Consider the following 139,931-nt stretch of genomic DNA (forward strand, 5'->3'; position numbering starts at 1 on the left):
AGCCCAGCTATCACGGACTCGGGAATGAAATATTTGAGCACAATCTAAAAAGAAAGAATGGTTCTTATCCCATAATGGAGCCAATTGTTTTTGGGATGCCAGGAACATTCTTGCATCTCCTGCTTCCCTTGAGCTGTCTCTCTTAAGTGGGAAAGGGGAGAAAGCTCCGAGCTGCATGTGTTGCTCCCAGTACCTGCAGAGTGATGGGCAGCAGCGATGAGCTGAGCCAGGAACACCCACCTGGGCTCCTTGGAACTTGGTGGGAGGGAGTTATCAGACAGGAGTTACCAGAGCACACTCTACTCACCAAAACATCAAAACCCATCGAAACATCAAAGCCCATCAAAACACGATGGAGTGAGCTGCAATCAGCCTATGCCTGCAATGTCAGTACACGGGAGTATTGCACTCTGCTCTCTTGCGAGCCAGTACCCGTCGGTGTCCTTGGTGAACCGCACAGCAGAAATGGGTCCTGTAGTCCAGTACAAGGGACAGGTTTGTTCCCGAAGCTGGGAACGCGGCATGGCAGTCCAAGAGCTCATGGGTTCGCACAGCATCCTCTAGTGGCAAATTCAGAAAATATACAGCGGGATTTGGAACACAAACCATTCGATAGGCTCAAAATTCCATCCAGCCTCATAGAATCATAGAATCACCAGGTTGGAAGAGACCCACCGGATCATCGAGTCCAACCATTCCCATCAATCACTAGCCCATGCCCCTTAGCACCTCGTCCACCCGTCCCTTAAACCCCTCCAGGGAAGGGGACTCAACCCCCTCCCTGGGCAGCCTCTGCCAGTGCTCAGTGACCCTTTCTGTGAAAAATTTTTTCCTAATGTCCAGCCTGACCCTCCCCTGGCGGAGCTTGAGGCCATTCCCTCTCGTCCTGTCCCCTGTCCCTTGGGAGAAGAGCCCAGCTCCCTCCTCTCCACAACCTCCTTTCAGGTAGTTGGAGAGATAAATGAGGTCTCCCCTCAGCCTTCTCTTCCCCAGGCTAAACACCCCCAGCTCTCTCAGCCGTTCCTCATAAGGCCTGTTCTCCAGCCCCCTCACCAGCTTTGCAATCAGAGCAAGGAAAGAACAGCTTAAATAGTAATGAAACAGATACACTTCATACAGGGGTAACAGTGATAGCATATGGGGTAATAAACCAAATGAACAGACAGCGAGAAGGTTAGAAATTAATTCATTCTGAAGGACAGGGAAGAGAGGGAAAGGAATTCTCTGTTTCATGTGATTTTGCCTGAAGGTTTTCAGGTAATTCCATGTGAAATCAGCAAATTCAGATTAAGTCAAAGCCTCCTGGATTGTTCTTGTGTGCATTTCATTAGCACTGAAACTGTTTTGGTCTGTTTCCAACCCCTTTGGGAGCCACAGTGGCTGCCACAGTGGGAGGGAGCCTGGAGCTCCCAGGTGGAGAGGAGGGTTACGATAATGATGAGGAGCCGTTCCACAGAGCTGTGTTTAGGGGACAGGCCTGCAGGGGGAACTGTGGAGATACCGACATTCTGCACTGGTCCAGCTCCCAAAGGCAATCAAGGGGATTGTGCATTTCAACCTTTGGGTGTGTTTCAACTTCTTGATTCTGGAAATCAACCATCTCCACTGCATCACGTACCGTTTGCAGGAGGCTGGGTGGAGAATGGGGGGGAACAGTTGGATAGAGAAGTATCCAAGCCCAGAATCAGGAATTAGTAGACTGGATTCTCTGAACCGCTGTATTTAGTTCTGGGCCCCTCACCACAAGAAGGATGTTGAGGCTCTGGAGCGAGTCCAGAGAAGAGCAACGAAGCTGGGGAAGGGGCTGGAGAACAAGAGGAGCGGCTGAGAGAGCTGGGGGTGTTTAGCCTGGAGAAGAGGAGGCTGAGGGGAGACCTCATTGCTCTCTGCAACTCCCTGAGAGGAGGTTGTGGAGAGGAGGGAGCTGGGCTCTTCTCCCAAGGGACAGGGGACAGGACGAGAGGGAATGGCCTCAAGCTCCACCAGGGGAGGTTCAGGCTGAACATCAGGAAAGAATTTTTCATGGAAAGGGTCATTGGTCCCTGGCAGAGGCTGCCCAGGGAGGGGGTTGAGTCCCCTTTCCTGGAGGGGTTTAAGGGACGGGTGGACGAGGTGCTGAGGGACATGGGTTAGTGATTGATGGGAATGGTTGGACTTGATGATCTGGTGGGTCTCTTCCAACCTGGTGATTCTATGATTCTATACCCGACGAGGAGTGCCGCGTACCTGCAGGACATAGCCCCACAGCAAACACTTCTGTTTGCAAAGGCAGCTCTCAGGCACAGATGGGTACAGCAGCCCGTGGCTCTTAAATCTTGCAGCTTTATGCACGGTTGTTCTCAAGGCTCTTGCATGCTTGGGTAGAAGGAAACAGCATCACTGCAGCAATACCCACTGCCTGCAGCCTGCCAGGCCCTCTCAATTCAGCCAGCCCTTCCCAAGGCAGCTTGCCCTCTCAGGTAAGACAAAAAGCAAACCTGCGATTCACTGTGCCTCTGATAAAAAAACAGCTGAAAGGAAGCTGCTTCGGTGATATTTCTCACATTTTCCAGCCTACTGTAGGCATGAAAAAATACTAGCAGTCAAGTTAAGAAAGTACAAAAATTCTTGAAGAAAAATTAATTCTTTCTGAATCCCAGGTAACATGTTACTGTTCAGTTTTGATTAATATTTAATGTTTTGGAGTGGCATTCCCAACAAACTTCTGAATTCTTTAAAAATCCCCACACTATGATGGAGGCTGAGGTCAAATGCTCTCTCACGAACACACAGTTTCAGGTGCACTGGAGCTGACTCTCATAACCGATTTAGTACTGCCTGAAGAGAGGTTTATGTGCACTGCAATTGCTCCTAATAACCCACTCTTTACGAGCCCACGCTCAGTGAGCTGCTGCAAAGCCTGGCTGTGGGCAACACCTTTCTGCTGGCACCACTCCAGCGCTCACCCAGCCCTGGCAGCCGGAGCAGGCCGCTCTCACAGCCATATTCAGCCACATTTTCTTCCATTTCAAATCTTAGTTCAGTTCTTTCCCACAACCTGGTGTCAGACTGTCAGAAATGAGGATAGTACCAAAGTATTCATAGTGATTACACACACACAACGACTTTAAACCCATGTGGCTGCCTCCTTTCTGTGGAAAACACTGATAGAACTTGTGTTACTAGAATCGCACAGTGTTCAACCATTATGAAAGTTGAACTTGTTAGAAAAGAGTGAAAAGGCACTCAGCGAGTATTTCAGTCAGCTGGATTTGGTGGTGGTGGGCTGCCCAAAAAGCCTAAATGGTCAGCACAGGCCTCAGGGTTTAAGTAAAAGAAAATTTAAAGCTGAATACAAGTGCCAGAGGCTGGTGGAAAACCACGGTCCTCAGTCACAGTCAACAAATAGGATTGTTCAGGGCAGTAAACTGCCCGATACACACAAATAACACACCATCTGCCTATAAACCACTGTTCTGAAAATTGAGCAAACTGTTAGAGTAGTTAGAAATACCCTTTTCCTTCCCTAAAGGGGTGCAGGCATTCAGGGCAGAGAGAACCAGAGCTGCAGAAGGTGTTTCCGTGTGGTGATAGTTGCTACGAGAACAAGCTGTTTCAACACCTCCCTGGCTCGTAGCCCTGCAAAGCACAGGACCTGCCCTCCCAGAGCAACACAGAGCTGGGTTTTCTCACTCAGAGTAACAGAGATCTGGAGACTCTGAGAATCTACCTCAAGCAAAAAAAAACCAGTATGAAACGACCCGTTGAATCAGGAAAGCACAGATACAGCTGACAGGAGCCACCAGACAGGAGCCACCAGCAGGGTACAAAGAGAGCTCGTTGTCTTCTAATTTGATGAAGAACTTGTTTAATGCTTGCACAGTAGAACTTCTACCCTCTCTGGAAGCCATGGCTGTCACCATCACCATAATATACTCTTACAAAATTAGCAAGAGAAATAATAATATATAAGTACATAAATACAAATACATAAATCTATGAGCACATAAATAGTGCACATACAAACACGCTTTGCAAATGCTTTACAGACACGAACACAATATGACAGCTTCTCTGTGCTATAAAACCCATCTACTCTGTGTTTCTACCAAGACTGGGATTTTTCTTTTTCATAGGAATTTTCCATGTGGCCTATGGGAAAATGCCCTCTGAATGGCTCACGGTCTCCTCCTTCAGCATGAATCACCGCAGCGGTGCCGCTGGCACAGCGAGCACTCAGCACGTACTTGGTTCCTCTGAAGTCTGGGACAGGTTTGGAGCCCATTTGGTTTTGGCAGTGGCCTCTAAATTGCTTCTTGCTGCTGCCTGCAGGAACCTGACTTTTGGAACGCATCCTCCTGTCAGTTAGACATTGGACTTGTGTGAATAGTTTCCAGCCCCAGCAAACCTTGCTAAGATTTACTAACCAGATAACAGATTAAAGGAAGTGTAAAAATACACCCAGTGACTTGTCCTTCGCTCATCAAGGCTTGGTGTCCAAACCGATCCTTTTCTCTCACACAATTTTTAATTCAGCTGTAAGATCTATTTTCCCATCTCGGGTACCTTACTCCCTGATGTGTATGATCGATATAGTTCTGGAATATCAGAGACATCAAGAGTTTAAAGCTATTTATGTTTCTAGGGAAACAGAGACAATAATAAGGTCTTTTCAAAAGTGCACACTACATCCCGTTTCAAGTATTTGCCAAGTGTTTGCATTGCTCCCAGCTATGCAAGTGTTTGAGTTCATCATCTTTTATGTCTTTTCCTCACAATCAGCTATTCAAATCTATAAACAACAAACACTGAGACATAACATTGTATGTCCTGATATCACAAAGAAGCCTGAAGCTGCACAGGGATCCAGAGCTTTCAAGTCCAGCTCAAGTCACTGAATTATCCTTCCTTTTCTGCCAGGAAAGACCCTGGATAAACGACCTGTCCTGCATCTCTCTCACTGAGGCTGCACCTTGAATACTGTGTTTAGTTTTTGGCTCCTCAGTACAAGAAGGACATTAAGGGGCTGAAGTGCGCCCCAAGAAGGGGAATGGAGCTGGGGAAAGGTCTGGAGCCCGGGGGTTCTGGGAGAGGCTGAGGGACCTGGGGCTGTTTAGCCTGGAGTAGAGGAGGCTGAGGGGAGACCTCAGAGCTCTCTGCAGCTCCTCCAAAGGAGGTTGTTGTGAGGTGGGTGCTGGTCTCTTATCCCAAGTAACAAGGGATGAGACAAGAGGAAACCGCCTCGAACTGTGCCTGGGGAGGTTTAGATTGGATATTGAGAAACATTTCTTTCCTGACAGAGTGGTGAAGCCCTGGCAGAGGCTGCCCAGGGCAGTGGGAGAGTCACCATCCCTGAATGAGTTCAAAAAACTTCTGGTCATGACACTTGGGGACAGGGTTTAGTAGGCACTGTTGGGCTGATGGTTGGGTCTGATGATATTACAGGTCTTTTCCAACCTTAATGATTCTATGATTCACCCTTGTAATTTCTTGTAAAACTGAACCCTTATGTGACCTTATTTCTTATCTCTTTTAATGCAGAAACCAGGGTGCCCACATGCATTTCTCTTCACCAAATCCCATTCCATCTACTTTGCAAAAATAGTAATTTTGAGAAAGTTAAGTGCTGCTCTCTGAATTTACTTGCCCTCTTTTTCAACTGCTCACAGCTGTGTATGTGCCAGGACCTGCCTTTTCAGCACGTAAACATTCCTGTCTTTGAATCCGTTGGCACATCCAGTGCACATGTGGCAATGCAAGGTTTGTGAGGATTAGAAAAAAAAAGATTAATGAAGGCATATGAAAGCAAGAAAGGTAAGAATTGTGTCTTTGGCAGACATTCAACACAGTCATTTTGGTACCAGCTGCAGATCAGTTCTTGTTATCATTGGGTCTGCCCACAAGGAAGTTTAAAGAAAAAACAGAAAAATTTATGTCTGAATTAAAGAGATTCATGCCTGAGAGAAAACCGCACTGAGCTGTGATTGTAACAGGGCATGAGACGTGATCGGTAGGGTGGGGTGGCCAGAGTTTTGAGGAGCAAGAGAAGAGATGAAGACCTAAAATGTGCACACAAAAGAGTCAAAAAGCACAGTTTCACTATCAGAAGCAGAGATAGAAAGGAAGAATTAGCAGAAGGGACAAACATTTAAAGATTTAAAAATTAAATTCAGAATAGTAACCTGCCCTTGCTCATTCATCCACGGAAGCATCCATGAAATTGCAGGCACCAATAAAGCAGGTTCAAAGAATCACAGAGTTCATTTAATTGTAATTGCATTAGCAATCCCTGGCAGTAAAGTTAGTAGGATTCAAGAAGAGTCAAGTACACGCCAGAGTCACCCCAGGGCAATAAACTGCGCTTTACAGGACAACTAATAAAAAAATCCCTGGAACAATACAAACAATTCTATAAAGCAGCAGTGGCTGGGAAAGCAGAACAGGTCAAGGTGAAGCAGAACCCTTGTGCAGTCAGGACCTGGCATGGGCTGTTGCCACCAGCCAACAGGTTGGCTTCACTTTAACAAACGTGTCTCCCTCACCTCAACTCAGCTGCAGAGAAAGGAAATTTCCTTTGTGGGCCATTCCTTCTATTTCCTTTAGGGACCCTACGATACAAGGCTGTTCCTCTCTCATTGTCACAGGTGACAAGTAAGAATACACTGGTCTTTGTCAGAATATACTGGTAATTTGTTCTCCTTTAAGCTTTTTGCATTTCTCTTCAGTGAAGAAAAGCACATGGACTTATGTCCTTTATGCTTTAACTATGGACTTAATTATTTAACGATGTAACTGTGGCTTTCTTTGTGTCTGCGGGCAGATGGTGACTTTCTGATTCTATTCTTTCCCCTGTTCACACGACTTGGAACAGTTCACCTGCTGAGCAGGTTTTCCCCACCCAGGGCTGAACAAGACGTTCAGCTCAACAGAAGGGGTGGCCAGCAATGTCTCTGGCAGCCGGAAGAGACCTTTGGAAAGGCTTTACAGTTTAACGGTGCAAGAGGGAAAGCTGTGAGAACACAGCAGTCTCTACAGAAAGAGGAGAACTCACCTGTGATGTCCCTAGGCTACAGCATGACAGAGGGGCTCGTGATCAGGGAGGGCAGAGATAGGATGAGGGGGAACGGTTTTCAGCTGTAAGAGGGGAGATTGAGATGAGATCTTAGGGAGAAATGTTTTCCTGTGAGGGTGAGGAGGCCCTGGCCCAGGTTGCCCAGAGCAGGGGTGGCTGCCCCATCCCTGGAGGGGTTCAAGGATGGGTTGGATGGGGCTTGAAGCAACCGGATCCAGTAGGAGGTGTCCCTGCCCATGGCAGGGGTGGAACTGGATGATCTTTAAGGTTCCTTCCAACCCAAACCATTCTGTGATTCTATGACACAGCTACTGTACACATTGAGAGATATCGCCTGCACCTGAGTCACTGCAGAATTCCTCTTTCCTATGCAGCCCCATAATTAGACATGGACCAATGAACTGTAGGTACAGGTGCCTTGGCCAGCTTCCAGCTTGTATATTTGTTCTTTCACCCTCCCTATATTTGCTCTGCAGTTTGACATTTCTCTCTGTACAATGCGAGTACAACACTCATGTGTGTTCTAAAATAGCTGAGGCATATTTTATGGGTACAGGAAGACCAGACAGGCCCTTACACAGCATATGCATTTAATCTGGCTTATCTTTAATTCTTCATTTTGATATTAAAAAGATTTCTCATTGAAATATCACAGCAGGCATCTTGTGTTCCAAAGGAACCGTTTGGTGGAAGCAGTTTTAGGTGACAGAATTTCTGCACAGGCCTCACTGCTCCCTGAAAGCTGCAGATGCTGGTAGGACAGCTTTACTCCTGCCTCCCCTAAAGAAGCTTTCCTGAGCAGTCCCAGAGGTCCGGAAGGAACAAGAGGTGTCGAGAGAAACAAAAAGAATGGGAGAAAGCAGGTAAGAACCCACTCGTATGAGAGGGATGCTCGTGGAGGAGCTGGCAGTAACAAAAGCAACAATGCTTTTGCCAAATCATCCGGGGTAACAGAGGACTTTGACACTTTAGAAATCACTTTTTCACAAATCTCGAAGACCAGAAGACTCAGTGATTCTTGTTTCTTCTGTTTAGTTCCTTCTTTCAGTAGCATTGAAAGGACTGAATCAGGCTCTTGCTTCTGTTGTTGCTCACTCCCCAGCGTCCCAGGCAAGTTCAGTGCTTATCCCTGCTCCAAACACAGACATAGTTCCTTGAAAAGGATTCTTGTTTCTGAGAAAAAACAGACTCTCTCAGATATGGTGTGTTCTCTGTCAGCCCCTCTCTTCTACTGGCAGCCCAAAAGGGACTGAGAGCAAAGAAACAGTGAAAAGGACACTGCTTAAAGAAGTTTTTTTTCTCAAGGGAAATACAGAAAACAGAGGGGTGGGAAACTGTTTGATCAAGGTCTGCACACATTGTTCACCATTCACTTAATCACTCTATTAAAGCTCGTTCCTGTTCTCGTAAAGCAAGTAATTGTGTGACTTTGCTATGGAGGCAGCATTGGTTCAGCAAGGCTGTGCCCTCCCAGCCCTTTTGTTTCCAAACAAGTAAACTATAACCAGATTTTTCAAATTCTCCCCTCAGCAGAGAGACACCTCCTCTGAATCCCACCTTTTGCTTCAAGAGGCAGTGGTCAGGGGGAGGGAATCAGCTCTTGGGTGAAGGTATTTGGGAGAAACACAGCCCACTGCACAGCCACTGACCAATAGGAGGAACCACTGTGTTGGCAGAAGGCTTAAGGCTGATAAATTCCATGGGTCTCAGATAACACATTCTGGAGCCAACTCCCTTTGTCACCAGCATAAAAGAGGTGGGGTGGGGGAACCAAGCACACTCCCCTGCCTCAGGATCACAAAGCAGCTGCAGCTGGGGTCAGGTCCTTGGTGTTTCTCAGCATGGCCACTTACAGCTTCAGGCAAACCACCTCCTCTGTGGCAGGGGGACCTGTTGGCTCCTCTCTCCGTTTCAGCGGAGGTGGCTTTAGGGCTCCCAGCATCCATGGGGGTTCTGGTGGCAGGGGTGTGTCGGTGTCTTCTGCTCGATTTGTCTCTTCTGGCCTAGGAAGCGGCCTGGGTGGTGGATATGGAAGCAGCTTTTCCAGCAGCTTTAGTGGTGGCTATGGTGGTGGTCTGGGGGGCGGGGATGGCCTCCTCTCAGGAAATGAAAAGGCGACTATGCAAAGTCTGAATGAACGCCTTGCATCCTACCTGGAGAAAGTGCGTGCCCTGGAGGAGTCAAACTCTGATCTTGAAACTAAAATCCGAGACTGGTACCAGAAACAAGGAGGACCAGGCCCAGCTCGGGACTACAGCTCTTATAACAAGACTATTGAAGACCTTCGAGACAAGGTACGTGTTAATGTTTATGAAAAATCATCTTAGATTTGCACTTAAGGAAGTGAAAAACCCAAAGAGAAAAGCTTCCTTAGGAAAACACCCAGAAGGCATCACAGTTTGTGAGGAGAGGAAGATGGAATGAATACATAATGATGGGGTGGGGTGCATAAAGGAAACTACTGGTATGGAATTATCAACTTTTAAAATGTTAGCTAAGAGAATGTACCAAACAGTCAGTCTGAGATGCCTTAGTACTTAACTCTAGATAATGCTGGCTTTTAATAAAGCACATACACAGGTCATATACATACATATGACCAGTTAATGTATATATGACCATATTTATACTGATAAATATACTGATAAAGAGAGCCAAACAATGGCAGCAACCTGCCTAACTCTGTAATCTGTTACCTGCCATACAGCTTGAAAATCTTCAGAGGCCCATACACATGTAAATGAGTAAATGAAATGACAGCAGTTCAACATTTCATCACCATACATTTATTTTGCTTCTACATTTCATTACTTAGGCTTGGAATTGATATAGGAGTGCTGAAACATTTGGCTGCTGGAAAGTAGCAGACATGGAGTAATCAATCCCATACATCAATGAAGAATAGGCCCCAACAGCCTGTGGGTACCTGATCACTGATTACTCTGAGATGATATACACCCAGAAAATATAAGAGGCAGCTGATTAAACTGTGTAAATAATTGAAAGAAAACTTGAGGTTCAGTTTTCACATCTCAGCATGGAGTTCATGACTGCTCCCACTGATTTCAAAACCTGAGCTCCAGTAAAGCAGAACTGGCAATGAGATTTTCTCCTTTTAGTGCTCTTTTCCCCCCTGTCTTTTATCCCCTTAGTCCGGGGACAGAAAATGTTGTTCCAGCTATTTTTGTGGATGACGTTCTGAGCTTTAGAAGTGGCAGCCAAAATTTAACAGGGATTACTTCTCAATAAACAAAATTTCCTTTAGGGACTTCCATAATGCAACAGAAGAATCAATGAACATTATCCTGGCTATTCTAGGAACTAAAAGGTGTTCAAAGACTACAAACGCAGTATGAACTCAGATTGTTTATATTAAAAACATACAGACCTTGTAATCAATTCCCAGCATTAAGAAAATGTGTAATGGGAACAAATTCTGCCACAAGGGTTCTGCAGGCTTTGCTTCCTTTGTGGCTCTCCAGGAAAGAGATTTCTTGCCTCAGTCCTAAAACCTCATCTACCCCCGGTTCACCAAAGCCCTCGTCCTCCACGACAGAAGGTACCGCTGTCTCTCTGTGTGCCAGCTAAAAGCCGCTGCTTACACTGGACAAACAGGAAGGACCCACCTAGCAAGGGAGCCATGGCAGAAGTACTTTGATAAATCTCAGCTACATATTCACTATAGGTCACTGATACTTTCCTACTGAGACCAAATAAAATACACTTCTATATGAAGTAGCTACAGATAAAAGAGAATCTTAACTCTTCTAATCCTCAGATCAGGGAAGAGGATAATGCAGTTGTTTTGGCCTCACCAATGAACTCTCATTGTTTGCAGATCCTTGATGCCACTATTGAGAACGCTAAGATTGTCTTGCAGATCGACAACGCCAGGCTGGCCGCTGATGACTTCAAAACCAAGTGAGTAATTTCTGAAAGGGAAAAGGTCTCTTGAGCAAACAAAAATCCTTGTTGAGCCAAAGAGCAGTGGCTGTGAAAAAAAGAAAGAAATGCCTATAAACTCTTTGTATGAACACTTGTTTTGATCCTGCTGTTGCAGTTCAGCCCTTTACCCATTTACTGAAAGCATCACCTGCACCATGGAAACCTGTATCTCATGGAGAAAGGTTTAATGCTTTCATGTGGAGAAAGGTTTAATGCTGGACAACACTTGCTACATCACAAATCCTACAAAACCAGATACATTTATGGCAAATGATATGTTTCATGGCAGGCTGATTTAATTAGCTGACCTGACTAGTTTGGGTTTGCTTTTTCAAGGTTTGAGACTGAGCAGGCTCTGCGCATGAGTGTGGAAGCAGACATCAATGGCCTGCGCAAAGTCCTGGATGAGCTGACCCTGGCCAGGGCTGACCTGGAGCTGCAGATCGAGAACTTGAAGGAGGAGCTGGCTTATCTGAAGAAGAACCATGAGGAGGTAACAGAACCCCAAGAAGCATGTTAGAAAGTGACATTAGAAAAACAGTGAGTGGAATGTTGAGTCCCTCATGACTGCCCTGGGCTCTCCTCTGTGAAGAAAGGACTTCATTGTAGACTGTGGGAAACTCCAGATACCTCCTCCAAGTATTTAATGGGAGCCAGTCTGATCTCAGCCCCTGAAGAACAACAGAAGGTTCATGTGTTTTCAGTTTATGATTGTACCCTCTTTTGTCTTCCTCTGCCATGTCCACACAGGAAATGAATGTCCTGAGAGGGCAAGTAGCTGGCCAAGTGAGTGTTGAACTGGACTCTGCTCCAGGCATTGACCTGACCAAGATCCTGGCTGATATGAGGGACCAGTATGAACACTTGGCTGAGAAGAACAGGAAGGATGCCGAGGCCTGGTTCCACAGCAAGGTAGATAAACCTCCATTCTATATCAATATTGATGAAAAAAATACATAAAACAAACATTAGAACAGACAAACACCGCTGTGCAAGCCTTATGGCCTCTACTCAGAAGCCCCGTATTTCTCATGGAATGTTTTCCCTGTTTCAGACTGAAGAGCTGAACCGCGAGGTAGCTGTCAATACCGAACAACTGCAGAGCAGCAAGTCTGAAGTCACCGATCTGAGACGCGCCCTCCAAGGGGTGGAAATCGAACTCCAGTCCCAGCTCAGCATGGTATGTTACCATTTGCACTGCAGGAACCTCTCCCCACCGAAACGGGTATGTATTCCCCTCTCTGCATCCGGCACCAACCTTTCTGTGGTTTCCCCTCCAACCTCTCTGCCTGAAGAAAGCCGCGCTGGAAGGCACCCTGGCAGACACGGAAGCTCGTTACAGTGCCCAGCTGGCGCACTTCCAGGTCATGATTACCAACCTTGAGGCGCAGCTGGCTGAGCTTCGAGCTGATCTAGAGCACCAGAACAGTGAATACAAGATGCTCATGGATATCAAGAGTCGCCTGGAGCAAGAGATCGCTACTTACCGACAGCTCCTGGAAGGCCAGGAGTCCCTGTAAGTATCTCTTCTCACCCTAGAAAACCTTTTTGTTCAGCCTCACACAGTTGGACCACACCACGGAGCTCAGCAGCCACAGCACCACAGTGACCCCAGCTGCAAATGCTCCTGGGGTTCTCAAACTTTTAACAATTGAATTTGTCTGGAGCATAGTGGAGCTAGAAATGTTACAATTCCCATTTACATTAAGGGAGTATCCCAAAGAGTTTCTGAACACAAAAGCAAACTGACAAGCAGTACAAGACATAAAGGGAGCAAATGGTTATGTCTCCTTTCAACTGTTACCTCTTTGTTTTACAGGTTGTCTGGCTCCTCTTCTGGAACTGCTGGTAAGAATTCTTTCTTTTTCAGGAAATGTTCAGGAGTCAAATAAAACCTATTTTTAAAAGGAAGTGTACAACCGTGGTGGTGGCTGTGTCCGTGCTGGAGACTGGGCTTTTGCACTGGTTTGTGTCAAAGGAAAAAAATCAAATAAGTAACAAATGATGACTGGCTGGAATTGAACAAATGCCAGTCATTAAAAGATGTCAGACACTGAGAAAAAAAATCTCAGACTCTGCTACAGTAAAGCACAAGATGCTTAATCATTCTCCCAGACGGAAGGATACGAGACCTGGAAGCTTGGCCAGCTCAGGGAAACTGTACAAACATGCAAGTAAAACTTGCCTGGAGCTTTTAAAGGTCAGCTCTATTGTAAATGTAATTCAAATCAGTGCTATGGAGAAAAAAACTTCTGGGAGAAGGGAATGAGAAACAAGACTTAAACTAAGTGTCCATGTGTTCTCGTGTACTGTGCTTAGTAATTGCTATTCTTTGTCTCTGTGTTATTGTAGACAAACGAGACAAGCTGACAAGTGGAAAATAGTACTGGAAGCCCTCCAAATGTCATCTTCAACATGAGACAAAGCAGACAACATACAGGAACTGAAATGGAGAAATCACTCCAAACTGCTGGAAACAGCACAGAAAATTCTTAGTAACACAAGGGTTCGGTAGATTAGTCCATTTGGTGGTGATTAAATTGCAAATTAGGTTAGCTTTTCAACTATTTCTAGCTCTTTCAGGTACTGAATTGCTGTATCTACTCTAATAAAGACAATCTTCTTGCAATCTTAACTTCTTTGGGGTTGTCGTGTGACTGTTACTGAAGTTTGGCTTTCTCCAGGAAGGAAATGGCCTGCCAGCCTCCCTGACCGGTCAATGCTCACAGCGCCTCCGGCCTGGCCAGGTGCATACTCTCCCAGATGGAAAACTGGTTGGCTGGAGGGCCCAGAGAGTGGTGGGAAATGGATTTAACTCCAGCTGGAAGCCAGTTACAAGCGGTGTCCCCAGGGCTCAGTACTGAGTCCAGCCCTGTTCAATGTCTTTATCAATGACCTGTATGAGGGGCTCAAGTGCACCCTTAGCAAGTTTGTGGATGACTCTAAGCTGGGTGAAAGCTGGATCTGCTGGAGGGTAGGGAGGCTGCAAAGGGATCTGAACAGGCTGGACCGCTGGGCTGAGATCAATGGCAGGAGGTTTAACAAGGCCAAAGGCCGGGTCCTGCACTTGGGGCACAACAACCCTGAGCAGCTCCAGACTGGGAGAAGTCTGGCTGGAAAGCTGCCTGGAGGAGAAGGGCCTGGGGGTGTTGGTTGACAGCGATGGAACATGAGCCAGCAGGGGCCCAGGTGGCCAAGAAGGCCAATGGCATCTTGGCTTGGATCAGAAACGACATGGCCAGCAGGTCCAGGGAGGTTCTTCTCCCTCTGTGCTCAGCACTGGTGAGACCAAACCTCGAATACTGTTCTGGGCCCCTCCCCACAAGAAGGATGTTGAGGCTCTGGAGCGAGTCCAGAGAAGAGCAACAAAGCTGGTGAGGGGGCTGGAGAACAAGAGGAGCGGCTGAGAGAGCTGGAGGGGTTTAGCCTGGAGAAGAGGAGGCTGAGGGGAGACCTCATTGCTCTCTCCAACTCCCTGAAAGGAGGTTGTGAAGAGGAGGGTGCTGGGCTCTTCTCCCAAGGGACAGGGGACAAGACGAGAGGGAATGGCCTCAAGCTCCACCAGGGGAGGTTCAGGCTGGACATTAGGAAAGAATTTTTCACAGAAAGGGTGATTGGTCCCTGGCAGAGGCTGCCCAGGGAGGGGGTTGAGTCACCTTCCCTGGAGGGGTTTAAGGGACGGGTGGATGAGGTGCTGAGGGACATGGGTTAGTGATTGATGGGAATGGTTGGACTCGATGATCCAGTCAGTCTTTTCCAACCTAGTGGTTCTGTGATTCTGTGAACCACAAGGTGCTGGTGCCTGGGTCTGGCTCAGCAGTGACTAAGCGGACCTGTCAGCATCAGCACTGACACAGACGCTCCAGGCCCAGCCCCTGGCAATCAATCACAATGGCATTGGGCAGTGGCTTCACTCTGACTGGAAAGAAAACCAGTCATGAAAAACTAAGAATCAGCAAATAGATACAGAACAGAAGGGGTTAAGACAGGAACAAGTACAGAATAGAAAGGGAGCAGCAGCATGGAAAGCGCTGGCACAGAGGAGATGCAGCAGAGCCCACACAGTTACACTGTCCGCTCTTGGAAGAGCAAGGAGGAGAAAGCTCTTGAGCAGTTAATTACTCAGTGTAGGCTGTTCCTGAGTGCTGACACTTTCTAATAAATGTTTTTCATCAAAACTATTCCCTACAACAGTCAGACCTGGGATCCCTCCTAGATGAAAGAACAAACAACTCCAGGACTGTATTTTAATCTTAAGAAACTCCATTCTCTGACAGTAAGTCCTTGCAACAAAACCAGCCACAGTATGGGATTACTGGTGCAGATTTCTCATGTTGTACAGCTGCAAATGGGAATGTCTGGCAAGAAATTCTTGTGCTTCAGGAATGCAAAAAGGACACTTTACAGATGCATATTTGTAGGGTAATGGAGGATTTCTTGTGAAAATTTGATATAAAATCACTCCAAGATTGTAATTTAGAGTCTGGTTCAGTTGATCTGTTTTCTAAAGGTGTGCAGTGCCTGACTGATGGCTTTATCAGCAACGATTGAGATGACAAACAAGCTGCTTCTTGAATGGAACGCTGTCCCCTGAAAGGCAAGGCTCGAGTGTGTCAACTCCTCTAATTCCGTAACAGAGGAATAAAGGAGTTTACATAGCACAGACATGTCGGGGAACGTCCTCCAGGAAAGCCCTGTGGAAGATGACAAACCGAGAAGCTGATGCACCACAAGTACAATACAATAGTGACTACAGTGCCCTGTGTAGACCATAAGCAGAAAAAATTGTAGACTGAAGTTCACATTCCAGCTACAGAAAGAGCTGAACGGAGAATGCACAGAGCAGCACAGATCTCTGCCCGTACCTCTAGAGGCAGCACCCAACTGAGATGCTTCTTTAAAGTCCGAAGAGGTTATGAATCAGGAAGGATTCCAAACCTCCTGACTTTAGAGAAATGTAACTGATTTTTTTTTTTTAAACAATAGATAGAACATAGCTAAAACACAAAAATTACAACAGGAGACTGTGACTGTGTGTAGGATTCCATCTAGATCTAGAACTGAGCTTAAGACAGGTGATTTTTGCATACCTGTTCAATTCCAGATATGAAATTAGATTTGTCAAAGCACCTTGGATTTCTAAACCTTTGCTAATATAAATACCAATTTGTATCTAATTTTTCACTAGAGCAAGCTTTGCCTTACACAGTTTGTTATGAAATGCTCTCATGCATGCTGGCTTTGCCACAGACGTCTTCAACCTGGAGACAGTAAAAACCCAACAAAACCTCTATAAATAAACACCACGAGTGAGTGAATTCTGAAGAAACATGTGTGCACGCACAGAGCGCTTGCCAGCAGCCTGCTCCCAGGGTAGAGGCACAGCACATTTCCCATTTTACATTCACCAGAAGAACCAATGTGCACAAGTTAAGCACTCAAAAGCGAAGTTTTATTCTTGCTAGGAAAATATCTGAGAAGTAGAGCAACTTTAGTCAGTCACAAACCAATGGTCCTTGACCAACCACCTCCAAGCTGCACCGTGCTGCGCTGAGGCACCTTTCCTTCCACTCTCTGGTTTGAAAACACTACTGACTAGTCTGTGTAAAAGGAACTATCTAGAAGTAGCTCTATAATATGAAAGAACAAATAGCGCAGATGACAGGCAGGGATACACCTCAGGTTTGCAAGTGCTGCTATCAGCATGTACAAGCTTTTGATCATGGGGGGTGCGCTAAGGGTCTGTGTCTAGGAGTTTGCAGGAAACTGAAAAGCCACAGAGTTCCCACCACTGTGACTTTCTGTTATTAGGACAAAAGCTGTATTGGCTGCTTGATTGACTTTTAACTTTCCCAGTAGTAAATATTCTACAGGAAAGAATCAGCTGCTTGTTTTGTGCAAGTGTTCCTCTGATAACAGCCCGGAACAATGCACAAGGCACTGCATGAAGCAGCAAAGAGATTTTTCACCGGCAGTTTCCAAAGAAGTCATAAAGGTGGAGCAAAAGAAGATAGAATGAAAAATCCCCAAAGTATCCTGCTGAAGTTTTTGGTGTTTTCTAAAACTGATTTAGCCAGATTTGTTTTCAAATGGATTTTGATCTTATCGTGGGATCACTCAGAATGAAACAGAACCCAGCAGCACACACACCTTGGGATATTTACAGCACAGGGGTCTTACAGAAACTGTTTTATCTTTAGGAGACTTTGTCTGAACTTGTTTCCAGAGATCTTAACTCCTGGAGACACACAGATCTGGCAAACTCCGCAGAAGCATTAATCTGCCCGGCAGCAAAACTGAACTGCAGTGGCAAAGGTCCAGGTTCTGTTGGAAACATGTTTCCACACCTCGGAAACACCCTCTTTTCTCTGATCAGCTGCAGAACGAGTGGACATTCTCAGAGCCAGACTGTTAAGCTGCGCATCCCAGCTAGATTTGTGATGTTTCTTTCCTTCCAAGGACACCTCTTTCCTGGTAAAATGCTGTGCATTTCCCTCAGCCGGCATTAAAGTCTCACCTGGAATTTCAGAAACCCCTTCAGTTTATCCCAACAACTGGTGTGCATCTCAGCTTCTCTGCAATCAACCACCCTGAGCACGGAGTTCCTTTTTTTTGATATTATCACAAATTGTGCTAAACCCAATGCTTTCCTTATTAAGCTGTTATCAAACACCATTCTCCTACTTTATGTCAAAGTTTTGTTTTAAAATAATGTTGGTGGTTCTGAACTAGAAACCAGAGAAAGTTCGTCCCCTCTTCACTTCGTCCCTCCTCTCAGCCCTTGGTTTCCTTAAGCCGTTGCACCCCTCCGTCCTGGTTTCTTGTCATCTCCAAGTGCAGTGGGTGGGTTTCCTCTGAACGGCACCTTGCTGTGCGAAGAGGACGGGGCTCTTTCTCCAGACCCCACTGCTGCCCCACTCCCCACACACGTTACCCCCGGGACACAGCCCAGTAGGGAAAATGAGCAGTTTCTGCTTCATTAAGAGATCCACACTGGTTTCCCTTGATTTCTCAGTACTGAACAGAGCTGGGTTCCTCAATCACTAACTGCCTTTTGCATTTCACTAGCAAATTATTACCTGTGAAATACACAGGTGTTTCAGACTCCCTCTTCCAGTGAAGGAAGCGCTTCTCAAATCTTCCTTTTCCAGAATTACTGCATTCCACAGTGCACATTGGCATTAAACAAATTTGTTTCTATCTGAACAGTTGCATCTTAAACACAATTTATGTTTTCCAAACGGAACAGGAACTTGGTCCTCCCATAATTCTTCTTGTAATTCAATTATTTCAATTTTACATTGCCTGTCTTGGCTCTTTCACAAGCATTAGTGAATTCACTGTGCCTGCTCTTCCCTGCGCACTGATGGGTTCTATCGTTTCTTCTGCAATGCTATGATTATGCGCTTTTTGTACTAAAAATTCAGACTCCAAAATCTAAATATTATTTCCCAGCAAAGAACAGGAATATTGATTTCAATTCCATATACAGATAGAAAAGAAGAAACAATGGTCAGATGAACTGAGGGTTGTGCATTTTTCAATGAAAGCAGAGTTTTACTTAAACTTCATTTTTATAAAAAGTTGACTTTCTTAGAATAGCTGTGATGCTTGCTGGAAATGGAAGTGGGTGGGGTTGGACTCACTTTGTTTTTCCACTCTTAAACGTCAGTGAAGTAAACTCCAAGTTTCAGAACTATAGCCTGAAGAAAAAACACTCATCTGACTCATCCCTTTTGTTTAATTAAAAAAGCAAACCCAAGCCCCCAAGATGTGCAGCCAGCTCCATTTGTGAGGAATGTCATCATAATGGGCCTCACCCCTAGGGAGGAGAAATTTTGGAGGGAGGGCTGCAGGTTGGGTTTGTCTCCCAACTCCCTGTCTCAAGGATATAAAAGAAGCACCAGGACAGTGAAGGCACATTCTTTCCTCTTCTACACCCACCTAGCTAACTGGTCTTAGCACTCTCTTGTGCCGCAGCTATGGCTACTTCTGTTGTGCAGAGCTCTTCTTCGACCTATGGTGGTGGCTTTGGGGGTGGTGGAAACAGCAGCTCTCGCCTTTCCTCAGTCCGAACAGGGGGATCTTTCCGAGCTCCAAGCATCCATGGAGGATCGGGTGGCAGAGGTGTTTCCATTTCTTCAGCTAGGTATGTCTCCTCTGTAGGAGGTGGATACGGTGGTGGATTGTGTTCTGGTTTTGGCAGTGGTTATGGAGGAGGCTACGGTGGCTTTGGTGGAGGAGGCTACGGTGGCTTTGGTGGAGGAGCTGGCTTTGGTGGAGGAGCTGGATTTGGTGGAGGGGCCTGCTTTGGAGGTTTTGATGTTGGTAGTGGCTTTGGTGGTGGTGATGGCCTCCTCTCTGGAAATGAAAAGATCACCATGCAGAATCTGAATGACCGTCTGGCTTCGTACCTGGACAAGGTACGAGCACTGGAAGAGGCAAATTCAGATTTAGAAGTTAAAATCCGAGACTGGTATCAGAAGCAAGCTCCCACCAGCCCAGCCCGGGACTACAGCAATTTTTACAAGATAATTGAAGATCTCCAAGACAAGGTAAGACATTCGTGTGTTGAGAAGTTACATGAATGCATTAAAACTATGGAACTGCATATTCCACTTCTTTAAAATAAGCTAGAATGATTACAAAATAAATTCTCCAATCCCAAATATAATGAGGTTATGAGCATTCTAGCAGAAGAGCTTTTTCTCAATTTAAAAGCCAAATATGTTGTCCTGAAAATGTGACATTTGTTGAAATTAAGATGATTGCACTAAAAGTTGGCATAATGTATTTAGAATTATTGATATAGTTATTCAATAATCAAATAGTAAAGAATGTGACAGGTAGGCCACAAAGACTGAAAAAAAAAAGATTCTCCCAGCTACAGGTAGGATCAGGTGTTGCACAAATGTATTTTCTAACTTCAGTTACACAGAGGTACCTCAGCTCTTTGATTTGTATATAGAACGTGGAAAAGATCTGAGTGTTTCTGAGTTTTCTCCATAAAAGCCATAGGAATTACAGTGTCACCGAAGAGCAACACAATAAATTGAAATGGCCATTGCAATCCAAAAAGCAGTGTTTCACCAGTGACACCACAATGCAAGTCCATGCTTTTCTGCTGTCTTTGGTGGTTTACAGCCTGAGGAACTCCCTGCTATGAGCTCAGGATGTTGATATTTCACCATTATTCACAAGAACCTTTATCTGTGTTTCCTGATTGCCAGATCCACGCAGCGACTGTTGACAATTCCAAAGTCACTCTGGAGATCGACAATGCCAGGCTGGCTGCAGATGACTTCAGACTGAAGTAAGTCTACCTGGAACACATTTGTCTTCCCTCTCCTTTTCTCTCTCTCAAAAAAAACCGCATTTTTCCGAAGTTTAGTATTGCTTTTTATCTAGGAAATAAAGTTCTTCAGTCACTGAAGGACACTTTTCAGAGTTTTGGATAGGTATTTGTCCTTCCTAACTTCTGATGAAAAAAAACCTCACAAAGAGGATCTATGTGATGAAGATGAATTCAGAATACAAATCTGGCAGAACCCAGTACCCAGATCACTGAGCTGTGTACACAGTAAATCATAGTTCACATCTTAGTTTTTAAAGATTCTCTAATCTGTTTCTACCAGCCCAAGTCACAGGGAAAAAGAAGAGAGGAATAGGTTGGGATTTTCACTGAAAAGGAACAGAGTGGCTGTGTGGCTGCAGCAGTTCTCTCTCAGAGAGTCTTAAATTTAGAACAGAAAGAGTAATATGGGGCTCATCCAGCTCACAGACGTAGCAGTGCATAAGATCCTGCTGAAAAGATGACAAAGACACGTGCGCAACTCCTTTATCTTGCAGTGATGTACCTGCTGGTTTGTGTTTTCTCCCCTGGTGTGCCAGGCAGAACTGGGCAATCTGTGCTTTCCTCCACACCAACGTGAGAGGACTCCGCAAATGGCCTGTCCCAGTAGTGAGTTCTGCAAAGTGCAATGTCATGTACTCCTCAAGGATAAACTCAGAGGGCAATGCCCATACTTTCATGTGTCATAGCTGGATGTTGGAAAAATCCATCTTTACTCCCTTTACACTTCTTGTCAATATCTGTGTTTTCATTCATCACCCACTGTTCCTCCTGCATTCAATATAAAATGTTAGTTTCACACACAGCTCTACTGAATACAAACCCATCCATATTCTTCTTTCTTTTTCAAACTGCAGGTATGAGAACGAGTTGTTCCTGCGCCAGAGCGTAGAGTCTGACATCAACGGGCTGCGCAGAGTCCTGGATGAGCTGACTCTGGCCAGAGCTGACCTGGAGCTGCAGATCGAGAACTTGAAGGAGGAGCTGGCTTATCTGAAGAAGAACCATGAGGAGGTGAGAGTCCAGAACCGTGCCAAAAGGAAATTCCTTCCCTTTGGAATATATGCCTCTTGGGTGGGGAGAGGGAAATGAAAACAAAAAAAACCCAGAGTGATGACATTACAGCTTAACAAGATGAAAACTGTAATACTAAAAGAATCCAAAGTGTGTTCTGAGAAGGATCGCAGAATCACAGATTTCTCTGATTCCAAACTTTTCAGACCTATCAGTTCCAGTTTGACACTCATAGGCACAAGTCACTAACAGGCTAAGTAAAAGAAACATATGTCTAATTTACATATAAATGTGAGTACACAGAGAGCAAAAAGGTGTGTATGATGAGAGATAAAATCTGGCAAACATCTTTATGCGTGTTCTACCTACGACAGTTGATTATTGAAGTTCTGCAGACCCCTGTCTGCGCTGCAGAAATTATATGGGCAGAGCCTGATCCTTTCTGTGTCCTCTGTTTTCTGCCCATCCAGGAAATGAAAGAATATTCCAATCAGCTCAGTGGAACAGTCACTGTGGAAATGGATGCTGCTCCTGGCATTGACCTGACCAGGATTCTCTCCGAGATGAGGGAACAGTATGAGGCTCTGGCTGAGAAGAACCGTAAGGATGCTGAGGCCTGGTTCTTCACCCAGGTACAGTTATGCCCATAAACAGCGCTGCCTCCCTACCACTGCCCCAGTAGATGGGATGGGGTCTCCCTCTCTCAAAATCATTTAAAACTTTCATACACCATGCATGTGATTTTACAATTGCTTTTTTCTTTCAGACTGATGAGCTGAACCGTGAAGTAGCCACCCACACGCAACAGATACAGACCGGCAAATCGGAGATCACAGAACTGAGACGCACAGTCCAGGGGCTGGAGATTGAGCTCCAGTCGCAGCTCAGCATGGTATGGAGATGCCCCAAGTGCACCACAAGTCACTGCTAGCACACTCACCCGGTCTTCCCTCTCTATCTGGCCTCTCCTTAGGCCCCACCTTTGCAGGACAGATCTGCATGTTAACCTGTTCTGATGTTATTCCCCCTTAGAAAGCTGGACTGGAAGCCAACCTGCGAGACACAGAAGCACGGTACTGTGCCCAGCTGGCACAGATTCAGGTCCTCATCACCAGCGTGGAGGAGCAACTGAGTGAACTCCGATGTGAAATGGAACGTCAGAACCAGGAATACAGGATGCTTATGGATATCAAAACTCGCCTGGAGCAGGAAATCGCCACATACCGCCGGTTGCTGGAGGGCCAGGACGCGCAGTACGTTACCATACACAAATCCAGTGATGGTTAGATAAGGTTAATAGCATGACACATTGTGAAGCAGTGATTTGGGGTTGCCAGGCTGACTCCAGATTACTGAGTTACTTTTACTGCATGCACAGGCTTTTGAGTATGGGCCAAACAGACGCCCGGCAAAGTCCCAGGGGTTGCTATAACTCAGGCTAAACCTCCAGATAAACGCAACTGTTTTGACTACAATGAATTACTGAAGGCACCAGGCTCTGTAATGTGCCTTACATAAAGCTCTCGCTCTTAGGTTTTTATACTTGTGCCTAGAGGTGAAAATAACCATCCTCCTCCCCCTCCTCATACACAGTACTCTTAACCAGAAAAGAACTTGGTACAGACCACAGCTCACTTAGTAAGATATAACTTTTAGTGCACATTTCTCATACTTGATCTACACATGCAATTACTTTCTACTCCTGAGGAGTCAGCTCCTTATATCGTTACTAAATTATGACATTTTGAGAGGAGAAGTATAGACAGACATATCAGGACCAAGAACTGGTCTGGCTGCTATTCACATTTCCAGTTGAGTATGTTGGTGTTCAAAGCAGAATGCACCTGACCAATAACACCAGTAATACCACACCTGAGACACCACCCACTGAGAGCAGCGGTGTGAAACACAGCTATTTGCACAGGGCTTCCTACGTGGATGAATGCTTTCAGTGGACAGGATGAGTGGACATTAATCAAACATTTTTTCTTTTCCTACAGGTTGTCAGGAGTGATTCCAAAGGATGGTAAGAAAAACTTTTATTTAAAGAAGGGTTGAAATTAATTGTTTCAATAATTAAGATTAAACAAACCTATCTTTTTGGTTAGGATTTCATCTTGCTAACACAGATCACACTCTTTCTGCAATGGTCACATTCTTTACCACTTGGAGACAAAAATATAATCCTTTATCTTATTTTACATGAAATTTTGAAACCAGTGACTTACCAAAACAATTGCATGAACTTTTCATGGGTTTCTAAAATATCAAAATCTCCCAACAATTCCCAAGTTCCCCTGCTGATTCACACGACACAGAAGGTACATTCCACTCCGTGGGATGGGCACTCTTTGCCATGTACTGGATTTGGTCCAGCAGGGAGAGAAGATGTGGTGTAAAGGCAACTCCCCCTTTGATAGATGAAAAGATCTTGTGGGGAACCAAAAGGCCCCTCTATTGCACGGTACAGCAGGGTATCAGCAGGGCAGGGGGTTCCCTAGTTGATCTTGTTTTTCCTACCACAGCAACTCTGGTCAGAGAAAGAAGTCGTGTGAGCGTGGAAGAGGAGGGAAAATCTGCTCGTGAAAGGAGATTCTAATAAAGAAATACTGGATCCCCTCCTGTGTATGGCACCATATAGAAACAATGCAGCCAACACTGGCTAATGCCGAGAGAAATATCCTTGTACTTCTGTCAAATATGCAATAGCTTGATGTCTTTCCTCAAATCTACTCTCCCCTTTACATGAGCATTTGGCTCTGTGGGTGAGAGAGGACCAGCTTGTTTTCTGTCAGTAGCTGTAGAGTTCCCTTACAAAAGAACCTGCATAATAAAGTTTCTGTCCTGCTTGTGCAAATACATCCAGTCTGGTGTCATTTTTTTTGAAGTCACAATGGCATCGCCACAAACGTGAGCACAGACCTTCGCTACCACGGTGCTTCCTGTACCCCAAACCATGAGATGTGCCGTGGACAACAACAATAACCTTAATAGCTTTGATAATAATAATAAAAAGGATGATGAACAGACAGACAGAAAGTGTCATTCAGTTCTCCCAGGAACGTGACACTAATACCAGTAAGAAACTGAGAAGATAATGCAAAAAATCCTTAAGCTCTTTGCTCACAGTGCGCAGCACGACTACAATTCATGCACAATTCAGCTGCACCTCTGGAAAAAAATTATTTTCCATATGTATATTTATGTTCCTGCACTTCCTTCAGCAAAAAGGTCACTTCCCCTGGCTCTCCTAGGAACACCGGGCAAGGTCCAGGTGAGATGAAAGACTCTCTGCTCTGGTTTTCACACACAGCAGGAACTCGCCATCCTGGGGCGTTACTGGGGCTGCTGAGGTAGCAAGAGCTCCTCCTCGCAGCAGTGAGTTACTCTGCAAAGCTACACCAGTGGAATTGAAAAGAGATGCTTATACACATTTAAGAGGCCAAATTCCAGTTTCAGAAGCATATGCAGGAGTTACATAAATGCTGTATTTCGCTAAGATAGCCAGTTTAGAAAACTTGCTGTTAGCCTCATCACTTGGTTTTTCAATCCATGTGAACATATCTACAAACATTACAGACATTGTTCTAGAACAATGTATTTTATTATTTTCCTTCCAGCCTCCTTAGAGTCACTATTTTTCTCTCTTCTATCTTCTGACATTTAAAGAAAAACTATCTACATTGATGGAACCAGCCCCACATGAACAAGGCCCCAGGATCATCAGAATACCACTGTTAGGAAATGTACATTCTGCTGGGGTTCTCACTGAAAAAGACTGAGAAGAGGGTCTGGCAAACTTCAGTGAGGCAACATCACAATCCACCAGGAAGGGAAAATCAAACAGAAATAGTACAGATGATATTTTTTCCTGACCCAGAAAGCAGGTGACTGTTATATGTGTCACTCAGACTGCAAGGGAGAGAAATTCTACGGGCAAAGGCAGCTCCACATTTGCATTCCAGAAGGAGGAGCTGTGATTGTCACAAGATATTTACCTGTATAACATAGATCTCAAAATATCCTACCTATATTTAAACTGCAGCCAATAAAATAAGTTCAGCTTGCTTTTCGTGTTCCGATTCAGTAACACCAGTACGATTCCCAAAGGACCTACAAGCTCCTCAGCTCCTGCCAGCTTGGGCCCAGCAGCTCAGCCCACAGAGAGCAGCTTGTGTGAAGGGGACCAGTCACCTCCCTGTGGTGCCATCTACTGCCCGGCTGCTGTTCCCCTACCGGGATCCCTTCTTTCATTCTGCACTCTCAAGATTCCATCGCCAACTAAACCCAAGTGCCACGGTGCCAGGCTGACAGCGGAGAGCCCTGTCTGGCTTTCAAGTCCATTTCTTGGTCTTTTCCATGGATCCTCAATATGTGTTGATGGAAACTGAGTGGAATCTTTTCCAGTTCAAAAAGGCTTAGCTTCAGAGGAAACTCTTCCAATGTGCCAGATTACCACTATTTTGTACTACCTGCCAGAAAAAATACCATTCTGTTTTTCCTGATGGTTTGATTTTCCACAAAACTACCAGAAGTAAGGCAGAGGCTGCTCTATCTCACAAACTGTCAGCCTCAATGCCAGCCAAGTGAGGAACCTCACAGAGATGATTCACCTGAAACACAGGGTTCATTTCATTTCATTTCATTTCATTTCACTTCATTTCATTTCATTTACTGTTACACACATATCTATGCTTTTGTATTTCAATGTAATATTTCATAGAACATCAGTGTGATGAACTGCCAGGATAGAAATTTCAGTCAGAAATTAATCCCTGGTGAGTTGAACAGAACCGTTGGATATAGAATCATAGAATCATGGAATGGTTTGGGTTGCAAGGGACCTCAAAGCCCATCCAGTTCCACCCCTGCCAGGGGCAGGGACACCTCCCACTGGAACTGGTTGCTCCAAGCCCCATCCAACCTGGCCTTGAACCCCTCCAGGGATGGGGCAGCCACCCCTGCTCTGGGCAACGTGGGCCAGGGCCTCCCCACCCTCACAGGAAAAGAGTTCTTCCTAACATCTCATCTCAATCTCCCCTCTTCCAGCTGAAAACTGTTCCCCCTCGACCTATCCCTGCCCTCCCTGATCAAGAGCCCCTCCCCACCTTTCCTGGAGCCCCTTCCAGTACTGGGAAGCTGCTCTGAGGATCTCCCGCAGCCTTCTCTTCTCTGGGCTGAACAACCCCAACTCTACCAGCCTGTCCTAGTACTGGAGGTGCTCCAGCCTTCGGAACCTGTGGCCTCCTCTGGACTCACTCCAACAGATCCATGTCCTTCTTGTGCTTAGGGCTTCAGAACTGAACACAGGGCTCCACATGAGCAGAGGAGAATCACCTCTCTTGTCCTGCTGGTCCCACTTCTTCTGATGCAATGTTATCATTGACGCTGTTATTGTTTGGGGTTGTTTTTCAAATCAGGCCTTAATTTTTTGTCTGATGTTTCAAGATCTCTCTCAAGCAGCAGGTCCAATACCAGACTAGCTGTTAACAGCAGCTGTTATAAGAATACTTTGTGAAACCCATACCTTGTACTCATTGGAAAACCGTATCTTCAATAAATAATTTCCCCTAACAATTAAAAATGTTAGCAATTCTAGACAATGAATGCATGAAGAATAAGAAAGAATATGTACTTTATGGAAAGGTAACTGGTAAAAGGAAAATCTCCAAGTGCTGAGTCGAGCTGAGACAGAGCCACAAGGAGGAGCTCAAACCCTGCCCTACTCAGCAAATGCAGTCTCAGAGGATCCCGGGAAAAGGTGAAGGCCAGCAATTCTGTGTCACTGAAAATTTTCAGATGAAACAAACGGAGAGAAAAAGATCCCTCCAGGATCCTTCCAGGATAGGGTAATTCTGGATTGTCCAGTCTCTCCAGCCCCACCATTTGGAATGGTGTTCAAGAGCTGAGAGATCAACTGCTGTCAAGAACAAAGGCTGCACCACTTCTGAGCAAGCTTATGCCTGCTTAGCTTTCCAGCTCTTCCCAGATCTTCCATCCTATTCCTCAGCCATAGTCTAGAACTACTCTGAAGGACAAGGTAAAGCCAGTAACCCTGCCACTGCCATGAGAACGCTTCACAATTCATCACCTCCTTACCAGCATGACGAGTATGAAAGTCAGTGTGGAACCTGGATTTGTCCAGTCAATATTTGATAGAAGTAGTTCAACAGGAGGTTACTGAAACTTCTGAGAAAGACTGTTTTTGCATGATTGCCAAGTCAATTTTTAAGGCTGGTAGCTTTAAATAATCACTTGAATTTTTCACGTGCTGTTGCAATATCATATTCTAAACACATAAATATCTTAACAGTGTTAATAGCAGCAACATCAAGATATTCCTGCACTGGTGTCTATTTCAACAAGACTACAAAATAGGACTGCATCTCAAATCATGAAAAAAAATCACTAGAACAGATTGTTAAGTACCTAATCCTTATGTATTCCAATTGGAAATGGGCATCTTAAGGGAATAGTTAGACCTTACTGACTTTGGACTGAAGCTTCAGTCTAATGACAAAGCTTGGATAACTTCATTAACATCTCATGTCTCCTACAGGCTGAAGCTGTCCGGTACGTTAAGGACAGCCTGATGGGACATGCTGCAATTCAGGGTTCACAGGCTGCTGTCAATTCTAAAGCCTGAGAATTCCAGCAGAAAGGAATTGTCTGGAGAAAGACACTCCTGCCCCAGCTCTCTGTTTGGATGATACTCTTCCCCTCATAAGCAAGAAAATATAACATTAACTACAGGGTTAGAAAAAACTCTGGGGCAGAGCTGATCCTGTTCCACACCCACTGATTTCAGCCACACCTCACTATTAGAATATGAAAAGAAAAAGAAAAAAAAAACCCAAACCAAAACAACTAAAGGAAAGCAATCCAGTATGCGGCTGTGATTCCAAATAACAACAGTGTGTGCCGGCTCATAAATGCCTCAGAATTGACCAAGAGGAAGCACGTTTCATGATGACACAATCTTGTTGCTGTAGTCATTCATCGAAGGGAAACTCCCACAGGAAAAGGCATAAAGCTGCTTAGGGAAAGCTAGGAAGGTGCTCAGTGCTAGTCAGCCCAACACTGGGTTAGGTTCACAACAGAGCTGAACATGAGTACTGGCCAAGGCCCTGCTTCGTTTTTTTCTGGGTCCCTCAGGGGTAGTTCAGGGTGTGGTTTGGCCCACCAAGGAACTTCTTACAGACCTTCAAGTGCAGATGGTGGTGCCAGCTGCACAGATCCCTCTTTCTACTCTGCCAGACCCCTCTGGCTGGCTGCTGGAGGAGGGGCACCTTGGGGAGGCTTCGGCGAGCGCCATAGGGAGAGCATCTTCCTGGGTGGGAATGAGAAACAGACCATGCAGAACCTGAATGACCGTTTGGCTGCCTATCTGGACAAGGTCCGTGCCTTAGAAGCAGCTAACGCTCAGCTGGAGAGCAGCATCCTAGAGTGGCACAAGACAAAGTCTCACGGAAAGAGGCATGACTTCAACCAGTACGAGCAGAACATCACTGACATGCAAAGACAGGTAAGTCTGAGCTGTAAGTGACTGCCATTCTCTGCTCTTTTAGGGAACCTGGGTACTCACTTATGCTGATGGCTTTTCTTTAAAGAAGGTTAAATAACACCTTTTAAGTGTTAGAAATACTAATTACAGTGGTTACAGGACCTGGGCACAAAACTTCTTTCTGTTCCCAAGGAGGAGAATGGGATTGCAGAAGGAAAGGCTGGAAGGAAACAAGGGGGATTCTGCACCCACTGGTAGTATAAAGATATTTCTATACTGCCAAGTGTTACTTTCTGTACATGAAACTGTGGTTTGAGTAACTACGTCTGGCAGGATTTGGTCTTTTTGACTGCACATGTATTCAAGCAAATTACAAAGCAGGCAAACGGAGGAGACTGTTTTCTTTCATGCCTGCTACCTTTAGACGTACTGTTGCCTTTCATTTCTTTGATTCCTGTGGCAGCAGACAATGAAACTATAGGAGGTTTGGGTCCAATGAGCTTATGTAATCAGATGGAAAAATACTTCATTGTAATTAAGAAAATAGCAGGGACAAATTCCTTGTGGATGTTTTCACTATAATTAAAAGGAGAATTTCTGGTTCCTGCCAGTAGTTAATATTAACGTTCAACAGTAACTCTTTCAATCTCCCAAACTCACGTGTCTTCAAATTTAAGCATAATATTAATCTGTATTCATAATGAATATACTTAGCACTGTAACCATCTGTGTGACTAAACAGTGTAATTAACTTTACATAGCCATATGGGGCAAAACCCAAAGTTCTTCCAAAGGCAATGCTGAATTTTCCCTCCACTTTTCATAACACTGTTATTTCACATTCGCAAGACCCTGAGAGATGTTTTCCAAAAGTGCTTGGAAATGGCATTATCCCATATCTCTGCCGGTTGAGGCCAGGGACTCAATCTAAGTCCCTGCTTGCTGTTAAATTTGTTGCCTCCAGGCAGAAGATGAGGCGCTGACCACAGGCAGTGTGTCAGGAGAGCCAGAGTTGTCATCACCCGTGTCTGTTTTAAGGACAAGGAAAGGTCACCTGTCTCCACACCAATCCCTTGAGCACTTCTTTGAACTGATACAGAGATAAAAACTTGTTCATCAAGAATATAAATGTGTTCACATTGATTTGGAATTAATAAATCAGAAAGACTTAGGAAGACAGTAAGTCTGAAAACATAAAGCTGAGTGGGGTGAAGTCCTCACTTTTGAATAGGCTGTTCCCAAATCACTTATTTTTAATGCTCACCACTTATATAGCTGTGACTGGCTACAGGCACCTATGAACCGAAAGGCTAGGACAGACTGGTGCTTACATGGGGGAAGAAGGGCTGTTTGAGGATCCTCTACAGAGAAAGATGCAGTAATTTAACCCAGAATTTTCACTTTCTCTATAAATTATTGCAATTAGCACCATGACTGCCAGTAAAATGAGTGAAAATATAGCATCTAATTATTTACCATAATTACATTAATTAACCATGAATTAAAAAGGTGAAACTAATTTAGCACCTAAAATGAAATTTAGACAAAATTTAGGATCCTATATCCAATGACCCAGAAAGTCTATGATACACTGGCTGTCTAAACTTGGAGGCACATAATCATCCTACATTTTAGACGACTCTCTTTCCTGGATACCTGAATTCTGGATGAACATGCCAGGTGGAGCAGCAAGTTCCCTCGCTCCAGCCTGACTCCATTCTAATGCAGATACAAAGTAAAACAGCACCAGTGCTTCAGGTAAACATCTCACTCAAACATCTTGTATCCCCAGATAAGCAAACTGATTTACAGAGCATTCAGGGACAGAGGATCAGTCCTGATGGTCAGGGATAGAGGATCAATGTTGTTGGACAAGGCACAAGACATACTGAGAAAGAAGTCAGTGCGGGAAGCCTTCTTGAAAAGAATCTGTTTTGGGAAGGGATTGGGAGTGCATTTTGTATGTGTGAGTTCTTAATTATGTTACCTGAAAGTTTGCAGATTGGAATTAGTGATACATCCATCTTCATGGTGGATGTAGTGAAGAAACTTGTGTAATTATAAACAGATAAATGTCCTGTCGCACAACATCTGGGAAAATACTGACAGTTGTGACTCCTTTGATGGATTCTTTATTCTTCCAGATTGCACAGAAAGCATCATAAAGCATGTATATAAATGTGTTGCTGTGTTGCACGATTATGAAGTGGCATAAAGTTGCAGAACTCATATGTTGTTTTCTCATTGCCTGATTACCTTTCATAGTAAAATCTAAGCATGGATTCAAGAATTGCCTCTTCACTGAAAACAAATCCAGGCAGCAACATGTTCAGGGCATTGTTACACTCCTTCATCTGGCCCTGATCGTGTCCCAGGGCAGTATCCGAGGTGTGCTGCTAATTGCTCAAGAATGCACAGTCTGCTAACGGATTAGTTAAAACATTCCACAGGCATCTTCTTTTTCACTTGGAGAGGTAAACTTTTGACACTTCAGGATAATTTTGTCATTTCCTTGTTTCTCTGTGATTCATTCAGGTGTGGGAAGTTTGACTACAAGGTGCTGAGAGCTCTGTAAATGGGTAATGATTTCGCTCCAGCCATGATGCACCTTGTTTTGCTGTGTAGGTGCTGAGTGAAGGCAGCTGTTGGAACTGCAACCATGCTCCACTTTCCTCTTTGTCAGAAAAGGACACAACATCCCCCAATTATTTGTTCCTGCTAATTATGTATGAGTTCCTGCTAGAATTCTTTCAAAAGTTTTGAATGGAATACTGAGCTTTTCATATTCAGGTCTATAGTTCAAAGCTATTTCATGTTAACAGAGGCTAATAAGTCATTTCAGTGCACGCTGAGGACAATAAATAAAGAACGCTGTGCACTTTCTCCTGCAGCTTTTAGGGCAATTTTCAACATCCCAAAACAAAATTAGAAACATGAATTAATTACTGCATGCTGCTGGGTGATTGAGTACAGTTACAGGGGAACAACTGAGTAGACCACAACAACTAGAGGCCAGTGTTATTCTCATCCCATGCGAGTCCAGGCTGAAGTGGGGTCCTGCTCATGAGCTGCTGCTATTATACCATCATTACCCTTCTGCATCACAACGCTAATTCCGCAGGATGTTTATCCACATGCGTGCTTTCTAGCATATGATTAATTCCAGCATTTTGATTGTACTCAGACACAGTTTAAATAGCTCTTACTGAAATTTGCCCTAAAGATGCACAAGGCTGCTTTTCCAGCAGTGCTAAACAGAATCAAAATCCATACACAAAATAAAAACAAAGAAAGTGACTGACATCCTGTATGTGACCATGAGTTGTGTAATATTCATACCCTATACCTGGCCAGGAATAAAATTACTCCTCCTTCATATCCAGACAAGACAAAGAAAAAAGTAGGATTATGGACAAAAATTGCAGAAACATTTAAGTGAATTAGGAAACTAAACTTCTTTTATTCATGTACTGTCCTTAATGGGAGACTTCTGCTACTTAGATGCTTCATGCAAGTAGCAGGGAGTCTAAAGCAGCACAGGTTGTTCACCATCTTCATGTGGCAACACTGAGTCTTCTGTTGGATTCTCTGTCTTCCAGATCGAGGACAGCAAGGTCACCAATGCCAGTATCCTTTTACAAATTGATAATGCGAACATGGCATCTGAAGACTTCAGACTCAAGTAAGCTCTTCTTTGCTTTCCTGATTAAGTTTGAAATAGGATTTAGCAAAAATGCAACTGATTTTACTGAGGTCTTCTGGTGATACTGGATAAATAAAACCAATGTAGAACAGAAAAAAACAACAACCAAACAGAAAGGATAAAAAGGATGTAAAAACCACAAATGAAGGCTGAACAATCCTGAGTCACCCTGTTTATGATACTTAGTTCAGGTCCTGAAGAGCAGGTTTTACAGCAGACACTTGATACCTGTGACAAAAAGGCATTTCAAACTGTCACCAGGAAACACAAAGGAACCCTTCTCTGCACTGTGCTCCTCCAGACCAGCCCAAATCGATTTCCTGTACTTATCAACTCTCTGTCCGGCTCTGCAGGAAATACTCCTCCCTCAGTATCTTCTGTATTGCAGTCTCCCAGGTTTTGTCACAGGAAATGGGCCAATGCTTCCTTGGCTATCAGAGCACACTTGGATTTTAATTCATAGGTGAAAGATAGTTCTAGATGCCTTAGGAATCATGAAGATTTCTCTTATTGTCAACAGATAACAATTGGCACTGCAGGCAGTATCCAGCCTTGTCTTCTGTATCGTGCAGTGGTGTCACAAAAAGGAAAGGTGGAACTACTTTCAGAGAGTGGAATCATAGAATGAGCCTCATGCATCGAACGTAGAAACATCAATAGAGCCACAACAAATGTAGTAAAAAGGGAGAGATTCAGAGGAGCCAAAGTGCTTCCAGTGCCCAAGGGAAGATAGGGCAGTGTCCTGACTGTGGGTCACCTTGTGCAAACTCCACAAGGTCAGAGAGGAATGCTAATAACTGGCTTCCATGACATCTTCCCCATTTTCTGAAGGGCTGAAAAGTTTTAATTTTGGAAAAACTACAGACAGCGTTGACTGCTGATACTGTTTTCACATCTTTATCAGGAAATTTTTAAGAATTATATATCAAAGGTTTCACAACCTGTTGAATGTTAAAATGTAAAAAGGAAAATGAAAGGAAGAGCAGTTATTCCATACCAAACTGGAGGAACTGTGAAGAAAAAAAGAAACAATAATCAAATCCATCTTGGTTTTAAGGCTATTCAAGAACATTCAAAGAACATATTTTAGAAACAGAATGTGGTTGCTTAGTTTTTTGTTGCCTACATACAGGACTTAATTGAGTCTACTTCCCCTCGACACTATTTATATGAAGGCCAGAGGCCGTCTCTCCTCAACAAACATGTGCTATCTCCTTTCTCCTCATACAGATACGAAGCAGAGAAGGCTCGCAGACAGGGAGTGCAGCTTGATGTTGAGAACCTGCGTAAGGAGCTCGACGGCCTGACCATTATTACAACGGATCTAGAAATGGAAATTGAAGGCTTGAGAGAAGAGCACATCCTCAGGAGGAAAGACCATGAGGAGGTAAGAAAAGTTCCACTTGGTAAAATCCTATCACACAAATCTTTGCTACCATATAATTAACTTTGAGTAAGATCCACAATCTATAAATGGGACTCATGATTCAGAACCCAACCATGTGTGTAAAGAAGCCAATGACAGTCAGGTGAGGCACAAAGTTTGTGTTCTGCTTTACCAATTACACTGGGATTACAGAAAGGATAACAAATTGCTTTATTTTCTCCCACCCTTTTCTAGTCACCTACCCATCCGTCATGCATGGCTCATAACAACTTACATATTCGACAGAAATGTTCTCAGAAATCTAATACTTAGATATAAACACACAGAGATTTTAAGTAAATAGGAAATGTTACTGCTTGCTGCTGAGTTTTGCTCATCACAGACCTTCCCCTCAGCTCTGGAGAGATCATTTTACAGAATCACACAAGCACAGAGCGGTTGAGGTCGGAAGGGGACTCTTGAGGTCGCCTTGTCCAACTCCCCAGCTCAAGTAGGGTCACCGAGAGCAGGCTGACCTGAGCTAAACAGACCTTGAATTCTTCAAGGATCAAAATTAAAAAGAGTGGTTGGTGAAGCCTTTTGGAAGAATAAATAATTTTGGATTCTTATTATTTCAAAAATTCTAAGCATAATAATGAGTTAATACTTAATAACTGTTAAAAAAACATGCTGCTCTGTGATGTACCAGCGCTACACCACAGTGGTCTCTGTTATTCCCACTGCGGCACAATTTTTCCTTTTGCCTGATCTGACGTTGTTCTCAGTTATCGTCTAATGCAGAACCAAACGCCCTGCTCAGAACCTGTGCTTTAATAAAACGGAAAAGAGAAACACACAGGTCACATAGCAGTAGGTGAAGCTGTCTTTGACTTGATCTCCTGATAACCAAGGCTACTGCTGAACAGCTACAATAGAACAGTTCTTGGAAGCAGGGCAGCCAACAGAGATGTCAGTATGTCCAGTTGATCCACATTTTGGAGCCCATGATGTCATACCCTGAAATGCTGCTTTGCCTGGGCGCTTCTGAAAATGGTACCTAGCACATAAGATTGTGCTGCTCTGAAAGGAATGTTACCAGACCTGCTTGACTTGTCCTGTAATTATGTTGTTTACACAGTAATTATATGCTTTAATCCAATTATTTCTTTAACAATTACATAGACCTTTTACATTGCTCTCCTGTAAACTTAGTTATAGTTCCATAAATATTAACATGCAGGATCAGAAAGATGAATATACTGTTAGATTTTCACCAAAGATTTTGGTTCCTAAGAGATAAATAAATAAAAAAATGTCATTGCTTCCTCATTAAGTATGGATATTCCAGAAACATGATTTGGAAAGGTCTTCTCATGTGTTTTTTTACTGCATTCTCTAGCCTAGTTCTGCCACAGAAGCCGATATAAGTCACTAGTTAACTCGCAGCAAAGCATTATCCACATATCAATTTTCCAACTAGTGTTAACTGAATATCTGTTTCCATTAACTTGTCACAATGGAAAAAGTACTTTGGGTATTGTGAGAGGATGGAAGTGACGACGAGAAGACAGGAATGGAAATTTTCCACTTTCATAAACAAGTCTGCTAATTTATGAACAGGATATGGAAGCAAATCGCTCATCACAAGACTTCAAAGTCAACGTAAAAGTAAATGCAGCACCTCCTGAAGACTTAGGCAAGATTCTTGCAGAAATAAGAGAAGATTATGAAGCCATAATTGAAAAGAACCGTCAAAGCCTGGACAGTTGGTATAAAGAACAGGTAACCACTATTTCCTGCTCATTTTGAAGATCACCGTTGCTCTATGTGACTGCCCAGAGACTGTAAGCTTCTCTCTTGCTCTTGCTCCACAGATTGCAGCAATGTCGCTGGCAGCAACCCCCAATCCAGAGCACATACAGCACAACAAGAATGAGATCAAGGACCTCACACGCACTTTACAGTCCCTGGACATCGAGCTGCAGGCACAGATGAGTAAGGTATTTACTTGGTGGGCATCTCTGCCCAGATACTTTCAGATACTCCCAGAAATTGTCATGGACCAATTCTTCATTTAAATCCATAGCTTAGCGTAACTTTAGTGTAGTTATTGAAGTATCAGCGATATTGGAATTTGGACCATGGCAGACTATGCAAAATAGATTCAGCAACCACCACCAAGCTGTGAAAAATTTCTGTCTCACCTTAGAAAAAAGCATAGGGAGAAGAAGAGATGGGATAGCTGAGTCCATGATATAAAAAGAAAACATGTCCAAAAAGACAGATAGTAACACAAATGTTATATTTATATCCCCTCTTACAATGCATTAAATATATGAACTGTGAAAAATGCTGGTTGTGAATCTTCAGAACTGTTACCCAGCCCTTGCACAGGTTAAAGCTCACATACCCGGCTCTGGGAGGCTTTGGAGAAAAGCTGGGCAGTAAATGCAGAGCTGAGAGAAGAGTCAAGAGTTACAGGAGCACAACTTTTGGCAGAAAGAATACAGCAGGGATAAATGACTCAGGTTTTGCCTCTCATTATGCACACACGACACGGCTTCATCATTCTGCTGTCTTCACATGAACAGTCATGCCAATGCATAAGTGTTTAAATTACCACAGTCTTTATTTTGCAATCTTCTAGCCAGAGACCAAATTTGCTGGCATTTCTGCACTATAACCACCACATAAATAATAACCACAGTGCTGGTATCATCTGTTCTGTCAGAAACGCATGCTGGAAGACACCTTGGCGGACACTCGGAATTACTATGCTATTGCACTTCAAAACATGCAGCAGATCATCTCCAGACGCGAGGAAGAGCTAAGCCAGGTCCGTCATGACATTAAGCAGCAAAATAACCAATACAGGGTTCTTCTTGGGATCAAAACCCGCTTGGAGAAGGAAATTTCCACTTACCGCCTGCTGCTGGAAGGGAATGCTGACGGGTAAGGCAAAGCCGCCCTGACTGGAATAGATGAGAAGAGAGTTCTCATATTCGGGCTATTTATTTGTTTGTTTGTTTATGCTTAATCAAAGCTTGTGAGTTCCATACTACATCAAGGGTTGGTATTTTAATGTGATGGATCATAATAAAAAGCTGGAGCCACTTAGTATACAGAGAAACTTGTATCCATGTAATTTGGATTACCTAAATTAATGTAACTTTTTATTAAAAAAAATTCTACATTGCCACAGCGTGCCTACCTCAGCACAGGAAAAAATGCCAATTGCAGTGAAATTCAGAGTAATTTCCTTCTTCAAAACAAGTTCTAGGTCAAAAAGAGGCCTGGAGACAAGTTTAGATCAGTTTTGGTCAGCCAGCTGCAGTTACAAATGCCCTCACTGATGAGCTGTTCTGTATTCACATCTCCACCTGGTCTGATACCCCACATTCAGAAATCTTCGGGCTAGTCTCATCAATAGCCAAACTTTTTCTCTAGTCTCATCATATATACAGAGTATGTCTTATTCATAGAAAAAGGAGGAAGATTAGCAACCTTTAGAACTGACAGTCTCAAGGAGGCAAGACACTACATCACCAAGTACAGGGCTGTTTGTCAGAGGCCAGAATAGGATCAACCTGGGCAACACGGAGCATATGAGAAACAAAGCAGCTGTGCAGTGGAAGTGATAACGAACATAGATGGGAACAGCTTCAGATGAGAGGCTCTGTATCTAAGACTGCCAAAGCGGAAAAGTTCTCATGGTACAAAAGCATCATCCTTTTTTCTTTATTTTTTCTCTCTTTCCACAGTGACATGAGGTCTCCTTAGAACCAGGGAGGAAAAGGGGATGAATAACTTCTTGAAATGAATACAATAATTTTTTTTTCTCTGTTTTATTCCCTTTACAGGATAGCAAGAAAATCTGAATCAAAAGCTAAAGGTAAAAGTCACTTATTTGTCGTCTATGGTGACTCTTAATTACTGTAACTTCCAATCAAATTTTACTCAGAATGATTTAACCTTCCATGAACTGTGAGAGGTTCGCATGGCAGCTGATTCATGTGTAGGCCATATTTGAGAACAATCTCTGTGACTCATCATTCTGGGGAAGGATGGTGCATTCTGCTGTGTCTGCCCACTCCCGGGCTGCCTGCAGACTGACCTCTGTTAGTCAAACGCTGCCCAAAGCTCCGACGCGGGACTGAAGCTTTCATCGGGCATGGAGAGGCAGAGACTCCATTTGGTGACTAAAACAGTGTTAGGGCTTGAGAGCAAACAGCAAATCTGCATGTCTGGAAACTCAGATCCTGGCATGAGTGTGACCTACAGACATGTAGGACAATTTGCTCTGAAGTTAGGTTTGCAGTGGCTGGGATGTGGCTGTACGGATCATTTGCCCTGACCTGGACAGGACTTGGGGTGACTCTCTCATTTTACGAAGAGCAATAACAATTATTGACTTAAAGGAAACAAGGAAAGATAAATCAGTTCAGAAGGCAGACAGTAAATTACTGTAAATGAAGCTTTCCCTGCGTCATCTCACCTCAGCATTACTTTTTCCTTCTTCTTTCAGAACATGCTGGGGCGACTGATCGGAAGATCACAGCGATTGTCCACGACAGTGTGAACGGGCAGGTGGTGTCCTCCACCATCAATGAGATCCACCGGCAAGCGTGAAGGAAGAAGTCCTGCTAGCCACCGGCTTTCCTAGTGGGATAAGCTCCAACAGCCCTGCTGTGAGACCACGTGCTGCATGTTGGTCTCCCTCTGTGTAAACCAGGGACACTACAGTGAACTCTGTCCTAAAATGAACTGCAGCCCAATAATGCAAATTGCCATACAGAGCTGGGTATAGCTGGTAGCATCAGTTTAAAGAGCTTTTAGTCATCAAAAAGCTGAAGAAAAACTATTCAATGAAAATGACTGTCTGAGCTGGTAATATATGTATTATGCACATCTCACTGGGGCATGGATCTCCATCTGTGATTCATTTATTGCTCTGCAAATTAACTATAATTTAAAGTGAATAATCTCTTGACTTTTCTCCTGGTTCTGTGTCTCTCATCATATACCTCCCTGCAACCAATAAATTCTTTCCCATTACTTGTTCTGGTCATTAGAATTTACAATTTTGCTCTTTCTTATACCTGCACCAGTCCAGAGTGGTAGAGGAACTGACACAGGTCGAGACTGCAAAAGCCTCATTGTTTCAAGAGGTATAAAACTGGAAGGACACAAAGAAGAGGTGACATAATTTAAAGGTGACATTTACATAGGCAAAATTATTTGACTTCCCTATCTACAACTTTCCAATGTCACTGTTTAAAAAAGTAAGGCTGTTGTAAAGTGCACTTCACTAAAATAATCACCCTAGGAACATTCCTTTGTTCTTCAGCTCTAGAGACGCTTTCTTGAACTGTCTTTACACACTTCCCTTCAAAGATGAGAAGCACTTTCTAATTTCCAAATACTCTCTTTTCTTCTCAGTGACCCATTTAATTCAAAACATCATTTCAGTTATATCCTTTTGTATCAGTGTTCATCGGTTTTGTTGATGGGTTCTGCAGTCAGGACAGACTGGTGCATGCAATGCACACTAAAGTGAGGGGAGAGGCCAAAGTTCTTCAGCCAAACCCACCCTGCTTCCCCTTTCTCACATCAGCCCAGCCACCGACCCAGAAGGAGCCCCTAAAGGCAACAGGAAAACTGTTAGACAAAGCTAAGAACTGAGCAAGAAAAGGAGAAATATTATTGGGAATGTTTAGGTGAAGACAGAATGAAGAAAGACAACATGGAGCATGACGAGTGTCTGCACAGATTTGCATTCCAAAGTCAATGTCTGTGCATAAACCAGTGTGTTCAGGGCAGTCTCATATTCATGAGGGAAATTGTCATTGTAATCTTTCATGCCTATTCATGAGATACTTTCATAAAGGATTCCTGTTACCTGGTTTACTTTGAAACAAGGTTCAGAAAACAAAGCAAAAATTTCAAAGAAAATGCAGATTTAAAACAGAGTCCATCTCTGTGACAGAATGTTTTCTTACCGGCATGTTCCGACCAGTTCATGATTCCCCTTAGCTCCCCCCCAACTCTCCACCCTTGTTGCACAAAGCGATCCCAAAAGCACTGAATGGATTACCTAATGGTTTCTTCAAATTGGGTAAAACTCGTACTACAGGATTAGTAACTCTTGGCTAATTAATGATGTCCTTCCTTACGGCTTACCAGATCCAACGAGCCAGACCTGGTGTTTATAGCATCTGGACAAAATGTGCCCAGGTATTCTTGAACAATGTTCCATGTTATTTAAAGCCATATTCATTTGCCAGATGTTCACAGCATAACCGCAGCACTCCAAACCAAAGAATGACAGAACAGTATCTTCTAAATCACAGAACAGTATCTGTGCTTTGCCCTGGGTTTTGATTATGCTAAACTACAAGGGAAGAAGGAAAACAAATAATTTAAGTGCTTTAATGAACACACCCATCGTTATTTCACATTCTTGAGCGATGCACAGGCTTCGCCATGTCCTAGAGTCCCCTCACACAGAGGTGAGCGATGCACTCCCTGCATTCCTGTTTTACGCTCAGCTATGGTCTGAGTGGTAGAGCTAAGACAGCAGAATTCTCAGTCTGCTCCACAGCTCTTACAACTTTAACCTTCTCTTACAATTTTAACCTTCTCTTACAACTACATCATTGCATTCTACAATGGTCAGACCTGTGCAGCTCACAACACTGACCCCACAGTTCACTCTGTTTATTAACACTTTCACACATCGATGGCTCCAACACATTCGTTCCTATTGCTGTCTTTTAATAAGTGAAGTAAACCAATTAGTGTTTAAATATATCAATACTAGTTACAATGCATTGTTTTCTAAATTAAAGCAAGTATTCCATGGCAAAAAAATTGCTTATTTCTGGGGCATTTTTCATGGATTTAGAGGACTATGTATAATTGCAGGCTTCTTTTCTTATGACGCTGGGTCACTGCCCACATTGCCATGTATCTAGGGGTTATTTGTTATTCCTGAATTTGTGCTCTGGTAAATACGCTATGCATTTCTAAATGTATTTAGGGTAGGTCTGCAGCCTAAATAACAGATAATGGCACTAATATTTACCACTTGCATGTACTGTTAACATTATATTCTCAACACACTGAGAGATTAATTTATGGAGATAACAAATGGGGGTAGTATTATCATTCCCATTTTATTGCTTGAGAAATCAGGTAAAGAGATGACACAACTTGCTTAAGGCTGCAAAGAAAGTCACTGATAGCAACTAAATTAGAATTCATCACTTCACAGCTTCCACTTACCCCAGCTATTAGATAACACCACTTCCGCAAGTAGCTGTTCTGTAGTGACAACGATATCTTCTGCACCTGATTGCGCTGGATGATCCTCCCATTGATCCATTGCAAGTGTGTGCTGCCAGTCAAGACCCTGCACATACTTTGATGTTTTTACATTTAGATCTGTTGATTGCTCTGCTGACATTAGTCCAGTCCAGAACACTATACCAGCTGTCTTTGGTGATGTAACATTTAGTAAATTTTAAAAAAAAGGGCATAAGCGCTTCTTTCTCTGAGCCTCAGATCAGCGTCTTGAATGAAGGGGAATTTCAGAAGAGTGATACTGAATTGCTCTAAAAAGTATTTTATTAATTCATTGTATTAAAACTGATTGTGCTCTGCCAGCTGGTATTTATGCTACTTCAGTATTAAATAGACCCAGCAGTGCTTTTTCAGCCTCAAGGAAGGGACTGACCCAGGCCCAAGGAAACAGTAATTTAAAAAAATTAAATATAAAAAATAACACACTCAGTGAATACCTTCTATTTCCCATAAATGGAACAGAATAGCAAAAAAAACATCGGTAAGAGATAATGTAAACTCTAAGTCTAAGGGAATGATGTAACAATATTTTTGCAAACTAACAAAGACACAGGAACTCACAGTCTATAAAAGGAGGCTGAAACCATCAGCGTTCACAAATCACTTCTTGCAGTTTCACCTGCCATTTAAGGAAGTCCTGCACTAAATAATCCTTCAGAGTGATTTATACCAGACTTGAACGCACTCCAGAACCTGTGTGAGTCATAGCTCATTTCACTTGTAGAAATGTTAGAACTTATTAAGGTGCATTACAATACACGGCGCTGGTAGGAAAGCTGCTGCTCCTCTGGCCGGAGTTTGCAGTGAGGTAATGCAGTCACGGTTTGGGCTGTTAATCACACATTCCTCCCGGTGCTGTGGCCACACAGTTGCAAGGTTCTTTCTCATTTATGAACAAGACATTTCTGTAGAAGGCAAAATTCCTGCTTTCTGCCTGCCTTGTTAATACAACTGCAAAATTCATGAGGTCATTTCAGAAAGAGAAGAAAATAAAATCCAGCATTTATAACCCTGTTAAAACCACGGTCTGCATGCTGTTATTGAAGCAGAGAGAACAGGTAGAAGAGCTGGTAACACATTTCACAATGTCCACACCCTGACCTATAAAGGTTTCTGAAGTTTTGCTGGGAGATGCCTATTCCTGTGTATGAATCATTTAGAAAAGGGAAGGATCTATAAACAGAGAAGCAAGGAATGAACAATGCCTGAGAGGCCTGCCCCCTCCATCCTCCCCACGACCTGAATTACACAGCAAAAGCATCTTAATTATTGACTCTACTTGAACATTTGGCTTTGTGAAATCCCAAGCAATTTTTTACTATGTCCTGCTCCCTCATAACTCTTTCCAAAGCAAAAGTTTTCATTTTTTTTCAAGTTGTATTTTTGTGGTATTTTTCATTGTATGACTACACCAAAATGACCTACTTGAGAGTCAAATCCAGGGGTCAGCATAAAAGAATCATTTGCAAAAATATCATATTAAACCTACACATTGAGGTGTTGCAGTCTGAGGTGCCTGTACAATGAAGATGATAGCACTGGGCATGACCTAATGGGGAAACAGGAGCACGGCTGCTTCTTCTGGACAAACTCATTTGCCTTTCCAAAGTCTGAATATGCATCAGAAGCTCAAAGGCATAAAATCGCAGCAGCAGCTGTGGTAAAGACACTTCCAACAACTATCTAGACTTCAGGGGTAAACTGTTTTGCTTTCCAACATCTTAAGGACAAGTCAAGAAAAATTCATTTGATAGGCTGGTGTTAGGCTCTATAGAAACCAACTAAAATGAGGGATATAATTTAATTAGAGAAAAATGAAATTCAATTTAGAGGAATAATTATTTGGAGCAGACAGGGACAAGAAGGAGAAACAAACAAGCTGACGTAGCTGACAAAATATACAGCTCTTCTTCAGAACAGACATTAACAGCCTGATGCTTTTAGAGAGAAAGCACCGGCTTTGGCTCAGATCTACACTGAATCATGCACACAAGAAATTAAAGAGGAAAATGCATAAAACAAACACACTGGAAGCAACTCTTGCCAGAGCAACTTCAAATAAGGAAACATGCAATGCTGCTGCAAGGAGGTAGAAAATTACCAGTGCGGGAAAAAAAGCTACATTTTCATTTCTTATTAGTTAGATAAATTATCAGTTTTCGGAAGCTGTTTGAGTGCCCAGGCTCTGTTTCTACATTAACCTCCCTCAGAACAGTCTCAAGCCAGTTCCCAGGACATTTTGGGAATGCATCTGTTGCACTGGGAATAACATTGTTACTTTGCAGAACAAAATCATAAAAACAAACCCAAAGAAACCTTTTCTTTAATGAGTTTATTGCTGTCTAAAAATTAAGGTCCTCAAGCCTCAGTCACAGAGAAAGAGGCATGATTGGAAGGGCTGCCCAGGGAGGGGGTTGAGTCACCTTCCCTGGAGGGGTTTAAGGGACGGGTGGACGAGGTGCTGAGGGACATGAGTTAGTGATTGATGGGAATGGTTGGACTCGATGATCCGGTGGGTCTTTTCCAACCTGGTGATTCTATGATTCTGTGATTCCTGTCCTCAAAAAAATTCAGCTTCCAGGATCTAGGACAATGGATAATACTTGTTGCCATTGCTAACAAACTCACTGCCACATACAACTCTTGGAATTCCTTTAAGCATTTGTGCCCAAGAGTTAGGCAAAGAAAAATGTCTCTGGATATAGGACCAATCAAGAAGATGATGTGTGAAATTTGTGAGTATAACAGACGGGTCTCACCAAGCACACGGGGGTGGCACCGTGGATCCTCCCGTTTGGCCCAGAGCGCCGTGCGGCAGGCGAGTGGTGGCCCCTAGTGCCTGGCCCGCACACGCACACCCTGCTGCCTGGGGACGATGGATGGAACCGAGCTCTCTTTTCCATCCCAGTCTCCTACCAGCCCCTTCAGGGCAGCTAACAACCTGAACAGGAAATGTCAGTTGAGGTATTTGTGTACAGGACATTCCTGAAAGCGCACAGCCCTCTCCAGGGAAGCACAGGGATGCAGCTTTGGAGCTGCTTTCATTCTTTTTGGTTTTCACTTCGATGCCCAACACAGATCCTGCTGCTGGGACAGTATCATAGAATCATAGAATCATAGAATAACCAGGTTGGAAGAGACCCACCGGATCATCGAGTCCAACCATTCCCATCAATCACTAACCCATGTCCCTCAGCACCTCGTCCACCCATCCCTTAAACCCCTCCAGGGAAGAGGACTCAACCCCCTCCCTGGGCAGCCTTTGCCAGTGCCCAGTGAAAAATTTTTTCCTAGTGTTCAGCCTAAATCTCCCCTGGTGGAGCTTGAGGCCATTCCCTCTCGTCCTGTCCCCTGTCCCTTGGGAGAAGAGCCCAGCTCCCTCCTCTCCACAACCTCCTTTCAGGGAGTTGGAGAGAGCAATGAGGTCTCCCCTCAGCCTCCTCTTCTCCAGGCTAAACACCCCCAGCTCTCTCAGCCGCTCCTCTTGTTCTCCAGCCCCTTCCCCAGCTTCGTTGCTCTTCTCTGGACTCGCTCCAGAGCCTCAACATCCTTCTTGTGGTGAGGGGCCCAGAACTGACCCCAGGATTTGAGGAGCGGTCTCCCCAGTGCCGAGTCCAGAGGGAGAAGAACCTCCCTGGACCTGCTGGCCACGCCGTTTCTGATCCAAGCCAAGATGCCATTGGCCTTCCTGGCCACCTGAGTACACTGCTGTTCTGCAGGTTCCCCTCTTTCCAGAGAAAGCAACTCATGGTTTGCTCCTGGATATACAGGCACTGGGAGAAAGGATGCCCCTTGGTCACTAGAGTGGGCTGAAGGGTGATTCACTAGCATGGCCCCCAAAACACAAGCTGTGTCCACACAACCACCAGGGCAATCCCAACGGTGCGGAGGCAATTATATCCTTGGGAACAGACTAAGCTTTCCTCCTGGTCTGGGAATTCAGGTGGGATAGAAGGCTGGTCTCTGAAACCACAAGGATTATATTTTTAAAAGCTGGCAAATGAACCCTGCATGGATGTGAACACCTGTGATAAGGTGCTGTGTGGTTTGGTTACAGTGTACGATCAGTGTGTATCCTATTTGCACAGCGTCATGAGAACTGTATTTGCTTACTGAATCACAGAAATACACAGTATTTTATCATGGGTACCAAACTATTCCAGCATTATGCAGCTGAGAAAACAAGGAAGCTGAAATATTCACCAGGTTACTGGTTTTCTCATTCCATTGACACCTCAGTTGCACAGAGTTTTTACAAGGGAAAAAGCTCTGCCTGGTAGCCTTTTGGGTTCTATACAGCTGATACTAAAGGTACTTCTAGGGGAGAAGAAAGAGAAGCTTCATTTGTATGGCCTAGAGCTGTTATTGTTGGCACTGAGATTGGATTGTGCTTGAAGAGTGCACAGCTGAGACAGGAAAGGCAGCTCCTGACACTCCTTTTCACCTGTGGCTGTGGAAGGATGATCCCAGCACATTGCTTAAGCACACGCCAGGATCTGAAAACTGCTATAAGTATCGAACTATTGAAAGCGACGTTTTAAATTTACCTCTCTGGTCAAAAACTTAAAGCAGAAAGAAATAAAGTGCAATGTTCTGATGATTAAAATATTTTCACTGGACAAAAGATAAAGAAGAGAGGGAAAGGAGGATAAAACGTACACACGAGGAAGACAGTGTAAGACCTTGTGCTGCCGACATTCAGGGCATAAGTGAGCATAGCTGAGTTTGTGACTTCCTCTGGACCTTCCTCTGGTCTGATCACATTCAACAAAACACAAAGCATCTTTACTCTTTGGACAGAGCCATCTGCAAGGGCGTAGCACCTGCACTAACAAGTGGTGCAGAAAGAGCTTGCTTTAACGGTACAGAATCGTCCTAAGTACTTTTTTCACTCATTCACAAAAATCTTAATTTAAAATCTGCTAATGTCTCACTTACTTACTTGTCTCACTACATTACAAATTTACTCTGCTTTTCCCCTGAAAATTCATCTTACAGCTTACACAGGGACTGATAAATGGGCGCTGCATTTCCCACCTAGAAAGGATCATCACTGAAGACTGAACTGGAAGACTTTGCTGTATTTAAATCTTTAACTCAGCCAAAATCAAAGCCTGTGTTCCACCTAAAGGCAGCATAAATGCAGAACCAGAGCTGGGTGTGTCTTTTTTTCCTTGAACTCTCAAAGACTGATTCCCCATGACTGGTTAGTAAAGGTGAGTAATACTAATGGCATGCCCTGGTTATCAGAACCCCGCATGACTGATCTTCATTGCTGTCTGATATACATTAAACTTTTGTCACACAAGTGAGATTTCTCCGTGAAATCAATTTTTTGGTGCTGCTGTGACTGTTTTATTATGGCCACACACAAACCATCCCAGTCGCGCACGTCACTGGAGGAAGTGCTACGCATGGATCCACAGACACCTCTATGGCGCATTCACAGGGGAGCTTTGAGTTGGAAGCTGCTCTGCTGAACTAAAGCATCAGCAAAGCATTAACAACACTTCTTTAGTGTTGATCAAAACTGTAGATACTAGACAATACATTTTTAAATTGCTCAACATCTACTGAGATTGTTTAACATTACAACCAATAAATACAAAAAATGAAGAATAAGGCAGCCCAGGTTCCCCCAGATAACACCTGGGCAGAGTGCAGGAGGCAGGGGAGTCTCAGCCACTCCCAGTCACCAGCTTCGCTGTGCGAGCCACGGAGAGCTGCTTGCCCTTCGGTCAGGCTGTGCCCTGGCCTGTGTTCCATTCACCACTATCAATGGAGTTGTCCGTGTTCATTCTTGCCATCTCCAGGGACTGGTACAACCCTTCAAGACATATTTTATGAAAAAACTGTGCTGAACTAAAAAATATGAATAAACCCCACCTATGGTATGAACCATACCCATCCTGACCTTAGTAAATATTATTGTGAATATTCCAGGTCCTGTTTTGGCACAGAAGTAGTTTGGAGAAATTTGCCAGGAAACAATTTGGAGAAGAAAAGAGAAAGAATGCTAGAAAAATTCAGCCCGCTATCTTTTCAGACTAGGTCTACATGATAACTATTGCTCTGTGCTTCAGTTACAAATGCCTTGAACACTTCTGCTTAATAGTCAAGAGGATTCTGGAAGAAAAATAGTTGTTGAAATTTCAGTTTAACCTGAAACAAAAGAGCCAGAATGCAAGGCAAATGTCTGCCTTGATCCTCATGTTCACTTTAATTCAGATCACAGTATAAGGTGAAGGTAGAGAAAATTTTAGAGATGTTTAGGTACCAGTGAATTTTATTTCTCTATCAATCTGAAATGTGGTTTTATATTTTTCTTACATTTCTGAATAGTAACCAGCTTCTCTATATTTCAAATACCAGACATTAACATTACACACAATTAGCTTCTGATATTTAAACTCTGTAGCTGCTTCTCCACACAGAGGTGGGATAGTTGGGAAAACAAAGATTAAGAATTTGACCACAAAAGCCAATATGGACCTTCGGTGGCATCTTGTTGCATTTGTAGGTGAACATAAAAGTTAACAAATAACCTTTGTCATTCACTCAATATATATAAAAATGTCACATTCAAGTGATGATTAGAAAAAATACTATCAAGGTAACATAAAAATTAATATATACTCAGAAGGCAAAACAGAATGTTTACTCTTAAACAGAGTATCACAAAACACTCAGAGATTTAGGCAGTGAAATATGCAGCCAAGAAATGTAGCTGTAGCAGGATTCCTTGCTGTATTCTTATAGCTTAAAAGGCATAAGCTCTGCCCTACCAACACAATCAATTCTTACTCAGTATAGACAGTTTAAATGAACTGACCTTGAGTTCCTACAGTAACAGCCCCAATGATACAGCTAGTGTACTTTGGTTTCAGCTGTCATAAATGTTTTTCATTATCAGTTACACCCAAAGGAGTTCAAGGTCCGCAGACATCTCACAGCATCCTCCTGCAAAAATGTTCTGCCCAGAACACTGATCACTTTGGTTTGGAAGTTTCATATTTTCAGAACAGCTGAGTATGACAGCTGAACTCTTTCTCTTCAACCAATAGTAAGTCTAATCTGTAGCACAATAACTTAAAAAGTTTTGCAGTACTGGTTCCTTAACATCCCAGGTTAAGCGTTCTCAGAATCTTCAATGCCTCCAATATATAGTTTAATGCCTCCAAAGCATAGTGTCTCACCAATTCCCTTGCCCCAAGGCTGAAGATCAGTATCTACAGCAGCTGTTTCCACTGCTACAAGCAGTATCTGTTAATTGTTCTACCTGTACATTAATAATAAAGCGCTGCCAGTGCAGTGCCCCAAGGAACTACACCTACATATCATCCCTAGCACCCCTGCTGCCTGCTTCCCTGCTGCACTAACAACCCCCTCAGCCATTACTGTCTTCCCTTGCTTTGCACTGCACCCCTGCATTTTCGGTATCAAAGCACACACCATCATCTGTTTAGAAACTTCAGTATGATAAGAAGAATTGTTGGGTTTCCACAGGCACTGAACAAACGCACCTGTTTTCCTGCTAATGAACACAAGACCCAGGTTTGTGACAGGAGGCTTGGCAGCAGAGCTCAGCTGGCAGCCTCTTTGGAATACCAGTGAGGCAGGAGGGTCACTGGTTTTCCTGGAACTCCAGCCATACAGGAGGGCTGCACACCAGTCACCACTGGAAGCTCGATTACAACACCTCCTGTCACTCTAAGGACCTCAGCATCTCATATGTGAAATAAAGGGGGCAATAAAGATTTTCAATATTCTTGTTCCCATTACTTTATCTAGGAGCCAAGCAGTGCTCTTTCTGCTTAATTTCAACTGCATTGGAAGCTAGAGTCCAACATGTAACAGTTTGCTAGTATTAAATGAATGCATATTTAACACAAGCTAACTACAATATTTACTTTGCAGTTACACTATGAATATGGTTTGCACTTACCATAAAATAAATTAACATGGTAGTTATAAGTGCCTCCTTTCTAATAATTTATACACTGTCCTAGACTGTCCTGAGGCCCAAACTTTTGCCCGCTCAACAGAAAGAAACATTCGATTGCAAATACAAATACTTTAAGGTCTCCTGTCATGTGTAGTCAGCTCCCCTTTTAATTTCACATACTGCTCATGGGGGTATGAATCTCCCTGTTTGTTCAAAAGGAATATAAAGAGCATGGCTGCAGGTGTACTGTCATAAATGATTCAATGGTTTATTTGTGGTTTATCTTTTATTCAAAAGAATAACAAAGCAAGCCAAACTACCCAGGGAGTTTTCCTCAAACACAGATGAACAGTTGAGAACCCTTTTACATTACATGGAGTGTGGGGGCAATGTGCTGCATGCTGTTTGTGCTGACAGCAGCTACAGTGTGTGTCAACAGAGGTGGGGTTTATCACCATTGTCCTTCCTCTCTGAAACACAGTATAAAGGTTTACAGAGCACACCTTGCTCTTCACTTCAGCTGCCCTCCATCTGCATAGATTCAGCCACTTCATTCTAGAAGGCAAGAGAAATGGCATTCTCTGCCCGAAGCAGCCAGTGGAGTACAGGCATTCGCATCCAGCCCACAGCTCCCAGCGTCAGTGGCGTACCGTCCAGGAAAATGGTCATCCAAAAGATTCAGGCACCCAGCGTCTATGGGGGAGCTGGCGGCAGTGGCACCCGCATATCCACCAGCACCAGCCATGGACAAGGCTTCAGTGGGAACTTCCAGCTTAGTATTACTGGTAATGATGTTCTGCTTGCTGGAAATGAAAAATCAACTATGCAAAACTTAAACGACCGTTTGGCTGTGTACCTGGAAAGGGTGCGTTCTCTGGAAAAGGCAAACTCCTTGATTGAAAAGCAGATCAAGGAGTGGTATGAGAAGAACACCATAGAAGTCAGGCATGACTACAGCTCATACTTTAAAACAATTGCAGATCTCCAAACCAAGGTAAGATAGCATGAAGCCACTTATAAATATATGAATTGCTTTTATCAGGCAGATAGAGTGTAATCAATTGGAGAAAACATACTTTTCCAAATTGCAATAAACTAAATGCTTTAGTTTGACCAGATACAAATTAGTGACAAATTCTACCTAATTGGTAATACTGGATTTATGTCTGCAGATGTGAGTAACCCCGTACATGATAAACATTTGAATCAAAATTAACTGCTATGATATTTGCCTAAGGTAGTCTTGTTTAGTGAGAATACTGACGGAATTTGCATATTTAAATAGAGTTTAGCATCTGTGGATATCAAAGTGTTTCAAATGTTTTAGAAAAGACTGCCGAATGCTCAGAAATAATAACAGGTCACTGTGTGAAACAGTAAATTACTACTACGAACAAAAAATATTTCCCCAGCAAACAGATTTGTAAAATTATATTTCCAATTAATTTTCCTTAAATCTTTCACCTTACTTTTCACCAGTTTTACTTCCCATCCTTTAAAAGCAGATCCCTCCCTGAAAGCAGCTTACCCCAACTATTTCATACACCTATTTTATGACAAGATCGTTTGACTTTTGGAAAACCCTAATTCCTTCTATGCACTTCAAAGGGAGCTTAGCTTAAACCAACAGGCAGCTGAAGTTACACGAGACAAAGCCCACATGTAGTATTAATTTGCAGAAATGGACTGAGTGGCCATTTATGTGCAAAGGTCCATCACTTTGCAACTGTTCCTTTTTAGATTGCTGCTGCACAGCTGGAAAATGCAAGGCTTGTTCTGCAGATTGACAACGCCAAACTGGCTGCTGATGATTTTAGACTGAAGTAAGTTCTTAATAAAAAGTGAACAGTTACATCTCCATCTGTAGCGGTTACCCATTCTAACATGAACATCAAATGGCTGCATGTTCATGATGACAACACCAGTCTTGCTTTACAGGTACGAGAATGAGCACCTGCTCAAGAAAAGCGCTGAGAATGACATTGTCGGACTGATCCGAGTTCGTGATGATTTGACTTTGACCAAAGCTGATTTGGAGTCACAGATTGAAAGTGTGAATGAAGAACTAGCTTCTCTGAAGAAGACCCACGAGGAGGTGAGAGCAGAACACTGTCATGGAGAGATTTTTTCTTTAGTGTCATACGTAAACTCAGCTAGGAATAATGAAATATTCATGGTTAGTCTGAAAGAATAATACTCCTCCGGTGGGATTCAGCTCCAGGTTAGCACATACCTGTATGTGCCCATGGTTCTATTATAATCAACTGGGTGACAGCTGATCAAACAGACATAGCCTAAAGAGCGGTTCATCTCACTGCAGAGCAAACACCCACTGGCTGGTCAGCTGGGACCCTCTCTGGTCTCTGCCGGTCACAAGAGGAGCTCTGGCTCATGCAGAGACACCTGCAAGTCAGAAACGTGTACTGGGTATCTCTTGGGAGTTCAAACTCAAACGAAATCTCACCCTTAGCATTACATTTCTAATCTCAAACACCTACAAAGGTGAGAATGTTAAACAACCATTGCTCATTTCCTCTTTCGAAGTAAAGACACAAACTGAAATCCTAAATTCAAAATTACTGTTAAATGCTAACAAAATCTCAGTTACAGCATATGCCCAGGCTTTCCTCACTTAGGGGCACATTGTCACCTTTAAATGTATTAATTACTTGTCACACTGCAGAAAATATGCTCTTTAATAACTGTGCTAGACAAATCTGACCTGGAAAAATGGCCAGCCTAGCCAAGCACTTCAAAAGGCTGTGTAGCCATGAAGCATTTGGATGATCTCTGGAGGCATGTAACTGTGTGACACTGACTGGCACCCAAGCTATGAGGCATCAAAGGCTGAACAGCTCCAGAAACTACGGAGTGAAGGTCTTCCTTAAGAATAATTTGTGGTTTAGGAGGTGCCACTACACAAATGTATATGAATGGGAACTGTGACTTCTACACTCATTCCACACATCTGGTGCTGAGGAAATAATCTTTTTATAACATATTTATCTGTAATACAGCATTTATTGCTACAAAATGTTCTAACATGGAGTGCAGTAAATAGTATTTACAAGGTGGTTAAGTTATTTTGCCCTGAAGCGCTGTTTCAGAATCACTTTTATGTCTGTAGATTTTGAATTTGCCTCCAATATTCAGGACTGAAAGTTCCCTGTAACCAATGCTAACACTGTCCTCATTGCTGTAGGAGATTGGCAGACTCCGCAAAGAGGTGAGTGGCTCTGTTAACGTAGAGGTGGATGCTGCTCCAAGTATCGATCTTGCAGCTGTTATGGAAAACATGAGACGGCAATACGAAGAAATTGCAGAAAAGTATCATCAAGAGGCCAAAGAACAATTTGAAAAGCAGGTAAGGTCAATTATTTAAACATCAGCAAGAACCCCGGTCATGCCCCACTGCAGTTTACAGCCCTTTCATGTTGGCATTTCAGACAGAGCAACTGAATCAGGAAGTAGCGATCCACACAGAAGAGCTGCAAGTCCAGAAGAAGGAGGTCACCGAGCGGAGACACTTCTTTCAGGGCCTGGAGATGGAGTTACAGACCCATTTTAACACGGTAAGTAATAAAAAGGACTTGAAATAAGGACTGTGTTTAGTAAATAGTTACATGGATAAATGTAGAAACTGAGATGCTTTTCAATCAAAATATTAACACAAAAAAACTATCCTCTTGAGTAACTCATCTCTGCTCTTTCCATTGGCTGTAGACAAAGTCTCTAGAAGCCACTCTGGCTGAAACAGAAGCTCGTTACAGTTATCAGCTAGCCCAAATACAGGAATTGGTTGCCAACTTAGAGGCTCAACTGGCGCAACTCCGAGCTGACATGGAAAGTCAAAACAGCAAGTACACTATATTGTTGGATATCAAGACTCGCTTGGAAATGGAGATCGCCACATACCGCCGTCTCTTGGAAGGAGAGGACAGCGGGTGAGGAAATACATGCCCTTTGCTTGTCAGTTGACTCTCGTGTGACACCAAACAACATTGCAAACACAGTCTATTTTCACAGCAGGCAAAGTGTGAAATCAGCCACCTCCCACTGGTGTGGGGGCAGGGGAAGTCTCTTGCCCCGTTCTCACCTGTAGACTCAGAGAAGGTTGCAGTCCGTGCTTGGTTTCAGAGGCTGCTGCAGAAGTCACCTGCATTTGCCCCATCCTCTGCATAGGTTTATACTGTCAGTTCCTGTGCGCTCAGTAGCTGGTAGCTGTTCACACTCTGTAAGCATCAGTAATTCAGTTTGTGGCTGACTTGTCCATAACTGCAAAAACTGAAGCTTCTGCAGGCCTGGCCTCACCTGGCCTGGCCTATTTCAGCCTTGTTTGGGCATTGCAGTACCCTGTCACCCTAGAACAGGTACTCAGCGAGAGCATGCTGACTGCTCTCAAGTCCATGGCCAGCTTTGCAGCCTGCACTAGGTTATGTTCTGCACAACCTGTGTCATGGGTAGCCAAGCTACTCAAAAATGTGAAGAGGTGCAAGTAAGCTGACACTAAACGTTGAGATAGTCTGTAGTGAGAAGAGCAGAAACCTATGGAAAAGCAGAGCAAGCAGAGAGTGGATTCTGACTGCTCAGCTGTTCTGGCTTAGGAACCAGTTTGGCCTTTCTGCATGAGCTGAAGTTCCAACACTGCAGAAAGGAGGCTGCACAGTAATTTCACCTATAGCTTATGCTTACCAAGTTTTACTTTTAACAGAGAAAACTCATTTGAACACACAGTTAAATGTATTGATGAAAGATCTTTAGCTGTCTTGATTAAACATAAAGGAGACATACAGGGACTTACGTTCAATATATCGAGTACCATATATTTACATTTTTTAATTTATAATTTGAACAGACATTTTGAAGTGGAAACAACTACAACAGAGCTTGAAAAAGGTACGTCACACCAACCTCCTTATCTTTGATGGCTGACTGTTGAAATGTTACAGAACTAAGTAGCCTGGTATGAAATGACAAAGTTTCAGAGAAATCTATCATCAGGAAAGCAATCAATTGTATGAATAGATAACCCACGGGGATTATACAAAGCCTGGCTTTACATATGTAATTCAGGTGCCCAAAGTAAAGCCACAGACTCCTCAAACTGCCAAGAGAACGACAGAGAAGCATTGGATTCCCCTCTGGAGGACTCCAGAAGCATCTGCTTCTCCCCACTGACTGCCCCAGATAAAGGATCTAGTTTCATAGCTACAATATCCAGTGAAGTGTAAGAATATTCCAAGGTTTTACATCTACAAGTTTGTGCTAAGCAGAAGCAAAAATATCAGGAGAGATACAATGTCCACTTATTATATTCTGGGTCCCATGCAGGACATTCAAAGGAAGAGAAATCATGTCCTGTATATCCCAAAAGTTTACTGCACAGTCACAGTGCATTGAAAAGATGCCTTTAGCCATGTTCTCCCCTGTGGAGTTGCTGCCAGCACGGCTGTAACCTTAGCCTGTCACTATAAATCACATTTAATGAATTCACTGTTCAATTTCATTACCAGAATCAACCAAAGTTATGAAGATCAAGACAATTGTTGAAGAGGTGGTGGATGGCAAGGTTGTCTCCTCTCAAGTCAAAGAGGTTGAAGAGAAGGTGTAAACGGCACCAGCAGAGAGGAGACGGCCCCAGAGCTTCTCGGAACTGACACCAAAATTAAAAGCTTAAATGTTATAAAGAATTCAATCTAATCCTCTCTAAACCCCAGAACGGTTGAAAGATGCCAAACTATCAAATCTCAAACAATCTTCTTCTTACTTTTGTGTGTGGGAGCTTTAATAAAAATCAGTAAGTTACAAACCACAAGATTTTGGGCTTGCCTCCAGAGTGGCTAAACGTCTCATAAAAGAAAACGCAAACAAATCAGCCTGTTATAAATGTATAATTGTTTCCGAGACAGATAAACCCCCCAAGTATCATCCTACTTACATCAGACCCTTAAAATTACATTTAAAAACTTGCTGAGTAAAAACTGGAAAGTGAAATGACTTACACCATGAATTTATGTTGACTCACTGCACCTTTCTGCACTTGACCGACCAGCTTTACTTCAGTAAAAAATTATTTCCAAATATATGTCAATTTTCATTTCATAATAAATTAAAATGTAAAACTGAAGAAGCCTCTTCATTATTTTTCACTCTCTGTGAATGTTTATCTCACTAGGGACTATAGGAAGCAAAGGTATTTTATCAATACGTTCAGAAATAAAAAGACCATTTCTAGTAAGCCTTTCCCTATCAATAACTGCACGTAGCCCTTCCCATTCCGTGCAAGCTCCCTATGCTGCACCCACTTCCTCAAGACCAAGGAGCCTGCATTTTCCTCTTGACAACACAAAGACAAGAACTCTTCCTTTTGAAATCTCCCCCATCCATGTGTTATTTACTGCACACAAAGAGCTGCCAAAGAAGATAATCCTTTGCTTTCACAATCATGAGTCACTGATACCAGGCGATCAATTCAGTTCTGCACCAACGCTTCACTTAAAAACCTTTGATCTACTGCTCACAAAATAAACTTCTGCCCAAAAAAGCACCTCTGCTCCTGGATGTAAGATTAATACATTTCAGTTGACAAATCCAATGATATAAATAAGCCAGGATGAAGAAAAAACAATTTTCTGTTTACCAAAATAACTTCAAAGAAAAGTATATTGGTTTTGAAGGGTTTCCATGCCTAAAAAGAGTTATATTTGATTTTCAGATTTATATTATGAGAAGCACAAAATACAAAAATCACTGTCCCTATTTTGAGATAATATCAAGCTATTTATAAGAAAAAATGGTTAGTTTTCAGCTCAAAAGTGTAGGCAATTGGAATAGGCTATGCATATTACACAGATACTTCAATGATAAAAAGTTTAGGATAGCAAACACAACTATAAATTACATTCAGTATAACCAAGTATTTTTAAGTTTTCATACTAATCATCAGCCTGGAGATAACTGATTGTCCATGTGTGTCTTCATACACTTTGGCCGATCACTTTTCTCTCTTCTTATTAAACATACAGGGAGCACTGAACTGGCAGAGGTTCATGCCAGAAAAGTATTATGACAAGAAACACATTTTTGACACGCTCACTGGGAAAGAGGATATGAAAGCGATCATTCCACTGACTTAAGCATATTTCTATAATAATAGCCCCAAACCAAGAAAGCAATGAATATGTAATGACAAAAAAATTATTTAGGAAGATTTAAATGCAAAAAGAATTTATGTGCTCCACTGCACATGGCAAAACATTATCCGGACATCTCAGCTCTCCTCCACCCACTTCCCTTCATACAGCAAATACCTGGAGGGCATCAGATTTCCACTCCCATTGGCAATTTAAATTGGCACATATCATTTAGTCCGGTCAGGACACACTAAACTGACTTCCCTTCAAACAAGAGTGAGAGAGAGAGAATAGAAGATCTTCCCAGGAGGTGGGGACTACTGCCGAACCACCCACCGCGTTCCCCATATAAAGGTTAAACTGCTCTCTGCTCGGCCTGGTTCTCGGCTGTTTGCTTCACAAAACAGATCAGGGCACCTTGAGCACCATGGCTCTTTCCACGCGCACCAGCGGTGGATCCCGGCAGTTCTCTTCTCGGAGCAGCCTTGGTGGAGGATCTCTGAGAGTGTCTAGTTCTGGTGGTGGAGGAGGCTTTGGCAGCAGTGGACTTGGGTTTGGTGGTGGATCTGGTGGTGGATTTGGTGCTGCTTCTATGCTTGGTTCAGGCTCTGGCTTCAGCACGGGGTTTGGGAGTAGCGCGGGCGGAGGCTTTGGGAGCAGCTTAAGCAGTGGCTTTGGAGGAGGCTTTGGCAGTGGTTTAGGTGGTGGCTATGGCAGTGGCCTGGGCAGTGCCTTTGGTGGAGGTTTAGGAGGTGGTTTTGGCAGCAGTTCAGGTGCTGGTTTTGGAGGTGGCTTTGGAAGTGGCTCAGGATCTGGGTTTGGAAGTGGTTTTGGCACTACTGCTGCTGGAGATGGTGGCCTTCTTTCCGGCTCAAAAAAAGAAACCATGCAGAACCTCAATGACCGTCTGGCCGCTTATCTGGACAAAGTACGGTCTCTGGAGGATGCCAACACTGAGCTGGAACGCAAAATCCGTGAGTGGTATGAGAAAAATGGCCCTGGAGCTGCTATCCCTGCACCTGGGAATGACTACAGTAAACATTATCCTGTAATTGAAGATCTTCGAAACAAGGTAGCAAAGCAACGTACTTAACATATATTTAATTTGAAATTTACCTAATAATATTTTGGATAAAAATAACAAATTTCTCCAAGAGCAAGAGCCAATTTATTCTCCAGTGCTAACACTTGCAATAACCTCTGTCACATTGCACTGGTATTGTGGTTTAAGTTCTTGGATATTAATGGCAGTTCTGTAGCTGCATCGCACAACCCTGTGACTTGGTCTAAATAAAGGAGAGGGCAGTGATGGAATCTGGCTCTACACACTCTTGTAGACTAAAAAGTTTAAATTTTAAAAAGTTTCATATTTCTTATATCACAAATTCAACTCCTGACCCAGACAGCCCACTGGCAAGCTCTTCAAAGATCAGAAACTTCCCAGTCATATTGTGCAAATTTGGATTCTGCCAGGAAGGGAAGCACATCGATTTGCAGAAGCTGAAAAGCCGTCGTCTGTATTTTCACAGTAAATCATACAAGAGTCTAACAAATCACATTTAATATTATTGTATTGAGGATTGCAGTTATGCAAACAGTAGCATGGTGCTGGAAAACCATTTGGCTATAAAATCATTCTCTGAACATTGTTTGTATTCTAGATCATTAATGCAACTATCGACAACGCAAGAATCATTTTGCAAGTCGATAATGCCAGACTGGCTGCTGATGATTTCAGACTGAAGTAAGTACAGCTTAATATTACACAAACTCTTAGTAATGTTTTAAGGCAAAAAATCTTTCATATTTAAGAATGTCTTTCCTTCGACATAGTTATTAAACGATATTATAATAATAATGTGTATTAGGATTTTATAGTAAAAGCTCTATAAGTACACAGCTATAGTTCGCATTTGACCTCATTAATGATGTAAAAAAATCTTATTTAATGACTTTACAGATATGAGAATGAAGTGGCCCTTCGCCAGAGCGTGGAAGCTGACATTAACGGTCTGCGCAGAGTTCTGGATGAGCTGACCTTGACAAGAGCTGATTTGGAGATGCAGATTGAAAGCCTGAATGAAGAGCTGGCTTATCTCAAGAAGAATCATGAAGAGGTATTTTTTCCCTTGTGAATTCATAATAAGGCAGATGGAATTGTGAAATGTCAAATTAATCCCATATTTATGCCAGTGCAAGTTCCTTGGTTTCATTATTTGTTTTGGTTGCTGTTCCTTTTTGAGTTTATTAAATGAAAGAATGGAAGAAATCCCCACACAAGCTGCACATTCTTGTTGAAACAGAAGTTATATCCCATGTATTTCTCTATGTATGTTTTTGGTAGAATTATTTTGACTTATATTAACACAAACTTTTCTTTCTTTTTAATCTCTCCAGGAGCTCCAGGGTATCCAGAGCACGTCCGTCGGCCAAGTCAGCGTTGAAATGGATGCTGCTCCAGGCACTGACCTGACCAAGCTTTTGAATGACATGAGGGGACAGTACGAACTCATTGCTGAGCAAAATCGTAAAGAGGCTGAAGCATGGTTCAACGAAAAAGTAATAATGAGAGATACCAAATTCAGCAAAATGCATGTAAAATTCAGATAAATATTTGCTGCAGTAACATTGCACCCTGTTCTTCCTTGTCTTTTCAGAGTGGGGAGCTGAAAAGGGAAATCTCCACCAACACCGAGCAGCTTCAGTCAGGGAAGAGTGAGATCACAGATTTAAAAAGGACTCTCCAGAGCCTGGAAATTGAACTGCAATCTCAGCTTGCCATGGTATGCTCTAAGGACACTGCTAACCAGCCAGAGTAAACTTTCCAATTTCAAAAGTGTTATTAGATCTTACGCTATTCTACAGGATTTAAGATCTGGTTTTATTTCCTATTAAATCCTGCATTCTTTTAGTTCCTAAATAGCAGTAATATATATAATTGGATTGCAAGTGTCATGTAACAAAGCAGACAAACACTGATGTTCACAGTCAGTGAAGCAGCAATGGCCAGTTTTGAAAGAGGTATTTCAAGAAAAAGAATCTCTAAGCATTGAGGCTGTGTTCACTCCCATCAAACTCTTTTGGTGGGTTTTGTCTGTATAAAGAACGCTTTTCCTTCAATCACACATTATTTAATATCCTCCTTCCACAGAAAAAATCCCTTGAAGACACTTTGGCAGAAACGGAAGCAGGTTACTGTGCTCAGCTTTCACAAATACAACTCCAGATTGGAAACCTGGAATCTCAGCTGTTCCAGGTCAGGGCTGACATGGAGCGCCAGAACGCAGAGTATCAACAACTTCTGGACATCAAGACTCGTCTGGAAATGGAAATTGAAACCTACCGCCGCTTGCTGGATGGCGAGTTTGTGTAAGTAACTGTTTTATGTAAACTATCTCCTTGGTTTTATTCTCCGTAGCAATATCCTTCCCAGAAAAAAAAAAAAAAAAGAGGTAAAAACAAGTGGTACATTCACTCAAAGGCAGCAAGGCACAGACAAGGATTCTGAAATAATACGGATATGCTCTGCCTCAGGAGAGGAAACCATTTTGTGCAGGATTTAAAACAATGCCATTTCTCTTGCTCCTGACAAACTCTCTGCAACATCACTTCTCTCTGGTTCACTTCTAGGGGCGCAGGGCAGGCGGTGACATTTGAAAGCTCATCCTTGACAGGGTCCAAATCACAAACACAATCACTGGATTCATCTCAGGGTAGGTAGAACTCAATGGAATAACATTTTGTTTCTAATGTGATTCTTATAAATAACGTCATAGATGCTATTCCGCTTAGCTCCACCATAGAGTTCATCATAACACAAAGACAGTTTGAAGGGAAAAGGATTTAACTGTTCATACACGCCTGCTGCTCTATCATTTTTAACACTTTGACAAATATTATTTTCCATTTCTTTACAATGTTTAGATCCTACCAAGACTAGAAAGATCAAGACAATTGTTGAAGAAGTTGTAGATGGAAAAGTTGTTGCATCCCATGTTAAGGAAGTTGAAGAGAAGGTATAAGGCTCAGCCTGCGACTGCAAAGGATCTGTTAACTCAATGTTTCTTTCAAAGTCAAGATCGATAAACAATTTTGATCTTTTGTATGAAGTGATAAAAATAGATTGGCTTTTTATTAAGATTCTTTTACATAAAACAAAGCCTATGTTTTCATTCTTAGTAGTCATGCAATATATTTTCTGCTTCAATCTATTGGCATTACTTGCATGTGTCACGGCATTCTTTAAATTTACCCCCAATTCTTTGTTCAGTAACTAGAAATACACTGCAGACATTATACATTTTATTAGAAATGCTTTTTAATAATTTTTAGCAATTAATAGATGAAATGATTTTGCTATTCTAACTTCATTTTCCAGTTTTCTTCACTAATAAAAAGGACTCAGCAAGCTGTAAGATATTAGTCTGTCTTTATTCTTCCTTTAGGACTGTTGCTCCTGATTAATATTTGCCATTTTGTGGGGTATTTTGCTTTTCCACATATCATGTGCACGGCAGAATAACCCTATTAATTACTACACACACACACTAAATTAATCCAACGACACAACACGTTCAAAAAGACGTTAAATGTGGAACGAAAGGAGTGTTTGATGGCTCCTAATCCGAAGCTACCGATGTAAGAGGGGTTCCTGCGGAACAGGAGCGGGGAGCAGCCGCTCCAGGGCTCCCGGCGCCACCTGGCGGGGACGCAGCTCCGGGGAGCGACGGAAAAGAACCGCATCAAGCCGAAACCACGGACCAGACACAACCCCCTCACACCTCACACCTCAGCCTTTGCTCTCTAGGCGAAATGGTGATGCTCCCGTGAGACAAGGAGGCTCCTATGACCATGCGGCACTACATATCTCTAACACGCAAACGTTCTGCGCATTTTATCACATCCCTTAAGTGCTGAACCCAAAGTGAAACTCTAACGGGAGCACAGAGTTCATACTGTGCCTCCAGACTGCCTTTTGCAAAACCCACTACCAGCATTTCATAGAATCATAGAATAACCAGGTTGGAAGAGACCCACCGGATCATCAAGTCCAACCATTCCTACCAAACACTAAACCATGTCCCTCAGCGCCTCGTCCACCCGTCCCTTAAACCCCTCCAGGGAAGGGGACTCAACCCCCTCCCTGGGCAGCCTCTGCCAGTGCCCCATGACCTTTTCCATGAAATATTTCTTCCTAATGTCCAGCCTGAACCTCCCCTGGTGGAGCTTGAGGCCATTCCCTCTCGTCCTGTCCCCTGTCCCTTGGGAGAAGAGCCCAGCTCCCTCCTCTCCACAACCTCCTTTCAGGGAGTTGGAGAGAGCAATGAGGCCTCCCCTCAGCCTCCTCTTCTCCAGGCTAAACACCCCCAGTTCTCTCAGCCACTCCTCATAAGGCCTGTTCTCCAGCCCCTTCAGTAGCTTCGTTGCTCTTCTCTGGAACTGCTGCCCTCGTGGAACCAATAAAAGCCAGGGTAATTAAAACAATAACCAACACTACAAAGGCATGGTAGAATTACAACACCTACAATCCCATCAGTTAAAGAAAAGGCACTGTGACCCAAAGCACTATTTAAATAACCCAGAAGGATTAAATAGAAGAATCTTCTGTCCCACCAGTACAAAGAGGGAAGAACTCGAACACCTCTGGAGTAAATGAACCACCTTCCACAGTTTAAGGAAGTAATGTCTTTTCTAAAAGCACAGACCACCAATGTCCCACTTCTTTGCCCTTTAAAAATAGTGCTAATAAATAAATGACAAGGCTCTCACAATGTGCAATGTCTCTCAGTAAGACTTTTATAGCTGCAGACTACATTTTTTAAAATTAAAATAAATACAATATAAATTAAAATAATGGTATCAGCAAGAAACAAACCAAGGCTGTTCATGTAGCTTGGTATGATTACCAGGAGTATTGTTATATCAAATTTTAAGAACACAGACTGAAGGAATTTTTTTCTCTTTCTTAGACAGGACTGTACTCATCATCTTTTCCTATACATAATGTTTTTCTCATATGTGGAAAACCTGAAGCCACAATATCTTCCCTATTATTGATATCATCTCCATTTTTAAGAGAAAACCATTTTTCTTTCATTTTCTTCTTCCAAAGACACAGACACTTTCAGTATAAACGTGTTTGGAATATGAAATAATGTCCATACCTCAGGGACCGCAACTGTGATTGGTACAGAATCATGATTCCCTACATCATTCAGTGCAGATTTCCACTGAATAATCACGCTACCTACAGACACATTAATACTGAATTGAACATTATGATCTAAAAGACGACTGAGAAGTGCCCAGACTGCAGGTGTGACGTATGTAAAACCTAGAAACCACTCTGCTGCCTTGTGAGAAAGCAACAGCGGTGACCCAGAGCAGCCTGCGCTCAGCACCGCCTGATTACATGGTATCCCAGAACCAAAACAATTGACGCACAGTGTCTCAACTATAAAGTCAACTAAAATCCAGCATCTGTAATAAGATATGAACATTGAAAGCAACTACAATTCAAAGTACATAAATGACAGTAAAGATCCAATTGTTCACATCAACCTACCTTTAGCCGCCAGCAATCTCGTAGCCAGATGTTCCCTTTGCACCTAAAAAAAAGATGAAAGCATTACTGCTAGTTTATTTTTTTAAAGCTTTAAAAAATGTAATCAACTGACAAACATTTAGCTCTGGTCATATGAAGATTCATCCCTAGGTGCTTTTTGATGCATAAAGTTTGGTTTGTGGGACAAAATCCCATATACCTGCAGACCTCCACATTGCACTGCAAACTTAGACACCTCAATTCATTTCTGGATGCCAGATAGCTTGGGCTTTGCCGACCTAAACAGAAGCTGTTTCGAGTCCCAGGGAACTGAAAGCACACTGTAAACAACTGGTATCACAATGCAAAGAAAAAATGAAGGTTTTAAATTACATTTCACGTTCTTCTGTGCTTAACTACACTAGCTCTTCCTATTGATGCTCACACTTTCCTAAGGTGCAATATTTTATGAATATTTTTTACTCTGAGACTGTTCTCACACCGTCTGTACTTTGGATTAAGAACTACATAAAACCAGAATAACCGAGACACTCATAGAAAAGACACTGGACAACAAAACGTTCTCATCGCAGTCCAGGTCAGCTGAAAAACAGCCAGCTAAGACAAATAAAATCAGAACACAGGATCCTTTGACATGTGCCAGCAGACAGGGCCAACAACAAGGAAGCCTTATGCATACAAGGAGACATTTAAGTGGTATAATACTTTGACTTCTAAAAAAATGAGTGTCTTGTAAAAGTTCACTGCCTTCTTTTTCACTTTATTGATGTGTATTCTTATTTGGAGCCTAAAAATGCACTCTACTGAGTGAATTTTTATTTTTTACTGAAATCTGATTTTTTTTCACTAAACATCTGATATTGCTCATTACTGAAAAAAAACTACAAACCCAGTTACAGCATAACAAAACCTAAAGACATTGTATATAATCATTTCAGCACACAATTTAGGAATCATTTTAATTGCTGAAAAAGCAACAGACCTTTGCTTTATTAAACTTGCTTTTAGAGACGATTGGAAGCCTCTGACCTTCCAGTGCTTCTTCAAAAATAAAGCTCTGCAGCTTTAAAACCTGCCTATGCTCTCTGCTGGCTCGCCCCTCACTGCAGGCAGCAAGGGCTCTGCAGCAGCCAGCTCGTCCTATCACTAAGGCTGGGTTAGCCAAGGTGGAGGATGGGAGGAGAATGGAGCTGTCCGGGCTCCTCAATGAGATCAGGGCCAAGTATGAAAGGCTCATCACCAGAAATCAGATAAAGACCATCATCTCAGCAAGGATCCAGGTAATGACTGCGTACAGACAAACACCTTCCAGAGTAAGGAGACAACCCCTGTCCATACAGTTCCTCCCTCAGCCTCTATGAGGTACAGTATTTCCTTTTCAATGCAGTCTATTATTGGGGAAGGGATCGTGGTTTTACTGCAGTAAGATGTGAACTAGAAGATACAGAAATAGATTTTGTTTAGGATACGGAATTCTCACTGAACGAATGCTGTGTAATTCATCTGGATGTTGTGCTGTACCTGCAACAGGGATATTGTTGTGATTTAAAAAATGCTGAGATGTGCTGTAACCTGGTAACCTCTAGAACCATTAGTTATCCCAAAGGAAAAGAAAACCTGGAAAATCAAAGGCAGTATAAACAATCCATTTATATACAGAATGCTTTACCATTTTTAGCAACTATATTAAAGAAAACTGTACCTTTTCAGGAACTATTTGTATTGTTCACCGTAAAACTATGTCATACTCTTCAGCAGATAGAATTTGTTATTTCATACAGACTGATTAAACAACACATAATGCTGCTATTATAGATTTACACACAAAACAGCTCTAAAACCCAACTGAATTTTGAAATAAAATGGCAAAACAATTTTTGGCTATCAGACATCACGAAATTTGGGGTAGAAATGAGGTATTATATCACCCTGTTGTGCTTCTTAGGCATTGCAGAAATCCCAGAGATTTTTTTTAACCATGGTCCAGACAACTGCTGCAATCGGCTGATCAACACGGGAATCCAATGACACACAGCAGCTATGAGCTAAACGGTTAAGCCAAGTTTATATTAGTGTTGGTCACAAAGCAGCCAACGTACATTGATATAATCTCATCACGTCAGTTCTTCAGTACCCAGGCAAAAAAAAAGGATAAGCAAAGAATATTGAGTGTTCATTTGTGGATTAGCTAAATCAAGATTTTTCACCAAAGCAATGGCGTGATACAAGTACTGTAAGTCAGTATGTTATATCTCTATAAGGCTGCTCTTAGAAATCAAAAACACATTAAAGCCAAAGAACCTTATTCAAACCTGGAAGCTTGAACTGACTGCAATTTCTCTAATTTCCACAAAGGTAAGCCCATTTACTCTAGATCTGAATAAGATCTCAATACAATTGGTTGATTTGTATGAGAATTTCTCTACAACGAATATGTTAGGGATAAAGATGAGGTCATCTACTTCCCATCAAACACAGCAGCATAAGAGCTTTCAATCTAAATGGTACATAATACATTAACTCATCCCTGACAGCTTTAAGAAATTCATATGACTCTAAAAAAATCCAAATAGAGATTTTTATGGATGTATTTTATTTTCACTGTTTGGCTATTTTTAATATTGTTCTCTTGTTTATATCCCCTGTAGCTAGAAGAAGCTACAATTAAAAGAATGGATGAAGATGCAGAAGCATTAAAGGCAGCCAGAGCAGAACTCTCTGAAGCGAGACGGCAGTGGCACCACATGCAGATTGAAATCGAATCTCTTCATGCTGTGGTAAGCATCATAAAATGAAACTTTAAATCTCCTGGAAAAAAATCAGTTTTTTTCCTTATGTAGACTCTTCCCCAGCTAAGTTTATGCAACAGCCACATGCATTGTACAACAGAAACACAACACACAGAAATGCAGTTTTGCATGGACCTGCAGCCCTTAGAATCAAGGAATCATTCAGGTTGGAAAAGACCTCTAAGATCATCCAGTCCAAGCTCTCTTCACATAGAGTGCTCCCCAACAGGCAATGACCTGGACGTTTGCTCGCATTTAAGAGAATTACACATTTTGAGTCACGATCTGCCGTTCAATACACAATTGTTCTCATGTTTTCATGCAGGCCAAACATCTATGTGCATGACACTCCCTCATAAAGTCCCCGGCCATTCTGCCCAGCCAATTCACATCAAGCTTATAACTTTTTTTGAACGTGTGGACTAAATTTATCAGTTCATTCTTGATAAAACAAGTCAGTAATTTGCTGCATTTAGTAAAAATCAGCTCTGAGAGTAGACAGACCACTCAGTGTTCATACACTACTAAGCTGGATATGACTTTAACCATACAGGCAAAATCAGAGACCTGTAAAATCAACGGCAGTGGATTACTGCTACAACATGAGGGTACATTTCTTTTATCCTATCATAAATTATTACTGATTTTTCTGGAAAATTTCTCAGCAAAAGTATCACCTTGAAAGCTTTGCTCCAGCTCCTAAATAATATTCTTAAAAGAACTGATGTGAAAATATACAGATTGTTAATGAAAACTCCATGTAACATCTCTACACATATACTTCCAAAATCTTAAACTATGAGTTACATTTCACAGGAAAAGGGTTTGGAACGTTCCTTGCGTGCCACAGAGCAGCAGTACCACATGCAACTACAAACACTGGAAGCTGAGATTGAATGCTTAGAGAAAGAGCTGCTGGAAGTGAGAAGAGGTATTGAGAAACAGCTTCAAGAACATGAAATCCTCCTGAACACCAGGATGAAGCTGGAGGAGGAGATAGCAACCTATCGCAGTTTGCTGGAGCAAGAAGAGAACAGGTACTAGTTGCTTAGAGGAAAAGTACTCAAATTTATCTTCCATTTCTGAACTTCTTCATTGAAATAATCATCAGAATCGTAAATTACAGTAAAAAACCCTTAGAAGTGGTTTTCATTACTTCTTAACTCCACTGACTCCTCACTCTCTGGAGCTCAGAGTTCCTCGATACATTACAGATAACAGCACGCTGACTCTATCCTCATGGGAGGCACTGCATGTTGGTGCAGACTTCACATGCCAGCAGCTGCTTAATGTGGGCTCTGGTTTTCTTGAAGCATTGATGAAGCAAGGCCACACACATGGCGGTCTGAGACAGGAGTTCGGGGCCCATCACATGGCAGATGTCTGCGCACAGAGTTACGGCATGATATCATTCAAAGTGTGCTCAGGAGCACATTGGGAAGTTCCCAGATTTAATGCTTCCAACTGTGAAAATGCACACAAATTGATATCAATAAAATCAAATAGGTCCTCCTGGTACACAAAAAAACTGACTAAGAACTGTCCAAAGATAATGATGAAATTGCAAAGGTATTTTCAGCAACTTAGTTCAGTTCCATACTCAGAATGAGAAATCCTAAGAAATTGGTACTGCAATCAAACAGATCTTCCCATGGTTCTCCTATTTTTAATTTTTTCATAGCTGCTCATAAGAAAAGTTTTTTATTAAAGTAATTCAGTATTAATAGACGATTGTAACAATTTTATTTATGCAGGTTCCGTTGCTCTCTACCTGACCAGAAGGATGACAAGAAGCCAACCACTAGCAAGATTGCCTTTACCCTGCCATTAGGTGAGTTTTTAGACACTTTCCCCTTAAGGGATTAAAACCCTAACAGAGGCTCCTGACTGCTGACAAATTACTGGGTATTAGAAAAGGATCTTCTTTCTATAAAGGAGGAAGAAAAATACCTCTAGGTCCGCTGTCCTGACCTTACTCTTCTGCATGCCTTGTGTATCTGCATTTTCTTTTACAGAGAGTGTAAAGAAGCAAGAAAATGAGAAGGTGGAACTGATGACAAAACAAGCAACCCTAGATGGAAATATTACGAAGGAAAGTGCTGAAGCTCATGGCACTGTACAGTAAGATAAACATGAATTTAACAAAGTAACAATTGAAAGTGAATGGCAGGCATTATACTTGAGTAGCTTTGAGTTTTCCTTTGTTTAGTATCTGTTATACCATGCCATGCAGCCAAGAAGCTTCAGAGTAACAATTATAGTTCTTCAAGTTATACTGAATGGCATGTCTTAACAATAAATTAAATGTTAAAGTTCTTTTTATTAGCATTTACTTCTTAAGCTAACAGTATCACGACGATGATTCTGATTTGTAATTTCTGTTTCTGTCAAGAATGAAACTATGAATAATTCATTTAGTTAAGGCTGAAAGCAAAAAAGCCCAGACCATGTTTGCAAAGTCCCTCTGGGGAATATTTATGCACATAAATTGAGGCTTGGCTGCTCTAACTTGCTATTTGGAAACTCCTACGTTTCACCAATTACTACAGAGGGAACAGAGAGCTTGGCTCCTGAGTGGGCATGTGAATGTCTGTTCATGTGTATTATTCACCTTAAATTACTTTAATAGTATTGGATTGCCTCTTTTTTTTTTTTTTCTGCTACTCTTCAAGCTCTTTTGTAGACTAGCACTTAGCTTTGCATTTAAAAGAAGCTGCAGTGTCCCGTGTCACTAGCACTGAACTCTATTCAGCTGTTGAAAACATGCAGAAATTCTGCGTAAAACTCAATGCCATCCAATGGTTGTACACGGTCCATCCCTGCAGCCTATTTTCACACGTGAGCTTTGTTCATCTCACACCGCATGTCAGGTTTGCACAACGCTCTTGGCTGGGTAAAGTTTACTCTGCTCCCACATCTGATCCTGACACATACTTACAGGATTAAATCAACAGGATTTAGGTACCGAGTGGTTATTAAATCAGATGGGGTTTAATTCCCCCTATCTTACTTCTGCCCTTTTTTTTCTCTCTTAATTTAATGTAGAGCTGCTCTCTGAGGTTTGGATCTGAACTACATTTTTCTCCTCCCTGTTTTGAAGGCTTTCAGACACAGGAATTCTGTCCTGCCCACTATAGTACGGAGGTTTCTTGCAAAGTTTTTGAGCTTAGATTCCAAACTTTCTCCTTGGAAACAAACTGCCTGCTGTGTTTGGAATGGTGGTTTTGTATACACATAGACTTACAAGTATAAAAGCAAGAATATAATGAAACCTCACCCTTTAGTTAGCTTTTCTGGAGAATGGCCCTATGAAAAAGAGGAAAAGTCTAGTGTTTCAGTACCCATCTAAAATAACTTGGCACTTTATTATGCAATTGCTCTCTACATTTTAAAAGCAGTCCTGAAGACACAATTTTCATGTTGCCTGAAGGATGATAAACACATTTGCTTTATTGTTTCAGGACAGAAAAAGTGGATGAGGTTATTAAAGAATGGGAAGGTTCTTTCTTTAAGGACAACCCTCGCTTAAGGAAAAAATCAGTTTCATTGCGCTTTGACCTCCACCTGGCAGCAACGGATGAAGGATGCCTACACACTAAAAAGAAAACCCTTCCCGACATTGAAGTCAGGCTGGTAATGAGGAGATCTTGCAGTATTCCTTCTATCAAACCTTAACCTACACCAAATTAACCCAACGTTCAGCTCCAACAGGCTCTGGAAAAAACTGCAGATGGATTTACACAGCCTCCTATCCTGCATCAGCTATGAAATCTTGATGAGTACTTTGATTGAAATAATAAAAACATACAAGTCTTTTAAAAGAAAGTAAGAAGAGCAAGGGATTTAAGATTCCAAGAAACCTAACTTCTACTAGTTTTATATTCTGGGTACATCCCTTTAATTTTCTCATTATTGTTGTTGTTTTGTAGAATTTCACCAAATATTACAAAAAGTAAACAATAACTTTATACTTTTGACATATTTGCCTTTATAAAAGAGAATTTGCTTTCTCTTTCTGGAAATGAGACATTCATATTCCACTCTCTTAATTATTTGATATTGCATACACATAATGACTGATGAATCCTTGTAATAATTTATGTCAGAATGGTGATACTTCTTGAAGTATATTTTAAAATAACACTTTCTAGCAGCAAAGATGTTATACAAAGATGCTCTTATCATGCATAAAATATCAACAAATTATTTTCTTTTAAAAGTGGCCGGTATTTTTAAATTAATTTTTTAGGCAACAACTGAGCAAAAATGTCTTTCCCTTACATAACTGAACACACATTTTTAAAAGTGTTGGTACAAACCCATAATATTTCAGCCATATTATTTCACTGATTCTGAAACAGTAATTTCCACTGAAAATCAATCATTCCCTTATGCGTCCACACATACCTGTATGACAGCTGTCCCAGCCATAGCAAGTAGAATCACACTACTTGATTGTTCAAATGTAAGGAGTTAAACAACAATTTTAATCCTGCTACTTCAACAAATTCTTTTTCTGAAAAATGTTATAGGAAAGTTCTGCTCTTGATCTGGCACACACAACCAGTTGTGCAAAGTACAATTATCACAGTTTAAAGCTAAATGGACAAAATAAGGTCTACATATTCCAAGTAAAATTCTACCATAATATCCATTAAGTATCCCCCTCTACTGCTCCAGGTAGCTTTGGGCAAAGCAAAGTATGATCTTGTATCTGTACACAGAAAAAACAGAAATACAAACTCAGAGATACTTCTTTATAAGATTATGAGACCAATTTCAAACAAAAATTCAAACAAAATAAGACCGGAATGATTGTTTATGAGGATTTTTAAGAGGCGTGGATGTCACGAACTCTGACTGAAATCATTGGGAACGCAGGGGCTCAGGTTCTAGAAGAAACACATACTGTGGATTTACAGCAGCATGTAAGAGATTAATTTAAGTGTCAGTATTTGCCTTATTACTTATGGCATGTGATACAAAAACTGATCCTACAAATTCTCTCAGTGTTAAGTTATGCTTCTATCTTTTGTTAATGGTAAGAACAATGCATTTATATCGCCCACAGTACTGTATCTACTGTGTGAAGCTGGGTAATTATCATTAACCTTGATACTGATCTGGTGTTGTTAATACTTGAGTATTTGGCATCCTGAATGTATTAGCCTGCTCTAGTATTTTCACTATGCAGCTTTATTTTATGCTTATACTCTGTACGTTTTACAATACTTGAATTTAAACTAAGTTTCAATTGCTTTAAAGCACTTTAAACAGGGATATGAATTTACCAAAGTAAGTGGTAGTACTACAATTAAAAAGTAATGAAACGGCGGCTGCCCATGCATATTTTGTGAGGTTTAATGTGCATACCTTAAACAGAAGAAAGTAACAGGGAAATACGAAATAAAAGTTGTAGATAAGAAAATCAGTAGTGCTACAACGATGTGGGTTTTTTTTTTCTTTCTAAGCTCTCCTCTACAATTCAAGACACAAATTCTCTAAGAACCTTTATCCTAATATGGAAGGTGAGGGTGCTCCTGCTACACGAATTAGTCTTCTTCTGCTAAATGCAGTAATCCTGCCAAGATCTGAAGTCCTTTGTTCCAAGCGTCACACAAGAAAGAACAGAAAACAGCACCTGGCATCCAAAGTTTACAATCTAAAAGATAAGCTGACAGGTAAAGATAAATAGCAGGCAAATATGTAACAGAAATCTGGCTTAATACATATACTTTTAAAACTGCTTAGGCAGACTCCCTTATGCAGGAAGAGTTGGCATACAAAAGTTACTGTACAAATCCATGGAAGTGATTGCCATCTTGACCACAAACATAATGGAAAAATCTTATTCACAAACCTCTTTTTTAACCCAGGAGCATCTAGTTTATTCTCGGACCTATGGCACTTCTTCGGGTATTATCTTGTCCAGTGTAACTCTAGCTTTTCTTTTCCCTAATGACAGGAACCTCATCCAGCACAGTACAGAACACAAACCCGACTACGCTTTGCAATACAACCTCCATATGATTTTAGTAGAGAAAAATTACTGTGTAACTATAGAAAACATTGTCTGGGATAACAAGTAACTAGAAAAAAAACCCTTTGACTTTATTCATGTATGTTATTTCATCCACATAACGGCCTGAGCTCAAGGTTTCTGCATCCATCTCCCTGACAGCACAAGAACATCCTGGCGAGAAGTTTCCTCCCCCCATAGAAGTTGCCATTGTGTAACATCGGACTGAACTAAAACAACCGGCACAAACCCAGTTGCGCTTCTTTATGATCATGAAACCTGATGCTCTAAAAAAATCACAAGGCTGCAGTTCAATAGGTGTTTTGTTAACACAGGACTCCACAGGCAGCCCGCTCCTGCCAGTACAAGTTGTCCTCCTCCTGTGGGATTTCCTTCATGACCTACATCACGAATCACTCCTACTCCAGGCTTGGTTCAGCCTGTTGTTTGCTACATTTTCTCCCAGTACATCTCTGTCTTTTGCGTTATTCACAAATCTCACCTCTTCAAACATAAAGAGCTTACTCTTTTGTCCGTAAACTACAGAAACTTCTGCTAGCGTCAGTGCAAACTCCACAAAGACAGAGGAAAAAGAAGCATTCCCAGGAATATCTCAAGCCTGATTTTAGGTCACTTCCAAGCTGAATTTTAGAAAATAACACATGAAGCCTGATAATATGGCAAAGAATTCCTCACTTCTGTGCTGCCAATTAAATTCAAATCAGCTGAGGGATTGACATTCAATACCTGTAGTTTCATTGTCTCAGCCTACTTTCCAATGAATGTATGTCCTCATTACAAAGCTTATTAAACTGTTGCTAATTAAAACAGTTAGATAAGAGCCAGCTATTTGGAGCCCCTCTGTACGATGCCGTATAAACAATCCTACTAGCTCAGTAAAACTGCTTATGTCCTACAGTGTATTAAATAAACAGTGAACACAGGCAAAGTCTTTTGCTATCATAACATGGAAATTAGGCAACTAGCAAAGTAAAAAAAAATACCAAAAACCATAAAACAAAGCAAGGAACTCATTGCTGGCTCTGAAAATACAGACAATTATTTATAACTATTAGAAAGGCAAGTGACTTACCAGTGAACATACACAAGCACCATATGAAATATTTCAATAAGCTGTGCAGAATCTACTCGAATGTTATCAACATTAAATGCATTTTGATGCTATCCTCTGTCCTTGGAGGGGTTCAAAAATGTGTAGATGTGGCACTTTGGGACACAACTTAGTCAGCACAGTGGGGTTGGGCTGATGGTTGGGACTGGATGAGCTTAGAGGTCTTTTCCAGTGACTCTGATACAATATGTGGGATATTTCAAAGTGGAATATTTTGACTTAAGCTGAAGTTTCATCTAAGCAGTTGCAGGTTTTGACGGTCAGACAGAACGTCCCTCTGATGTCCCTCTTTGTTTTGGCCTTTTCCTCTACTTCAAGCATCAGTCAGAGAGAAGTTTCTTTAAGACACACAACACTTGATTTGTTGCTTGTTTCAACTAGTAAACAAGCTAAACTCCTCTTACAATCACATTCTTACTGCAAGCTGGCCAAGATTTGATTCTTATTATTGCTTAAGAGAATTCATTCCCTTAACAATTCCTTCCTTCCTTCACCTCTCTGCACGCTGTCTCCGCTCCTTCTAGGCTTCTTTGTTCCCCTTCATGCACATGCCGGCATCTTAGATTCATAGAATCACTAGGTTGGAAAGGACCCACTGGATCATGGAGTCCAACCATCTTTTTCACTTTCCTCATGGCATGACAAGCACTGCAACCTCCCTTTGAGGGGAGGCCATTCCCAAACCAGTCTTTGGGCACTTCATACACACAAATAGCTCCCCAGCACTGCCAGAACCCTTCCCCACACTTCCCCGCTTGCTTTTGGGGGGTTTATCTGAGCCCTGACCGCCGCTCCAGCCCTTTTTTCCCGACGCCCCCGCGCCGCTGACCGCCTGAGGCGGCGGAGGCAGCGCCGCGCGCTCCCTGAGGGAGAAAAAGGCGCCAAACCCCACGTGACGTCCACGGCCGCACCCCCATCACCTCCTCCCCAGCCTGCTGGTTCCCATCCGCAGATTCGCCACGCTAAGCACGGCAGGGCGGAGAGCCGGGGAGCCACCCCGTGAAGAACATCCCGCTCGCATTTTCCCCTTGCCGGCGCAGGGTGAGCCCGCCGGAGACGCCGCGGTGCCTGAGAAGTGCCTTTCTCCCCGCTTCCCCGCTGCCTCGTTGCCGGTAACGGCGGCGCTGCGCCCCGCGCGCAGCGTTCCGCAGATTCGCCACGACGTCTGCCCCATAAGGAATGCGGGTGGAACGGTTGAAAAAGAGCTTAGAGATCATCCAGTCCCACCCCTGCACTGGGCAGGGACACCTCCCACTGGATCAGGGGCTCCAAGCCCCATCCAACCTGGCCTTGAGCCCCTCCAGGGATGGGGCAGCCACTACTGCTTCTTTGGGCAACCTGGGCCAGGGCCTCCCCGCCCTCAACATGAAGAATTTCTTCCTAATGTCTAATCTAAATGTCCCCACTTCCAATTTAAAGCCATTCCCTTCACTCTAGCACTACCTGCCCCTGTAGAACGCCTCTGTAATCCCCTCTGTTTTCAGTCTTTCCCTGTCTCCAAGGCAAGGTCAAGCAGGGAGCTGGAAGCAGCTCCAAATTAGCAAGAATTTTGACTGTCGCAAAGTTTCATAATGACATTAAAATTAAACCTTGGGAAGTAACAGAATATGCATAAGATTTCTGGGAAAATTTATACACATGCACCTAAGTGGGAAGTATCTTCTGTAACCAGGTTTTGTCTTGCTGCACATCATTGATGGAGATCGCTCCCTCGTGATGCCCAGGCCTGATAAAGGATGTTTGCTTTCTAAAACTCCAAAATGAGTCTTAGAGGGTTGATTCGCTGGGGTTTTCGCGCATCCCTCCAGCGCCTTTTCCCACCTCCCCAAGGGCTGGGCTGCGGCCTCGCCGTGGCGAAAGTGCGGAGTCCAACGCGCAGGCGCTGGGGCTGGGGCCGCGCCGTGGCGAAACTGCGGAGCCGAACGCGCAGACGCCGTGCGCGCCGCCCCGGCCCGGGGGGAACAAAGGCAGCGCGGCCGCCGCGGCGGGTGAGTCCGGGCCGGGGGCGGCGGGGCGGGCCTGACCGGCGACAGGGGGCTGAGGCCTCGCCGGGAGCGGTGCTAGAGGGAGAGGAGGGGTGGGGGGCTCCGGTAGCAGCGGCGGGGACCGAACCATCCCCCTTAAGGCCGGTGGGGGCTGAGCATCCATGGGCGGTGGAGGGAGGAGAGGAGCGGGGTGGGGTGGGGGGGGGGTTGGGGCGGGGTCCGTTGGCGGCGGAGGAGGGAGAGGAGTATGGGTCAGGGGTCTCCGGTAGCGGCTGAGGAGAAGTGGGGGGTCTCCGGTAACGGCAGCGGTGACTGAGCCCTCCCCGTTAATGACGGCGTGGTCTGAGCATCCGTAGGCGGTGGAGGGAAAGGAAGAGTCCGGGGGGAGGAGGGGGTGTCTCCGGTAGCGGCGGTGGAGGGGGAGCTGGGGTGGGGATTCCCGTTAATGACGGCTGGGAGCGAGTCCTCCCCGTTAATGACGGTGTGGGCTGATTATCTATAGATGGTGGAGGGAGAAGAGGGGCTGGGGGCTCCCGTAGCGGAGGTGGAGGGAGAGCAGGGGCGGGGGTGACGGCAGTGGGGACCGAGCCTTCCCCGTTAATGACGGAGGGGGCTGAGCATCCATAGGCGGTGGAGGTAGAGGAGGATGGGTCGGGGAGCCCTCCCGGTTAGCGGGAGAGCTGTTTTCAGCTGAAAGAGAGGAGATTGAGGTGAGATTTTAGGGAGAAATGTTTTCCTGTGAGGGTGGGGAGGCCCTGGCCCAGGTTGCCCAGAGCAGGGGTGGCTGCCCCATCCCTGGAGGGGTTCAAGGCCAGGCTGGATGGGGCTTGGAGCCCCTGATCCAGTGGGTGGTGTCCCTGACCAGGGCAGGGGTGGGACTGGATGGGCTTTGAGGTCCCTTCCCACCCAAACCATTCTATGATTCTCATATGACAATGACATAAACCTGTGTGCTTTCCATTCCTTAGAAAGTACGTTCATTTTTCAAAAAGAGAGCTCCTTAGGTTTTTGGAAGTTTTTTGCCTTTATTTCAAAATTGACAAAGTCTTTGGTAATTAACAGTGACTACAGGAACTGAATATCCAAAGATTTATGGGTGCAAGGGTGTAATACTTACTAGCGTGATCTTCTTTTGTCTTTCAGAAGTACAAATATAATGTCAGGTGACTGAAAATTTGCCTATCAAAATGTCAAGTAAGTTCTCAGATTTTTTCGTCATTTAACTGGTGAAGTAAAGATCTGGTTCAGCAGAACCTGGTTGTGAGATAATGCTATTTTTCCTTGCATTAAAAAGAATTATGGGAAGTGTGGTCATTTCTGACCAGAACCCTGAGCTTTGAATCTCGCTGATTTCTGACATATTATTTTCATGGGAAATCCAAATATCCCATCTTCTCCTAATTCCTGTTTCAATGCATTCTTTGCTTACCCTCTTTTTAATTGATGCACATATAAATGCTTTCATATTTTTCAGTCTTATGCTTAAATAAAATGCTGGCAATATAGCAGTGGTGTGGTCTTAGATTATTTCTCTCCTTTCTTTTGTGTTCTTTGCTTTACACACTCTGGTGGCAAAATGCAAAGTCTTTTGGGAGTTGAGTTGCTGTCTTATTTTTGTTAATTGCTTAGAAATGTTTGCCACAGCAGATGCCTTATAAAGAATTTGTTCAAATTTTCAATAAAAAAAATTACTTGCATTTATATCTTTAACAGAAAGGCCATCTTATGCCCCACCTCCTACCCCAGCTCCTGCAACCGTAAGTATAGTGATTTTTCTCATTAATACAGAGATGGTAATACAGCCTTTAATAACTCACCAGAGCAATAATTATGGAGTTGCATCACCTCCCTGTATTGAAAACACAAATGAGTTGTATTTCATTACTAATATGATATGCATTGCTTAAATTAACTTCTTTTTTTTTTTTTTGGAAGCAATTTGTGGAAGAGAAGCTGAATAAACTTGTTTCATCTTTAAGGCCAGATCCTGCAGATACTTAATTTTCTGTAAGCAGTCAGTTTGTTTAAAATAATTCCCAGTGGGTTGCAGCAGCGTACTTGAGTGATTAAGAACAGACTTGTATATTTAATTTCAAAATTGCCACTCAGATGGTGCCCAGATGGTGGGCAAACAGTGCATTTTTTTCATGCTCCTGTTGTTCGCTGAGCTGATTTCCTACAAAATGCAGGAGTATGCAAAATTCAGTTATATTGGTTCAGAACAACAAAGTGCTTACAATGCCAGTCTGATTCAGATTTCTTGCAATTTTGGAGTCCGGCATGAGACATATTTTCATTCCTAGTTCAATGGTATTTGATGACATTAAGGGGAATACTAACAGTAGCTGTGAATCAAGTCCAGTTGCGTTCATGCGTGTATAAAAAGGTGCTGAGGTAACAGTATCCTGTGGTCAGGAAAGTGTTTGGAAGCAAATGCACCTCTTGTGCAGCGTTCACATTTCAAAATAGCTTGTATTTTAAGAGTAGCACTAGCAAATACAAATCTTGTACAAAAGAGCGAGAAAAGATGCCCTAGTGAAATATTTCTAGGAAAGAAAATTTGAAGACTTATCCCGTAGAGTGTCCCTGATCTCTGCATCTGGGGTGAAAACTGCAGGGTGGAATTTAGATGAAATGTGATCCCTCAGATTTATTGTGCCGTACCTTTAAATTTAAAAAGGCTTGAAAGTGATATTATGTACAAATATAAGCTATGTTCTTAAAAACTTGCCTAAATAAAACTGTTTTGCGTAGTTTGTTCAGAGTTTTCATTTTGCACACGACTTGATTTGTGCTGTATTAGAAGGAACACGATGGTATCCACTCTTACATCGAGAACTGTGTGTTTACCTGTGTGATTCCCCAGGGATGCAACTTGCATACAGAGGTTGTTGAACAGTGTATATTGGTGTGGGGCGTGTTTTTAGTCAAGTTAGAAGCATTCAGAAGGATACACAAATTCCAAAACTGCAACTTCTGACATGCATTACATTCAGGAATGTTCCTTGTATTTTATCCAGCCTTTGAAAACGTGATCTGTGCTCATTAATGCAAGTCACAAATTGTTCTTCCACTGCCAGTTCCATTTACAACAGTCAACAAAATATCAGTGGTTCTCATAACCACAGTGTCAGAGCTGGAGTGAAAACTCTCCATGTAGTGCAAGGTCACTCCCTTGTACCACTGAAATCCTGTCTTGCAGAATTGAGCAGCTGGACGATTACAATTGTCATCTGATTGTATTGGAGAGATGTAGTTCAACATGCTGAAAACTTGTGGAGAATATAGAAAACGAGTAAAATGGTGTCTTGTTCAAGTTGTGAATGTGTGTATCATCCTCACAGGCGTAGGCCGAGTAAAAGCCACCTGCTCTGACAGAGTTCAAGAAGTTTGGCAATAAAATATGTATTTAGAGGATAATTGTTAAAGGATAATTTTACTCTGTATGTTTAGAAATAAAATACACTACAGTGTGTCTGCATGTACTTGAAAACTTAACAAGTGAATGTAGCTTACAGGTTGGTTTTGTTCAATGTTTGTTTGTTGTGTCTTGGTTCCTAGGGTCCTGAACTGAATTGTAGCATTTTTGTACCCATAATTTAGAATGGGTCTGGTCAGCGACTCACTTTAAAACTTCAAAATATGTATTTCTTATTAGGGCCAAAGCAATACTAAAGAATGGAACACTGCGGATGACACTTACATGTCTAGAAACACTATATATATATCATTGGTGATACATATATCGACAATGTATATGTGGAACATCAAGAATTCTAATGGAATGATAGGACCACCACTGTCAGGACCTGATCACATTTGCTGTTAGATAGTTCATTTTTTTTTTTTTCCCAACAAAATTTGGGAAGGAATGGGGGATAATGGAAGGAGAGATATTTATGGGAGAAAGGGAGTATAGCAAACTCTCTGATACTCGATTGTATGTGGATGATAAGTAAGAGAGATTGCAAAGAGTTTAGATGTATCTCTGCATTACTGCAGTGCGAACAAACTAATCTACTCTCCAGGATGAATGAAGATGTGTTGAGTAACTTCTTAAATTGTCCCGCATCCAGTGATCTGCTAAGAATGGTTTGTAGTTTCCAACCTGTAGATGTTATTGCAGGGGTTCTTCACCTCTGCCTGCCTGCCTCATAACAGAAGGACATCGCTGTTAATTGTCTTCTCTCCCAGCTTCCTAGTTCTCCCAATTATTTAACTTTTGCAAGCCACCAGGAAAGTCTTCACATGCCAGGAGCGGTTCACGGATGGTGCTTGGGGAGGTTTTTTTGCCCCTGTTTGTTGACAGCATAATAGAAAGGCAGAAGGACGGGAAGAAGAGCAGACATGGGTTTTCATTGGTATAGTAAATGTTGGTATTGGGGATTTCTGCCTGATTGCTGTGTGCTGTGTTGCCTTCTAAGCTTAACCCTTTGGATATAAGAGTTTCTGGATTACTGATGGCTTATGTTGGAATATTTTGCTAGCCATGAGCTGGATTTATAGAATACTTGTTTAAATGAGTTGCACACTTAATAGAAATAAAATCACCAACTTCAGACAGAAGTTTGTAGTGACACATTTGCTTAAAAATCCTGTTCCCTTAACAGGTTTGTACTGGAGTAAGTTTTGTGTGTTGAGAAGATACCAACTGCTACACCTCATTTGCTTGTTTAAATTCCGATTGCTTTTGCATGCCATATTGCAGTTCATTTTCATTTCTGTGTTTTCCTCGTTTGAGCTCATTTCTCATTCGTGTTTTTGTCTCATTTGTTTCCATCAGCAAATGCCCAGCACACCAGGGTTTGTGGGATACAATCCATACAGCCATCTGGCCTACAACAACTACAGGCTGGGAGGGAACCCGGGCACCAACAGCCGGGTCACGGTAGGAGAATCAACTATTACATCATCCAGCAAACAACAGGAATTGACCAGAATTGGCTTTAGAGTTAGGTTCTTCTGAATCTTGGCTACCGCCACTTCTTTAAAGAAACAAAAAAATTACTTCTGATTCTTATTCCCCACCCCTAACCCCTTCCCTTTTGCTCTGAAACATTTTGCAGGAAAACGGACTTCTACTCACCAAAGAAAGTATGTGGTAATCATGTATGATGCAGAACTCCAGAAAGACAGATTTTGTGGTCTTCAGTGACCGCTGCATGCATAGGAGCGGGTTCTGTAGCATGGGTGCAAATACTCAGAGGGAGGGAACGGCTCATTTTGAGGTTTATTAGCAGAAAAAGAAGGAAGAATAATTTGCAGACTGGAGGTCATTGATAGTCGTTGCATCATACCCTTGAGCCATGCAAGAGATACATAAGCGTTTTCTTTCCAGTCTTAGTCTGGTAATAACTGCAAAGTCCCAAGTTCAGAAATGATGTTTTTTATCAAAAGTGCAATGATAGTAAAACAGAATCCTTTCAGATCTTATGGACTCTGTCAGTGTGTGGAAAATGGATGCAACATTCATTTTTCATGGGTAAACAAAGTGAGGTGAAGTCAAGTGATGAGAGAGGTGACGGCTTCTTTCAAATACAGATAAAGTCCTGAGCACTGGATGCCATTAGGAAACTAATAAAGACTGTGGAAGTGTAGCACTGTTGTAACTAACACAGCAGAAGTACAGTAAATCACTATTTAAAAAAAAAAAAATCTATAATACTTAAAGCTTTCCTGTTTAAAACTTTCTGCCTCAAAACATCATTAGTTTGGAACGTGAGAGATTTCTCAAGGAATAAATATATGGTGCTTTTAATGAAGTGTACTCTTTTTATGCCTCTCTTACATAAGCCCTTCTTTCACACTTCATATATATGAAGTTCATCTGGTTTGTTGAAATGATTACAGAAAAGACCTTCCTCGTACAAGCTGGAACCTGTTGAACGTGCAGTCTGACTATAGACTTTTTTCCTTATACAAGAATAAGTTAGGTTTTGTCTGAGAACTTCCATTGTTTCTGTATGTCATAAGCATATACAGCCTCCTTGGCCATGCATATCTCAATATATGTATGGTGTCTTTAAATCCCTGTTAATTTAAAAGCATTAAACAGTTTCCGTTAATGTTTTTCAAATCCATCTGTATGTGTATATATGTATACATTTTGGTAATGCATATACCTCATGTACATTATTTATACGCAGTTCTGTACGCATTATTTCATAGAGCTCCATAAATTCAACAAAACAAAAAATATCAGTAGGAAAAAAGTTGAAAGCTGAATACTGAACGAGAGCCTTTGTGGCCAAATCACAGCATTTGCTTGTTTATGACCACAGTCCTAAAACATGTTGAAACTGCTTTCTATTTCTTATGAACATACTTCCACTTAATGTAACGGAACTTCTTGCATGTGTAAGTGCTTGAAGAGTGGAGTTTTCAGAACCTGTGGTTGACAGGGGCTGTAATGTAACTGTGCTGCTCTAGAAGAAAACCCTGTCCAGTGTTTTGTAGATAAAGAGAACGCAGCAACTTCCAATTATCAACACTTAGTGCCCGCTGTCCTTCTGTATAGTGCAAGCAGTGGGCTTGACAGTGCACAAGCCTGAAGGAAGATGAGAGCACAGAAGGTTGTTACAGCCTAATTTGAGCAGTTTGGTACAGCTTGGGAACAAATAATGCACAGATCAGTTGTAGAGGACTGTTTTGTTTTTACAACGAGTAGTTTAACTGGCTCCAAATTACAATTTTTGCAAAACAAAAAATTTGTTGCTAAAATGATTTGTACATCTCTAACTTCACAGTCTTAAACTTTCTGCTTATGTTTTGTTACCTATAGAGTAGCCACAGTAAATTTGTCAAAATAGGTTAAACAGATAGCTTAGCACATGTGAAAAAAGCAGCTGCTGGGATTGGCATTTTTGTGTAAATGCCTGAGCTGTGTATTTCAGTTTTGAGAATACGGAGCCCTTTTGAAGACTGACTTAGTTACTGCTCTGTAAAATTATGGATGGAAAGACAAACTTAAATGGGAAGAACGTTACTGCAAGGGCCAGCTCTAGTTATAGTGCCTGCTCGCAGTCTGGGTAATTGTTTTGGTGAAGTTGCTTGCTTCTCTTGGTGGGAGTGTGTGTGCTTTGTGTTAGCTGCACAAGAATGAATGTTTTCCGAAACTAGTGTGAATCGAAACTGTCTGTTCATCGCATTAACAAATGGATTTATTCGGTTCTTTTATAGGCTTCCTCTGGTATTACCATCCCAAAGCCCCCCAAACCCCCAGACAAGCCACTGATGCCCTACATGAGGTACAGCCGGAAGGTGGGTACACGGTGTCAAACGTGTAATAATAAAAGTTAGTGTTTCTATGTGCTAACAATTAATTGCTATTATCTTAGTTTCAGCTTCTAAACTTTTACTTCTAACAGCCTGCACATTCTTTAAGGGAATTGTAAAGTACAGATGCATTGCCCTTCAGGATAAAGGCAGCAGTAGTCTGTCCATACAGTTGCCAATTTCTGGGGGGAACAGTTTTCTCTAAAATGATAATTGCTACCACTGTCTCTGCTGACAAGGATCCACCCTGCCACATTCAGAAGTGCCTGTGACTTTCTGAGAGAACTTTTTTATATAAAGGAAGTATTCCTTGCGTTATACTGGGCTTGGTACAGTGCTGTAGCTGGACTGAAGAGTAGCAATGAGTGGACTTTGCATGTTCTCCTTCACCAACCTAGCCTGTGGCAACGTTTACTTCGCTATTCTATGAACTGTTTGACAGAAAGTAGGAGAGAGACTCTTGTGGAGTCTGAAATCTGATGGGGCATGGGGAGGGCATGTCAGCCTGTCTGAAGCGGGTGAGCCAGAAGGAAATTCTTCCACTTCTGGTAAAGTATCTTTACCAGCATGTCTTTCTTAGGCAAAAAAAACCATCAACAAAAAAAAAAAAGTCAAGTGGCGCAGCAAGAAATAACACTGGCAGCTCTCTCCTTGGTTTTTTCTCCCTATAAAGTTAGGAACTTTTTTTTGGTGGAGTCAGAACTTGTTGGAACTCAAATTGATCAGCAAGACTGAAAAATATTGTGAAATGTTACATTCTGATCTGAAAAGCTCAGTGCTCTTTATCATAATCCACTGCTGGATGTGTTTACTCAGTAGCATTTTTCTTTCCCAGAGATGCAGCGATGTGCATTTAAGAAGAGAATTAAGAGGGTTAAAGGCAATATTCTCATGAAACCCCAGCCATTTCAGCAATTGCCTGTTTCAGTAGATGGCTTCCTACTGACCTCCTGCCCCAGAAAATAATCGAGATAGTTTAGCCAGACTCATTCCTAACTTAATCCTGTTTTTCATGGTGATTCCAGAAAGAACACTGAGATGACAGTATAAAATGTTTAATTTGGAAGTATTTAGATATCATTAGTAAAGCTCCAGCTGTTTCTGTTAAGGTCTGGGACCAAGTGAAGGCGTCCAATCCTGATTTGAAGTTATGGGAAATTGGCAAGATTATTGGAGGAATGTGGCGAGATCTCACTGATGAAGAGAAGCAAGAGTATTTGAATGAATATGAAGCTGAAAAGGTAAATGGAAGAAATCTGGGATGTTTATTACAGCTGATTCTTCTAGGAACTGGTCGGAGAAGAAAAATTCATCTTACCCATGCAGTGGTGTATGAGGCATTCACGAGAGCCCTGTATGTAACTTAAATGGAAGTATGTCCTGACACGTCTTAGACTTTTTTTTAATAACTGTACATCAACTGTGACTGGTCAGTTTTTAGACCTAATTCAAAATGAAGTATTTATAATTGAGTGTCGGTATTAACTGTTTAATGAACGGATTTGATTGTACAACATCAGTATTGAAAAGATTGTCTCAACACCAAAATCCTCTTTCAAAACTGGTGCTCTGCAACTACTGCTGTTGTCATGAACGTGTTCGTAAAAGACTTCCAGTCACGTAGGGTTTGGTTTTCGTGGTGTGATCTGGTATAACTCCACGCTATGGCGTAGTGTTTTGTTTCTTAATAGAAAAATGCTACCGCTTTTAGGGGTTTCTTGTGGTTTTGTTTTGGTTTTTATTGATCTTCGTGACAAAAGATGACAGCTACCTCCTGTGTCTGGGTTGGTAAGTGCTGAGGACCTGTACAAGACTTACTGTGATCCTAAGGTACAAAGGGAAAACTGTCCAGCTGCTGTGTCGTGCTTAAACCTGGCAGGCTGTCTATAACCTGGTCAAACCTGAGCTGGTTTTATTCCCAATGAATAGAGAAGTTGAAAAAAAATGAAGGAATTCTACTTTTTAACTTGGTAATGATGTTTAGATTGTAAGCTCCTTGGGGCAGGGGCCATCTTGTTTGTATTTTTACAGTGCCTAGGTAGGATGCCAATCCTAATCGTATAGCAAACAAGACCTTTAGGTACTTCTAACAATGTTGTAAATTATATTTCTCATTGGAAATACCTCAAACCACTGTACAAAATCTAGACATGGCATATTTTAAAAGTGAGATGAAGGAAAGCAATCCAGATGGAAAAGTCCTTCACAGAATGTGAAATAGTGATGCAGTTCTGCTATCAGGAGGAGACGGTAGTCTGGCTGCAGCGTTCTGTATCATCCCAGTGCAGGGATGGATCAAAGAACGGAAAAAACAGTAGTTGTTTGGCAAACTGGTTCATGGCGTACTGGAATAAGGAAAGAGAAGAAAACGGAGTCAAAGATCTAGTTAGAACTCCAGAGGTGTATTGAGAATATTGTAAGCTAACTCATTTTTTTAATCTTATTGATGAGTTCTTTGTTCCTAAATGCCTTGTTCTGAGGTGTTTTATTTTTAAATCTCAAAAAAAAAAAAAGCTATCATAAGATTTTGCAGGTGTTACAACTGAAATGTACCTAAAAGCCCAGCTAGTGTGTTCAAAACATGAATGACTGTGGAAGAAGTTCTAATTTGTACAAAGAAAGACTGTGACAATACGATCCTTTGTGTATCAGCCAGAGGATTCAAAATAGTTTTGTGTTACTACAGTTTGAGTTGTACAGACTACACTTACGCCAAGTCTGAAATTGTCCAGTGGTGCAATCAAACAATATTGGTCGCATTGCAGATAGAGTACAATGAGTCCATGAAGGCCTACCATAACTCCCCCGCGTACCTCGCCTACATCAACGCAAAAAGTCGTGCCGAGGCTGCGCTGGAAGAAGAAAGCCGACAGAGGCAGTCACGCATGGAGAAGGGTGAACCGTACATGAGCATCCAGCCAGCAGAAGATCCCGATGGTAAGCGGAAGGGAATTTGTATGCAAGTCCAGTGAGACAATCTCATTACAGGCTTGGCAGCATAGAGGAACGACCGCAGATATGGGCAGCCACCAGTGCACGGCTTCCACGATGCCTTTGTGTTTTGATACCCTTAATACTGATATTTGTTATCCAATCTTATTTCAGACAGCTGACAGCTGACTCTCTTGTGTTTCCAGAAACTGAGGTGGCAAGCCATTGGCAAAAGTTATTCCAGCCCTTAATTATGTGTGAAGTAATGCTTACAATTCGAAACAAACAAGTCTGTAATGGCTTTAAAATATGCATTGTAAAAGGCTTAGGTGCCCGATTTAATCCAGCTTGAATGGAATTTGGCGCTTTGTTACCAGAAGCAGATAATTCTGACAGGTAGAGTTTTGCTGTTATTAAGAGCACCTGAACTCTGAGTGTGTTCAACTGTCATTTGAGATGGTTTAGAGAATCAGTTCCCTTCACTGTGACAAGCTGATGCGAAAATCTGTAGGTTTATTTGACTGCAAGGAAATGCACCCCACCCAGTGGGAAAACTCTAGCTTGCACACCTGATGTCTGCTTTTAAATTCATGACCGAATACTTGTTGAAACCTGAGGGTGAAAAATGTACGCAGTTACACCCTTCTCCCCCCCTTCTTGTAAAAGCACACCCTTGAGATAAAGCTTATGACAAAGAGCGCTTTCCTGAGTGTGAGGTAACTGCAAAAGTCATGTAAATACATTTAATGTTCCAGTAGCTGGTATTTGGGGACTTCAAATTCTGTTCTGTGTTACCTGGGCCAAGTGAACACGGCCAGAACCAGCTGCATGAGGCCTCGCGTTGCGTCTGTTCCCATCTGGGACAAAGCAGCCGGTCATTTCCTGTGACAGCAGAAATGTGGCTTCTGTCCGATCTTGCACATCACTAGCATCAAGGACTTTTAATATAAAAGGAATCTGATTAAGCAGACGAAAGCACAGATTTAGAGAGACCAATTTCCTTAATACTTCCTTGTCTCCTGCAGATCTATTGTTTTCCCACTGTTTTTCTGCATTTGCTTCATCTCATCAGATACCTCAATGAGAAACTGAACATAACAGTTTGAAGTAAAGCTGATAGAAACTTAATTGCACTGGATGCCTGGTAAAGTTTTCTGGCATGATCTGTTAGCATTCTCCTTAAGTGTTCCATGAATAGTCAGAGAGTGATCTCCATTAGGAAGACAATGCAAAATAAATTCAACTTCTGGACTTATGACATCATTCTGGAAGATAATTCATGCTTGTTGCTTAACATTTTAATACTCAACTAAATAGAAATTATACTTGCAGAACTGTCTTCTCAGTTAGGTTCCTTGGCAATACTTCATGCTACTTAATTATTGTGCTTTAAATTCTAAGCAGTTTGACGTGAATTTTTTTGAGTCTGCTTTGTAGATGAGTGCTTGATACCGAAACTGCAGAGCGTGGTTTGATTTTTATTCTATTGAAAGGCCTTGCCTGCTTTTCTTGAAGAAACACGGGAGGGGTCAACACAGAAAGGCTTCTGGCTTCTGTGGGCTGGAAGCTTTTGATTGCTGCTAGATACAGGAAAACATGTTACTTAGTTCTGCTTTGTAGCATCAAACTGAATTTTACTTCTAAAATTAATACCTAGTACAATCCATAATGCTGTAGTTCCTGTTAGAGTCTGTAACTAGATTAAAATTCTCAATGTGCTTTGTCTTGCCATTAATTGGAAGCTCAGTTTGGACAGCAATAAAAAACAAATCCTTGACCTGAAATATTCTTAGATCTTAGTAGTTAATCCTAGATGCATCTCAGAGAACAGAGCTGATGGACCATGTATAATTTCTTTTTCCCTGCAAGAGCTTGCTCTGTGGGCTTGTGTACTTTTTCTCTTGAAGTCTATTTTTTTCAGTAACTGCTCTTTAGAAAACTGCATTTTCTAAAGTAAAAAAAAAAAAAATCACTAATCAAATGCTCTTGTTAATTTGCTATGAATGTTCAGTGATGAGTAAACAAGTATCACTGCTTCATGCTTTCATTCCTCAGTGTTTAAAAAAATAAGGTTTTTTTGATCAATGCTACAAAGCTTGTTTATAGAGTAGTTGCCTCTCCTGTTGGTGTTTTGCGCTGGGTGTTTTGGTAACATCATTAATCAGGAATGGGGTTTTTTGTTCGATCTATTAAGTATCAGTCCCTCTTACTCTGGAACGCAGAAAGCCACACAGTAAATAACCAGTTCCAGACATGTGGGACGTGCATGTAAAATCATAGCAGTTACAGCCATGTCAGGGTCAGTGGTGTTCTATCCTCATTGCCTTTTTTCTGATTACTTGTATTTGTTAGCATGAACTTTGTGATGTGACCTCAACTGGTGTTTATTTTAGTGGTAACATGTACTGTGCCATTAGACCTGGTACTCATTTTGTGGAATTAAAGCAGCTGTGCTTAAAACTCTTGTTCCAGATTACGATGATGGTTTTTCCATGAAGCACACGGCCACAGCTCGTTTCCAAAGAAACCATCGTCTCATCAGTGAGATACTGAGCGAAAGTGTGGTGCCTGATGTCCGCTCTGTTGTCACCACAGCCAGGATGCAAGTTCTTAAGCGCCAGGTTCAATCTTTAATGGTTCATCAGGTAAAGATAAATTATATGAGGGCAGTTAAACATAATGGTGTTGGGCTGTACTCCAAGTCTCGGGTTGTTTGATCGTCTGCGTGACTATTCTTGTTGGGTGTCAATGTTCTGTACGCTCGAGTGGCTAATCCCTGGGCTTTCTTGGAGGCTGCAGGACGTGAGACTTCACCTTCTGTCCTCCATCACGTTAAACTGTATTTTGTTCTTAAGTATTAATTCCATAGCTCTTCATTCTTAATACGTAACCCTTCTGTATGTAGTGTCAGTCTTCTCTTTCATAGGTAGAGTTGTGACTTCCAGGTAGCTTATGACTCATAATCCTGTTTGTAATGTTTCTTATTACAGTAAATCCTCCCTATTGTAACATTTTTCTTGGAAATCTAAATGCGTACAAAGAAATCTAGCAAGGTCGCTCTTGCACTTTTCACTCAGCTTTGACTGGGCACATGCCTGTATTTTCCAAACAAGCATGTTAGCAGAAGTGTCCTGTCCAAACAGTCAGTATAGGTGCCAAAAACCGAGACCAGAATGAGACAAGAGATTAATTGCTATTTTTAATTACCAAAAGCAGATCGGAGGATGGATGGGGATGGTATCCCTTCTTTCTTTTCAATTGTGGTCTTTCTACTTCAGAGAATGTAATCATTGGCGGGGTTTATATACCGTGGTGTGTATGATATGAAAGAAAATGCATAGATTTTATGCTGGCAGATTCACCTGTGTTTTTCATTTATAATATGCCCAGCCAATCCTGAATTACTGCATAGACCCATTTATTGTTCATACTTTCCAGTTCAAAATTCTTAGCTATTGCGTATTAGATCAACGAAGGCATTCGGATGTTTATATATTACATAGGTATATTTTTCAATATTGGTGTAAATGTTTTTGTACCTAACTGTAACCGTTGTCCAGTTTTTCATAGGGCTGCATAGTAAGGTTCTGATCATTTGTTTGATTTCCAGCGTAAACTAGAAGCTGAGCTTCTGCAAATTGAAGAGCGTCACCAGGAAAAGAAGAGGAAGTTTTTGGAAAGCACAGAATCCTTTAACAATGAGCTTAAAAGGGTACAGCTCTCACTTTTCTCCACTTACTCTGAGGGATACTACTAGTTACCTGTTTGTACAAGTGCTCTGCCTGCTTCTTAGCTCTGGATTGTTATGTGTAATTACATGACGGGCTGCAGTGTCGTAGCTCTTAGCGCTCAGAGCTTGTGTTTGTGCTACTCCAGTGACCTTTAGTGGTGACATTCAGCAAGTGCAGTTTAAAAATGCCTTCAGGCTCGATTGGCTTTATTCACCAGAGTACAGGTCAAAGAAAGTGGCCTAAAGCCACTATAGGGAACGTGCAGCTCTGTCCTTGGCTGCCATCACGTAGCAAGGTTTAGGTTGTTTCTTTATCCATTCTTTTTTCTTAATATTCCTTTATATCCCTCCCTTCTTACTGAGGCATTAAATGTGAACTTTGTCGAGTCAAAAGAATTATGCTGCATGTAGAAACATTGAACTCACAATCAGGGTTTACTGATGTTTTGTTGTTCAGTGTAACTAGGGTAGTAAAAGCTCTCCCTTTTTTTTTTTCTAATTGCTAGTTATGCAGTTTGAAGGTGGAAGTGGATATGGAAAAAATTGCAGCTGAAATTGCTCAAGCTGAGGAACAGGCTCGCAAGAGGCAGGAGGAACGGGAGAAAGAAGCAGCTGAACAAGCCGAACGCAGTCAGAATAACATGGCAGCTGAGGAAGAACAGGCAGCTAACAAGGCAGAGGAGAAGAAAGAAGAGGAGAGTGCTCCAATGGAGACAGGTAACTGGTTTGAAGACCAGCTTTACAATTCTTGAAGGATCAGCATTAAAGTAGCTCTGCAGAGGCTTAGCCAAGAGTGCCGGGGGTTTTGCCATTAATAGGAAGGAAGGCTTCAGAAGAACAACAGTCAGAACAGTTAACTTTGTCATAGTGAACACAAGTGTTTGCTTTCTTCTCATTAAATTGCTCCTTTTGAAAGGGAAGAGGATAAGATAGCACAAAGCCTCATACAATGTTCTGTGTAGAATGTACCCAGGGGAAAAAAAGGTGTCTTCTAAACTTAACTTATCTTTTAGACATTGGTTAGCAGCGAACAACTGAGTGTTTCTTTGTCCCAGTCAACCTCTAGCATGGGTTATAGAACCACGCGTCTTTCCATGCTGCTCATAAAAGCTGATCCACAGGGATTTTTGTGTTCTGTACAGTGACATCAGAAAATTCGATTGTATTTAAGGGTATCAGAGGCTGATACCTCAGAGAGTCATTGCCGTAACAGCATGAGTATAAGGGAAAGGGGACGAAAGAGTTTGAAATCTAGTGCTTCTGGTTTAAGAATGGACATTGCTTTCTTGTGGCTGGAATTCTGAGGTCAGGCAGCTGCAGGTGACTTTCAGGATGCCACGTGCCAGGATAGTCTATCCCTTGCATCAAGAGATCATTCAGAGCTCTACCTGTTACTGCACTTTTCCAGTGATAAAAATAACGGATATGGAAAACTTTTATTTATTACAGATTCTGTTTCTTTCTAAATTCTAATTGCACATCATAAATAAATGTATTGGCATGTAAGTGACACTGAGAAATATGTTCTTACAGAAGAACCTCACCCAGAAGAGAGCACAGAAAACCAGCAGAATGGTGAAGAAGGAACATCCACCCCAGATGACAAGGAGAGTGGCCAAGAAGGGGTGGATAGCACCGCGGAGGAGGGAACCAGCGATAGCAACACTGGTTCAGAGAGCAACAGCGCAACAGTTGAAGAGCCTCCCGCAGACCCCATCACTGAGGAGAGCGAGAAGAAAGAATAAATATTGACTCATTTCATGTGTCTCTTTTTAATGAAGTACTGGTTTGATTTCCAGATGTGCTACGTGGCTTTTGTATCTTCCTTGCCTGTATCACTTGTCTCCAAAGGATACAGGGTTTATTACCATGTCAGCTAGCAGCATAGTGACGTAAAGGGGCCTTCATGGGCAAAGGATTTCTTGCAGCAGACAGAAAAGGAAACCTGATGTGTCTTAACCACAGCTGTACAATGTAGAGAGGTGCTTTTGCTTGGGATTTGTTCCCTAGAAAGGTAGCCTTGGTTTTGGTTTTCATATTAGAAATCAGGCCATCTTCCTTTCTTCCGGTTACATGACCGCAGTGAACGTGTGGTCTTTCCCAAAGGCTGTTTTTGTTTGTTTGTGGCTGAAATGAGATGCAGATGTGCTTTGTCTCTGCTGCACAGTCCTAGTCTGACTCTGCTGTGGGGTGACTGGTATTCACAACATCATGTTTGCAGCCAGGATGCTCATGTTGTGGTTGTGGAGGCTGATGGAGCTGCACAGCTGAGACATGGAGGCTTCTAGAGAGGTTAAAATGGCTGAGGAATCCTAAAGTTGATGTTAGTGTTAAGCAGAGAGGTGATGCCTGAGCTGGGTATAATCAGAGCATTTCCTTGCTCTTAACAACCAAAAAAACCCCACAGGAGCCTGCGTGTTACCTCTGTACTTTTGGTTCTTGCCAGCAAGGTTGTCTGTTAGCTGCCCAGTCCTTAAAGAAAGCTTTGGATATGCAGGAGTTCTGCTCCCTCGGTCTTTGGTTGGGGTTTTAGTGTCATCTGTTGTAACAACAGGTCTGTAAGCTGATCCACAGGGGTGAGAACTTGCTCGTGTTCTGCATGCAGCGTTTCAGGAGATCATTTCCAAAAGGGCTGAGTGAAATCTGGAAGTAAATGACCTATCTGAGGGTTTTTTTGTGATGCAAGATTCTCTTCAACTACAGCCTTCGCTTTTCTTTCCCAGATAACTCTTTTATTTGCCTTTAAGGTACCCTGCGGAGACCTCAGCCAGATAAATGGCAAATTACAAAGCAGGAGAGTGTTTAAACACATTCATCTTCCCTGAGCAGGCAGGCAACACAAATGGTAAAAAAAAAAAGTAGTTTTGCTCATCATGAGCTTTCAAAACCTCTGGGAACTCTGCAAATGTGCTGAAAATGCCACATTTTGCCCTGTATAAGCAGAAGACCAACTGAAGAAAAAAATACCCTTGATTGCAAGAGCAGATACAAGCCGTTTCATGACTTTAGAAGAGAACACATGGTGCATACGCTTCAATAAATGAGGATGTTTTTACAGAATAGTGGGCATATTGGATGGTAATGTTTTTAAATCCTTTTGGTCTTTTTTTTTTTTTTATAAGGGTCTGAAAATAATAAAATGCAACATGTTTGGGTTTTTTTTAAGGTGACAGTGGTGTGGTTCTTGTCTGTTAAGGTAGTGCCTGTGTTTGATTTAGGGCTTTCATCAGTCAGACTCCATCTAAAGCACTGAGGAGGATAAAAGCGTGGAATTCATTACTGAAACGTACTGCATACAGAAGGGGCTTTGAAATCCAAAGTAAATTCCTCAGTTGGTCGGGGCTGTTTGGATGCTGGCTGAGTCAGGAAGGATCTCTGGAGTCAGCAATCGGCTTTAAAAGCGAACAAATAGGAGAATTTGTAGAGGGAATAATACAAATCTCTGTGAACCTGTAGTTGCTGTCTGTGAGAGGCTATTCTTTAAGCTGGGTTTTACAAATCTGAAGCAGTGAAACCTGCCTGAAAACTAACAGTTTCCTACAAGAACAGGCAAATTGTTCCCACATCTGCACAAGCACTTGCACTTATACTGGTTAATTGAACTTGCTGAGTTTCTATTTCCAGCAATTAGGAAGACAGCTTTTGGAAAAATACATCCTGAGGCTTTTACAAGGAGGGGCGAGTTGCCTGGGGACCCATTTGGGGTTTACATTTCATAATTATCTGTGCCTAAATCCTGGTAATTAAGAGAGGAGGGTTATTTGTTCCACTCACTCATTAGCCTGAGGAAACTCCCATCACCAAAAATAACAGGCAAAGGCTGAAACGTGTGAAAATGTAGCGATGCCTGGACCCTGGGGCAGAATTCTCTTCACACCATGTGAATGTTGGGGTTGTCCTGGGCAGGGACAGGAGTTGGACTCGATGCTCTTTGTGGGTGCACTCCAACTCAGGCCATTCTAGGATTCTAGAGTTGTTGCTCTAAGGAAAAGGACCTGGTTTTGTGCACGCCAAACACACTCAGTTCCATCGCGCAGGGCAGTTATTCCCAATTATTTTCAACTTTTGGCAAAGAAGATTGCTCAGCCTGTCCTTCTCGGGCAGGTCTGAGTTACTGCTCATCCAAAAGCCTCTTTCCAGGCTCCTCAAGCATTTTACCTGGGTGGCAGAGCTGCAGCCCCGCTGATGTCAGTGAGGACCACATCCTCTCTGCGGGAGCTGCTGCAGACCCCACGTGCTGCTCTCTTCGCCGCCGCACTCACCCCAGCCAGCATCAAATGGGTTTATTTCCCTTGTGTTTCAACCCATTCTGTTGCTCAAAGGTGAGCAGCGTGTTCACAGGGATCGTGGAGCAAAACTTGAACTGAGAAACTGGAACGGTGAGGAGTTTTCTTAAACCCACAGAACGACACCGCAGGAATCCACACGAAGACAAAGCTTGTGTTTAAAGCTGAAGTTGTAAGTACCACGCTGTATGTTCAGAAAGGTAATTCAGATTTAAAGGAACAAATGAGATCATTATACAGAGATTCCTTTATATTAGAACCATGGAATGGTTTGACCTCAAAGTCCACCCAGTCCCACCCTTGCCCTGGGCAGGGACACCTCCCACTGGATCAGGGGCTCCAAGCCCCATCCAACCTGGCCTTGAACCTCCCCAGGGATGGGGCAGCCACCCCTGCTCTGGGCAGCCTGGGCCAGGGGCTCCCCACCCTCACAGCAAAACATTTCTCCCTAAGATCTCATCTCAATCTCCCCTCTTTCAGCCCCAAACCACCCCGCTCTTGTCCTCTCCCTGCACTCCCTGATCAAGAGCCCCTCCCCAGCTTTCCTGGAGCCCCTTTAAGTAGTTTTTGCCAGTGTAAGAATATTTCTGGATCTTAACATACACATGTGAAGATTTACTACATTTTGCTCTTCTAAAGAAAATCATTTTCTGGAACGGTTGTTGCTGCCAACACAAGGCTTTGATTTCTTAAATGACCCCAGCTGCTGCCTGGGCTGGGCCTGAGCACTCAGGATCTTGGGTGGGATCAGTTGGTGCAGGAGCAGGAGAAGACTCCACACCTCCTGTGCTGCAGATGCTTCTTGTGCAACAGCCTTGGCTTCTGGAGACCATTTGTGCTTTTCATCTGCTGCAGATTCTCAAGGTATATGTAAATAACAGTAATTATTGGCAAAGACAGGGCGTGTTGCAGCTCAGGGTGTGTGCCCAAGTGAGTAGGTGTCATCTTCAAGGGTAAAATAACCTCTCCAAGCACATGAGAACCTCCAGAACAAATGGCTGGTAGTGCTGGAACGCTGACCAGCTCCCACGGTGCCTGCCAGAGGTGCCCACGAGGGCCATGAGCATCAGGGACTGGGTGCAGGAGAGGGACCTCCTTGAGGGACCAGAAACCAGCTTCTTGCTCAGCCTTGCTGCTCCTCAGCTTGCAGTCAGCACAGGAGCCTCTTGCCTGCTCCCACCTCCTGCTGGTCACCCACTGGTAGGAATCAGCTCTCTGGGGCTCCTGGAGGCAGCACCCCCACCCAGAGGTCTTCAGCAGGACCTGAAACCCTCCCACGAGGGAGATGAAGCAGATAAAGCCCACCAGCTTGTTATGGTTTTGCTTTAGGCTCAGCGGAGCCAGCTCTCTGTTTCTCGTGTGCTGTGTCTGGCAAGCGGTTGCGAGCCCCTGATGCTGCTGTGGTGCCTCCTGGTTCCTCAGAGGGGGGAGATGTCTAGTGGCATGGGGACCACTGAGGGTGCTGGTGCTGCTGGGGACACTCTGGGGTCCCCTCAGGGGTCTGAGCCCTCTCCCCAGGTGCCTGAGTGCTGGCGAGTCCCTCACACCCACAGGGGACGCCGAGGAAGTCAAGAGGCAAATCCAAAACATTGCATCATGGCGAGGGAGTTGTTTTCTTCGGTTTGTTTTTGTCTTCAAGAAGAAAACAGGCTCTTTTTGAGAGTCTGACTCATGCTCTGCGACCTCCGACACCACCATCGCTCTGCTGTTTGTTTGGCAGAAAAAAACAAGTAGGCAAAGGTTCTCCTCTGTATTGGGTAGATCTCAAAAATATGCTTTTATCTCACCACAAAAAGACAGTCAGTAAAAGTTGTTAAGAAGTCTGGGTTAAAAAAAACCTCTTGAAAGTTTTTGGGATTTTTTTTCTTTTTGAATTACTGTAATTATCAGATTTTATCACCCAAAAACCTTCTGACCTACAAAACTGAAATATAATAATAGGCATCCAGCACAGAGCTGGTCCCAAAGGGTTTTTATTAGAATCATGGAATGGGTTGGGTTGGAAGGGACCTCAAAGCCCATCCAGTTCCCGTGCCACGGGCAGGGACACCTCCCACTGGATCAGGGGCTCCAAGCCCCATCCAGCCTGGCCTTGAACCCCTCCAGGGATGGGGCAGCCACCCCTGCTGGGGATTGTAACTTGATGGGCTTTGAGGTCCTTTCCAACCCAAACCGTTCCATCATTCTGTGATTATCGATCTCTCCCCCGTGTGATCTGCACCAATAACCAAGCGGAGATCCTAGACTGCAGGCTTGAACTCATGGATCCTGCTCAGGGTTGGTTCTGTTCTCACTGTTTTTGTTCTCAGTTCCCTTCTTTCACTTTGAAGCTTTTATTTTCCACGCTCTTCAAGGGGGTTTTTTTGAAGTGGTTTTGCAGCTATCGGGCTGGTATCTTATTTTGATGTAAATTATCACGTACAGCTTCACTTGTGACTTGTAGAGAACTATCATTTCTGTAAACAGCTAGTTTCAATTTGGTTTTTTGCACCCTATTCTACTAAAAAAGCAAGAAAAAGCCATTTTAATCCTGGCACCAGTTCCAGTCGTGGGGGCAGGAAACCAAACCAGAAAGAGTGACGATAACAACAGAAACCATGTGAAAAAATCCCAATATGATTTTTTATTATTATTTTTTTAGCCCGGGGGTGAAGGATACCAGCTCTGTGAGAGAGGGGGCTGGTTGAGCTCTTCTTAGAGAAACCAACAATGGGATTATGCCCCATTTCTGTATCCAGCCTTGTTTTAAAGACCACAGGGGACTGATGTTCTATCTCACACCTTTTAAATGTGATAACACAGGCTCGCAGGAAGGATGCTTGCTGGATGGTGAGCAGACACTTCATCTTCAAGTCCTTTTAAGAGACATAATGCCCTCTTTTTTACCTCCCTGTACAATTCCTTGCTCCCTAGCAATTGATATCCAGGAGGAATTTCCTGGCTGTTCACCCACCGGTGTGGGAAGCGCAGGGAAAGCTTCAAAATTCTTGCTAGACACAGCCAGCGGTCACACACTCTGCCAGAATGGTTCCTACAGCGTCCCAGGAGCTTTTCTTCACGTTTTTTTATCTCCTCTCCCTTCCCCACCTGTTGTTCTGGGGTGGCCACTGTCTTTTTTTGCGTTAGCTCAGACCAAGAGGGATCTGTTTGTTCCCCAAAGGCCCTTCCGAGTACAAACGGAGCCGGTGTTGTGGGCAGACAAAGCAGAGCAGGTCGTGCAGGCAGCACCCAGCCCCGACCCAGGGGAATTGGATCATCTTCAAGGCCCTTCCCAACCCAAACTGGGTTTCAAACTGTTTCACTGGAACAGGCTGCCCAGGGAGGGGGTTGAGTCCCCTTCCCTGGAGGGGTTTAAGGGCCGGGTGGACGAGGTGCTGAGGGACATGGGTTAGTGATTGATGGGAATGGTTGGACTCGATGATCTGGTGGGTCTCTTCCAACCTGGTGATTCTATGAAACTATTCTATGATTCTCTGATTCCCTCAGCTCAATTCCTGGACTGCAGGCTGAGGAAGTTGCTTTAGTGCAGAGCAGATGCCAATCTGGTAAAACCCACTTTATTTTTCCAGGAATGAACGGGCGAGAAAGTCCGTTGCCCGCAGCGTGACGCAGGCGTGAGGAAGGTGCATTCCCAGTGACCCCAGGCGTGTGCCCTCCCGTCCCGGGGCCGAGCACCCCGGGCGACTGCGCGGCCGCGAGAGCAGCCTGCCCGCTGCACAGATTGCTTCCTCTGCTGGGAGGATAAAGATCTTCTAATAACCTCACGGTGAGATCAACATCATGAGATGGGTTTTTATTTTTTTCAGGGCATCCCCTACAACCACTGTAACGACTCCTCTGGGTGAGGAATCCCAGCTCGGAACCGCCCTTAATGTCAGGAATTTACTCAGAATTTCACTTCTGCTATTCTGTTTGCTTGAGGAACAACCGTGTCTAAGCGCCCCCCAGCACAAACTTGCTGACTTCAAGACACGAGCGTTCCTTGCGTGCCTCCCAAGAGCCAAGGCAGTTGGGCAGGAGGCAAAACTGGAGGTTAGAGACTCCCAGTGTCTCGGTTTGGCGTTACTGGGCAAAGCAAAACAACCAAGGAGACGTTAGGGTCCCTCCTTGACGTAAGAGAAGGGATGTTAGTGGGAATTGGGGAGTTTGAGTGAGGTTCTCCCTCAGTTCACCAGCGCTTCTGTTTGGGTGGCTCTGGCTTCCTACAGCCCAGGGGAGAAGCCCCTGCTGGCAGTTTAGATCAGCGAAAGAGCAGGAGGACGGAGCTGGGAGCAGGAGACCGTGGCTGGTGTTTCCAGTGGTGGTTCACACCTTCTTGTCCTGTGCGGGAAGAGAGGTCAGCTCAGGAGGTCACAAGGGACCTGCGATACCTGGAGTCGAACTGTGATGTTTTTACTTGCGTGCAAAAGCTTCTTCAGTGCTCGCCCTGAGCTGGGCGACCGCGATGCCGGTGCCGCCTGCTCAGCGCCGCGCGAGCCCGGCCGTGATGTGCCGCAGGGGCTGCGCTCCAGCCACGGGCACAGCCGGCTGCACAGACTCTCCACCTGCTGAGAACGTGCTATTTCAGAGCCTGTTTTCAGCTTGATTCGCTTAGAGCTAAATTAGTGGAAAATACAGGAAGGCTTTGAATTCAGGATGTAAAAACATCTTGTCTTGTGCTTTTTCTCAGAATTGATTGCACCTTGCTAAAGCACGGTAGAGCCTTACGAGGTCTGCTTTCTAAAAGCACCCAGGCTGTGTGGCACCTTCTCCTGCCGGGCACTGGGATCCTTCCCATCTGGGACATCCGTGTGGCTGAAAGGAGGTTGTGAAGAGGAGGGAGCTGGGCTCTTCTCCCAAGGGACAGGGGACAGGACGAGAGGGAACGGCCTCAAGCTCCACCAGGGGAGGGTCAGGCTGCACATTAGGAAAAAATTTTTCTCAGAAAGGGTCATTGGTCCCTGGCAGAGGCTGCCCAGGGAGGGGGTTGAGTCCCCTTCCCTGGAGGGGTTTAAGGTGGACGAGGTGCTGAGGGACACGGGTTAGTGATTGATGGGAATGGTTGGACTCGGTGATCCGGTGGGTCTCTTCCAACCTGGTGATTCTATGATGATTTCTGTGATGACTGAGCTGAGGGAGAGGCTGCACCAAGTCCAGTTTTACACACACAGTGAAGCACAGGAGCTGAGTTCCCCTTAGATCTTTTGTTCTTTAATGTTGCAGTTTAACGTCAGATCGGTTCCAGATCACATGCCCCAATTCAGCTCAGGAAATTCAGTTCAAGTGGAACCAACCTGAACTGAAGTCTTTCTGAACTGACTTCCTGTGGAATTTATTAGGAACTGCAGTTTCTTTTGATACTGATGAGCAACTGCCCTGCCCTGCGACCTGGGCAACAAACGTCATCACTGATCTGTTAGACTGAGTCCAGAGGAGGCCACGGAGATGATCCAAGGGCTGCAGCACCTTGAGGTCCCTTCCAACCCAAACCATTCCATGATCTTGTGATTCCCCCTCTCCTTGCAGAGAAGGAGAGCAGAGTAACCTGGGCTCTGAGACTGAATATCCTGCAGGATCGTATTGTTGTAAAAGATCACTCCTGGGGCACGTGTGTTAAAGGGAACGTGCCGAAGAGGATCACTGAGGCATGAAATGGACTGCAAATATACACAGTCAAATTAAGCAAAGCTTTATTAAATGTTTTGTGAACTCCCTAGATGCAAAACATGACCATACAAGAAGTTTCCGTGTCATAAAGACGAAGTAAAGTGTTTATTTTAAAATATTCTCATTCTTTTTTAAGGAAAATAATTTACTTGGCTTGGCTCTGACAACACAGAACTTGGCACCTTCCAAAACTTTGAAGTTAAAGCTTGGGAGTCTGTGCAGAAAACAAACTGCAAACCATCTGCTGGAGCCTTCCTCTCGTTGGCTCTGGGCCCCCTGGATTTGGGGAAGGATTCACGCAGGCGGCTCCGTTGCTGCACTTCAAGGCTTTCCACCCACAGTTTCTAGGTATTCTCTACCTGAGACGGGGCTTTCATCTCTAGTCCTGCTGGGTGGAAGTGGTTAGAAGATAAAGCTCTCAAAGGCAGCGTACCTGCGTGGATAACCGAGGAACAAAAGGAGAACGGAGCAATAAATAGAGTCACAGGGGCGTGAGCTGCACCTGCCTGCTGAGATAAGTCGAAAGCGAGCGTGCTGGAAACCTGGTGCTGTGTGCTTAGAGAGTGTGAAGGGAAGTGCAGGTTGCCTTCTGTGAGGCTTCATGGAAACGGCGTCTCCAAGCCCCTGCCCTGGGGTGAGGGTGCAGGGACCCAGCCTCCTGCAGGCTGAGCACCCCAGCGGGGGCTCAGGACACCCCGGCTCTGCCTCGCCGGGAGGGAAACCCTGAGAAGGTTTTGAGAGGCAGCTGGGCTGTTGCAAGGGCTAAGGAGGGTCTGAAACCGTGGGTGGGTGTTTGCAGGGTGGCCCACAGCATCCTTGACTTCAGAGATGTAACTGGGGCTTGAGAGAGCTTGAAACCTTTGGCTTCGTGTGGACATAGTTGGTGTTAACGCAAGGCAGCAAGCAGTCAGGAGTCTGAGGATCAGACTCTCATATATTTACTCGCATTCTTGAAGCCTTCTTTTGGCTGTGGTTAACCACTGAATTATTTTAAAATAATTTTAACAAGAACATCCCACTGTAATGTGTTTTTCTTTTTTTTTTTTTTTAACAACACAAAATCTTCAGCTCTAAACTGTGCCAGAGGGAAAGAAGTCAGCTCTCCCCAGCAGCAAAGGGTGTTTTTTCCTCTTCCCAAGAGCCACAGACAAGCAGACATTCAGTGGCCGTGGTGATTTAGTGTTTAGGAAAAGCATCATTCACAAAATGATCTCTGCTTGGGTGCTGGTTGGAGGCACTCGCGGGGAGCTGGGCTGAGGTGCTGCTGTTACCGTAACTGAGAACTCATTTAACACAACTTCTCTGCTCCTTGGGTTACGTTTCCCGTCTAATGGCCAGATAATTGAGTGAGACACTGATTACTCCGAAAAGGACAGTGATTCATGAGCCAGATGCCAGCTGCCTGGCACAGTTGCCTTTTCTAATAGCTATTTAATTACATGGTTATTTGTCTGATGCAGAGTTAATGTACTATCTCTCAATTAGCCTAAAAGCAACATAGGTAGGATAGGTTTGCCTTTATTTCAATTTGCTGAAGCAGAATATAGGGCCTCTTTAGGTGTCTCGCAGCCACATAAACATCACCTGAGTTGTGCTTGCTCTCTTCCACAGGCCTTTCTGACTGGATTTGGAAGTCCCCTGTGTGATGATCTGGCTGCTTTGGGTCCTTCCTGAGCTGTGGCACCTTCCTCCAGTGCTGCAGAACCCCAAGGTAAATGGATATAAAGTGGAGAGGGGCAGATTTAGACTAGACAGAAGGAGGCATTTCTTCACTACGAGAGTGGTGAGGGGCTAGAACAGGTTGCCCAGGGAAATTGTGGCTGCCCCATCCCTGGAGGGCTTCAAGGATGGGTTGGATGGGGCTTTGAGGAGCCTGATCCCATGGGAGGTGTCCCTGCCCATGGCAGGGGTGGAATTTGGGATGGATCATCTTTAAGGTCCCTTCCAAGCCAAACTATTCTCTGATTCTATGAATACAAACCCCACCAAGTTGTGTTGGAGCTGATCCGTTTAGGAACAGGATTGGATGAAGTGAGTCCTTGCTGAGGCTGACAGCGCTGCTGCTCCTCCTGGGGCTACATCCCGAGGTCTGAACCTTCGACAGTAACGTGCTGGTGGGGAAGGCACGGGACCGCGAGAGTGCAAAACCATCTGAGGAAGATGGTGCATGGTGATACTCGGCGGATGGTAACACAAAACACCCAAAAGCAGAAAGAGTGGGGGAAGTCCACTTACTCACTTGAGCTGCTGATAATCTAGAGAGGATGCTGCGAGCATGTAGAAGGGCAAAGGGGTGCCAGCCTCTGGCAGTCCTCACCTTGAGATTTTTCATGTGGGAGTTGAACACCTTCCCCAGCAAGGTCTGGCAGAGGAGGTGGAATCCTCCCTGCTTCCTACAGTGCTGGTGGATGCTCTGGTAGATGAAGCAGGAGCTGCTTGTGGGGAGAACTAGAATGGAGCCTCTTTCCTCTTGTCCCCTCACCACAATTTCTCACGTGTCAATGCAAAAGCAGAACCCGCTTCACTTTACGGAGTCTCAGTAAAAAAAGTGTGTGCGCAGCCCTCGCTGCAGGCGCTGAGGAAGCATCCGACGCCCTGAGTGCCCACGGGCAGCGTGACACGAGGCACAGCTCTCCTGGATGGGTGCAAGCACCGGGAGGAGGAAGAGGAGGAGGAGGGTCTACTAAATGTCAGCGGCACCGGGGCGCGTCATGAGCCTCTTGCAGAGGTGCAGGAAGTATAAAAGGCAGAGGATCCCAAAGAGGGTCTCTGGCAGGAGCTGCGGTGGGTGGAGGCTGCGCTGGGACAAGCGATGCTCGTGCTCACCTTGTGACTTCATCTGGGTTTGAAACAAGACCATGGGTGGTGGTGAGTACCTGTTCTACAGCCTCTGGCTGTGTCTTCAGCTTTGCTAATAACGCCTAAATTCGTGCCCTATGACACTGGGCTGTAGCATGCTTAACAGAGTGTGTGAACAGCAAAAAAAAGGCTTTACTCTTTCTCCTATTTACTGTTGAGAAAAAAAAAAAAACAAGGTAAAGTTCTCTTTTACAAGCTCAAAAAACTCAAACCAGGTACTTCAGAACAAAAAAAACACACCCCAAAAACGGGTTTGGAGGTCACTTCAAGGAGCGATTCCCAAAGCAAATTAAGTGAGAAGAGTTCCTTTTCTTCCATGTTCCTAATGAAAAAAAAGAAGGAGCCACTCCAGCTCCTTGGCCATGTCTTCATTCACACATAGCTGCGTTTACAGTTTGCTCTGTCTCTCCAGCCTTATGCAAATTGTTTCTGTTAACGAATGTCTTCTCTGCAGCAAAAAACTTCTGGGTTTGCATTTGCTCAGAGCTGGAACAGCCTGGAGCCAGGGCACTTGTCGGGGTCTTTCCTTCGGGTTACCCATCATGCAGGGAAGAGCAAATAAGCGCGAGAAGCATCCTCTCTCTGGCACACGACATCCCGAGAGGCACGAGGGTTGCCAAAAGCTCCAAATTTTCTTTTACCATCCATCATTCTTTCACACCCAGTGCTCTCCAGGAGCTTGGGTAGTGGGTGATTGGAGGAGGAGGATGGCTCTGCGGGTCAGAGATGCGGCAGATAAGATTCTTTCCTCTACTATTGTATGATTTAGTCTTTTTTTTTTTTAACTTGTTTTTATATTTGTATCGCTCAAATATTTGCATCCACAAACCCCAGTGTGATTGAGGGAGGTGTAGGGGAGAGGGACAAATGCAATAGCTCAGGTAAGTCAGTTTATAACCAGGTTAACCAAACCGGGTTTGCAAAACCCAAGAGCATGGCCAGAGCTATGAGGATGGTGAGAGGGATGGGAGAGGAGCCACGGAATTCATCCCAGTAAAGCCTTGTGCCAGGTGAAATGAATTAAGTGAATGGGAGGTGTCGCTGCCTTTTCTTCGTGAGCTTTTTGAACCTGGGATGCAAGAGGGTTCCCTGGGCAGCAGGCAGGGAGACGCAGATGTCCTGGGTGAGGAGCTGCAGGCGGAGCTGGAGACACTGTGAATACACTGAGGTTTGAGAACCCCATTCCCTGCAGGTGCCCTGAACCATAGCACGAGAACGGGGAGTGTTGCCCGCTCCTTTTCTCAAGAAACTAAGATGCAAAAACTTGAAATGATTCATGCTGGTCTGATCCAGCTGGGGAAATAGCTGCTTCTTTTCGTATTTCTCTGTTGTTTCAGCCCCTAAACTAGTCCTCGTCTTCCAGGCAGGGATTTCTCTCCTTTGAGAGGCACGCAGTGATTTCTGGATTAAGCAGAGGGTTTGTTCCACCTGCAGGGCTGGATGTGAAGCCACGTGCGGCGCAGCTGGTGCTGAGCCCTGTGCTGGGTTAGAAGGGGGAGCTGAGGCTCCCCCAGCTGCTGAAGTGACCCTGAAGAAAAGCCCCTGGGGTGCTGGGTCCAGCAGGACCCGCCAGGCAGGGAAGGGGCCGAGGAAATCTCACGGATTCGTCCTTGGAGCTTCTGGCAATCCATGGCTTGGGAAAGCCCTGACTTTTGGAATGCCTGCATCCAAACCACCACATCCAAATCTAGCTGGACCCGTTCACCACACACCATTTAAACTTCATCTTGGGGATGCTCTGTAGGTTTCTTGTTTCAGGGGTACTTGGGGAGAGGGCTGTCACTAGGACTTTAGTTAATTGGTAAAGCTTAATTGTAGCAGGGAAAAGAAAGAATTAGTGAGAATTAATATGACAATTTTCCCTTTTTGGGTTTTTTTTTTTGTCCTACTATTGTATTTCAGAGGAAAATTCCAAAGGAAATCTTTCCCTGCACTGGAAATGCCCAGCACTACTGCTTTTTTTTTAAGACACGGTTATGTAGGAAACACAAGTGGCTCACTTAAGAATGAATTTTTCAACTCATTTATCTCTGCTTATCTTCTCTTTTGATTCACGGTTTCCTAGAAGGGGTGGAGACAGACTTTCTTCTGTAACAGATCTGTGAAAACCTGAAAAAAATAAGTACGACTTGGTTTCATGGGGTCTGTTCATTCCTGAAATGATGGTATCGTTCCTCTGCCAGTTGAGAGACACGGTGGGGAAAGTGGAGGGAGAAGAGGCACCGAGCGGCTAACTGCCACTAGTCATCAGATCACTGAAGTATCGAAGGTTTTTTTTTTCTCAGAACTATCTGGTTCTTTCCCCCAGAGCCTAATACACCGACGGTGGAGAGGCACCTGAAACTGGTTCACGTTTAATGACATAAACAGCACGTTACTCACTGCCTACGTGTGTCAAGGTGCTCGAGACCGAAACTTTTGCTTCTGCGGTTCTGGCCAACAGAAAAGCATCCTTTTGACCAGAGGGGTTAGCCAGAGCTGGTTTGCTCAGCTTTGCCAATACCCCCTAAGCATTCCCCACTCTTGCTTTCCACGTTGTGCTCTGGCTGCTCCTCTTGCCTCCTCTGGGTAGACCTCTTGCTGCCAAATATTTCTTAGTGTCAGAAGCTTCTCTGGGCGTACCTGGGGGGGACTCACTGCTGCCACAGCTTCTTTTGAGAAGGGGAGGCTGAGGGGGGGACCTCATCGCTCTCTGCAGCTCCTGGAGAGGAGGCTGCGGGGAGGTGGGTGCTGGGATCTTCTCCCCAGTGATAAGGGATGGGATGAGAGGGAATGGCCTCAAGCTGCACCAGGGAGGTTTAGATTGGATATTATGAATTATTATATATTAGGATATTCTTTCCTGACTCCTGAGAGCAGTGAAGCCCCAGCACAGGCTGCCCAGGTCAGCAGGGGAGTCTCTGTCCCTGGAGGGGTTTGGAAAATGTATAGATGTGGAGCTTCAGGACATGGTTTAGTTGGCACTGTGGGGTTGGGCTGAAAGTTGGACTGGATGAGCTTAGAGGTCTTTTCCCACCTTGATGATTCCATGATTCTGTGATTTTATCTTGCTTAAGACCGGTTGCTGATGCTGAGGGAGGTTCAGAATGAACTGGATGGGATCCATCCATCTAAACTCACCAGCTCTCCTGCCACAGCATGGAACGAACAGGCACCCCAGACACATTCCATAGATGTTGAACCATGCCTTAAAAACACTCGTTTAATTCCCTTGGCTATCGAGGGAGCCTAAACTACCCCAGATGTCAAGGAGCAGGGTTCCATGGGACGAACCCCAGCCCTTGTGCCTGCTCTGTGGAGGAAGGACTTCAGAACAGATGGGTCGCTGTCCCCTCTCCCCACTCCCTGATGCCAACAGCAGAGAGCAGACGTCTCCCCACTTTCATTCCATGCACCAATTCCCCTTTCCACCTTTTCCCAGGTCCTGCGGGACAGCGTCACGCTTAGAGAACAGCAGCAAACCTCCAGCTGAGGGACGTGGGGCTGACGTGGGGCTCTAGGACATTTCTGACTCATTCACTGCAGAGGGGGTTTGTTGTCTTTTTGTAAATGAGGGTTTTAGTTCAACTGTTCATGGGGACTTTTGAGAGGGTTTTTTTTTTCTTAATATTTTGAGGAACAAAACTTTAGGAAAATACCCACAGCAGAGAACTGCTAAAGGGGGGAGGGAGAGAGAAAAAGTAATGAAAGCAACCTAAAATTGCCCATTAAACTCCAGAGTGTGTCTCGTTTCCTCTCTGCAATTCATTTGCTTCTGCTCCCCTCTCCCTAAGAACAGTGCAGGGAGAAGCAAAGTCCCATCCAGGCTGCCTGGAACTGGTGACACGCAGGTGCAGGACGACCCCGAGCCTGAGCTGCCTCTGGTTGAGCCTTTGCAAAAAAAAAATGAGGTGGGGGGGACAGAAAGAGGGGTCAAAACAGTGTAAAACTTTCTTATATTGAAAATCGTTTGACATTTAAGACACTTGAAACAGCAACTGAGAGAAAAAAAAAAACAAAACCAAAATGTGAAGATCTTCAAAGGAATGATACTCTGCTGAACTGTTTCAGGATCGTTAGTTGAGTCACTTTATCAGTTTGATTTCGTTAGACACCTCACAGAGAGTTCAGAAAAAAAAGCTGTGCACTTATGAAAATTCAGATTAAGGAAGGGCTGGGCTGGACCTGAGGTTGGAAGGGGAGAAAAATGCAAGGAAAGCTGTTAGGGTGCTCGGGGAGCTGCAAGAGGGGAGATTGAGATGAGATCTTAGGGAGAAATGTTCTCCTGTGAGGGTGGGGAGGCCCTGGCCCAGGTTGCCCAGAGCAGGGGTGGCTGCCCCATCCCTGGAGGGGTTCAAGGCCAGGTTGGATGGGGCTTGGAGCCCCTGATCCAGTGGGAGGTGACCCTGCCCAGGGCACGGGAACTGGATGGGCTTTGAGGTCCCTTCCAACCCAAACCGTTCAATGATTCTATGCCAAGAGCAGTGCACTGATGGACTCAGATGTAGGTTGGCACCTTTCCTCTGCAGACTGAGAGCACCTCTTCTCCCCTGCCTCCTTTTTATGCAGCTCCAAGGAAGTTAATTGCCTTTGAGGCCTTGGACCCTGCCCAATGTGGCTGAGATGGACCAGAAGAAATTATTCCTCACCAATTCTAGGAGTTCCCTGGAAACCTGGCTCTTAAGAAGGTGGAATAGAAAACCAAAGACTCTTTTGCAGATGTCAGGGAGCCCTTGGCCGTGTCCGAGGCAGGGAGGACAATTACAGTCTAGGCTCGCTTAGTCCCCCTAGCAGGTTTAAGCGGTTTTGGTTTTCAGTTTATTTCCTGTGTGTATAATGCAAAAGTTAGATCAGCAGCTTGAAAGGAGAGACGGCGACAGCAGATGCTCATCAAACCTCTTCGTACAGTCTGGGACTGGTCAGAACGAGAGACATCAGACGCACAGAAAGTACAGACAGAGCATTCAGACAAGCCGACCCACTTAGTCCTCCAGCCTGACCTTTGCGTACGCCGCTCCTGACTAAACCACAGCAACGATGCCCTATGACACCTCTCAGAGTCCCGAGAAGCATTTGGAGATGGTGAGGGGCGTACGAACATAAATAAGCCCCCAGCCGCGTGAGTATAAAAGATGAAAATAAGGAAGGCAAGGCACAAACTTGTGCGGGACACAGGAAGAAGCACAGATCCAGGCTCTGGGGAATCGGACATGTGAGCAATTTCACACGTGGCTGAGGATCTCGCACCCACATGTTGCCACTCACGTACAAAGAAGCATCTCCAGTCACAGATACCAAAGTAACTATTTGTGTTCTCAACGATGCTATTGCACGTGACTTAGAGAGGAGAGATTTAGATGAGACACCAGGAGAAATGTTCTGCTGTGAGGGTGGGGAAGCCCTGGCCCGGGTTGCCCAGAGCAGGGGTGGCTGCTCCATCCCTGGAGGGGTTCAAGGCCAGGTTGGATGGGGCTTGGAGCCCCGGATCCAGTGGGAGGTGTCCCTGCCCAGGGCAGGGGTGGGACTGGATGGGCTTGGAGGTCTCTTCCAACCCAAACCATTCTATGATACTGGTGCAATGGTTGCAGTGACCTGAAATGGTGGAACTTCCTCATCTTGATCCACTGCAAAACCTGAACAGTTGACTGGCAGGTCGGAGAAGGATGCAGAGATGCTCTGCAGAGAAACAGAACAGAGCTGTGTACAACAGACTGCTAAGCACAAGAGGGGCAAAGGAATCAGCCAATTTTATGAACAAATAGGTTTATCCCCAGAGAGAAAGCCACAGTCCCTAAAAGAAAGGGGCAGATGAAAATGAAGGCATCTCCTGCCCCAGTCCTGCTCAGTGATCCTGGACCCGTCAGCAGGGAAGTGAGGGGCTGTGACGCAGGGAACCAGCCAGCGCCTAGAGACACATCCTAGGATGAGCAGCACGATGCTCAAAACAGGCGATGCCAACTCTTCCTCGAGGAAGGACAAATTTACTCATGCCAGAGCAGATAGAGGCGAGGGCTTTCTCACCATCACCCTCTAGCCAGAGCCACCTTCAGTTACAGCTGCCTGAGATGCTGGTATGTGCTTTAAATAGAGCAGAGAAAGCTTTCCCTGGCCTCTGGGCCTCTGCTAACCACAGCAGGAAGAGCTGTTTGTCTGAGATTGCTCTCACCAGTGTCACATCTAGCTCTGAATTGAATTTTCCCTCCCAGCTGTTGGCATCCTGCATCTCCACCTCCACAGGTGGCAGAAGACAACTCTGACATTTGGAGACAAGCAATAAATTTCAGCCAGTTTCAGTTCTGTATGTCCTGCAGGGAGCAGAGCTTTCCTGTTCCGCAGGGCAGTCACCGCGCTGTCGGGGACCAGCTGGGGCCAAATCCATTGCGTTCACAGCTGTGTGTTTGCACGTGGGCTGGCATTGCTGTGCCCTCACAGCTCGGAGCGAGGCACAGGAGATGGGCTGCTGCAGGAAAAAAAATAAGCTATACAATAAGAATTGTTACACTGTGCATGAGTTAATTGGTTTTAGCAGATTAAGCTGGAGGGGCGAGACTCCTGAGACTTAATCTGTGCTCTGACACTAACCTGTTATGGGACCCAAGGTTATCCTGTTGGCATCTTCGTCGGGTTTTAGGTTACGCAGTTGTGGGGAGCTTTGCAGGGTTGAGAATGCTGTGGTCAAGTATACTACCACTGCTTTTCTGAAGCAGGTATCATGTGGAAACCCCCACGCAACTGCTAACATTAATGCTGCATCTCCTTCTTCTGCAGGTAAGAAGCTGAAGGTCACCCTTGCTTTCAGCCTTCCTCTAATTTTTCAGGTAAGATGTTAAAAGCATTGTTGAAATCGGCTGCATTTGTGCTGTGGGTAACAGGAGATCTCAAAAACATCCTTCTCCCAAGTAACATGTGATAGGGCGAGAGGAAACGGCCTCAAGTTGCATCAAGGGAAGTTTAGATTGGATATTAGGAAAAACTTCTTTACCAACAGAGCCGTGAAGCCCTGGCAGAGGCTGCCCAGGGCAGTGGTGGAGTCTCCATCCCTGGAGGGGTTCAAAGAGCACGTGGCCATGGCACTTAGGGACACGATTTAGTAGCCACAGTGGGGTTGGGCTGATGGTTGGACTGGGTGAACTTACGGGTCTTCTCCAACCTTAACAATTCTATTGACAAAGAGCAGCCACCCAGAGATGCATGGGAATGAGATGCAAGGGGTCCAGCACATCTGGAGGCAGGGGGTGAGACAGCAGAGTGCTAGAAGGGTCTAGAAGCCAGAGGGAAAACAAACAGAGGGAATGAAAATGAGGAGAGAACAGAAACTATGACACATGCTGTGATTTTGAGGTGGCTGAGGCTTTCGGAACCAAGCCCCCTTCTAGCACTAAAATGAGATGAGAGCATCCTGCACTGCGGATGGTGAAGAGCCAGCTTGCTGCTCATTGGGAATACCTAGTCAGAGCACTGGGCTTTAATTGAGGTCAGCGCTGAAGAGCTGACGTGCCCAAAGAGGAAGAGTTCAGCATCTTCCCCCTCCTGTTCCTGCTCAGAGTAAATCTGAAGGGAAAGAGAACCCCAAGCACTCGAGCTCCCACAACCACGGAGCAGCCTCCACCACGCTGTGGCCCCCAGCTCGGGCTCTCCAAGAGGCTCAGCCGAGAGGGAGAGTTGTGCAGCCTGCTGCTTTTCCCTTTCACTTCTGGTGGCTGCCTCCAGGTAGCAGGCAGGATGTGGTGAAAGCCAAGCCTGCCCGAAATGGAGAGCACGCGGAGATATTCGGTGATAACAAGCAGAGGTATCCAGGGGAAACCTTTCATCTCCGTGCGATGGAGAGAAGGCGCTGGAGACTAATAAGTCACGAAAAACCAGGGCACGAATACACGAAGCTCACTCTGCCCTGAAGGTTATGGCAGCGTAGGAAGATGAAAAAAGAATAATCAGAGCGTAAATCGGGGCACGGGGCTGAATGAGACAGCTTCCTGCATCACTCTCTGCATTTCCTCCCCGTCTCATTGACACTGCTCCTAGTTTAGCAGAGAAAACAGCTCAGGGATGCTCCAGTTTGTCTTCCCACAGAGCCCTTTGCTCGCAGTGCTGCTTCTGCTGCTCACCAGGCTCAGCCCTTGCAGGATGGGACACGGACCAAGAAGGCCAGGAGGACACTGGTGCTCCCTGTGCCAGGCTCCTGGTTACAAACACAAGTGCCTTCTTCGAGCATTGTCACTAGTGAGATGGGGACATGATCAACAGGAGCATCTTAGAGGGGAGAAGAGGGGGAATGCAGCACAGGAAGGACATGGGTCTGTTGGATTGAGTCCAGAGGAGGACACAGAGATGATCCAAGGGCTGGAGCACCTCCTGTACGAGGCCAGGCTGGGAGAGTTGGGGTTGTTCAGCCTGGAGAAGAGAAGGTTCCGAGGAGACCTTAGAGAAGCTTCCAGGACTGAGAGCGGCTCCAGGAAAGCTGGGGAGGGGCTCTTGATCAGGGAGGGCAGGGGTAGGATGAGGGGGAGCAGCTTTCAGCTGAAAGAGGGGAGATTGAAATGATATTTTAGGGAGAAATGTTTCCCTGTGAGGGTGAGGAGGCCCTGGCCCAGGTTGCCCAGAGCAGGGGTGGCTGCCCCATCCCTGGAGGGGTTCGAGGCCAGGTTAGGATGTATTATTTTCCCCGTTTTACCCAGCAGCTGGCTCTGTACACACAGCTGTCTGTGGGTCCCAAAACATTCCGGAAAGCAGCCGCTCGTTTGAGAGCTTGCAGGTGTTATTTTGGCTCAGCACTAAATATTTCTCGTGGAATTCCCACTTTGAGATCCTGAAAAGCCCTCAAACCCACATACTGGTGGGGAACTTTTTCAGCCACAAGACCTTGCCAGCTCTGTTCACGATGCTGGCGTGACTCGAGGCTTGGGATCTCCCTGGGACTTCTCTGTGGTCCATGGCTGGTGCTCCTGCCTGCTCTCCAGCTCAGCACCAGGCTCCCTTCCCGAGGTGGCCACAGAGGGGCACAGGACTTGTCTCAATGTGCTCTTCTTTTCTTCCCTGTTCTAGTTCTGTTCTGGAAACAACGTCACTGATTACTATGACGACTCCAACACCACCATTGACTACACTATGTTCGAGACCCTGTGCGAGAAGGAGGAAGTCCGTAACTTCCGCGCTGCCTTCCTCCCAGCCATGTACTCCCTCATCTGCTTCACGGGGCTGCTGGGGAACGGGCTGGTGATGCTCACCTACATCTACTTTAAGAGGCTCAAGACCATGACAGACATCTATTTGCTGAACCTTGCTCTGGCAGACATCCTCTTCCTACTGACTCTTCCCTTCTGGGCCACGAGTGCAGTCATGCACTGGCTTTTTGGGGAGTTTGCCTGCAAAGCTGTCTATTGCATCTGCAAAATGAGTTTCTTCAGTGGGATGTTGCTCCTCTTGTCCATCAGCATCGACAGGTACTTTGCCATCGTTCAGGCTGCCTCGGCCCACCGCTTCCGTCCACGGATGATTTTCATTAGCAAGGTCACGTGCGTCCTCATCTGGCTCCTGGCCTTCATCCTCTCGATCCCTGAGCTGGTTCACAGTGGTGTAAATAGCCCAGACCACCATCCCCGTTGTTCAATCATCGCTAACGACTTGCAGACCTTCAACACTGGCATCAAAGTGTCCCAAATGGTCTTTGGCTTCTTGTTTCCCCTAGTGGTCATGTCTGTCTGCTACCTGCTCATCATCAAAACGTTACTCCAGGCCCGCAACTTTGAGAAGAATAAAGCCATCAAGGTCATCATCGCTGTGGTAATTGTCTTTGTTGTCTTCCAGCTGCCCTACAATGGTATCATGCTGGCCAAGACCATCTCAGCCTACAACCACACCAGCTCGTGTGAGGAGAGCAAGAAGCTTGATGTGGCAGACGATGTGACCTACACTCTGGCCTGCTTCCGATGCTGCCTCAATCCTTTCCTCTACGCCTTCATCGGCGTCAAATTCCGCAACGACCTCTTCAAGCTCCTGAAGGAGCTGGGCTGCCTGAGCCAGGAGCGCCTCTGGCAGCTGTCTAAGTGCCGCGAGAGCAAGAGGTTTTCCTTTGCCATGGAGACAGAGACAACCACCACCTTCTCCCCATGAGCTCAGCTCCAGGCAGGCTTTGACCAAGCTGAGGGCTGGAGTAGTTTTGTGCGCTGGTAGAGAGAGACCTGCCACTACTGCAGGAAAGGCAGCTGCAAGAGGGAAAACCAGGAGCCTCCCGGTATTTCAGGCAACCCCCACCAGCCAAAGCTCCCATGGGTGGAGAGACTTCAATAAAGTGGTGGCTAATAGCAAAGCAAGGGAGAGGGAGACCAGTGAGTCTCGAATTTACCGCCTCTATTTTAGTCTGTCCTAGTCAAAACGAGAAACGCTCAAACATTTTCCCCAAACTCAACAAATACCAAGAGAAAGAGACACTCGTGCAACGGAATCGTTTGGTTTAGAGCTGAACTTCCAAGAGCCTCATCCTTGCTTTGAATGTTGCTTTTAACAAGACTACCTATTGCTCTTCCATACCCACAAAAATGCTGCACTGACTGTCAGGAGTACAAATTCCTCTTCACTTCTGCCTGTAACTGGTCTTTTTGCCTCTACAGAAGGTGCATCCTAAGGAGCACAACTTATTCCCTCCCAACATTGACTTGAATTCTTTATTCCCAGAGTGGAGGAGCACTTCTAAAATCTCTTTTAGCTTCTGGAAGGGCCTCTTGCCTGCGCAGGGGCTGATGCAGGAGTAGCCACCACAGTTTAAAATCAAACCTATTGCACAAATTAGCTGCCAAGCCCAAATAACCAATGTCTTTCCAATTGCCAAGCACACAAACTTCAACTAAAAACCAGATACTTCTGCACCAATCCAGCCAGGTGCTCAAAACACATTTTACCCCCGAGCCATCCAGCCTGTCCCAGTGCCCATCCTTGCTCTCCATGTTGGCATGGGTTAGTGTTTGATAGGAATGGTTGGACTCGATGATCCGGTGGGTCTCTTCCAACCTGGTTATTCTACGATTCTATGATTCTATGTGCTGTTTGCTCAGTCACCTGGTGGAAAGCATGTGATTTAATGGACTGGTACCAGAATCCTCAGAATCTTCAGGAGTCAAGCTCAGGGCAAACCCATACGCATTTCTACAATGCTCAAATTGACAACATGTTTATGCCCACGGTCCAACCACTTCAGTCTGCCAGTGTCAAGTTTGCTTTATCAGTGGCTGCAGACCCAGCCGGCTGATATTCACATACACACGGTGGGCTCCCATGCTATTGCTTGCTGACCTCAAGAGATAAACAAGAACCTGGGTTTTCTTCTCCCTTCCCAATCCACATGTCCTTCTAGGAGGACTTTAGCATTTTAAGTCAGACACGTATTTCACTTATAAGCTATGGAAAAGTTGTTTTGCATTCACACTGTCAATGCTGATAAAGATGCCGTTCATTGTGGTTTGAGTTAAACACAAAGGATGGTCCCATGAAGATTACTGCCAGGGTCACGTACCTGAAAGGAACACAGCAGCTGAACACCAGGTTATTGTCATAGAAAATAAGACCTTGAAAAGAAGCCCAGAACGTAGCGCCAGTTGGTGCTTTTACAAAGATTCCTCCCCATAGATGAACAACCTAGGAACTGCTGTCATGGGATGTCCGAATGTCAACTGAGGAGGAGGTGCTGCAGTTGTTTGTGCATCTATTATTGACTTGCCTGCTCCGATCCCCACAGGGCACAGCTCTCCCTGGAGCCCCGCGTCGGTGGGGAAAGGTCGTGGCCGAGAACCACTCTTGGTGTGGATAACTCAGAGGTGCCTCCCCTTCCAGTGTGGTGGAACAGCTTGGTGGGAACCACAAGGTTTCTTGGACACGGAGCAAAACATACTTACCAAAAAACCATCTATACTTATTTCAATACTACATGTGGGTCTATTAGGAGTGACACATGGAACTCTGGATCACAGGTTAAAGGATGTTGCTTTAGAGACTTGAGAATTCAAATCAGCCTTCCAAGGAAAGAATTCAATTAGCTGGTTTGGAGACAATGTTGCAGGTTGTATAGCTGGCTGCCATCATAATTAAATAAGTTCTTGTTCATAAACCATTTGACTGCAGGGTATGGGGTTTTGCCAGGAGCTGGGATCCAGGAGGGAAGCACATTCTGCTCCGCGTTACCTATCTATGCTGAAGCACAATTCCATTCAATCATTTAACACCTTTTCTCTTACAATGCTGACATGAAGAAATGTTGCTTTATCACGAGAACAGGGGGTTACGACTGAAACTGAATAGTCACCTCTCCTTGTTTTGTCCCTAGAGTCCTTACACAAGACTTTTTTGCTAACAAGACCTTTGCCAGAGAAAGGAATACCCATAATATAGGGTCTTTTTAAGTTTTCTTCATCAGTAACAATAAATCCCTAATGGATATTCATATTTTTGATAGGAATGGTTGGACTCGATGATCCGGTGGGTCTCTTCCAACCTGGTTATTCTATGATTCTATGATTTGTAAAGCTGCTTTACACAGAAAGAGTTAAAGATGTACATGAATGTGCCCCGAAAACACTCTGCTTTAACTAAAACCTGTGATGCAAAATGCAGTCACCTAACTTATTCTAGCAAGGAAAATTGCTTCACCAGAACATGAAATTGTACTTGTCTCCTGTTAAAACCGACCCCCTGAGGGACTGTTCACAAAGGCTTGTGGTGATAGGACGAGGGGCAATGGGTATAAACTGGAGAGGGGCACTTATTTAGATGAATCTTGTTAACATAGGCCTAAAATCCTAACTTGAGATTCCCCATGAAGTCCAAAAACTGACTGTATTCTGCTATTTGTGGAAAATAAATTATAACAATTAAAAAGCACCTTTGTTTTCCCATTGTGTTTCCTCCATCAGATGATCTGGTATCAATAGTGCATCTCACATCCCCCTGGTCCTGTCAAGAGCAGTCTGTTGATCAACCCAGCTTTATATCAGCACTGCCCTGCAGGAAAAAAAAGAGGGTGTAAAAGAAATTAAGTTGGTTTACTTCATCTTGTTGATGAATAACACAGTAAACACATCATCAAGAGATTAAGTAACGGTCTGTCTTATAACTATTAACCCAACTGCCTCAATTAACACTGCTCCACTACTGGACGTGCCCGATGGCTCCTTATCAATGTTTACCTGAAGAACCTTTATGTTGTAATACTTTATTTTTCATTTTTAAATTTAAAAAGTCAGTAATTAAGTCCCATATTGGCTCAGAGGGTGAGGCAGTGACACAGCCCTGGTGGCAAGGACACCAGCCTACGAGGTCAGAGCAGTAGCTGCCGTGCTGTTTGAGATGAGATGAGCTGTTTAACCCAGCCCTGCGACCCAACCAGCCTGGTTTGAGATGATGAACGTGCACAGGACACCTTCTTCCTGACCTCCCCAGTCAATTTATGCCTCAAGGCAGATGGAGACAACCAACATCCATCACAAGAGGTGCCATAAGGGCAACCATGGCATCAAAAAGGAAGGAACCTCAAAGAAAAGCAGAAGACTTGAAGGTTGGTACATTTGAGCACCAAAACCAAGGACCATTTCTGCTTTCAGTAAACAATGCGCATCTCTCATGGTTTCTCCCTCGAGAGAAAGTATCAGGCTGGTTTCAGCATCCGGCCTCGAGGTTCAAGCAGCGATAAGGAGCATCTCAAGGCCACAGCACCACAATACAACTGTAGATAATAACAGTCTGAACCCAAGTCTCCTTAAATAAACATTAGATCTCTCTTACCACAATTAGGTCAGAAGCTTCAACTGCCTCAAGCCCCAGGAGCTCCTTTGCCCACAAGGTGCAACCTTCTGCAACAGGAGCTCTGACCTACAGCACACAAAGTAGGAATCAAGAACCTGGGCTTTGCAGGAAGCTGACATGCTTCTAACAGTTCCCTACGCTTCTCAGAGGTGACCACGAACCAAGCTCTTACACAGGAAAGCTCCTGAATTTAAAGCAGGCAGACACTCCAAATTACAACCCTGATTTAAAGCAGTAAAACTCAGCCCACCAAGCAACCATCCAAGGTCACATCTTACACCAGAACTATCCCAGCCACAACACACAGCTTCTAGAACAGAAAAAAGGGCACTTCCAGGATGGATTTAACTGATTTTAATACTTTTTAGCAAAAAGACAGAGAAAGAAGTTTCCTTTACACAGTTCACTGGGGACTGGGACCAATCTCAGTTTTAAATCTTCTTTACAAAGTCAATTAAAAGCCAATTAAAAAAAGCCTGGTCCTCGTTAGAGAAAGGAGTCCACAGGTCTGCAACAAACTACACCAGAAGCAGGAGAGGCATCTCCCACCCAGTCACAACCATGTGAATTCTAGGTGGTTCCTATGATCCCTTCTCTAAGTCCTTGTGGGAAACCTCTTCATCATTCAGAAACCATGGACTGCTCATCACTCTGAATAAATCACAGAATCACCAGGTTGGAAAAGACCCATCGGATCATCGAGTCCAACCATTCCCATCAGTCACTAACCCATGTCCCTCAGCACCTCGTCCACCAACCCCTTAAACCCCTCCAGGGAAGGGGACTCAACCAATTATGGCTGCTAATCATCTCTCCTTCCCCACCACTTCTTTATCTACAGATGTGTGCTAGTGGGTACTTTTGAAATGTAAAAGCCCTTGGTGTCAAATAGATTTAGGCTGGGTTGGAGGTGAACTGGAATTAGAAGGAGATAAACCAGAATGAGGACTCAGTAAACACAGTTGCTCCCATCCATGGTTTGTCCTCTCCCTCCTCGTGCTGCCGCAGGCGCTGCTTCCCATCGCTCGCTGGTGGATGAATTGATGAATAGGGTGGTGAAGGGGAAGCGTCTCCAGGCACGGCTGTGGTTTCTGACAGCCACCTGGGTAGCTGTGGCAGGGAAGTCCTTGTCACCCTAAGAAAGAATGAGCGGGACTTAAGTGAGGCAAACAAACCCTAAAAATAATGCCCTGGGTCATGAGGAAGGGTGGTGGCACGCTGCAGGCATAAGAATAGCCGAGAGTGGGCTACGGTTTCCTCTCCCCACATGTTCTTTTACATGGAAAAATAACCCAAACTCCTGTTCTGGGGGTGGAGGTGTCAGATCTCGAGGGACAACTCCTTGCATGGCCAACGATCTTGCCCTGCAGCTTCTCAGCGGAGCTGCCCTGCCCGGGGCCAGTGGTGGGGTTCCTCTTTGCACCAGGGCATTTCCCCCCTCCTACCTGAGCATCCGTAAGATGGAACTGGGAAATCTTAGGTCTGGGAAAACCTAAGTCAGCTGAGACCTCAGCTGGTCCTTGTTTGTACTACTACAAGGAACTTCATGACCTTGAAACAAGCAGATAAAAGAGCCTGACCAGCTTGAAAAGCAGAGATGGATTAGAAGAAGGCAGGACCAGCTCAGAGCATGATGTTGGCACAAAGGATAGAACAAGAACATGCCCTGGGTGTGATGAGAGGATGCTCTGGGGGGCTGGAAAAGAGAAGATCATGGCTGTGTAACGTCATGAATAACTCTCTAGCTTCAGATGTGGCTGACCATCAAAAAGAGAAGATACACAAAGGGATGGGATCTCAACAGGGTTTTGCTGAGTTCTTAGACTTACTTCTCAAAACGGGAAGTTTCTTCCTTGTGCTGGTCTGTATCAAAAGCTGGATGCACAGTAAAAACGGGTAAGGATGAGAAAGATGGAAGAAGATGAAAAAAGGTAAGTGTCCTTGCCCATGGCAGGGGGGTTGAAACTAGGTGATCTTAAAGGTTCCTTGCAACCCAAACTATTCTATGATTCTAAGGTAGCTTCAGTGTTTGCATGTTTGCAGTTGTGGTACTGGATGGGAAAAGGAAGCTCAGTCTGATCCAGTGGTTCAAATTCTGGACAAGACACAGAAAATAAGGGTTGTAACCCTAGCTCTGCTCCTCAGTGACCTGAGTCAGACCCACACTTCTTCTCCAAACAAAGATAAAATGTCACTTTGCAAAAGCAGGAACAGGAGAGCTCAGCTCTGTTAGTCCCGTGCCTTCCTGCCCTCTCGCTGAAACGGAAAAGAAGACCTCACCTGCTGCAGAAATCACAAGTTTTCAAGTGTGCACACACACAGCTTGGGGCAGCGGGCAAACCAACCTGCACTGAAAGTTATTTTTCACTTTCATCTTTCAATAAGACACCAGTTGTTCGCTGAGCTAGGATTACTGCCCAAGCAGGGAGTCCAATCTTCCTGATATTAAACAAACATTTGTCACTGCCACGGCTCCTTATAAAAAATTTATTCAGGTCTTAACAAGTACGGAGACTTTCGGCTCACCTTTACCACGAGCATGGCAGATGCAGAGCCAAGCGAGGCATGATCTCATGTATTTGTCATTGCTGAACCCATGCAAATCTTCAGCTTGCAGGAACTGAAACTCTAACTTCCCTTCCTGCAGCTTTGTTTTTTTTTAATTCAATTGTCTAAAATAAGATAGCAGGCAGATATTTACTTTTCTTCCGTTGCTGATGAGCACTGTTGCACAAACCCCTCATTGTTCAGTGGTTATGTGCTTTATTGGGAAATTCCTGACTGAAGGACAACGTTAATGCCTAGAATCACCATGCAGGACAGGAGGAGACCAAATAATTTCCAGTGCAACAAATAGTCATAGAATCGTGGAATGGTTTGGGTTGGAAGGGACCTCAGAGCCCATCCAGTCCCACCCCCTGCCATGGGCAGGGACACCTCCCACTGGATCAGGGGCTCCAAGCCCCATCCAACCTGGCCTTGAACCCCTCCAGGGATGGGGTAGCCACCCCTGCTCTGGGCAACCCGGGCCTCCCCATCCTCACAGGGAAACATTTCTTCCCAAGATCTCATCTCAATCTCCCCTCTTTCAGCTTGAAACCATTCGCCCCCATCCTATCCCTGCCCTCTCTGATCAAGAGCCCCTCCCCAGGTCCCTCAGCCACTCCTCGTAAGACTTGTTCTCCAGCCCCTTCCCCAGCTCCATTCCCCTTCTCTGGACACCCTCAAGACCCTCAATGTTTTTCATGTACTGAGGAGCTCAAAATCGAACCCAGGATTTGAGATGTGGCCTCCTCAGTGCTGAATACAGGGGGACAATCCCTTCTCTGCCCCTGCTGGCCACACTGCTTCTGCTCCAAGCCAGGATGCTGTTGTCCTTCTTGGCCACCTGAACCACTGCTGAGTAACCAAGGTGAGTGCAGCCCCACAAGTCTCTGGTACACCACCGCTTTGCATCTTATTATCAGGGCATCACCCGTCTACACGCAAACATTAATGAGGAAGAGTAAACGCACCCGCTCTTTCACGTTTGCATAGGTCTCCCAGCAGAACTGGTTTCAGGCTCTGGGGGGCTATTGCAGCAGAATTCACCGGCACCGGAGCAAAACTCCACCGACGGAGCCGCACAAATAGAAGCTCATGTTTTCAGGGGAGAATTAACTGATTCCCTCGGAGATAACGCATTTCTTCTTCTAACTTTGAGCCACACCAAACAGTGAGAAAGAATCTCTACCCCTGTGCCAGGACGGGGAGGGCGAGAAGGAAAAACAAGTCTCTTTCTGGATGACTAACACAGCCAGCAGCAATTGCCACTCTGCAGCTCAGCCCTGCTCTTCAACAGGGAGTTGTACAGGACTCTTTTGATGAGGTTAACATGTTCGCAATCAGTTCTCGGCTGCCTTGCCAGGGGGTCACAGGTAGCTAGAGTGTTTTTCGCTCAAACTTCATGACCTGACCGCATGCAGAGGGGTGAGAGTCGCTGATCAGCAGAGCTGCGCCCCGGTAGAGGCACCTTCCACCAGGCTTTGGGTGGGAATGCAGCAGACCTGGCGAGTAACCAGATCATGACAAGGCTCATCAAAACGTCTTTAATGCCAGCAGCTTCTGGCGGGCCTCCACACGCATCTCCAAACCAGCAACACCTCACGTGCCAGCGCTGCCTGCACAGCAGACACTTGAGAGGCACGCAGCCAGAGACAGCAAGACTGTTTTGAAGCGTGGTGCAGAGAAACAGCAGAAAAGGTCCCCACGCCATCACAAGCAAGATCTGAAACGCTGCCAGATCTGCCTCCACAGCTGGGCGTCCTCTCTGGGGCACCATATGGGCTGCACCAGCCTGCCCTGTGCCTGAGAAGCCGGAGCATCGCACTGCAGCTGTGCCACGCAGCTCTCCGGCCACTCGTGACGGCTGCCCCAGCATCAGGGCCACTGCTGCTCTGCACAGGGAGGCACGGAGATGATGCACCAGCGAGACCTCAGCTCTGCAGATGAGCTGCTCCGCTACGGGGACTGAGAGCTCCTGGCACTTGCCCACCCCAGAGAGCTGCTCCTAAGCTGCAGCGAGGAGCACGCAGGGCATCACAGCCTGGTCTGCACCAGCTCGCCCTGAGCAGATCGCTCTCTGCTCCACAGCCAAATGACCAACACTGCGTTGCAGCATCTCCCTGGGGAGGTTCAGTCTTTCTCCCTTGGGATCATGGTCTAGGCAGCCCATTAGGAGCAGGCAAAACCCAGCCATGTCTCCACTGTGTTACACATTTTCCTCTTCCCACTCCAAACACATGGAGGGAGAAGCAGAGGAGAGTCTGGATGCATCCGAGACACCTCCTGCCCCTAACAAGGAGCCTAACAGATCCTGTCCAGCACTCTGGGAAGGGGGTAGGTATCTCCTTGCCAAGCAGTAATGCTGATCTTAAGCCTGGAAATTAATTCCCTCCATAATCAGCCATACAATAATAATCAGTCTCTCCTCACGAGGCATTTCCTGCAGTCACGCACCAAGTTTGTCAGTGAAACGCACCACAAAATGAAGCTGCAGTGATGAGTAACCCAGATAAAAACACTTCCCTGTCCTTCCTGCAAAGGGAAGCTATCTGAAGGCAAAAATTACAGATTATATGCAAAGACAGATACCAGGAGGCACTCTCACCACATGCTGGCAGCTCCCCCAGGCCCTGAGTGAGAACTTCTGGAAGGACACGACAGCTCAGCCGGGTTCCAAGTGACCAGCGGTGCATCTGGAACAAGTCCCTGGCCACAGTCCCCTTCATCACAAAACACCAGTGACCTGCAGAGAGCAGAGACTGAAAGCTGGAACTTCTTAAGAGAGCAGGGACGTGATCTCCTCCACATCACAGAATCCTAGAATCATAGAATAGTTGGGGATGGAAGGGACCTTAAAGATCATCCAGTTCCACCCCTGCCATGGGCAGGGACACCTCCCACTGGATCAGGGGCTCCAAGCCCCATCCAACCTGGCCTTGAACCCCTCCAGGGATGGGGCAGCCACAACTTCCCTGGACAACTTGTTCCAGTCCCTCCCCACTCTCATGGTGAAGAAATTCCTCTTTATGTCTAGTCTAAATCTGCCCCTCTCCAGTTTATCCCCATTGCCCCTCGCCCTGTCACCACAAGCCTTTGTGAACAGTCCCTCCCCAGCTTTCTTGTAGCCCCTTCAGGTACTGGAAGGTCTCTGTAAGGTCTCCTTGAAGCCTTCTCTTCAGGCTGAACAACCCCAACTCTCTCAGCCTGTCCTCATACGGGAGATGCTCCAGCCCTCGCATCATCCTTGTAGCCTCCTCTGGACCCGTTCCAACAGCTCCATCTCCTTCTTACGTTGAGGATTCCAGATCACCCTGTCCGAGCTGCTCTCTCAGTTACCCTGGAGATGAAAACTCAGGTTTCTCCTGGGAGCAGGCTCGCAGCCAAACCTCCGGTCCCTGGTGATGTCTGGGATAAATCCGCAAGCTACGGGTCTGGCCGCAGCCCTCTCGTTGAGAGATGCTGACACCAAGTGGGAAAGGCTGAAAAATGCTCCAACTGCGCCCACCGAGCCAGGACTCTGGGAACAACTCGGGAGAACTTACCCCTGTAATAAAGGCGTGGGTTCCAAACGGTATTAGTTGAATCATAAACTGGAGAGGGGCAGATTTAGACTAGACATAAAGAGGAATTTCTTCACTATGAGAGCTGAGAGGCACTGGAAGAGGTTTCCCAGGGAAGTTGTGGCTGCCCCATCCCTGGAGGGGTTCAAGGCCAGGTTGGATGGGGCTTTGATCACCCTGATCCAGTGGGAGATGCCCCTGCCCAGGGCAGGGGTGGAACTGGATGGGCTTGGTGATCCCTCCTAACTCAACCTATTCCATGATTCTATAGAATTGCTTGGTTGGAAAAGACCTTTAAGATCATTGAGTCCAATTGCACCTGACCCCACCACTGAACCAGATCCCTGAGCACCTCATCTACCCATATTTTAAATCACTCCAGGGATGGAGATTCTAGGATGATGATTCTATCAAATGCCATCCTGGTCATCCTCCAGTTGAACAATCGGGAGGGGACATTGCTGAGCTCTGAAATGTAACTGGCAGCAGAAGTTGCTCCCTTCATCTCACCTTCAAAGATGCTTATTGCAAACTGAAAGCTCCTTGGCTCCACGTGGGTTGGCTCTGGTGATGCCTCTTTCCTCTGTTTGCATAGAAAAAAAAAATGTCTTCTTTTTTTGTGGCTTTCTGCAGCAGTTACATGAACAAAAACAACAAAGATTGCTCCACCTATGCTGATGGCTTTCACCTGAAAGGGATACAGCCCACACACCACCCACCCAAACCCCAAAGAAATAAACACACAGTGACATTAAATCTGTTATCAAGGAAAGTTTCCCTACACCCCCTTACAAAAACACTTCAATATTTTGTTCTCTGAGATGCTGCCAACCCGCTTCTCCCCCGCAAAACAGAAACGTGTGACAGATAAGGAACCAGACACCCCTTTCTGGCCTTAAAAATGTGTGCCAGGCATTTTCCGAGACCATTAAAAACTGGGATAAGTGCAAGAGGCAAGGAATTCCTGCTATTGACAAATAGTCATAGAGCCATAGAACGGTTTGGGTTTGAAAGAACCTCAAAGCCCATCCAGTTCCAATCCCCTGGTTTGGGCAGGGACATCTTTTATTGGATCCAGTTGCTCAAAGCCCCATCCAACAGCCTCGAACCTCTCCAGGGATGGGGCAGCCACCATCTTCCCAGCAAAGTAAACCTTTAAAAGCACTGGTTCCAGGTTTGATGGGCTCTGGACAGCAGAGCAAAACCAAGCTGTACCATGACTTCTATCAAACCCCTGGACCTGGCACCAACTTTCCAGTCACTTTGGTGCCTTCCAACCCCACGCTCTGACTCCATCCTCGAGGCTCGTTTTCCTGAGCGGAGCACTTCGCGTGGCTTAGCGACCCAATTCCTCCTTGTTTCAATGAGTCCTGCTCACTTTTTGCACCACGGGCTGTAACAAAAGTAGGTGATCTAGGTTGGAATCTTAAAGGTTCCTTCAAACCCAAATTATTCTATGATTCTACGAAACCACAGCCTGAATGCCTCAACACAAAGAGAACCTCAGGATCTGGTTCCCTTCCCAGCTTGCCTACACATTCCCTGCATGATCCCAGATCATTCACTGAGGAGCAGCAGGTCCCAATCCCCAAGTTATAAAACGGGCCCGTTAACACTTATGTTTTCTCATCATCTCTTAGATTGTAAACTCCATAGGAAGGAGCATGCTCCGGCAGGACAGAGCTTCCAGGCAGAAATGAAATATAAAATAATAAAAACCATTTAAAAAACCCCGTAGGCAGTTGTAGAAGTAGCAGGGTAGAGGAAAGACACATGCTTGTCCTTAATGACAAAAATAAACACCCTCCAGGCAGCTTGGAGGCTGCTGGGCTCCACGGTGCGAGGTTTCTCATTGTTCTTCTGGGAAGAAGCCACAGCCCAACGGGCACTTGGAATTCAGAGGGAGGCAGCACAAGTGCAAAGCCTGATAAATGGGAGAAGCCTCACTCTCCTAGGAAAGCTGCGAGCTGGTCTCCTGGCCCTACCTAGGAAGAATCTGAAAGAGAAATAGAATAAAAAGCTTTAAAAAGCAAATCATGAAGGAACAGGGGTGTCCCACAGCAGCGCGCGATGAAGCAGAGCTGGATGTTGTCGCAGCCTTCACCTGTGTGGGAACTCACAGCTGGACCAGAGCGAGAACATCAATGCTCAGCTGGGGGGTTCATTAGCCACAGGTTCATTAGCCTCATATGAAACACCAGGGGGCAATTGTTGTCTTCTTCAGGCCAGGTGGGAAGCCAGATTCCTGCACTGTGCTGGGGCTGCTGGGACCCGCTGCCACTGGAGGGCAACAGGAGACCACTGGATTTCTCACACCCCTCAACCTGAACTGGACCTAAATGAGCACTAAGGGCCCATAAATTCCATGGGCTGTTGCAGAACAGCTCTGCTGGGAAGCTGAGCCCAGCACAAGGAGGAGGGAGCTGCAGCGTGCCAGAGTTCAAGTCCTAATTAGCCTTTTATGTGCTTTCTTCCCTGTATTTTTTCCAAAAAAATGTTCCTATATCCCCCTCTGAGCTTCGTGCTGTGTTATTCCAGGTTAAGACGAGCACTGTGGTGCCCTTCATTATTTTTTTAAAGGGTCTAAAAGCTCAAGTTGATGCTTAAATGTTCTCCCGAGTGGATGCTGCTAAAGCTTCCCCTCTTGCTGCTGCTGCGGAAGGTCAGATAATGCCCAGAAAATCCAGAAACAACACATTCTTGGCAGCAGTTGGTGTCTCCTCTTTTAAACACAGACTTGCACCATATAAATCCTGCTCCCTGACTCCTGTCAGTGGCCACTGAGCCACGATTTCCATTTCTGCAAACTGGGAACGCTGTGGTGGGAAAGCCCAGCTAGGAAAGGAGGGGGAGAGGCACTCTTCACATTTCTCTGGTGCCTTTTGAGGATCTCAAAGACAAGAGCCAAGCTCTGAGTGTGTGTTACAGAGGGAGAGAAGTCCAAGGATCTGTTAGAGCGAGTCCAGCAGAGGCCACGAAGGTGATCTGAGGGCTGGAGCACCTCCCATAGAAGAGCAGGCTGAGAAAGTTGGAGTTGTTCAGTCTGGAGAAGAGAAGGCTCCAGGGAGAGCTTAAAGCAGCTTCCAGGACTGAGAGGGGCTCCAGGAAAGCTGGGGAGGGGCTCTGGATCAGGGAGTGCAGGGACAGGATGGTGGGGTATGGGTTTCAGCTGAAAGAGGGGAGATTGAGATGAGATTTTAGGAAGAAACGTTTTCCTTTGAGGGTGAGGACGCCCTGCCCAGGTTGCCCAGAGCAGGGGTGGCTGCCCCATCCCTGGAGGGGCTCAAGGCCAGGCTGGATGGGGCTTGGAGCCCCTGATCCAGTGGGAGGTGTCCCTGCCCATGGCAGGGGTGGGACTGGATGGGCTTTAAGGTCCCTCCCAACCCAAACTATTCTATGACTCTATGATGCTTGGAAGCGTGAGCAGAGCCCTGAGCTGGGCATGTACTTCCAGTGAGCTCATTCTCAGGCCTGTTTTGCTGGCACAGAACAGCACAGAACTGTGGCACTCGAATTAACAGGGAAGGAAATAGTAATGCAGTGCTTCTGGTGTTAAATGAATCAATAAATAGACCACGACCCGCCTGCAGTGCACTAGAAGGACGCTGTAGTTTGGAGCCATGCGCTTCTTGGCTGAGGTCTTGGAGCTGATCCTTTCTCGTGGTGTGGCTGGTGAGCTGTAACATCAGGGTTTATCCACAGTTATGGGCAGGAGGCAGGGGGAGAACACGGGCAAGCAAGCAAGTGCTAATTCACAAACATTCCGGGATCCAAAACCAGAGGCAAAGCATCTTGTTCTTGTAAATGTTGAGTACCTTCTTTTGGTTCGTTCTGCTTTCCTGTGACGGATTTTTATCAGCGTCCTGAGAAAAGTGCTGGAAATTCCTAATGGTTAAGTAAAAACTAAAGAGGCCAGCGTGTCATACCTGGCACAGGGGTCAGACCCATCCCTGCTGCCAGGATCCACCTCCAGCGGGACGCTCACCAGAGAGCTTTGCAGAGGAAGACGCCGCTGTTACCTGGCAGAGCTGGGATGCTGGCGAGGCAGAACGCGCGATACCCCAAGTCCTGCGAAGTGGTGGCACTGACACCCGGATTTCCCACCCTGCCTGCCTTTGTTGTTATGCCTGGAGTTGCAAATCCTCCTCTGTTATAATTTGTTGAAGCTGTGACCCCAGGAGACGTCCAAGAACGACAGCCCGGACAACCCTGGAAGTGCTAGTGATCTGTTCACTGCTTTTTTTATTTTTTGTCCTCAAGACAGCTTGTCTGCGTCCCAGGAGGATGCCACAACTCCATTAGAGTCCATTAGCACCTTCCTTTCCTTTAGCCTTGAAGGGAATTTAGCCCTGGTGAAAGGTGATGTCCTGGTAGCTGGAGCTACCTCCCGAGCGCGGCTCCGGTGTGGAGAGGAGCCAGGCGCACGCAGAGCAGCCCCAGCGAACCTCAACCTGCTCTGTCCCAGCGCAGGAAGAAACTGCAGGGGCCTCTTTTTCCTTTTCCTGCAGTTTTGGACAATAGCAGCAGTGAGGACTTGAAAAAGAGAGAGCGATGGGTTTCCCTGCATCAAAAGTGTAGTAATGGGATGAGGGGGAATGGTTTTCAGCTGAAAGAGGGGAGATTGAGATGAGATCTCAGGAAGAAATGTTTTCCTGTGAGGATGGGGACATCCTGACCCAGGTTGCCCAGAGCAGTGGTGGCTGCCCCATCCCTGGAGGGGTTCAAGGCCAGGTTGGATGGGGCTTGGAGCCCCTGATCCAGTGGGAGGTGTCCCTGCCCATGGCAGGAGGGTTGGAACTGGATGGACTTCAAGGTCCCTTCCAACCCAAACCATTCCACGACTCTCTGCAGCTGTGCGCAGACAGACACATGCACATTTCTGTCTTACAACGGCTAAAATCCACTGAAATCTGTAGCAGCCTTAGAGGAGCTGAGGATCAAGCACTCTTTCAGCAGCTGTTCCCACATCTCCCCTAGCAGAAGAGTTGGGATGTGCTCTCAGGATTCTTTTTCCACTTTAAACCACACACTGGTCAGGCACAAAGTGCTACGTGGGAAGTGGCATCTTCCCCTCGGATACACCTGTGGCCCAGGTGTGCATCACTGCATCACGATTTCACGAGATGCTCCCTTTGCCTTCGTTTCCAGCCCAGGGAAACAGCGGAACAGCCAGGGTGGGCTTCTGTGTGGCTCACATTCCAGGGGACCCAGAGACAATGAAATGATGCTTTGTCTGATTGGAAGCATTGCGAAGGGCTGACTCACAGCTGCTGACACTTGTCACGCTGAAAGCATTTTGATATTTATGGAAGGCTGTTCATATCCGCAGCGCAGGGTGTAGCGGGCCAAATGCTCTGCATGCTTTCTCCACGCCTCAGTCCTGCCCTGCGGTGCCCCGGCCGGGCTGCTGGAGAGGCCACGGGGCTCCTGGACCCGACAGGCACCTGCCCCGCTCTGCCTGCGGTGTCCCCGTGGGCCCCAGGCTGGGCCATTTCTCAGTGAAACAGGCATTTCTTTTGCCTTTCCGAAGCCCTCAATAGGAGTCCTGTCCGTTCCTGTCCCACACGGTCCTGCAAAGCTTTCTGTCTGGGCTTTGCTTTGCCCTTGTCTCAAGGATGACCTGAGGAGACCTCAAGGAGACCTTATAGCAACCTTCCAACACGTGAAGGGGCTACAAGAAGGCTGGGGAGGGGCTGTTGATGAAGGCTTGGAGTGATAGGATGAGGGGCAATGGGGATAAACTGGAGAGGGGCAGATTTAGACTAGACAGAAGGAAGAATTTCTTTACTGTGAGAGTGGGGAGGTCCTGACACAGGTTGCCCGGGGAGGTCCTGACACAGGTTGCCCAGGAAGGTTGTGGCTGCCCCATCCCTGGAGGTGTCCAAGGCCAGGTTGGATGGAGCTTGGAGCAACCAGATCCAGTGGGAGGTGTCCCTGCCCATGGCAGGGGGGTTGGAACTAGATGATCTTCAAGGTTGCTTCCAACCCAAACCATTCTACGATTCTATGCCAAGGGCTCTCCAGCTGCGATGGCCAGATCATGGATGTAACAAGCCACCAGCGCAGGCAGCTCGCAGTGTCAACACCCTGAAACCCCCTCTGTGGGGCAGGGCAATGCCCATCAGCACCACTCTCTTAAAAACCTCTTGTTTTTCATAGAATTATTTGGGCTGGAAAGGACCTTAGAGCAAGTGTACATTGCCAGCTCACGTTGAGCTTCTCATCCACCAGAGAGGCAGCTGCGTGCCCTCGGCGCAGCCCCGTCCCCCTCACAGCCCCTGGCAGCCCTCCAGCTTCGAACGATTCTCTCTTCTCTCCCCATCCTTGCCCACTTTATCCCAGTAAACACACAATAATCAGCCTATTCTTCTCTAGCCCCGCGCTGCTGCACCCATCCGGAGGCCCTCAATATACTTTGGCTCTACCTTTTCCTTTCCTGTGCCGTCCCGGCTTTCATCCCTACTCGACCCTGCTATTAGCAATAAGAGCTGTAATTAACAGCGTAGGCTGTGCCTGGAATCCTCTCCCTACCCCGTTTGCAGTGGGGTTTACAGGTTTTTCCGTTGAACAAGTACGGGTGCAATTCACCTGAATTGCTGGTCCCTATCAGCTCCTGGCTTGGGGCGCCGCGGCGTGAGCAAACAACGCTGATTATGGAGAGGAAAAGCAAGTGTGGAAAGCAATTGTTCTCATTGACTTCACCTCGATAACAAGGACGCCGGCTCCAAGACAAAAGCCGCCGTTTCATGCTCCTGTGTCCTGGGGTTGCACAAGTCTCATTCCTGGAAAAGGGAAAATGAGTGGTGTTAGTTTAAAACGCAGCTCTGAGGGGGGGAGGATAATCCATGGGTCAGGCAGAGTGGGGTGAGCTGGATCTCATTTCCTTTTCTTCTTCCACCAACCACGAGACCTCAAGCAAATCTCTTCCCCTGCAGAAGAAAACTTCTCCGTGATTATTCAGTTGGAAGCTGTCAGCGGCTCCAGCCCAGAGGTTAATGTCTCTCCTCCTGCAGCGCTGTCAGTGTGTGCAGAAACGCTGCTGAGAGGTCACTGGAGCACAAACAAGCACACGCGTAGGCAGGTGTGATGCCTTCATCTCTGCTCGGCACCATCCACAGGCTTTGAGTAAATTGTGCCCGTGCTGGGGGTCCAGCTGCCACCTGGGATGTTCACCTGGGCAGATCTAGACAGAAGGAGGAATTTCTTCACCATAAGGGTGGGGAGGCCCTGGAACAGGTTGCCCAGAGCAGTGGTGGTTGCCCCATCCCTGGAGGGGTTCAAGGCCAGGTTGGATGGGGCTTGAAGCCCCTGATCCAGTGGGAGGTGTCCCTGCCCGTGGCAGGGGGTTTGGAATTAGATGATCTTTAAGGTCCCTTCCAACCCAAACCATTCTATGATTCGATGTCTTTGCTCCAGGCTGTCCTTTTTGAGTTCATGTGAGGCATCTGGCACAGATACGGGGAAGACCCTCCAGTATTGAGAACCTCAGCTTGCAAAACCTCCTCAAACAACCCAGCTGGGTCCCCCAGGATGCTGCTGACAGAGAGGCCTCCAGAGCCAGCACAAGTCTGTGATGACCAGCTGCAAGGTGATGATGTTGCTTGCTGCAGGCTAAAATACATCTCTGCTGGAGAGCCAGGTGTCTCCATGATTCATTCAGTGTCTTACATCAATGCGGGATTGTTCACAGTTGTGTCCGGGGCGGGTCCTAGAAGCTTCTTCCTAAGGAAAATTTTGGACCATGACGTCTCGGCTTCTGATGAATGGGAGCTACCACGTGGCACAACACGCACTGCCTGCCCCTGCCTCCTGCAGAAACACACACCACGGTGGTATGGAGGTGTTTATTCCTCGTGTGAGGATTCCTTACTGGAAATGATCAGTTAAGAGCTTCCTCAGGAGAAGAGCTTGCTGCTGAGAAGTTGTTTCTAATTCTTGGCAATTCTGAGAGCAAAATGCAAGGCTGTGGAGAGCTGTCCTGTGCTCTTCTGCTGGCTTTAATATCCTCAACCTCTGAGAAAACACCCCAGAGAAATCAAAGATCATAGAATCACCAGGTTGGAAGAGACCCACCGGATCATCGAGTCCAACCATTCCTATCAAAATGATAGATGTGCGTCCTGGGTGATAGTGGCTCAGAAGACTCTTATGAACTGAGCAGCTGAAGGGTCTGTACAACCCCCCTAAGGGCCCTTTGGGGCAGGGAGTCTCTAGATGCCTGTCTTCTTGGGCTTGCCCATAGCTCATCGGCACGTGGTAAACTAACAGTGCCACATAGCCCTGGCCAAAAAAGGGCTTTTCTTAGTGCTCCACCTCCACAACAAGGTGATTCCTTGAGGGAGGCTGCAGGAACCACCCGATGCTGTCACCTCGGTGTTGCCCATGCAGGGCAGCAGCAGGACCTCATCCTATTTCATTGACGTCAGTGGTTTTCCCCTCGCTGGCTGCTGAAGCCCTCACGGCACCCGGCATGTGCAGACACATACCGAGCTCCGCTGCAACCCAACCCACACCTCTGGCACGCTCTGGCCCGTAGCTGTTGCTTTTCAATTCCCTCCTGCACAGATACATCTGTCGGCTCGGGGCACCCTGGCCAGCCCTCACCATGGACCATGCAGCCAAGGGTCCTTTCCTTTCCTGGCTCGTGGCTCTCTCCGACCCTCACCGATGCTCCCGGGCACAGCTTGGCTTCCGTAGAGGCTTGCACTTTCAGTTTATAAAAAACCTTAACTGGAAGGTCTAGAAAACAAAAGGTCCTTTTTTTATAAGAGGAGGCTGATTAACATTCCCTCAGGGGAATCAAAGGGCCTCGTCACCCCGTTCTGAGTAAGTGGGGCTTGTTGTTCCAAGAAATAGGGTGACTCACCTGGCGGAGGCTTCGGAAGCGGTGAGCTCTCTGCAGCACGCACGTGGCTAGTAAAACGAGCCCTGAAGTAATGGGGTTTAACGGAGGTGTGAAGGGCTGCCTCCTGCCCCAGCGGGTACCCAGCATCAGTCCATCCCCGCGTCCCCTCCGCCGGCAGCTCACACCGACACCAGCGTGGCCGAATGCTTCAGGCTCGGTGTTGCCAAACAGTGCTAGACACAATACCCACGTCCTCCAGGGACCAGCTTGGATTGAGACGTCTCTGAGGTGTTTGGAGGTGGCAAGGATCCAGTTCCAGAGCTCAGTGGGTACTTGTGGTCACCTCCCCTGCTCGATGCCGCTTACCAGGCTGGTGGAAGTCCAGTCATAGAATCATAGAATCACCAGGCTGGAAGAGACCCACCAGATCATGGAGTCCAACCATTCCCATCAATCACTAAACCCTGTCCCTCAGCACCTCGTCCACCCGTTCCTCAAACCCCTCCAGGGAAGGCGACTCAACCACAAGTACAGAGGAGGTCAGGCATCCCCTGAGAGCTGCCTGGATTACTCTATTTGCAGCACTGGTGCCATCCATCCTACCATAGCCCTCTGTGCCTTTTTCAGGCGGGTGTTTCAGTGGTTTTTCATGTTTCCTTCATTTTTGAAGGCACTGGAGGAGGGAGGAAGGCTGGAGGGGTGAAGAGGAGGAGGGAGAAATACAGCAGCAGTCTGCTTCTAGCCCAGATTCACTGCTCAGTTGACAACCAGTGTCACTTCTGATGTGTTGGGCACTTCACTTCTTGTGTGTCAAACTCTTGCAAGGATTTCTGGAGCCAGTGGTGAGAGGGAGGTTGTCTCAGCATGTAACAGAGGACAGAGGGCAGGGTGTTCTGAAGAGCAGTTGGGCAGAGCAGCTGCTTGGGCCAGCTCACTAGATTTATTTGCTCTTTTTTAGCTGTCAAATTAACGCTTTACCTTTTATGAGCACATCCTTGGTAGGGACATGCTTGGAGAAATCTGCTCTGCACAGACAGGTCCAATTTCATAGAATCGTGGAACTATGAAATGGTTTGGGTTAGAAGAATTGTCAAGGCCCATCCAGTTCCACCCCTGCCAGGGGCAGGGACACCTCCCACTGGATCCGGTTGCTCCAAGCCCCATCCAGCCTGGCCTTGAACCCCCTCCTCTCAGCCTCTTCTCCTCCAGGCCAAACAGCCTCAGGTCCCTCAGTCACTCGTGGGCTCCAGCCCCTTCCCCAGCTCCGTTCCCTTCTCCAGACACGCTCCAGCTCATCAAGGTCTTTCTTGCACTGAGGGGCTCAAACCTGAACCCAAGATTTGAGATGTTGCCTCACCAGCACCAAGCACAGGGCTGTGATCCCTCCCTTGCTCCTGCTGGCCACCCCATGGTTGATCCAAGCCAGGCTCTTGGAGTCTGGGAAGATGTTGTTTGCTGGAGTACAGCGGGATGTTGTTTGCTAATAATGTACGGAGCCTTCAGGATGGGAAAATCCAGGATGACGCAGAGGCTTGTTCGTGGTGGGCTTTTTCCCTTCAATGTAAGCACACAGCTGACTGGCATGTGGTTCTCCCAGGCATTGCTGCTTAAATACAAAACATCCTAAGTAAATTCAGCGTAACCTGGGTTGTAACTGGGATAACACAGCCCTAACACAAACGGATTTTACACCAGTGCCACACGGGGGATGGCTCAGGATCCATCGGAGCAGGGACAAACCCCCTGCAGTGTTGACAACCCCCCTGTCCAGCCCATTAATGCTTTCCCGTTGCTTTTCCAAGCATGCAGAGAGCTCAAGGAAGATGTAAGGGCTTGGCGCAAGAGCCACTGAACATCTTGGCTTCACTGCAAAACCAGCAAAGTCGAAGCCAAAGGAAAATGGTGTTTTTTTTGTTCTGAGGGGTCTTGCAATATCTCCACGCTCGTGTTCGCTTCAGCCTTCGGGGAGGAGTTTGAGAGTTCTGCAACAAACAAGCCTTTTTCTATAGCAACTGGCCCCTCCAGGACATCTCTGAGTGCCTTACACAATGCAAATGGAAAAAGCACTGAGACGTGAACGTCTGCGCTGCAGATTGAAAGCAGCACTGAAAAAGCAACACAGGATTTCAATTTGCCTTTGTAAGTGCCAGTAGCAGGAACAATCCCCTTCCCACTGAAAAAAAAATTGCATCACTCTGGGACAGAGAGGCCTCTCCAAGCCTGGGGCGAACGGGATGGGGTGTTAAAACGCAACAAATGGCTTTGCATTTTATTTATGTATTGCTGAGCGAGTTAATGTTAGCAAAAGGTGTTAGAGTGATGGAAGCGCCGTCTTTTGTGGTCGCCAGCCCAGCAACACAGTCAGGTTTGACCTGGTCACCACCTTCTTCCAACTGAGGTGTGAACCCACTGCTGGCTGGAGCTGAGGAGGTGGAGGGGTTGGTCCAGCGCAGGGCTGCTCTTGGATCTGCACATCCACGCACCTTCTTTCCAGGGGTGCTCGGCCCTGAACAACACAGTTGACATGGGATTGAGCTTACCAGGGCTGCAGACCCTGCAGAAGAACATCATCCAAGCCAAGGTGTGCTCTGAGCCGCGGACAACGTGTCCAGGCTGGAGGCTGGAGCTTGGAACATCTGCCATACGAGGAGAGGCTGAGAGAGTTGGGGTCATTCAGCCTGGAGAAGAGAAGGCTCGGAGAAGACTTTATAGTGATCTTCCAGTACCTGAAGGGGCTACAAAAAAGCTGGGGAGGGCTGTTCACAAAGGCTTGGAGTGATAGGATGAGGGGCAATGGGGATAAACTGGAGAGGGGCAGATTTAGACTAGACAGAAGGAGGAATTTCTTCACCATGAGTGTGGGGAGGCCCTGGAATAGGTTGTCCAGGGAAGTTGTGGCTGCCCCATCCCTGGAGGGTTTCAAGGCCAGGTTGGATGAAGCCTTGAGCAGCCTGATCCTGTGGGAGGTGTTCCTGCCCTTGGCAGGGGAGTGGGAACTGGATGATCTTTAAGGTCCCTTCCAACCCAAACCATTCTATGATTCTATGATTCTATGTCCAGAGCATTGAGGCACCGTGTTCTACTGCCGAAACCCTTCCTGTCTCCTCTCTTCCCCTTCCTACATTGTCTGTAGCTGCTGCAAACGCTGCAGTCCTCTACAACCGCCCAAGAGAGATAAGGTGCTCAGCTCAAGGGACCTAACGTGGCTCCCCAGCGTTGCTCCCTGTCTGCTCTCTCCATCTGGAGCCTCGCGGTGGTGATGTGCGAGCAGTGACAGCGACACTGGATGTCCTCCTGGTTATAAATGCTGTCGGGTACCTCATCCGTGGCGAATTCACCAGGCAGGACGAAGGAAAGCTGCTGGGAGGTCGCTCCCCACTGCAGCCTCGCAGCCGTTACAGAAGGACAGGGGGAGCAGCGGGAGACACTGTTTACCCAAGGATGTAAAGAAAAAAAAACCCCAACCACTGATAATAAATAAAACGTTGGAAAGACTGTAAAGTGAGATCAAGGAATTTAAAGAAAGGGAGTTCAGACGGTGAATTTCCTGATAAAATCGGACGTTTCAAAGCGTCCCTCAGCGATGTGGCAATGTTGCGGTAAGCCGGAGGCATTTATGGGCAGCAGAATAGGCAGTTCCCTTGCAAAAGGGTATTTCAGAAATACGATTGGAAATGTTGCTGCGTGGCTCCGCGCCCGCTGAAACTGGAAGAAACCCTTGAGCCAAAACGCAGAGCGATCCAAAGAGATGTTTGGGGATTATTTATTCTGACCCATTCCCATGGCTAAACGCAACAGTCGAGCTTGGCTGCTCTGGGCTGGACACTGTGCAAACACGAGTCAGAGACACAAAGACCTTTAAATATGGTTTCTAATCTATTCCCTGTAACACACCAGCCAGGTAATTGCACCGAGGGTGTGGACAGACCTGAATCTTTTTTTAGATGAGGCCAGAGCAGCCTCAGAAGTCCACGGCCACGCTCCCCACGTGATGGGAGATCATGTCTTTCCCTTTGCGCTGAATTGAAGTGATCTCGCTCGCTCACTCACGGAGCTCCTTTGTCACCGAGGCAGTGGCTGAGGGCCAGACCTCTTGAACTGCTCCTCCCAAAACCAGCTCTGTCTGTGCCCTCTGCCCCAGGGAACAACAGATCCACCTGGAGAGGAGCAGAGGAGCAGCACCATTCCAGTGCTCCAGCATGAGAGGGGAAAGCCATAAAGGTTTTGTTCCCTCTTCCTTTATTTTCACAGCCTACAGCTGGAGAAGAGGAGGCTGAGGGGAGACCTCATTGCTCTCTGCAACTCCCTGAAAGGAGGTTGTGGAGAGGAGGGAGCTGGGCTCTTCTCCCAAGGGACAGGGGACAGGACGAGAGGGAATGGCCTCAAGCTCCACCAGGGGAGGTTTAAACTGAACATTAGGAAAAAATATTTCATGGAAAGGGTCATTGGGCAGTGGGAGAGGCTGCCCAGGGAGGGGGTTGAGTCCCCTTCCCTGGAGGGGTTTAAGGGACGGGTGGACGAGGCACTGAGGGACATGGGTTAGTGTTTGATGGGAATGGTTGGACTCGATGATCCAGTGGGTCTTCTCCAACCTGGTGATTCTATGATTCTATGACATTTGGAAAGCAAAGCTGCAGCAAAGTCTGTCCTCCCTCCACAAGCTGCGAGGGGCTGGGTTTGGGCTACTGCTAGCCCAGGTGGGCTTGCAGGGGCAGAGCACAGTCCTGGCCCTTGGCAGCCACAGCACCAACTCCTCAGGTGCTCCAAGCAGCTCTAACTTGCTCTGCCGCAGCTGAGAGTCGTCTTCCAGAGCAGCTCAGCTGAGAAGCTCCCTGCCTTTGGCCAGTCTGTGCCAGGGTGCTTTGGAGGCAGCTTGGTCTCCTGCCAGCTCCGCTCCGCTCCAGGTTCTCTCCTGGAGCCCGGGTCTCCCCTCTTGCATCACACCTGGCCCGCGCCCCACTGCACCCTGCTCAGCGAGGGGCGGCAAGCAAAGCTCAGCCCAGGTGGGAGGGACTGGGCTCCCGTTAAATCCAAGGCTCCCAGAGGACCAAATCCTTGCAGAGACTCACCCACGTGCTGATTTATGAGCTCAAGGTGCTCTTGGAGGTGTTGCAGCAAGAGCGGTGCGCGGGAGAGGGGACGAGCAGCTGCTGCTCAGGTACCTGCTCTGTGCTGATTTCAAGGGCTGCGTCTGCCTTTTCCATCTTGTTTTCAAACCCTTTTCTCCTTCAGTCCTCCACACAGAACTTATTTGCAGTTTGTATCAGTTCCTTCTTCCCAGCACTTCTCTTTCTTCTGCTGCTGCGTTGCATTTAGCTGGGGATTATTCGTGTGCCTTGGGAGAATTCTGCTGCAGGGATCTCAAAGAAGCCAAGACACGGGTTGTTGCTGCCTGAACAATGCTGCTGGCTGGCAGAGGGACCGAGCAGCGTTTGTCCTGGGTGGGGAAGGTTGGATATTCTGTGAGAAATGGCATGGGATTAGGCTTATTACTCGAGCTAAGGCTTTGGGCTATTCTCAGTACTCTATGGGGTTTATTTTATTTGCATTTACCTTTCTTATTCACCCAGAGTTTGAAGCCTGTTTAGGATTTCCAGTGATGTTTGTTGGCTGCGTGTGCACACACGGTGTGAGATGCTTCATTCACTCTGCCTGGAGCGAATTCTGCCTGTAGAAATTAGTGTCTGTGTGTCCGGGCGTGTGCCGCCCCGGGCTTTTCAGTGGGAGGCTGTGGTGTGGGGAAGTGTTGAGAGTTCAAGGCAATGAAAATGCCACATGGTGAGTCGCTGGTGGCCGTGGTTTGTGCAGGGCTTGGGAGGAAAACTAGCTACCTGTGTGTTAGTCAAGGCTGTTTGGTACCACTGAACTTTCTCTCGCCACTGGCCGCGAGGTGAAAGCTTCGTGACTCAGGTCAGTACCAAGAGATGCTGTGAAACCAAAACTGAGGTCCTGAGGATCTGTCCTTGCGTAAGAGGAGAGCAGAGCAGGATGATGGTGTGGAAGCTGAGCAGCCAGGGCTCCACAGAGGAGCTTGTGGGTTGATGTATTGGCAGGTTTGAGGGAGGGGAAGGAGAGTATCTTGTCCCACCCTGTGCTGTTGGACCCCAGAGAAGAGCACGGAGCATGGTCTGCTGCTTCATAGATGTCAAGCCCTGGGATGCAGTGCTGTACATTCAAGGGAATACACACAGTGCAGACGTACAGCATCCTTCTGAAGTGCTTAAAGGTCTGCAGAGCCCTCTGTGCAGGAGGTCCCATCCTGTCCCTTCCTCTGGCACCTCCAAAATGCAGAGAAAGAGCCTCTTTTGTGCTGCCACCTCCATCATAACAACACTGCCTAATGCTGTCCCACAAGGGGATGGAGGTGGGGTGTGATTGTTGTCTCAGAAGGTTAAAAAACAAGCTGGTGCCCCAAGCAGCTTGTTAGTGTGTCTAGAAAGTCTCGCATTCCTGTAGCTCATCTCAAACATTTATAGGATTTGCTAATTTAGTCTATTTTTCGGACAGACACCCTCTTCTAAAGACACTCTCCTTGCTGCCACCTCCCTGAGCTTCCCAAGTCCCTGCTCACCCTGCAAAGAGCTGGAGGGAAAACCCTCCTGGCTGCTCTAGAAACTGTCCTGGGAACAGGGGACCAGGTTCTGCTGCTCATCTCATACCCAGAGAAGGTCTTGCAAAGGGGAAAGAGCCGTCCTGGGAGAGGAAAAGGGAGCATGGCAGCAGGAGGGGGAGTTATTTCAACATGACTAATAACCCTCCTCATCCAAAGCCCTGGAGACCCTTTCAGAAGTCTGCAAAGTTGCTGGGCAAGCAGCTCGCTGGGGCTGTTGGCAGGGGGAGGGCTGGGGGAGGATGGCTTCTGCTGCCAGAGGCCGATGGCTTGTGCTGGAGTGCTGCCCACTGCCCCAGCAAAACGTTCTTCTTTGGCAACGGCCACACAGATGCTGCCCCGTCGGGACTGATCGAATACCCAGAGTTTGCGATGCTGGCTGGGGTTTCATAACGGCTTCTTTTTCGCTGCTGAACTTCCTAATTATTCTAGTTTGAGCAAGGAGGGAGGGGGTTTTTATCTGATAGTCACCCCTTCTCCCCCCTGGACATGGGCAAGGCTGCTCAGCACCAGCTTCTTCTCCTCCTCCAGTCCCGGACTCCCCCGTAGCTGGAGGTAGATTAATATTTGCTATGTGATACCTCGGCTCTGCAGGCAAAACAGAGCATAACCATGGCAACTTTCTTCCTCGCCCTCATCAGCACGCCCTGCTAATCTAAGCAAGCCACCCCGCAGCCCTAGAAGTGATTAAGCTGGGTGTAATGAGCTCTGTAAATCCTGGGTGTCCCAGCAGTTCCTTCTGCCCCTCCTGCTGAGGCGACGTCTAACAGCCTTGTCACTGGGAGGCTCCCAGGGCTCACGTTGCTGGGAAAAACAACCCAGACTTGGCAGCTGGATTTGTCGTTTTGGGGTCTCGGCGCAGACAGGGAACAAGCCTGTGTCCCACCTCGTATGTCTTCACTCCAAATAACCTCCCAGGGGTATCCAGGGCTCTGGGTGTGCAGCTGCCAGGAGAAGTTAAGCATCACTGCCGTTACCTCTCGTGATCTGCCGGTGCCAGGGGTGACCCAGCACGGCAGCGGTGGAGCTGGGGGTCTGCGCCAGGCTCGCTCTGCTCCCGCAGACGAAGCCCGGATAGGGCTCTGCACGTAGGGACTTTGCTCCATGCGGGATCCACGTGGCCGCGGCAGCCTGGCTGGGCTGTGCCGTGCCCGGCGGGTTTGGGAAGGGCGTGCAGGCGCTTATCTCCCAGTTGGGGTGTGCCTGGCGCAGCCCTGGCCCAAGGGCACCCAGCTCCTCCTGCTGCCCCCAAACCCAGCAGCCTCCCTCCTGCCTCGCTCTCTGCAGCCCCGTGTCGGAGCTCCAGCTCTGCTCCCAGTCCTGATACCCCAACCCAACTTCTTTTCAGGTCAGGGGGCTTTGTGATTCCTGCCAAGCTGGACTGGAGGTGGGAGGGAGGACTGAACTACAACTCCTGCCTCACTGAGTGGATCTCTTGGTATCTCTCCAAAAGCCTCTATGTGTCCCTCTGCATCCAAAATCTGTGACTTGTCACCTTAATCTTAGGAGGAATTCTGTTCCACAGCCTGTTTCCAGAAGCAGAAACTCTGTGTTTCCAGTCTAGCTGTGTCTGTGGCCAGTTTATTTCCATTTCCTCCTGGGTTGGCCTCATCTGAGCTTAAACAACGCTGCTCCTTCCCCCAGTGTTCCCGCACAGGCAGTAAATCCTCCAGCCCTGACGAAGCCAGCCAGCCAAACCCTTGGAGGCTCGTCTGCAGCACCGGGGTTACCTCTGCCAGGGCTGTGATGCTCCTGCTGCAGAGCCTGCAACATCTCGTGGCACAGCACAGATGAGCCATCGGCTCTGCTGAGCCGTACGAGCTCCCTGCCCGTGCTTGTGGTCTCTGCCCACCGGCCAAACCCCTCTTGCCTGCGCAGGAGGCACCGCTGGACCCTGCTCAGCCTTTGAGGGGCTGTGCACGAGGGCATCGCCACTCTGATCGCTCAGAAAGTCCTGGTGTGTTTGCCTTTCTCCTGGCTGCACCACGCTGGTGGCTAAGAGCCACCTTGAGATGAACCTCCTTCACCCATCCCTTCTCCTCATTTGTTCCTCCAAAGCAGAAGAGCCTGGAGCTGAGGCTCGAAATTCTTGCGAGGAGCCTTGGAGACCTCTCGCTTTAACCCAGAGGAGGGAGGAGAAATGAGGTTTGGAGGCTAATTCTGGCAGCATCAGGCAGGAGAAAGATCAAAAACTCAGGGCAGGAGTACAAGAGAGGAGGGAAGCTTTTGCGTGCGTGCTCCTGGAACCCCCTGACAGCCCCGGTTCATGCATACTGCACGTTATTTCTGTACCTACTTAAATTAAAACCAGCCTTGTCTTGCGGACGCTAACTGGAGCCAGGCAGTTCTTCTCCCCGGGGGAGAATCCAATTTTGACTCCATCTAGCTTGTGTTTTTGACCTGGAATGACTCTTCTTATATTTAACAAATGCAAACCCCCAGCCCTGCGCTGTGCTGCGCCGGTGCCTGCGGTGTCGAGGCACATACGTGCTCCAAGGCAGGAAAGGAGGAGCGGGCAGGACTCTTACCTGCCACCCGAGTGACCGCAGGGCAGAGCCGCGTGGAGGTCACAGCAGAGGTGACACAAGTTCTGCGGGCGCGACCAGCCCGGCTGCCTGGTGGGAAAGGGGAACTTGGGTCCCAGCCCACTTCTGCATCCTCTGTGCCTTGCGGTTTGGGGGCAGAAATGCTGAGGAAGAGCAGCACGCAGGTTCTGGGGTCGGCTGGGGAGGCACCGTGGGCTCACGGGAGGGACCCCACCACGTGCAGCCGGGGACCTCACCCACCCACGCCTGGGGAGCACCTACCCGCAGGTCCAGCTCTTCCAACCTGTTTTCTGATAGATCCCATCCCAACTGACCCTCTGTAGGGATAACCTGCTCCTGACTCTGTCTCTCTCCCACCGGGGCTGGGACAGACCTGTCCTGCAGAGCTCAGCCCCGAATGCTGTAAAAATGGATGTACGGAAGAAACTTTTTACAATGAAGGCAGTGAAACGCTTGCACAAGTTGCC

The 139,931-nt window shown here is 45.5% G+C and overlaps 9 protein-coding genes and 2 long non-coding RNA genes across 16 annotated transcripts in view; all 11 read left to right on the top strand.

Moving 5' to 3' along the window:
- The first annotated feature begins 8,804 nt into the window (after positions 1-8,804).
- Positions 8,805-13,602, top strand: LOC138731133 (keratin, type I cytoskeletal 19). The gene is made up of 8 exons (XM_069876872.1): positions 8,805-9,345; positions 10,890-10,972; positions 11,333-11,489; positions 11,747-11,908; positions 12,051-12,176; positions 12,292-12,512; positions 12,816-12,844; positions 13,349-13,602. The coding sequence occupies exons 1-8, from the start codon at positions 8,893-8,895 to the stop codon at positions 13,378-13,380; spliced, it is 1,263 nt and encodes a 420-aa protein (XP_069732973.1). The 5' UTR covers positions 8,805-8,892; the 3' UTR covers positions 13,381-13,602.
- Positions 13,603-18,918: 5,316 nt separating this feature from the next.
- On the top strand, positions 18,919-22,669 carry LOC138731337 (keratin, type I cytoskeletal 19-like). The gene is made up of 6 exons (XM_069877195.1): positions 18,919-19,551; positions 20,227-20,309; positions 21,206-21,362; positions 21,833-21,994; positions 22,129-22,254; positions 22,395-22,669. Exons 1-6 carry the CDS (start codon positions 18,979-18,981, stop codon positions 22,647-22,649), a joined length of 1,356 nt encoding a protein of 451 aa, XP_069733296.1. The 5' UTR covers positions 18,919-18,978; the 3' UTR covers positions 22,650-22,669.
- Positions 22,670-23,356: 687 nt separating this feature from the next.
- On the top strand, positions 23,357-24,223 carry LOC138731340 (uncharacterized). Its single transcript, XR_011339159.1, has 2 exons — positions 23,357-23,388; positions 23,888-24,223. It is a non-coding gene; the product is annotated as an uncharacterized lncRNA (long non-coding RNA).
- A 4,180-nt stretch (positions 24,224-28,403) lies between these two features.
- KRT23 (keratin 23) lies at positions 28,404-39,003 on the top strand. Its single transcript, XM_069877197.1, has 8 exons — positions 28,404-28,887; positions 32,466-32,548; positions 33,800-33,956; positions 35,556-35,717; positions 35,810-35,935; positions 36,667-36,887; positions 37,796-37,827; positions 38,461-39,003. The coding sequence occupies exons 1-8, from the start codon at positions 28,471-28,473 to the stop codon at positions 38,562-38,564; spliced, it is 1,302 nt and encodes a 433-aa protein (XP_069733298.1). The 5' UTR covers positions 28,404-28,470; the 3' UTR covers positions 38,565-39,003.
- Positions 39,004-49,725: 10,722 nt separating this feature from the next.
- KRT20 (keratin 20) lies at positions 49,726-54,985 on the top strand. The gene is made up of 8 exons (XM_069877196.1): positions 49,726-50,236; positions 50,983-51,065; positions 51,181-51,337; positions 52,445-52,606; positions 52,689-52,814; positions 52,966-53,186; positions 54,098-54,138; positions 54,756-54,985. The coding sequence occupies exons 1-8, from the start codon at positions 49,814-49,816 to the stop codon at positions 54,851-54,853; spliced, it is 1,311 nt and encodes a 436-aa protein (XP_069733297.1). The 5' UTR covers positions 49,726-49,813; the 3' UTR covers positions 54,854-54,985.
- A 1,815-nt stretch (positions 54,986-56,800) lies between these two features.
- KRT12 (keratin 12) lies at positions 56,801-60,557 on the top strand. Its single transcript, XM_069877325.1, has 8 exons — positions 56,801-57,447; positions 58,037-58,119; positions 58,336-58,492; positions 58,773-58,934; positions 59,033-59,158; positions 59,527-59,744; positions 60,006-60,088; positions 60,300-60,557. Exons 1-8 carry the CDS (start codon positions 56,803-56,805, stop codon positions 60,395-60,397), a joined length of 1,572 nt encoding a protein of 523 aa, XP_069733426.1. The 5' UTR covers positions 56,801-56,802; the 3' UTR covers positions 60,398-60,557.
- Positions 60,558-64,052: 3,495 nt separating this feature from the next.
- KRT222 (keratin 222) lies at positions 64,053-71,238 on the top strand. Of its 2 annotated transcripts, none has more exons than XM_069876774.1 (6): positions 64,053-64,220; positions 65,589-65,717; positions 66,546-66,766; positions 67,484-67,560; positions 67,745-67,850; positions 69,191-71,238. In XM_069876774.1, exons 1-6 carry the CDS (start codon positions 64,125-64,127, stop codon positions 69,402-69,404), a joined length of 843 nt encoding a protein of 280 aa, XP_069732875.1. In that variant the 5' UTR covers positions 64,053-64,124; the 3' UTR covers positions 69,405-71,238. The 2 variants fall into 2 exon arrangements, with proteins under 2 accessions (XP_069732875.1, XP_069732877.1); XM_069876776.1 differs by having other exon boundaries at positions 64,080-64,302; positions 69,191-71,237.
- A 3,532-nt stretch (positions 71,239-74,770) lies between these two features.
- Positions 74,771-90,562, top strand: SMARCE1 (SWI/SNF related BAF chromatin remodeling complex subunit E1). 4 transcript variants are annotated; one of them, XM_069877328.1, is made up of 11 exons: positions 74,771-74,868; positions 76,009-76,059; positions 76,579-76,622; positions 79,649-79,753; positions 82,045-82,125; positions 83,250-83,381; positions 84,906-85,077; positions 87,544-87,716; positions 88,682-88,783; positions 89,308-89,518; positions 90,335-90,562. In XM_069877328.1, the coding sequence occupies exons 2-11, from the start codon at positions 76,053-76,055 to the stop codon at positions 90,544-90,546; spliced, it is 1,239 nt and encodes a 412-aa protein (XP_069733429.1). In that variant the 5' UTR covers positions 74,771-74,868; positions 76,009-76,052; the 3' UTR covers positions 90,547-90,562. The 4 variants fall into 4 exon arrangements, with proteins under 4 accessions (XP_069733429.1, XP_069733431.1, XP_069733430.1 ...); XM_069877330.1 differs by lacking the exon at positions 83,250-83,381; XM_069877329.1 differs by lacking the exon at positions 79,649-79,753.
- Positions 85,084-86,821, top strand: LOC138731396 (uncharacterized). Its single transcript, XR_011339163.1, has 2 exons — positions 85,084-86,495; positions 86,537-86,821. It is a non-coding gene; the product is annotated as an uncharacterized lncRNA (long non-coding RNA).
- A 10,294-nt stretch (positions 90,563-100,856) lies between the features above and the next one.
- CCR7 (C-C motif chemokine receptor 7) lies at positions 100,857-112,508 on the top strand. The gene is made up of 3 exons (XM_069876791.1): positions 100,857-101,601; positions 108,340-108,389; positions 110,614-112,508. The coding sequence occupies exons 1-3, from the start codon at positions 101,592-101,594 to the stop codon at positions 111,679-111,681; spliced, it is 1,128 nt and encodes a 375-aa protein (XP_069732892.1). The 5' UTR covers positions 100,857-101,591; the 3' UTR covers positions 111,682-112,508.
- Positions 112,509-135,239: 22,731 nt separating this feature from the next.
- Positions 135,240-139,931, top strand: part of TNS4 (tensin 4) — a 20,865-nt gene continuing 16,173 nt past the window's right edge. Inside the window, exon 1 of one of the 2 annotated variants that reach the window (XM_069876986.1) lies at positions 135,240-135,466. The gene's annotated coding sequence lies outside the window, so the exon portion shown is untranslated. The remainder of the gene's footprint in view (positions 135,467-139,931) is intronic. The other variant, XM_069876985.1, reaches the window with a different exon arrangement.

The sequence above is a fragment of the Phaenicophaeus curvirostris genome, chromosome 26 (genome assembly GCF_032191515.1).
Source record: "Phaenicophaeus curvirostris isolate KB17595 chromosome 26, BPBGC_Pcur_1.0, whole genome shotgun sequence".
Classification (NCBI taxonomy): domain Eukaryota; kingdom Metazoa; phylum Chordata; class Aves; order Cuculiformes; family Cuculidae; genus Phaenicophaeus; species Phaenicophaeus curvirostris.

Bases quoted from the DNA above. Each gene is read 5' to 3' on its own strand.
- KRT20 (XM_069877196.1), top strand. From the start codon at position 49,814: ATGGCATTCTCTGCCCGAAGCAGCCAGTGGAGTACAGGCATTCGCATC. The intron at 50,237-50,982 runs GTAAGATAGCAT...GTTCCTTTTTAG, and splicing joins TTGCAGATCTCCAAACCAAG to ATTGCTGCTGCACAGCTGGA. The intron at 54,139-54,755 runs GTACGTCACACC...TTTCATTACCAG, and splicing joins TACAACAGAGCTTGAAAAAG to AATCAACCAAAGTTATGAAG.
- KRT222 (XM_069876774.1), top strand. From the start codon at position 64,125: ATGGAGCTGTCCGGGCTCCTCAATGAGATCAGGGCCAAGTATGAAAGG. The intron at 64,221-65,588 runs GTAATGACTGCG...TATCCCCTGTAG, and splicing joins TCATCTCAGCAAGGATCCAG to CTAGAAGAAGCTACAATTAA. The intron at 66,767-67,483 runs GTACTAGTTGCT...TTATTTATGCAG, and splicing joins CTGGAGCAAGAAGAGAACAG to GTTCCGTTGCTCTCTACCTG.
- CCR7 (XM_069876791.1), top strand. The intron at 108,390-110,613 runs GTAAGATGTTAA...TCCCTGTTCTAG, and splicing joins GCCTTCCTCTAATTTTTCAG to TTCTGTTCTGGAAACAACGT.
- LOC138731337 (XM_069877195.1), top strand. From the start codon at position 18,979: ATGGCTACTTCTGTTGTGCAGAGCTCTTCTTCGACCTATGGTGGTGGC. The intron at 21,363-21,832 runs GTGAGAGTCCAG...CTGCCCATCCAG, and splicing joins TGAAGAAGAACCATGAGGAG to GAAATGAAAGAATATTCCAA. The intron at 22,255-22,394 runs GTATGGAGATGC...ATTCCCCCTTAG, and splicing joins TCCAGTCGCAGCTCAGCATG to AAAGCTGGACTGGAAGCCAA.
- LOC138731133 (XM_069876872.1), top strand. From the start codon at position 8,893: ATGGCCACTTACAGCTTCAGGCAAACCACCTCCTCTGTGGCAGGGGGA. The intron at 9,346-10,889 runs GTACGTGTTAAT...CATTGTTTGCAG, and splicing joins TTGAAGACCTTCGAGACAAG to ATCCTTGATGCCACTATTGA. The intron at 11,909-12,050 runs GTAGATAAACCT...TCCCTGTTTCAG, and splicing joins AGGCCTGGTTCCACAGCAAG to ACTGAAGAGCTGAACCGCGA.
- KRT23 (XM_069877197.1), top strand. From the start codon at position 28,471: ATGAGTACTGGCCAAGGCCCTGCTTCGTTTTTTTCTGGGTCCCTCAGG. The intron at 32,549-33,799 runs GTAAGCTCTTCT...CTCCTCATACAG, and splicing joins TCTGAAGACTTCAGACTCAA to ATACGAAGCAGAGAAGGCTC. The intron at 36,888-37,795 runs GTAAGGCAAAGC...TTCCCTTTACAG, and splicing joins CTGGAAGGGAATGCTGACGG to GATAGCAAGAAAATCTGAAT.
- KRT12 (XM_069877325.1), top strand. From the start codon at position 56,803: ATGGCTCTTTCCACGCGCACCAGCGGTGGATCCCGGCAGTTCTCTTCT. The intron at 58,935-59,032 runs GTAATAATGAGA...TTGTCTTTTCAG, and splicing joins AAGCATGGTTCAACGAAAAA to AGTGGGGAGCTGAAAAGGGA. The intron at 59,159-59,526 runs GTATGCTCTAAG...CTCCTTCCACAG, and splicing joins TGCAATCTCAGCTTGCCATG to AAAAAATCCCTTGAAGACAC.
- SMARCE1 (XM_069877328.1), top strand. The intron at 79,754-82,044 runs GTAGGAGAATCA...GTTCTTTTATAG, and splicing joins GCACCAACAGCCGGGTCACG to GCTTCCTCTGGTATTACCAT. The intron at 89,519-90,334 runs GTAACTGGTTTG...ATGTTCTTACAG, and splicing joins GAGTGCTCCAATGGAGACAG to AAGAACCTCACCCAGAAGAG.